Source organism: Rhinopithecus roxellana, chromosome 9, assembly GCF_007565055.1.
Source record: "Rhinopithecus roxellana isolate Shanxi Qingling chromosome 9, ASM756505v1, whole genome shotgun sequence".
Classification (NCBI taxonomy): domain Eukaryota; kingdom Metazoa; phylum Chordata; class Mammalia; order Primates; family Cercopithecidae; genus Rhinopithecus; species Rhinopithecus roxellana.
Window position 1 is genome coordinate 76,065,352 of NC_044557.1, and position 144,179 is coordinate 76,209,530.

The following is a 144,179-nucleotide window of genomic DNA, read 5'->3' on the forward strand; positions in this document are numbered from 1 at the left end:
CTGTTTTTCTCTGCACATTGTTCTGACCATAAATATAAACTGGAGCCTTTCTATGCATATCTAAGATATAGACATGTCTCCATTTCAAACATGGACAAGAAATACAGAAGTTAATCTAAGCAGCTTTCTTAATAGTTTAATGTACCCAGCCTTGTCACTGGACTCTTAACTTGGTTCCAGGTTTTTCTATTCATTTTTATCCAACTGAAAATCATATCATGTATTACCACCAAGTTGAATGTTTGTCTTTGTCTCCAGAACTAGTTTTCTGTCCATGAGAATTTGAGCCTTATCTTCTTTCTCAATCTTTAGATTTACCAAATTTTTATTTCTGTTACCATGTTTTATTAGACAACTCCTTTTCCCGTGTTTCCTTTTATCTAAATCTTTCATGGACTACCTTTGACTTGCTTTATTCACTTCCAGAAATTATCTGCATTACCTATTGTGAAATCTTTCTTGCACTGAATGCCTCCTTGCCTAGCTCAACTATCACATGCTTGTCAAACCTCCATTAATGCAACACTTGGCTCAGTCCCATACATTATTCAAATTTCTTGATGACAGTATTACATGGGCAGCTTTTCAAATTAATGATAGTGTGCCAGCTGACAGGTACATCTCCATTATTGACCGAAAAAATGCACATTGTATGGGGGATTATGATTATCTTTGCTAATTTGAAGATTATAAGGTAGAAATCATGGGCTTTATTTTGTTTACCGTGGTCATAATGCAAATATTCTTATCAAGTAGAGACAGATGAATATGAAAATAAACCTGGTTTAAAATAATAAATTAAATTAAATTAACCATGAAATATAAACCTTTCAGAAATTTAACACCCTATCAAATGATTACTTAAGGTAAGGCTCATTGAATATTGTTTTCTTCCGTGTGCAGATTAATTTTATTGACCATATCAACAAGATGTTGCTTCATTTTTAATCATCTCATATGTACAGCTTTCTAGGCATTTGGTATGGTCAATTTGCTTACTTTGCTTACTTTGATTGTTTTAATTAGATAATTATACTACAGCCAATACCACAATGTTATCAACAGAGAATTTGTGAAATAAAATTTCAAAACAAATACACTTTATCATCCCTGGAAAAATATCATCAAATGCTCATAAAAATCTTGCAAAGGCTTTTTAGTTAATGGTCTGTGACTTGCACAGACAGAATTAACTGAAGAGTTCAATGTTTTTCTAGCATATTCAATAAATGAGAACAATCAGGTCAGTTGAGAACACAGCTAGTATTACTTCAGTATTAATGAAGTTTTCTGGCTTTCTTTGGTAAATTGCCTTAGTACTACTGCTAATTTTACCATGTTTGTATTCATGCTTTTTAAAAAGAGTCATATATAAGGAAAATACATATTTAAAATAATAGGTTTAATTCTCCTTGAAAAATAGGGAAGAGACATCCTCCTTCCATTTTAGAACATACACTTTAGAAACCTTGTGATTGTTAATTCTTTCTCTCTCTCTTTGAAATGTATGTAAGTCTTTTAGAAACTACAGCTCTTGCCAGCTTTCACATCCATGAATGCCTTCCTCAAGAACTTGGGAACCATCTTTTTATAATGTAATAATCATAAAGATAATGCCCCAATCTCCCGTTTTCTCTGAGAGGGCAGGAACCTAACTGGTGCTTCCCTCTAAATTGCAAAACTACTTCTTGTCTTAAAGATATGAGGAGTTTATTTTTCCGTTGTATAAAGTCAATTAGCTAACACAGATGGCCATTCCAATTACCAAGTAAATTTAGGGTAAACTGCTGTAACAAATGGTGCTGTCAAGTCCTCTTATTTGAGGACTAGTTTACCTTAGACACATGTACAGAATGAGTTGTGTCTGCTTGGTTATATAAAAGAGTAAGTTTTTTTTTGTTCCTGTCTTTAAAATCTTTTAGCAGATTATCTGTGATGGATGACATAATCTGTTTTAGGGCTTTATTCAATAATGAAATGCTTTCGTTCTCTTCTACTTTTGTGGAGGTTTTACAGGTTGGGAGATTTTGTTTTTAATTATGCTTTCCCAATAAATGAAACTACTACATTAGTTTTTACATTTGCAAACAAAAGAAATTAATAGAGTGTAACAAACAGAAAACCCTTAAGCTAACCAGTGAAATAAAATTGTAACAGATTTTTAAACAATGGTACTATGAATTACATCAAGATATATGCGACTACCTATTTCATGTTTTGAAGTATCAGAACTTCAAAGAACAAAAACCCATGGATAGACTTTTTTTAAATAGCTTTAAAGTATGGCCTGTCATCGTTTTCTTCGTTCTTTAATTCTTGAAAATTCAACATGGTTTTTAGGTTTTTTAATATTTTTCCAAAATACTCAGTTGCATTGATTTCAGAAAACAGTCCTTGACTATAAGCTCATAATTTGAGCGCCTCCCAATGAGAGCTTGTTTGTTTTATAACACAAAGCTTAGATTTTCAAATATCCAATTTTATTGAGAATGGGAGGATGGAGAAATCTGCCATGTTTCTAGATAAGTATTTGAATTTCTCATACATTTCTACATTAGTATTTCAAAATTCTCTTTTTTAGTATTTGAAAATTCCTTTTTAGCAAAGATTTATATAATAACAAGTTGGCATTGCTGGAAAGGTATGTGACATCCACATTGTATGAAATACTTAAAATGTTATACACAACCATGTCTTAAATCTTTTTAAATTCTGTAATATCCACGTATGTAGCATATATTTATCTACAGTAAAAATGTCATTTAGCAAACGTATACTGAACAGAAGAAAGTACCTTGCTTCATGATTTTAATAATAGTTTTTTACTTAACACATTATGTGCATTTACTGTGTTAAAACTATCCTTTTAAAATGTCATGGTAGTGAGCCAAGATCGGGCCACTGCACTCCACCCTGGGAGACGGAGAAAGACTCCGTCTCAAAAAAAAAAAAAAAAAAAAAAAAAAAAAAAAAAAAGTCATGGGAATGATAGCACATGTCTCCCTTTATGGCAATTAAATTCTTACAGTGTGGGCCATTTTGTTTGTTTCCAAGTTCTTTTTTTACTATCACTGTAATAGACAAACTTAAACATATATTGGAATAACAGACATCACAGAACTCAAAGCTCAGGCACCTCAAATTTCTCTGTTGTGTATTCTTTGAAAAATTGCTTTACACATCTGTGACTCAGCCTCTTCAACTGTGAAATGGAAAGAGTAAGACTAACCTACCTCATTACTTTGTAACATTAAATGAGAAGATATTCACAAGGCAAGCAGTGAAATTCCAGGAAATTAAGTGTGAATAAATGTCAGGTGCGTTAGTTGCCACAGGTGTCAGTAGTAGAGAATATGTGTTAAATACACCTGGGCCTAAATATACCTTTGGAATGTCACATGCTGCATAGGTGCATGAAGAGATTATGATAACATATCTTATGAAGTGAAATAATAGGAAAGTAAACAGATTAGCATCTGAAGATATGGGGAAGAGCTTCTGTTAATTAAAAGAGTCAGAGTCAAAGCTTTTAGATGGAGGTAACCCCTCTGAGTCTTAGAAGATGAATAAAAAGCCCAATAGGAAGATCTGAGGAAACAAGCAAAATATTAACATGAAGAAAGAAAGAGAGGTAAGTCATCACCTTTTTAGGGAGAGCTGATAGTGATGCTGAAAAAATAAAATAAGAATCACAATTTGAAGAATATATCTAATTATCACATATACAGAGCAATGAACTCATACTCATTCACTTTCCTAGTTATACTCCTAATAACACCCAACCTGAGCTAAGTAGCAAAGCTAACCCCATCCTGCCATCCTCTTATGAAATGTTGTGTGCTGACTGACCATGTTATAGAAACAACTGAAGAAACAGATAAGGAATCATATTCTCTTCCAAAATTACATCTGCTTCTTTGGAGGACCAGCTGGAGAAAAAAAACAAGATTATTATTGCCCACCAGACTAGTTTATTTGTCTAGATCTGTGAAGTTGTTTTAGACAAATAGGAGTTTCAGCAGTGGGGAATCACCAACTTTGTCTATAGAAATAAACTCTCTTTCATTGACACCCTCTGACTCTATAAAGTCATCTAACCCTAAGAAATGTGTTTAAATTCATCTAACCCAAGGAAATGTGTTTAATTATCAACCGTGACACCAGAGGCCTGAATTACACACACACACACACACACACACACACACACACACACACTCTTACATCTCTCAATCATTTGTTCCAGTTTATTGCAACAAAAGTGAGAGTTGAGAGAGCAGGTGATGACACCGTAATTTCTGCGTTTAGATGACAAGACAGACCTTGTCATCCAAAGAAGACCACTTTTTGCATTGTGAATGCTGCATTCACTCAATGTGGCATAAAGCAAAATACTGAAAAAAAGTCAGATTTATTTTTCTGTGCTGTGTCAAAAAGTACACTTTACACTGGAGGCTAAGTGACATATTCTAATAGTAGAGCAAGATACATTAGTATTAAGTGTGAATCAGAATTTCAGAATGAATTTTTTAAAAATAGAATCTCACATTTAAGGATGTTGTGTGCTGAAGCTGTCCTTTAGTTACTGTCTACCCATGAGGATAGCAGTGGAAATGGGTCAGACCGTGGAGCTGAATAGGTTAGAGGTATGACTCATAACAACTGAATGGAAATAATATGAAAATATCACAAAATAAACGAATTTTAATCATACCATATAATGTAAAGTATGTAATAAGATTCTAATATTAGAAAATATTAGATACTATCTGAGAAAGGGTGCTAGAAGTAATGAGTAGACATCCAGGTTTGATGACTTATTGAAAGAGATGCTCGTAAGGCTTACATTAAAGAGCAAAAGGATACGCCAATGGAAAGAAGAAATGGCTTTCTGGCCCACACTGTGAAGACCAATAGGGACACAAGGGAGACTTTGTCAATCATTTATTCAGTCTTTCATTCACTTATTTAATAAGTGATTTTGGCATTCTTGATAATATAATTCTTATTAATATAATTCTGTGCTAGTAGTGCTTGCAAGAAAAAGTGGTGGACTATAACTAAAAGCTGGATTAGAGTAAGGTAGCATACCAATAAACAGGGCTACATATTCTTGCCATCCTTTATCCAAGCATTTCAGGACAACAAGGAAATGTAGAGATTACATATATGTAAATGTCATTGGGGAAATTATTTTATATATAGGATTGTCTTTCTGTCCCACTAATATATATGTATCTCAATATTGATTCAGTTTGTATAACATTTAAGAGCTGAGGCATTAGAGTTATGTCTCTGAAATCTAACATAAGCTCACTTTGTCAGGTGTAGGATTGGCCTCTACTTGATATTTCTGTATAGATAGTCATCTTCACTCAAATGTATCTTCTACTAGTCTCTTCTTAATGAATAGAATCCTTGCTCAACAAGTTGTACACTATACCATTCTGATTCCCATTCTATGCAATATAGTTTCCACTGGTTTTTCTTTTGATTTTCAATGGGCCTAGACTAGACTAGAACATTCCAGACTTTGGAAGGCAGTATTTGAACACAATTGGAACCTATACTTTGTGATTTAATAGTTATTTGGTCTTAAGCAAGTTACTAAAAATCTCCATACCTTAGGTTTCTGATCTGTATAGGGTTTACAATATTCTTCTCCCATTAATTTGTTGTGAAGGTTAGCTAAGCGAAATTTCTCAAGCTTTAGTGGGCTTGAGTCACCTGCTCATTAAAACAGAAACTCCTGGCCTGATCCCAAGAATTCATGATTCTGGATTTGAGCATAAGAATTTGCATTTCCAACAAGTTCTCAGGTGATACTAATGCTGCCAATTTGGAGCCCACTCTGTGGACACTGAGCTAAGGATAAAACATTTAAAGCATTCTAACTAATCCCCACAAGACAGTAAGCACCCAAAGAGTGTCAGTTTTTCTTTTCTTTTTTTTTTTGTTCTTACTTTTCCAATTTCAAGTTAAATATCAGTTCAGCAAGTAGTCTTGTTATAAATCAAACCAGATCAGTCTTCCTTCCACAAGTCCTTGTTGCATTTTTGCATTTTAATACTATTTTATATAGCTTTCAAGGTTTTTAATAATTAGCTATAAATTATATATAATTTCTTATTTTATCAGTGAATTATGTCCTATCTCACTTGCTTCATAATGAAAAATATCTGGGTGTTTGCTTATAATTTTAGGTAAAAAATTAGACACTCTTGTTCACTGGATCTAACCTTCCTTTAAATTGATGCAAAACTTAGATGCCTATGTCCATATTCACTGAGCAGTGAGATGAGGAGGGTGACTTGATATTTGAAGGCCCATTAATAAATGCCACAAATCTTTGGGAGATTTGGAAGAGGATTCAATGTATGTTCCAAAGTTCTCAGCGCATTTGGAAAATTTTGCTCCTGTAAGCCCCAATTTAGGGATTCTGAGTATACATCAGCATATTTACTCACAAATAATTCCTGAGCAAAAAAAATTCCTTATTAGAATGATATTTTATAGTTTCATATATTATATTATTGTCAAATCCTTCTTTTGAGGGAAACAATATCTTGTTTAGAAACTCTAAAGCCTTAGCAAATATAATTAAGACAATATTATTTTGATTGCTTGTCCACATCTTCCTTTCCACCAATATCATCGTATCATAAACACAATTGATTCTGTATAGTTTGCTTATAAGTGCAGAATTATTAGACTCTTTTGATTTGTCAATATTTTTTTCGCTTTCTGACATTTTCTAAGTTGATATCATCGACTCTCTTAAAAAGAGTTTTATTCCTTTGCAGCCACACAATTACTGCTTTATCCAAAAGTAATGAATTATTTTTTCTGTTTTTGATCAGTTTTCAAGAACTATATTAAATAATACTTGAAATAATAATAATATATTTTACAAAAAAGAATCTTTATAAATTGGTTTTTCTTACTCTGTGAAGTCTAATATTTGCTGTCAAATGTTTTGAGCTAGAGATTTCACATCTTTATTTTTGGAATACAAATTTTTGTATTCCAAAAGTACATATATTTATATATATACTCACATATATATATATATAGAGAGAGAGAGAGACAGAGACAGAGAGAGAGAGACATATGTCCTTTCTTATTTTGAGAAAAATAGTTAATACAGATAAATGTACATATCACAGTCTTATTGAGATTTTTCTCATATATACAGATGCATTATTTTATAAATGTCGATGATGAACCACGAGCCAGAAAGGCCTAGGCACTCATGAGTTAAGATTCAATGAGAGTATTAAGAACGGCTTACAGTTGACCCTGGGCCAGGTGATTTGGAAGAAATCAAAGGAGAGCTGAAAAAACTGTGTAGAGTTGACCACTTCTCTACACAGATGTATGCATTTATGTCTATAATGCAATCTGCATCCTGGAACCAAAATTAATTCTCATTGGAGAGGGACTGGAATGATCCTTGTTCCCAAGTGTTAAAACAATGTATTTTTTTCTAAAAAGTTCTTTTTATTAATGTGGTTAGATCTCCAGTGAACAGTTGCATACATTAAAAATGACAACTTCTGCTCTAATGTTAATGGTTAGGTTTTGTCTGTAACATCAAGGTGCTTAGGAATCATTAGCCTCAGTGTATCACGAGGTCAGGAGTTCAAGAACAGCCTAGAAAATATGGTGAAACCCCAAATCTACTAAAAATACAAAAATTAGCCAGGCATGGTTGCGTGCACTTGGAGTCACAGATACTCAGAAGGCTGAGGGACAGAATTGCTTGAACATGGGAAGTGGAGGTTGCAGTGAGCAAAGATGGCACCACTGCACTCCAGCCTGGGTGACAGAGCAAGACTTTGTGTGCAAAAGAAAAGAAAAGAAAAGAAATCATCTGCCTCATTCTTACAACACGTAAACGCTGAAGAAACTTCACATCAAGGAATCTTCATGTCCTCATCAGAGAACTGAGTTTGCAAAGCAGACTGCTACTGTGAAGTCTGGAAAGACAGGCTAATCCAGTGAGTCACCACCAAAATCCAAGACAGAGACCAACTGAAAGATTAAGATTTAGTAATATGATTACAGAACACTTCCTTTCCCACACATCTTACACCACCACCAAAAGGGCTGTAGTATACAAATAGTGGATTATAGCTGAAAAAGCTGCAAAACAGACTCCTTGAGGTTATGTGGAAAAGCCCAATGTTAAGAGGGGATGCAAGAACAAGGACACTATAACATTTTGAAGTCTCTGGCATCTGCAGCTGTAGCAAACATTAGATAGAACCAAAATTATACAAAAACATAGATCACAAACATAAACACAGGACTAAAACCTGAAACTTGCAGAATAAAATTGTGATATTTTTGTTAGACAAATATTTTCTTAAATAAGATATGAAAATCCTAACTACAAAAGGGAAAATTACTAAACTGCATTTTATCAAAGTTAAACCTTTCATTTGCCAGTTACACATTTTAAGAATTCAAAAGCCAGATCCTAGATTGTTACATGTTTTTGAAATCTGTATTTAACAAAGGGCTTCTATCTAGAATATGATGCTTGTAAAACTATAACAAGACAGACACATAAAAAAAAAATGAGTGAACATTTTGAGTCAATGTATATCAATGGCCAAGAAGCTTATAAAAAGTTGTTAAACATCTTTGGTCATTTGAGAAATGCAAATTAAAACCAGAGTGTGTTATCACCATATATCCAATAGAATATATGCAAATGCTAACTGTTGAGCATATGGTGTATCTAAGACCCTCTTACACTACTAGTATGATTACAAAATTGTTTACCCTTCTTGGAAACAGCTTGCCAAATTCTTAAAAAGTTATGCATACATTTACCATATGATGAAGTCATGCCATTTCTGTTAATTTACCTGAGAAAAAAGGATATATCCACACAAAGATTTTATGTGAATGTATATGTCAATAATACTCTGGATAGCCAAGTAGTATAAAGAACTCAATTGTACATCAACTTGGGGAAAAATAAAATATGGTATATCCCATGCAAAGTAATGCAATAAAAAATGAGCAAAGCAATAATGTGCCAAACAACAAAGATAAAACCCAGAATTGCCATGCTATATAAAAAAAGCCAGAGACAAAACACTATACAAAATTTTAATTCTGTGAAATTGTAGAAAAGGCATAATTAAAACAGCAGAAAGCAGATCAGTAGTGTCCTTAGTCATAGGTTAAGGGTAGAGAACAACTGCAAAAAGGCACAAGGAAATACCTTGGTTTGGTGGAAATATTCTAAAATCTATCTGTGCTTGTTGGGAGAAAGGAAAAAGTAGCCCCTAAAATCCAGGAGCTGGCCCATTGCTATCAGCTGGGAATTGGTGTTGTTATGAGCTGGCTTGGCATAGAAAGCTAGTGCTTACTGTATTTCTGTTGCAGATAAAATTGTTTCACAGACCATTAACTTTAAATAAGATCCCTTTGTGACCATAATAGATCAAGACAAAAACAAGACCACTCTGTAATCATATCTGAACATATACAAAATATTAACATTGTTGAAGACACAAAAATAACTAAACATTTCCCTGCCTTGATTAATAGGAGTTACTGCTCAATGATGCCCTTATCCTCATTCCTTTTGTTCCTCCAGTCAAAGATTTCCTTCTGTTATTTTAGGTTAAACACGCCAAGAATAAAACTACATCTGCTTCCTGACAGCATCCAATCCAGAACAAAGCCCTGTTTTCTTAAAATCTACACAAAGTAACCTAGTGCAAACCAACTTCTATAACAAGAGCTTTTTAATACTCTGCTACCCAGACACCTCGTAATTCTCCCCACAGCGTGTAAAATCCAACTTGTTCAATTATAGGTACATTCTTGGTGGTCTTTGGGGTATTGACAGTTGCTCCTTTATAAACTTTTACCAAAACTCAGCTGGCTATAATCTTTAAAATCAAAATTTAAAGTACAGAAAGTAGCTCAAGATAGCTTTAAAAAAGCAAATCGAATCATGTCCTTTGAATACATTAGCCAAGACTCCAAGAAAGTTTTTGAGGGCACAGTCAACTTCTTAAAATATAAAGCCTAATTGGAATTTGGTTCCCATTAATTTGGCCTACTGTTGGAGGATTCCTCCACTTTGTCCCTATGCTCTCCTATGTCCCAGTGATAATGCAATTGAGACAGCCGGGTGAGAGGGGGTCCCTGGCAAAACTCCAACCAGCCTGTGTGCTGGGGTGGAGCCTTGGGAAGTTTGTGCCCTTTGTGGCTGGGAGGAGCCTGGCCCCTCCTTTTCCTGTGTGAAACCAGGAATTCATACAGCAAGGAGGGAAGTGCTCTAGCAGGGACTCTGGCCTTGCTGACAGTCCCTGTTTCTTCCATTTCTTAATTTTCATCCAATAAAATCCTATATTCCTCACCATTCAAATTGTCTGTGAGCCTGAATTTTTGTGGCTGTTGGAAAAGGACCCCATCTTTAGCAGAACTAAGGAAAAGTCCTGTAACACAGTTTAATTTTAAAAATATGTCTATAATCTGTCTTCTGCTCTTTGATCATTCTATTCAATCCTCTTTCCTTTCCCTTTATTTGTTCTTCCTTCACATGGGTTTGGTTTGTTGAATTCCATTTCCCCAAATAACACAATACAACATTCTGATAAGCAAAAGCTCTGTTATTGTTTACTTTGATAACTCAAAGACTTTTAGTAGTGTCTCAGAAGGAGACATACAAGATAAAAATTTGGGGGATTGAAAGTTTATTGTGGCCTGGCGCGGTGGCTCAAGCCTGTAATCCCAGCACTTTGGGAGGCCGAGGCGGGTGGATCACGAGGTCAGGAGATCGAGACCCTCCTGGCTAACACGGTGAAACACCGTCTCTACTAAAAATACAAAAAAAAAAAACTAGCCGGGCGAGGTGGCGGGCGCCTGTAGTCCCAGCTACTCCGAGGCTGAGGAGGGAGAATGGCGGGAACCTGGGAGGCGAAGCTTGCAGTGAGCCGAGATCACGCCACTGCACTCCAGCCTGGGCGACAGAGCGAGACTCCTCCTCACAAAAAAAAAAAAAAAGAAAGTTTATTGTAAGACTTTTAATTCAGGGGCTTGATTAAGGTCGAATAAGAATTATCATGTAACAGTTTACTGTTGATGGACACAGCAAGGTGAGAATTTTGAGATTCAAACAGTAGATAATACAAGCCGAAGTTTTCTATGGAAGAGTTGATCCGTCTTTTTTTTTTTTTTTTTTTTTTTAATTATACTTTAAGTTCTAGGGTACATGTGCATAACGTGCAGGTTTGTTACATATGTATACTTATGCCATGTTGGTGTGCTGCACCCATCAACTCGTCAGCACCCATCAATTCATCATTTATATCATGTATAACTCCCCAATGCAATCCCTCCCTCCTCCCCCCTCCCCATGATAAACCCCAGTGTGTGATGTTCCCCTTCCCGAGTCCAAGTGATCTCATTGTTCAGTTCCCACCTATGAGTGAGAACATGCGGTGTTTGGTTTTCTCTTCTTGTGATAGTTTGCTAAGAATGATGGTTTCCAGCTGCATCCATGTCCCTACAAAGGACGCAAACTCATCCTTTTTTATGGCTGCATAGTATTCCATGGTGTATATGTGCCACATTTTCTTAATCCAGTCTGTCACAGATGGACATTTGGGTTGATTCCAAGTCTTTGCTATTGTGAATAGTGCCGCAATAAACATACGTGTGCATGTGTCTTTGTAGTAGACTAATTTATAATCCTTTGGGTATATACCCAGTAGTGGGATGGCTGGGTCATATGGTACATCTAGTTCTAGATCCTTGAGGAATTGCCATACTGTTTTCCATAATGGTTGAACTAGTTTACAATCCCACCAACAGTGTAAAAGTGTTCCTATTTCTCCACATCCTCTCCAACACCTGTTGTTTCCTGACTTCTTAATGATTGCCATTCTAACTGGTGTGAGATGGTATCTCATTGTGGTTTTGATTTGCATTTCTCTGATGGCCAGTGATGATGAGCATTTTTTCATGTGTCTGTTGGCTGTATGAATATCTTCTTTTGAGAAATGTCTGTTCATATCCTTTCCCCACTTTTTGATGGGGTTGTTTGTTTTTTTCTCGTATATTTGTTTGAGTTCTTTGTAGATTCTGGATATTAGCCCTTTGTCAGATGAGTAGGTTGCAAAAATTTTCTCCCATTCTGTAGGTTGCCTGTTCACTCTGATGGTAGTTTCTTTTGCTGTGCAAAAGCTCTTTAGTTTAATTAGATCCCATTTGTCAATTTTGGCTTTTGCTGCCGTTGCTTTTGGTGTTTTAGACATGAAGTCCTTGCCCATGCCTATGTCCTGAATGGTACTACCTAGATTTTCTTCTAGGGTTTTGATGGTATTAGGTCTAACATTTAAGTCTCTAATCCATCTTGAATTAATCTTCGTATAAGGGGTAAGGAAAGGATCCAGTTTCAGCTTTCTACTTATGGCTAGCCAATTTTCCCAGCACCATTTATTAAATAGGGAATCCTTTCCCCATTTCTTGTTTCTCTCAGGTTTGTCAAAGATCAGATGGCTGTAGATGTGCGGTATTATTTCTGAGGACTCTGTTCTGTTCCATTGGTCTATATCTCTGTTTTGGTACCAGTACCATGCTGTTTTGGTTACTGTAGCCTTGTAGTATAGTTTGAAGTCAGGTAGCGTGACGCCTCCAGCTTTGTCCTTTTGACTTAGGATTGTCTTGGCAATGCGGGCTCTTTTTTGGTTCCATATGAACTTTAAAGCAGTTTTTTCCAATTCTGTGAAGAAAGTCATTGGTAGCTTGATGGGGATGGCATTGAATCTATAAATAACCTTGGGGAGTATGGCCATTTTCACGATATTGATTCTTCCTATCCATGAGCATGGTATGTTCTTCCATTTGTTTGTGTCCTCTTTTATTTCACTGAGCAGTGGTTTGTAGTTCTCCTTGAAGAGGTCCTTTACATCCCTTGTAAGCTGGATTCCTAGGTATTTTATTCTCTTTGAGGCAATTGTGAATGGAAGTTCATTCCTGATTTGGCTCTCTGCTTGTCTGTTGCTGGTGTATAAGAATGCTTGTGATTTTTGCACATTAATTTTGTATCCTGAGACTTTGCTGAAGTTGCTTATCAGCTTAAGGAGATTTTGGGCTGAGACGATGGGGTTTTCTAAATATACAATCATGTCATCTGCAAACAGGGACAATTTGACTTCTTCTTTTCCTAACTGGATACCCTTGATTTCTTTCTCTTGCCTGATTGCCCTAGCCAGAACTTCCAACACTATGTTGAATAGGAGTGGTGAGAGAGGGCATCCCTGTCTTGTGCCAGTTTTCAAAGGGAATTTTTCCAGTTTTTGCCCATTCAGTATGATATTAGCTGTGGGTTTGTCATAAATAGCTCTTATTATTTTGAGGTACGTTCCATCAATACCGAATTTATTGAGCGTTTTTAGCATGAAGGGCTGTTGAATTTTGTCAAAAGCCTTTTCTGCATCTATTGAGACAATCATGTGGTTCTTGTCTTTGGTTCTGTTTATATGCTGGATTACGTTTATTGATTTGCGAATGTTGAACCAGCCTTGCATCCCAGGGATGAAGCCCACTTGATCATGGTGGATAAGCTTTTTGATGTGCTGCTGAATCCGGTTTGCCAATATTTTATTGAGGATTTTTGCATCAATGTTCATCAGGGATATTGGTCTAAAATTCTCTTTTTTTGTTGTGTCTCTGCCAGGCTTTGGTATCAGGATGATGTTGGCCTCATAAAATGAGTTAGGGAGGATTCCCTCTTTTTCTATTGATTGGAATAGTTTCAGAAGGAATGGTACCAGCTCCTCCTTGTACCTCTGGTAGAATTCAGCTGTGAATCCATCTGGTCCTGGACTTTTTTTGGTGGGTAGGCTATTAATTGTTGCCTCAATTTCAGAGCCTGCTATTGGTCTATTCAGGGATTCAACTTCTTCCTGGTTTAGCCTTGGGAGAGTGTAAGTGTCCAGGAAATTATCCATTTCTTCTAGATTTTCTAGTTGATTTGCGTAGAGGCGTTTATAGTATTCTCTGATGGTAGTTTGTATTTCTGTGGGGTCAGTGGTGATATCCCCTTTATCATTTTTTATTGCATCTATTTGATTCCTCTCTCTTTTTTTCTTTATTAGCCTTGCTAGCGGTCTGTCAATTTTGTTGATCTTTTCAAAAAACCAACTCCTGGATTCATTGATTTTTTGGAGGGTTTTTTGTGTCTCTATCTCCTTCAGTTCTGCTCTGATCTTAGTTATTTCTTGCCTTCTGCTAGCTTTTGAATGTGATTGCTCTTGCCTCTCTAGTTCTTTTAATTGTGATGTTAGAGTGTCAATTTTAGATCTTTCCTGCTTTCTCTTGTGGGCATTTAGTGCTATAAATTTCCCTCTACACACTGCTTTAAATGTGTCCCAGAGATTCTGGTATGTTGTATCTTTGTTCTCATTGGTTTCAAAGAACATCTTTATTTCCGCTTTCATTTCGTTATGTACCCAGTAGTCATTCAGGAGCAGGTTGTTCAGTTTCCATGTAGTTGAGCGGTTTTGATTGAGTTTCTTAGTCCTGAGTTCTAGTTTGATTGCACTGTGGTCTGAGAGACAGTTTGTTATAATTTCTGTTCTTTTACATTTGCTGAGGAGTACTTTACTTCCAATTATGTGGTCAATTTTGGAATAAGTGCGATGTGGTGCTGAGAAGAATGTATATTCTGTTGATTTGGGGTGGAGAGTTCTATAGATGTCTATTAGGTCCGCTTGGTGCAGAGATGAGTTCAATTCCTGGATATCCTTGTTAACTTTCTGTCTCGTTGATCTGTCTAATGTTGACAGCGGAGTGTTGAAGTCTCCCATTATTATTGTATGGGAGTCTAAGTCTCTTTGTAAGTCTCTAAGGACTTGCTTTATGAATCTGGGTGCTCCTGTATTGGGTGCATATATATTTAGGAGAGTTAGCTCTTCCTGTTGAATTGATCCCTTTACCATTATGTAATGGCCTTCTTTGTCTCTTTTGATCTTTGATGGTTTAAAGTCTGTTTTATCAGAGACTAGGATTGCAACCCCTGCTTTTTTTTGTTCTCCATTTGCTTGGTAGATCTTCCTCCATCCCTTTATTTTGAGCCTATGTATGTCTCTGCATGTGAGATGGGTCTCCTGAATACAGCAGACTGATGGGTCTTGACTCTTTATCCAGTTTGCCAGTCTGTGTCTTTTAATTGGAGCATTTAGTCCATTAACATTTAAGGTTAATATTGTTATGTGTGAACTTGATCCTGCCATTATGATATTAACTGGTTATTTTGCTCGTTAGTTGATGCAGTTTCTTCCTAGCCTCGATGGTCTTTACATTTTGCCAAGTTTTTGCGATGGCTGGTACCGGTTGTTCCTTTCCATGTTTAGGGCTTCCTTCAGGGTCTCTTGTAAGGCAGGCCTGGTGGTGACAAAATCTCTAAGCATTTGCTTATCTGTAAAGGATTTTATTTCTCCTTCACTTATGAAACTTAGTTTGGCTGGATATGAAATTCTGGGTTTAAAATTCTTTTCTTTAAGAACGTTGAATATTGGCCCCCACTCTCTTCTGGCTTGTAGAGTTTCTGCCGAGAGATCTGCTGTTAGTCTGATGGGCTTTCCTTTGTGGGTGACCCGACCTTTCTCTCTGGCTGCCCTTAAGATTTTTTCCTTCATTTCAACTTTGGTGAATCTGGCAATTATGTGTCTTGGAGTTGCTCTTCTGGAGGAGTATCTTTGTGGCGTTCTCTGTATTTCCTGAATTTGAATGTTGGCCTGCCCTACTAGGTTGGGGAAGTTCTCCTGGATGATATCCTGAAGAGTGTTTTCCAACTTGGTTCCATTTTCCCCCTCACTTTCAGGCACCCCAATCAGACGTAGATTTGGTCTTTTTACGTAATCCCATACTTCTTGCAGGCTTTGCTCATTTCTTTTTCTTCTTTTTTCTTTTGGTTTCTCTTCTCGCTTCATTTCATTCATTTGATCTTCAATCGCTGATACTCTTTCTTCCAGTTGATCGAGTCGGTTACTGAAGCTTGTGCATTTGTCACGTATTTCTCGTGTCATGGTTTTCATCTCTGTCATTTCGTTTATGATCTTCTCTGCATTAATGAGTCTAGCTGTCAATTCTTCCACTCTTTTTTCAAGATTTTTAGTTTCTTTGCGCTGGGTACGTAATTCCTCCTTTAGCTCTGATAAGTTTGATGGACTGAAGCCTTCTTCTCTCCTCTCGTCCAAGTCATTCTCTGACCAGCTTTGATCCGTTGCTGGTGATGGGCTGCGCTCCTTTGCAGGGGGAGATGCGCTCTTATTTTTTGAATTTCCAGCTTTTCTGCCCTGCTTCTTCCCCATCTTTGTGGTTTTATCTGTCTCTGGTCTTTGATGGTGGTGACGAACTGATGGGGTTTTGGTATAGGTGTCCTTCCTGTTTGATAGTTTTCCTTCTGACAGTCAGAAGGACTCTCTGTTGGTCTGTTGGAGATTGCTTAAGGTCCACTCCAGACCCTGTTTGCCTGGGTATCAGCAGCAGAGGTTGCCGAAGATAGAATATTGCTGAACAGCGAGTGTACCTGTCTGATTCTTCCTTTGGAAGTGTCCTCTCAGGGGTGTACTCCACCCTGTGAGGTGTGGGGTGTCAGACTGCCCCTAGTGGGGGATTTCTCCCAGCTAGGCTACTCAGGGGTCAGGGACACACCTGAGCAGGCAGTCTGTCCGTTCTCAGATCTCAACCTCCGCGTTGGGAGATCCGCGGCTCTCCCCAAAGCTGTCAGACAGAGTCGTTCGCGTCTGCACTGGCTCCCGCTACTTCCCCTGTTGGTCTTCAGCTGTGCGCTGTCCCCAGAGGTGGAGACTACAGAGACAGGCAGGCTTCCTTGAGCTGCTGTGAGCTCCACCCAGTTCGAGCTTCCCAGCGGCTTTGTTTACCTACTTAAGCCTCAGCAATGGCGGGCGCCCCTCCCCCAGCCTCGCTGCTGCCTTGCGGATAGATCGCGGCAGACTGCTGTGTTAGCAGTGAGGGAGGCTCCGTGGGCGTGGGACCCTCCCGGCCAGGTGTGGGATATATTCTCCTGGAATGCCTGTATGGTTACAGCGCAGTATTGGGGTGGGAGTTACCCGATTTTCCAGGTGTTGTGTGTCTCAGTTCCCCTGGCTAGGAAAACGGATCCCCTTCCCCCTTGCGCTTCCAGGTGAGGCGATGCCTCGCCCTGCTTCAGCTCTCGCTGGTCAGGCTGCAGCAGCTGACCAGCACCGATTGTCCGGCACTCCCTAGTGAGATGACCCCAGTACCTCAGTTGAAAATGCAGAAATCACCGGTCTTCTGTGTCGCTCGCGCTGGGAGTTGGAGACTGGAGTTGTTCCTATTCGGCCATCGATCCGTCTTTTAATAAGTGAACAACGAAGTTATTTGCCTGGAAAAGTCTCCTGAAATACTGAAATTATGCTAAAGAAGGTAAAAGAATGAAGACTTAGTATAGGTAGTATAGTTGTGTATGGGAATAGTTCCAGTTCTCAAAGGTCAAACTGTATATGTGTTGGGGGAGTAGAGTGGATAGTTTCTGTTTGCTGATTATAATTGGCATATATTTTTTTCACCATTAGTTTCTCTTTACTACAATCACTGTGTTTATTGAAAACTTACTAATATTTCCTTATAACATCCATGAGCTGGCAATGACTCACTGTGGCTAATTTTTTTTTAAATGAAACTCTTCATCTTAACTTTACTGCATATCAGAAACTGACAATAAATTACACACCATTGAATCCTAATTCCTTAGGTAATGTTTCTTTTCTTATCATTTTTTTGTAAGGGCCACTGCTTTCCCAATATCCCTAATACATCTTTAATAATTGTGTTTATCACCTCTTGTTTCTCTGTAATCTTTTGTCTTTATATACACATTAAGTGTGTTCATTTTCATGATTGAATATGTTTTACACTCAATCTGCAGAAAAATTTTATTTATTTGGAGGATTTCTATTAACATCTTATCCTAGCATAAGTTTTTTACAAATATTCTTGTAAGAAAAGCAGCCTTTACCAGTATAAAAGTCACTTGCAAGTTACACTCCTCTCAAAAAAGATTACATATTGCCTTTTCCCCCCAATAAATGCAGTTTAAGATTTTACTACTCAAGCCTCAGTATAATATGATAGCCAGCAGCATTAACTTAACTTGGAAATTTGTTAGAAATGCAGAATCTCAGACTTCACCCCAGATCTATAGAATCGGAGTCCATATTTTAACAAGCCTCTCAGGTAATTTATATGCACATTAAAGCGTAGGAAGCACCAGTTTAAGTTATTTGCAACATCTCTGAGGCAGTCTGCCTAACTACATTAATACTGAATTGGAATTAAATCCTCTTTATGAATTAGTAATTTGCTCCAGGCACAATCACTTCTCTGTATGGCTCTATTCATTTTTCAAAAGACAGTGCCCATCTAGAATTTTCACTGTTTCAAACTTAGCAAAGATCTTGTCTACCTGTAGTCATGAGGTAAGGAAACGACTTAGGAAGTGCTTCAACTCAGGTGAGCCTTAACTTCAAGGCTATGTTCATTTTTTAGAAAAGAATATTTAATTTGACCGACATAAATTCATGATAATGCTAGAAACTCCTGTTATCTTAATTTTAATAAACTTTATTAAATGAGGAACCTCTGTCAGGAAAGATCTTCCTTAAAAAGGGAAATTTCAATTGAGATTTGAAACATAAATATGAATTACTCAGATGAAATAATATGTGAGAGACATGAGAACAGCATATTAGGCATAAAAAGAAGTAGAACACGAAATTGTTGAAATGTGAAGATGTGAAAGAACATGTAGTAGAATCTGATACATCCAAAAAGATCTGATAAATATTGGTTATCTCTTAAAATCGTGTGAAATTATTTGTCCTGCATTCTAAGAGAAACACAAGCAATGTCTTCAATTAGAATGCTATAGTGTCAGACCAGAGTAGTGACAAATTTTTTCTGGAATATTTGAATTGTAGGTGGAACGAAGAAAAGCCTATTAATTATAGAATTATTTAGAAAGTGGATTAATTAGGACTTTTTGGTTGAAAAATACAAAAAGAGAAGTAAAAGGACATAATAATTGCTGCTACATTTCTAACTTAACACAGAAAGGATAGAGTTGTCCTGCCCTCAACAAGACAACAAGACAACACAGAAGAAACAAACCAAACTGAAAGAAAAGAGTAAGTTCCGGTTTAGATATTTTGATCTCCAGGTGAATATAAGACTTTCAAGCAAACTATACTACTTCTCTCTCTCTCTCTCTCTCTCTCTCTCTCTCTCTCTCTCTCTCTCACACACACACACACACACACACACACACACACACACAAACAAATGCATAAAATTTAACAGGTTGCTATTCTGTTGAGAAATAGAATATCATTGGGGAGGATCTTGAATTTTACACAATATTTTGGGGGAGCAGAATGGGGATAGAATGGACAGGTGAGAAATCATAGAAAGGAAGACGGATTGGAAGACTTTTTAGGCTATCTGGAATTTGAAGTTTGTAGCTTAAAAAATGTTATCTGAGTATCAGTGCAAAAGCAAAGGAAAAGATCAGATAATATTTATTATTATTAAATGAGGGAGTAAACATGAGTGGAAAAATCCAGGATCGTGCCTGTGGTATGATAGGAACCACCACTATAAACCTTCCATTCTGAGCACCTAAAGCTATGTCTGCTTATTTTCTACCCTCAGATAAAGTTAGTAAACATCTGAAAGATTGTGGAGAGGAGGTTGGATGGGTCCTCAAATCTCAATTTTCTATAATTTCGGTTCCAAATAAAACTTGGACTATATTTTAAACCTTCAAGCTAATAACTTACTTAACCATCACATTATGATTATTCATTTTCCACTCACTTTTACCCATTTAATTTACTCCCTTTCCCCTCTATATTTTGATTTATTTATCAACTATCCTCACATTCTTACTTTTTGCTATTATCTTTTAGGATATAAAAAAACTCAGATATCCCCTAACACAAAAAGGAATTTCCTATATACATTCAAACAACAGCTACATACTTCTCTCACTCTAAGGTTTGGTGGGTTCAACTACAACTGGAATTTCTTCCGGTTCAATGTGACTACTCCTCACCACAATTCATAGAATCTCCATATTTCCATGCTTACAACTCTCTCAAAGGTCATAAATTGTGTTCCAATCTTCATATACAATCATGTGAGAACCATTTACTATTTATTTTAAAAAATGGGTAAACACAGAAAGGGTTGCAGGGTCATTTGGCAAAGTAAGATATCTTAAAGATGGGATATGAGACCCCAGAAATATTAAGAAACACATAACAAATATGATATCTATCTACATCTCATGTAAGTTATTAAAAACAGATCTCCAAAACAGTTCTAGAAATTAATGCTAGGTGAAGTGATTTTGAAGATTTATGTTCCCAATTCTATGGTCATGTGTTAACATGTAAAGAGAATGTTCATCATATGAGAAAATGTAGCACTATGAAAGAACTTTGTGGAACTGTTGAAGATATATGTCCACGTTTCTGCATGGTTAGGGTTTTCTGAGAAAATAAACTGAGAGCAGACTGGCGGGGGAACTCCGGAGATTCATACTGAATAGCAACCCTCGGAGAGCAAGAGAGCTTCATCAAAATTCAGAGTATTCAGTTCCCTTTAGAGCTGTGTGTTCATGTTATGAAGGGAGAGAGAACTCAGAGACATTCCTTTAAATTCCTCTTCTCTCCCCACAGAAGGTTTGCTTATCTTAGGGAAATACGGTTTTTCTTCTCTTTTTCAAGAGAAGAGAAAGGAAGCTGCAGTCCCTATATAACTCCTAGATTTTGAATTTGGAGTTCCTCTTCTATGGTGCAACAAACTTTCTGCATGCACGGATTCATGTGGCACTTATCATCATTCTGAGGGAAGAAGGATGCACAGGGAATAATGCATGTGGTTATTTCTGTAAGTATAGTAATCATAGTGTGCTTTTAATTCTGAAATCTTATGTTTGTTTTCAGATTAAAATGAATAAGTAAAAATATCAGAAACTTATCAATCTTAAATCTTCAGCTGGTCCCTCACTATGTTTCATTTTCCTGAGATGGCAGAGGAGACAGAACACCGAACCCAGTTCTATCTTTTGAGACTTTATTTTCAGCAGTTTATATTGATTGGTAGCTAGTGTTTTGCCAGGTCCTGGAATAAGCTAAGCAACTGCATCACAGGGCAAAATGACTCAGGCTTCTTCAAATAGTGAATTGATCTGCATATAAATACAAAGAAAAATAAAATGAGAGAGGGGGAAACCTATCTTATTGGGTTGTTATGGGTAGATAACCCTCTTTATTGCTATTTACTTTTAACAAACACATACTTTGTGCTCTTTACGTTCAAAGCATTTTTACATGCTCTTTTCAAGTATAAATGCATTGAATATGTGCAGAAGTCCTATTAAGTTGATTTTTAAAAATTATTCTCATTTACAGATAAGAAAATGTACCTTCAGAGGGGTTTACTCTCTCATCCATTACACCATTTTTAAGTGGCAGAGCCATGATTCTACACCAGGTTTTCTGGCTATAGAATCCACACTTCACTCTGCTTCAAGATGTTCCCTTGTGGTTGCTTAACTGTATTGTTTTAGAGTCTTGATTTTTATGGGGACTTGCCTACAATTTCAACTAAAAAATTCTATGTATTATTAGTGTGAAGTTTAGTTCTTATACTTAAGAAGGTTAAATTCTGGCTATTAATATTGTTAGAGATTTTTGTCTCTCTGTAAACAATTTAAAGATTGCTATTAAGAGAATATATTAGGCTAAAGTATGTTTGTTCCTTATACTTCTTTTTTCATAAAATAAAAAAGTAGCATTTAACATTGAAAATATCGTAAAGCTCAAGAAGAATGAAGGATAAATCTAAGGATATAGAAATCTGTTCAAGAAAAAATATTTTCTGGCCGGGCGCAGTGTCTCACACCTGTAATCCCATCTCTTTGGTCAGCCCAGGGGATCAGATCACCTGAGATCAGGAGTTCCAGACCAGCCTCGTCACCATAGTGAAAACCCATTTCTACTAAAAATACAAAAATTAGCCAGATATGGTGGCGGGTGCCTGTTGTCCTAGCTACTCAGGAGGCTGAGGCAGGAGAATCGCTTGAACCTGGGGTGCGGAGGTTGCTGTGAACCGAGATCACATCACTGCACTCCAGCCTGGGTGACACAGTAAGACCCCATCTCAAAGAAAAAATAAATAAATAAATAAATAAATAAATAAATAAACAAAACAAAAAAAGAAATATTTTCCAATGCATTTACTGTGTTCTGCTCTGTAAATTTCTTAGATTTATTCATCTCAATTCAGACGTCCCAAATTCCTATTATACGTCCCAGAGTGGTTCAGTTACAGTGACCATTTGCTTTTATTATTATAACTAGGAAACGTTTGAGAGTATAAGGGTGTACGTTTAACAATCATGCTTTGATAACAAGCATGAACAAGATAATCTTGCTAAATCTGGGAGTCTCTTGGTCAAACTGTGACTTACGGTTAAGCTGGTGAAGTATCCTTGGGTCTGGAGTCTTGGGAGATCTCTGAGTCTTCCAACTGGCCCTAATGATACGAAGGAGTAAAAAATGTCCACCCGTGATGATGCAGGAGTCCTGAAGACATTGGGAGAGGATTTCTTAATGTAGAACATGCATTGAAAAACCCATTAGCACTTTTTACATTTTTTCAAGAAAAGGAATTCAGAACTGAAATACCATTTTATTTATTCCAGTGACTTTAGGGCATTATGATAGAAGTGAAACTGCTTACTTGAAACATAAAACCTTACCAGAAATAAAAAGAGAAATTTCATGGGTAAATTCATCAACAGGAAATAACAACGACAAAGGAGAAAGAGCTTTAAAATATTTACACAAATCTTGACAATGGTAAAAAGAGAATAGATAAATCCACAATTACAGGTAGAGATTTCAACACTTATGTTTCAGTAATTGACAGTAGACACAAAATCAGAAAAGACATAAGAGACTTGAACAACATTGTCCACCAATAACACTTAATTTATATTTACAGAACAACACACACACATACACACAAAGACACTGCAGAGTATACATCTTTTTCAAGTTCAAACGGATATTCACCAAGATAGATTATATATTGGACAGGACTGAAATTATATAGCATATGTTATCTTTCCTCACTGGATTTAAATTAGATATCAATAATGGAAAGGGATCTGGAATAGTCCAAATGATTGAAAATTAAGCAATGGATTTTACATAAATTATGGGTAGAAATTTGAAAATAAGTAAATAAAATACAATATATCAAAATATGTGGGACACAACTGAAGCCATTGTCGAGGACATTTAGGACCTTTAAATGTTTATATTAGAAAAGAAGAAAAGTTAAAAATCGCTTAACTAAGGTTCTACCTTAAGAAGTTAGAAAAAGGACAGCAACATAAACTCAAAGTGAATATATAGTAAGAAATATTAAAAATAATTGTGAAGCCAATGAAAATGTAAAAGGTAATATAATATCAATGAAACCAAAAGTAGTTTCTTTGAAAAGATCAAGATGATAAATGTTTATACCAATCAAGAAGACATAGACATAAATTAACATATTGGAATAAGAAAGGCACATTAATACATATCCTACACCTTGTCCCCAACCCCTGGGCCAAGGACTGGTATTGGTCCATGGCCTGTTAGGAACCAGGCCACACAGCACGAGGTGAGCAGCGGGAGGGTAAGCATTTCCGCCTGAGCTCCACCTCCAGTTAGATCAACTGCATCACTAGACTCTCATAGGAAAGTGAACCCTATTGTGAACTGCACATGTGAGGGATGTAGGTTGCATGCTCCCTATAAGAATCTAGTGCTGGCCAGGCGCCGTGGCTCATGCTTGTAATCCCAGAACTTTGGGAGGCTGAGGCGGGTGGATCATGAGGTGGAGAGATCGAGACCATCCTGGCCAACATGGTGAAACCCCGTCTCTACTAAAAGTACAAAAATTAGCTGGGAGTGGTGGTATACTCCTGTAGTGTCAGCTACTTGGGAGGCTGAGGCAAGAGAATCGCTTGATCTAGGGAGGCAGAGGTTGTAGTGAGCTGAGATTGCACTCCTGCACTCCAGCCTGGCAACAGAGCGAGATTCTGTCTCAAAAAAAAAAAAAAAAAAAGAAAAAAAAGAAAGAAAGAAAGAAAGAAAAAAGGATCTAATGCTTGATGAGCTGGGGTGAAGCAGTTTTATTTCATCCCAAAACTATCCTCACTCCCCAACTGTGGAAAAATTGTCTTCACGGAAACTGGTCCCTGGTGCCAAAAAGTTTGGGGGAATGCTGTCCTACACAATTTAATAGAACGAAAAAATTTTATGTCAATAAATTCAACAACCGAGCTAAATGTGTCAAATAGTTTAAATAACCTATTTAAATTGAATCAAGAAAAAAGAAAATCTGAATAGCCCCATGCTAAAAGACATTGAATTCAGAATTAAAAATATTCCCACTGTATTTTTATATCATTGCTGTAACAAATTACTACAAGCTTAGTGGCTTAACACAGTACTCACTTATTATCTGACAGTTCTACAGTTCAGAAGTCCAGGCAGCCTCTGCTTGTATTCTCTTTGGGTTTCACAATACCTAAATCAAGGTGTCAACTAAGTTCCTGTCTGGAGACTGGGGAACAATCAATCGCATTGTGTGTGCATTTAGTTTGTCGGTAGGATTCTGTTCTGTGGCGTTGTAGGACTGAAGTTCCTGTTTCCTTGCTAGATGTCAGTGAGAGGTCATTCTCAGCTTTCACAGGTCAGTGAGAGGTCATTCTCACCCACATTCCTTGACTTGTGGTCCCCTCCATCTTCAAAGTCAGCATGGAAATATAAAATCCTTCTCGCACTTTGAATTTCTCTGACTTCCTTTTATACAGCTGCTCTCTGCTTTTAAAGGTTCATGTGATTATATCAGGCTCACCCTAATAACAAGGTAAACTCTTTAGTCACCTTAATAAGATCTGTAAAGTCCTTTGTGTTGTTTAATGTAACATATCCATAGGAGTAACACCAGAGGATAGAGGACACTGTTTTGACTCCCGCATCCACAAAAAATACTGTAGATCCAGATGGCTTAAAGACATCTTTATGCTTCTGATATGTGCATTTAGGAAAGGAGCCTCTGATGAGCTCTGATAACCCAAGAAAGGGGCACCTAGTACCCTAAGACAGCCTCTTTAGATGTGTCAGATAGAGCATGGAAAAATATAGGTGAAAGGCTTGGCAGGAAAAAGAAAATGCTTAGAAACGTTAGCTGCTCCAAGTGAAGAAGTTCTTCAATGACAATGTCAGTTAAGATTTGTCTTGAAGGCTATGGGAATCCACCATAGGATACAGACTTTCCAGAGTACTATGGAGTTGCAAAGAAGGAGAGAGTGATGAATCCAAGATAAAGCCAGTGGGATCATTGATAAGATAAATTAATTTATTACTTAAAGATGGGAAAATATTGCCAGATTGAAGTTGGAGAAATAACTGGTTTTTGAGGAGTAGTCTTAGTGAATTATAGAACAAATTAAATAAACTTAGGGTATTTGAACTTAAATGCACCAGATTGCCTTATTCAGACCAAAACGTATCCAGTTTGAAAATTGTGATTAAATCACTGCAAATTAAACTTGTTTCAAAAGTGACAATGTAAAGTTCAATACAGAGCCAACCTTCCTATTTTGGAAGCATGACTTTACCACTTAGTATTTCTGATTTTTGTTATAAAATTGTGGAAATTCCTTTGAGTCTTTTCTTTCATCTATGCAATGAACTAGTAACTTTAACTATCTTATATGGTTGTGATGAGATTAAATGTGTTAATTCAGGTAAAGTCCTTAGAAAAATACTTGGTAGAGAGTTCCAATAAAGTAATGAGTAAGTGTTGCCATTGTTATTATATCTAACAAGATATACAAAACTGAGTACTTGCCAATAAGAATTAGCATTAAATATAAAAAAAAGTTGTTTTCAGTATTTTATTTGTAAAGAGGGATCGTGTATTAGGACCTTTTACAGACATATATCCAAAGAACATTGAAAAATTTTACTGATTTCATTCCATGTTTACCACACAGTTTTCTTATTTATTTATTTTTTTTTTCTTTTGGATTTTCTATCTACACTGCTGACAGGACAAGGTGTGTTTGTTTAGCAAGGATGTGTTATGTTTCCTTGAAAGTAGAAATGGTAGCATCCCATCAACAAATGTGATTCCACACAATGTCTATTGTGCTTATTGGGATCAATTTAGTTTCTGTAAATCATAGTGGAATATAGCCTGCTATTTTTCTTCTAAAAGCTTAGAGTTTTAAATTTAACACATAAGTATAAGGTCAAATTTAATTGAATATTATAGGTGGTATAAGGTATAAAGATCGAGGCTAATTTATTTTCCATACAGATTATCAGTTGTTCCAAATATATTTGTAAAAAAGACTTTTTTTTCCTATTAAATTATCTTGTATTTTTGTTAAAAATAAACTGACTACAGGTAGGATAATTTTTGTTATTATTTTTCATTAATCTAAATTTCTATATTATAAAAATAACACTCTGCCTAATTAACTATATCTTTATTTCAGTTTTGAAAGTAGAAGTCCTCCAACTCTGCTTTCCTATTTCTAAAACTGAATTAACTTTCTAGATCTTTTACAATACCATATAAATTTTTGAATCAGCTTGGCAATTCCTAAAAAAGATCCATGTATATCTTTCAGTTTCTCAGTCAAAATTAATATCTATCACTCCTGTAATCTCTGCTGAATTACGGTTTTTACCTCTATCATAACACTTAAATTTTTATATAAAGTATGTAGTGTTTCACATTGTTACTGTCTTCTAAAAGTTGTATTGTATGTAGTTGGCCCCAAAGAAGGGTTATATCAGATCCATCTTCATTAAAATAGCATGAAGCTATTCTCAACAAAGAGAAAAAGTTTTAGTGTGTTTCTTAATTTGCTGTGCATTATAATTCTTAAACAATTTTTTGTAACAATTTGAGACTTTACAATTATTTCAAATATAAGCAAACTAGAATAATGATAATTTTGGAATATGGTTCTAAAACATATCTAATATATATTTTACATTCTGATTTCACTAATGTAATGCAATGTATTTCCACTGTGATTATTTTAGCCACTTACTAACTGATCTTCAACACAGGCAGTCTCAGTTAGCACTACCACCATCTGTTCCTACCACTACCACCTCTCAATCACATCTTTTCACACATTCCCCTTGACAACACTGTAGACTGACCTGAAGTACTTAACTCTTTTTTTTTTTTTTTTTTTTTTTTTGTCTGCCAGGAAGGCCTCTTTTTAATTTTAACTATCTCACACATCATCTCTAACAGTCTGAGATTAATTTCCTACAATAATTACAGAGAATAATTTGCAATCAGGGCCTGCAAAAACAAACAAACAAAAAAATGTAGTCTAGAAACCAGTTCCAACAACTGTATTTGTTTCAGAAGGCCTCTGACAGTTCCTAAATGTTCCCGACCTTAATATAATATTTTCCCTTCCAGACACCATGGCAATATGTTTTCTTGAAATGAAGCTAGGGACTGGGAAATTGAAAGTAATCCTCATGCTCCTTGCTAATGCACCTCCTCAGGAATAAGATCAAAGTAACACTTGAACAAAAGGGCTGATTCAGGAGACCACAGAGTGACAGTGAGTGCCTCTTTTAGGGATGGATGGGTCCTGATTCTAAACTTTTCATTTCTTTACTCAAACACTGCTTTCCTCATTTCTTGCCTCAAAGCTACACCTAGGTAGGAAGTGCACACTTAAAATTCCAGCCTCATTCCTGTCACTCATGAGCTCATATAACCACCCAGAGAACACCATGAGCTCATATAAACACTCAGAGAACCCCACAAACCTCTCCGTGGGTTTCACAGTCCTGGCCTTCACAGAAATGTACTTTTCCTTACTAGAACATCTCCCTTCCCTTCTTTGCCTATTCTAAGGGGTACCAAAAGTTCCAAAATTCTTTTTTAAACCTCTTTTCACTGTCTTTACTGTGAAAACTATAGGCCATTGTCATATGCAATTCAACTAACCATTATGAATCTCCCAAGCTAGATAATCAATAAGCACGTCTTGTCTTCACTTCTTTTCTATACCACAACTATTTTGTCTTTGTTGGTTCCAGCCTCTCTTCTCCTAAATATGCTTAAATGTCTCCTGATTCACACAAATGTTCTCCCTTGATCTTGTATCCAATTTGAGTTTGAAGGCTCTCATTTTCTTCCTAGATAAGGTTATGGAGTGCATATATGTCATTTCTATTTTAACAATTAACATTTACTTCTCATATGTCATGAAATATTTCAAAGAAACAAGGATCTGAATCTAATGTAATGTGGCTCCAGATTTAACTCTGACAAATATTATAAAATATTGTATCTTTAATAATATATTTTAATATATATTTTTCAGAAGAAATTTAATATTGATGTATATAAATGACCATAGTTTTCTTCATCTGCAAGAGAATCTTCTCTGATCCAAATTTCCTTTTTTCCAATTCCAGATATAATCATAGATTTAGTATTTTTTTCTTTGCAATCTATCATTCTATATTTGGTGATATAGAAGCTTTTTGGCCGGGCATGGTGGCTCACTCCTGTAATTGCAGCACTTTGGGAGGCCGAGGCAGGTGGATCACTTGAGGCCAAGAGCTCAAGACCAGCCAGGCCAACATGGCAAAACCCTGTCTCTACCAAAAATATAAAAATTATTCAAGCATGGTGGTGTGTGCCTGTAGTCCCAGCTACACGAGAGGCTGAGGCACAAGCATGTCTTGAACCTGGGAGGCGGAGGTTGCAGTGAGCCGAGATCATGCCATTACACTCCAGCTTGGGTGACAGAGCAAGACTCTGCCTCAAAAACAGAGCTAAACACAAAAATCAAAAAACAAAAAACACGATAGATGAACTGTTCAACAACTGTTTCAATAGAGTTACTATAACACCAAAACCAAACTATAAAAGACAGTAAAAGGAAATACATTATAGAATATTACTTATAAAAAAGTTTTCTAACATCTTAAAATGCTAGCAAATTTATTTGATTTTCAAATGTTTTATATAAAATAGTTATTTACGTAAACTAAATGTAATATATTTGTTTTTAAATCACTTCTGAATCCTTAGATTCTTCACAAATTTATACTTTTTCTTTAATATTATTTTAAACATATATATGTATTATTGTGGAAACATATTTGTTCATTTTGATTGCTACAATTTAGTACATGCATTAGTAAACTAATTGCATTTATCTTTTCCACTAGTGAGATACAGTTGGATTACTTCTATCCCTTTTTACTACCAACCATACTGTATCTAACTCATTTTTACATTCTTTATAGGGCATGCCATATTAAAATGTATTAGATATTTCTAAATTGCTACTCATAGTGTCTGTACCTATATTCACACATAAGAAAATGGGAATGCTGAAAATGATCCTGGGATTATGTAAATTAAAATGTGTCTCTTACTGATAAATTCGAAGCAACCTATATTGACCTTTTATTTCAGATTTCTCTCAAGGGTACTTTATCCATCAAGAAGGTTTAAATTATTTTGAAATATTTATGTAATTATCAAAAAATAACTGTTATCGGTTTGAGACATTATATGTTATTAGGTAGGTTATTGTAATAACTATTACTATAATTAATATAGGTGAGTTTGTTTTGCCAAAACTCTTAAAATGAGATCTAGAATTAGAAGTGACTTTTTCCTTACATCTTGGGCAGCACCCACAGAAAACAATAAAGCAGTAGAGAAAAGAGGATGGCAGTTTACCCAGGAAACATAGGTTGTGCAAAGCTTTGCAATGATACTCTCAGTTCAGAGCAATGAAGAACAGAATGCTGTCTTCCCATAATGATGGCATTCAATTATCACTAGACTTACAAGAGTACACAAAATCTCTCAAGAACCAGTAAGGATCAGACAGAGACAATGACAATACTGAAGAAGCTGGCCAGTGGAGAATGAAAGCTCAATTACACAAATTACTTTGTTGAACCAGTGCCAGAAATAAAATGTGATGAAGGACAAACTCATTACTTATAAGTGTGGACCAGACAAAACTGAGAATAAGGTGGGAATTCCTTCATAATCTGTCCCTACTTACTTGCACCAGAAACATTAATGTTATAAGAGGCAAAAGAGTGGTAGAAAGCTCATTAACACTGAGATTATCTTTGTTAATTCATCTGAATGAGACCTTAAAATACAAAATAACTTGAATTACAGAAAATATTGAAAAGTTGCATTTCTTGCACATCTAAGATTGAGAGGAAGATATATGTGTGAATTGTCATGAAAGGCCATCTTCAGGGTGTCATCACAATCAATTTGTAGATTAAGCTTAGCCAATATAATGTTCCCACCTGAGTCTTTGGAAACTGAACAGGACTGAGTACTATGATCTCTAGAAAAACAACCATTAAGATTCTAGCTTGGCCATCTCCATTATCAGTGTCCTTGATTTCTGTGAACCTTCAACTTTTCTATACATGACATGATCTTTCCAGTCTCCTCGAAAAAATTGCTCTTCACTTAAATTAGTTTGAATCCATTTATTTTGCTTTCCACCAAGAGCTGAAATTTTCTAAACCTGCACACACACTTATGAAGTCCCTAGAGATTACACATTACTTGTGTTCCTTAGCCTTCATTAATTGTTCTTTCTTATCTTGTTTACTCTTCTATGCATCTATTCTGTTTAAGAGAGCCAAAACCAATTTTTATGTGTGGAAAAAGGGAAAAAAATATGTGTGCGTTAACTGTTGACTTCTGTTTCTAGCTACAGTGAAATTTATTGTTATGACAAGAACTCTCCCACTTAGAAGAATTTTGAAGGCTGGGTGTAAAAAATAAGAAAATAAGTCTTTGATAATGACAGAGAACAAATAGGTTGCTTGGACTTCAGAATTTTATTCTATTAAACCTTCTAAACTGAACTTACTACCCTAGACCTTGCCTCAATCCACATGTGATAGTAGGGTAAGATTTATTCAATTAACCAAGTCAGCTAAGATCAGGTTAACTCTTGCCTTCTCAAAGTGTCCCACTATCAAGACATCTGAGGTAATCACATCTCTCCTGCAACAAACATTTACAAATATAGTAAGAATGGTATAAGAACAAACATGTGTCCTTACAATGTTCTTACTATAAATTAAGACAAACATTATCACTTTTTTCAGAAAATCACCTAGTCAACAAGTGCAGTGTTAATAATGGTTTTTCTAGATATCTCTAAACCACATACTATTTGGTCATGAGGTTCATCAAATTCATAGTATTCACAATAAGTCATGTTTCTGTACTTTTTAACCCATATTCTGATAATAGATTCTCAGTGGTCACTTCAGAACACTTTTTTAGTGCCGATGGATAAAAATACACTAAGATTACACTAAAAGTCCTGGTATATCTCCTAAATAGTCTCCTAAAGACTAGCTTGCTGTATCTCTCAGCCATTTTCTTATTTTTAAAAATGAATTAATAATCTTATTTTAGAACATCCCACAACAATAGTCTCTATGGAAGTTTTATCAAATCAAAATAAATATCTAGGAATTCTGATTGCAGCATAGATATAAAAGGAACTTGGAAGTTGTCAGACCTGTACTTAAACAAGAAAAACTGGAAAACCAGTTATTTTACTTGGAAACATTAGTGAACTGAAGTAGCATAGTAAACTTCCACTCTGAAATCTTGGAGACAGATGAATGCACAGATTCACAGCTGAGCTCTACCAACCTAGGACAGAAGTTAGAGACATAACGTGGTAGGAACACTTGTTTGGCAATTTTGATATGTTGCTGGAGGCTGAGTGTAGACAAACGTGATAACGGAACAACACCAGGGAGCAACAGTCTTAGGAACACGTCCATACTTTCCTGGACATTAATTCCAGGAACTCTACCCAATTCTTATTTCTCATGGTGAAGATTCTAGGAATGTTCCCTTATGACACCAACAATGAAAGCAGAAGATAACCCACTGTGAAATATACTCAGAGCATTTTCCAAGACAAAGCTTACTCTCTAGGGGAAAACATTTTCCAGAGCCTATTCCACCTAGAAGAAGTGCATTACTCCTCCTTTACCCCAATCTAGCTTTCCTGTTGGAAAAGAAAATACCACCGAAGAAACACTTGTGAAGGTCAAAGCCTAGACACATAGCCCACTGAAGTTCTAAGATTTAATCATGAGACTGTAAAATGCTTTCTTTCTCTACATGTTATCAAAACACCAACAAACATCCAATATAAGAACAATGAGTTGCAGCTAAAGAGCTATAAGCTGCAGATGTTCCTAAGGAAGAATACATTAAAAAGTGCAAATCCAAGAGTGGAGGCAAATAAGAATGCTAGAGGAATTAGAAACCTAAGACATCTGCAAAAACAATAAACATTAAGCACAGCACAGTTCCTACCCAAAGTAGCATAAACTCTCAAATTAAAGGCTGATTTACCTAATTTCCAATTGCGAGATACACTATGTTCAGTTTTAAACAAAAAATTACAAAGCATGCCAAAAAGCAAGAAACAAAACAATCTGGAGAGACAAAATAAGTATCATAGTCAGGGTGAAGTACAATGCAGATCTTAGAATTATTAGACAGGGAATTAAAATTAACCATGATTAATACATTTAGAGTTCTAATGGACAAAGTAGAGAATATGCAAAAATAGATAGTAATTTAAGCAGAAAGATGGAAATTCTAAGAGATAATCCAAAATAAATGCTGGAAATAAAACACTCTAACATAAATTAAAAAATATATTTTATGGGTTTATATGTATACTACATATAGCTTGAAATAATTAGTGAGCTTGAAGACAAACCAAAAAAATTCCAAATTGAAATGCAAAGAGGGAGAAAAAAATGCAACAAATAGAAGAGTTACATAGCATGTAAAGTCTAAATACATCAATAATTACTTTAAATGTGAAGAGTCTAAATACACCACTTAATAGAGAAAGAACATAACATAGATGAAATAAAACAAGGTCCAGCTATACATTTTCTATAAGAATATACTTCAGGGAGGGAGGAGCAAGATGGCCGAATAGGAACAGCTCCAGTCTCCAACTCCCAGCGCGAGTGACACAGAAGACGGGTGATTTCTGCATTTTCAACTGAGGTACTGGGTTCATCTCACTAGGGAGTGCCGGACAATCAGTGCTGGTCAGCCGCTGCAGCCCAACCAGCGAGAGCTGAAGCAGGGCGAGGCATCGCCTCACCTGGGAAGCACAAGGGGGAAGGGAATCCCTTTTTCTAGCCAGGGGAACTGAGACACACAACACCTGGAAAATCGGGTAACTCCCACCCCAATACTGCACTTTAAGCAAAAGGGCACACCAGGAGATTATATCCCACACCTGACCGGGAGGGTGCCACGCCCACGGAGCCTCCCTCATTGCTAGCACAGCAGTCTGTGATCTAACTGCAAGGCAGCAGTGAGGCTGGGGGAGGGGCGCCCACCATTGCTGAGGCTTAAGTAGGTAAACAAACCGGCTGGGAAGTTCCAACTGGGTGGAGCTCACAGCAGCTCAAGGAAGCCTGCCTGTCTCTGAAGACTCCACCTCTGGGGACAGGGCACAGCTAAACAACAACAACAACAACAACAACAAAAGCAGCAAAAACCTCTGCAGACGCAAACGACTCTGTCTGACAGCTTTGAAGAGAGCAATGGATCTCCCAACACGGAGGTTGAGATCTGAGAAGGGACAGACTGCCTGCTCAAGTGGGTCCCTGACCCCTGAGTAGCCTAACTGGGAGATATCCCCCATTAGGGGCAGACTGACACCTCACACCTTACATGGTGGAGTACACCCCTGAGAGGAAGCTTCCAAAGTAAGAATCAGACAGGTACACTTGCTGTTCAGCAATATTCTATCTTCTGCAGCCTCTGCTGCTGATACCAAGGCAAACAGGGTCTGGAGTGGACCTCAAGCAATCTCCAACAGACCTACAGCTGAGGGTCCTGACTGTTAGAAGGAAAACTATCAAACAGGAAGGATACCTACACCAAAACCCCATCAGTACATCACCATCATCAACGACCAGAGGCAGATAAAACCACAAAGATGGGGAAGAAGCAGGGCAGAAAAGCTGGAAATTCAAAAAATAAGAGCACATATCCCCCTGCAAAGGAGCGCAGCTCATCGCCAGCAACGGATCAAAGGTGGACGGAGAATGACTTTGACGAGATGAGAGAAGAAGGCTTCAGTCCATCAAACTTCTCAGAGCTAAAGGAGGAATTATGTACCCAGCGCAAAGAAACTAAAAATCTTGAAAAAAGAGTGGAAAAATTGCTAGCTAGAATAATTAAGGCAGAGAAGGTCATAAATGAAATGACAGAGATGAAAACCATGACACGAAAAATACGTGACAAATGCACAAGCTTCAGTAACCAACTCGATCAACTGGAAGAAAGAGTATCAGCAATTGAGGATAAAATGAATGAAATGAAGCGAGAAGAGAAACCAAAAGAAAAAAGAAGAAAAAGAAATGAACAAAGCCTGCAAGAAGTATGGGATTATGTAAAAAGACCAAATCTACGTCTGATTGGGGTGCCTGAAAATGAGAGGGAAAATGGAACCAAGTTGGAAAACACTCTTCAGGATATCATCCAGGAGAACTTCCCCAACCTAGTAGGGCAGGCCAACATTCAAATTCCGGAAATACAGAGAACGCCACAAAGATACTCCTCCAGAAGAGCAACTCCAAGACACATAATTGCCAGATTCACCAAAGCTGAAATGAAGAAAAAATCTTAAGGGCAGCCAGAGAGAAAGGTCGGGTTACCCACAAAGGGAAGCCCATCAGACTAACAGCAGATCTCTCGGCAGAAACTCTACAAGCCAGAAGAGAGTGGGGGCCAATATTCAACATTCTTAAAGAAAAGAATTTTAAACCCAGAATTTCATATCCAGCCAAACTCAGTTTCATAAGTGAAGGAGAAATAGAATCCTTTACAGATAAGCAAATGCTTAGAGATTTTGTCACCACCAGGCCTGCCTTACAAGAGACCCTGAAAGAAGCCCTAAACATGGAAAGGAACAACCGGTACCAGCCATTGCAAAAACATGCCAAAATGTAAAGACCATCGAGGCTAGGAAGAACCTGCATCAACTAACGAGCAAAATAACCAGTTATTATCATAACGGCAGGATCAAGTTCACACATAACAATATTAACCTTAAATGTAAATGGACTAAATGCTCCAATTAAAAGACACAGACTGGCAAACTGGATAAAGAGTCAAGACTCATCAGTCTGCTGTATTCAGGAGACTCATCTCACATGCAGAGACATACATAGGCCCAAAATAAAGGGATGGAGGAAGATCTACCAAGCAAATGGAGAACAAAAAAAAGCAGGGGTTGCAATACTAGTCTCTGATAAAATAGACTTTAAACCATCAAAGATCAAAAGAGACAAAGAAGGCCATTACATAATGGTAAAGGGATCCATTCAACAGGAAGAGCTAACTCTCCTAAATATATATGCACCCAACACAGGAGCACCCAGATTCATAAAGCAAGTCCTTAGAGACTTACAAAGAGACTTAGACTCTCAGTACAATAATAATGGGAGACTTCAACACTCCACTGTCAACATTAGACAGATCAACGAGACAGAAAGTTAACAAGGACATCCAGGAATTGAACTCATCTCTGCAGCAAGCAGACCTAATAGACATCAATAGAACTCTCCACCCCAAATCAACAGAATATACATTCTTCTCAGCACCACATCACACTTATTCCAAAATTGACCACATAATTGGAAGTAAAGCACTCCTTAGCAAATGTAAAAGAACAGAAATTATAACAAACTATCTATCAGACCACAGTGCAATCAAACTAGAACTCAGGACTAAGAAACCCAATCAAAACCGTTCAACTACATGGAAACTGAACAACCTGCTCCTGAATGACTAGTGGGTACAGAACGAAATGAAGGCAGAAATAAAGATGTTCTTTGAAACCAATGAGAACAAAGATACAACATACCAGAATCTCTGGTACACATTTAAAGCAGTGTGTAGAGGGAAATTTATAGCACTAAATGCCCACAAGAGAAAGCTGGAAAGATCTAAAATTGACACTCTAACATCACAATTAAAAGAACTGAGAAGCAAGAGCAAACACATTCAAAAGCTAGCAGAAGGCAAGAAATAACTAAGATCAGAGCAGAACTGAAGGAGATAGAGACACAAAAAACCCTCCAAAAAGTCAATGAATCCAGGAGTTGGTTTTTTGAAAAGATCAACAAAATTGACAGACCGCTAGCAAGACTAATAAAGAAGAAAAGAGAGAGGAATCAAATAGATGCAATAAAAAATGATAAAGGGGATATCACCACTGACCCCACAGAAATACAAACTACCATCAGAGAATACTACAAACACCTCTACGCAAATCAACTAGAAAATCTAGAAGAAATGGATAATTTCCTGGACACTTACACTCTCCCAAGACTAAACCAGGAAGAAGTTGAATCCCTGAATAGACCAATAGCAGGCTCTGAAATTGAGGCAATAATTAATAGCCTACCCACCAAAAAAAGTCCAGGACCAGATGGATTCACAGCTGAATTCTACCAGAGGTACAAGGAGGAGCTGGTACCATTCCTTCTGAAACTATTCCAATCAATTGAAAAAGAGGGAATCCTCCTTAACCCATTTTATGAGGCCAACATCATCCTGATACCAAAGCCTGGCAGAGACACAACAAAAAAGACAATTTTAGACCAATATCCCTGATGAACATCGATGCAAAAATCCTCAATAAAATACTGGCAAACCGGATTCAGCAGCACATCAAAAAGCTTATCCACCATGATCAAGTGGGCTTCATCCCTGGGATGCAAGGCTGGTTCAACATTCGCAAATCAATAAACGTAATCCAGCATATAAACAGAACCAAAGACAAGAACCACATGATTATCTCAATAGATGCACAAAAGGCCTTTGACAAAATTCAACAGCCCTTCATGCTAAAAACGCTCAATAACTTCGGTATTGATGGAATGTACCTCAAAATAATAAGAGCTATTTATGACAAACCCACAGCTAATATCATACTGAATGGGCAAAAACTGGAAAAATTCCCTTTGAAAACTGGCACAAGACAGGGATGCCCTCTCTCACCACTCCTATTCAACATAGTGTTGGAAGTTCTGGCTAGGGCAATCAGGCAAGAGAAAGAAATCAAGGGTATCCAGTTAGGAAAAGAAGAAGTCAAATTGTCCCTGTTTGCAGATGACATGATTGTATATTTAGAAAACCCCACTGTCTCAGCCCAAAATCTCCTTAAGCTGATAAGCAACTTCAGCAAAGTCTCAGGATACAAAATCAATGTGCAAAAATCACAAGCATTCTTATACACCAGTAACAGACAAACAGAGAGCCAAATCAGGAATGAACTTCCATTCACAATTGCTTCCAAGAGAATAAAATACCTAGGAATCCAACTTACAAGGGATGTAAAGGACCTCTTCAAGGAGAACTAGAAACCACTGCTCAGTGAAATAAAAGAGGACACTAACAAATGGAAGAACATACCATGCTCATGGATAGGAAGAATCAATATCGTGAAAATGGCCATACTGTCCAAGGTTATTTATAGATTCAATGCCATCCCCATCAAGCTACCAATGAGTTTCTTCACAGAATTGGAAAAAACTGCTTTAAAGTTCATGTGGAACCAAAAAAGAGCCCGCATTGCCAAGACAATCCTAAGTCAAAAGAACAAAGCTGGAGGCATCACACTTCCTGACTTCAAACTATACTACAAGGCTACAGTAACCAAAACAGCATGGTACTGGTACCAAAACAGAGATATAGACCAGTGGAACAGAACAGAGTCCTCAGAAGTAATACCACACATCTACAGCCATCTGATCTTTGACAATCCTGAGAGAAACAAGAAATGGGGAAAGGATTCCCTATTTAATAATTGGTGCTGGGAAAATTGGCTAGCCATAAGTAGAAAGCTGAAACTGGATCCTTTCCTTACTCCTTACACAAAATTTAATTCAAGATGCATTAGAGACTTAAATGTTAGACCTCATACCATAAAAACCCTAGAAGAAAACCTAGGTATTACCATTCAGGACATAGGCATGGGCAAGGACTTCATGTCTAAAACACCAAAAGCAATGGCAGCAAAAGCCAAAATTGACAAATGGGATCTAATTAAACTAAAGAGCTTCTGCACAGCAAAAGAAACTACTATCAGAGTGAACAGGCAACCTACAGAATGGGAGAAAATTTTTGCAACCTACTCATCTGACAAAGGGCTAATATCCAGAACCTACAAAGAACTCAAACAAATTTACAAGAAAAAAACAAACAACCCCATCAAAAAGTGGGCAAGGGATATGAACAGACATTTCTCAAAAGAAGACATTCATACAGCCAACAGACACATGAAAAAATGCTCATCATCACTGGCCATCAGAGAAATGCAAATCAAAACCACAATGAGATACCATCTCACACCAGTTAGAATGGCAATCATTAAAAAGTCAGGAAACAACAGGTGCTGGAGAGGATGTGGAGAAATAGGAACACTTTTACACTGTTGGTGGGATTGTAAACTAGTTCAACCATTATGGTAAACAGTATGGCGATTCCTCAAGGATCTAGAACTAGATGTACCATATGACCCAGCCATCCCATTACTAGGTATATACCCAAAGGATCATAAATCATGCTGCTACAAAGACACATGCACACGTGTGTTTATTGTGGCACTATTCACAATAGCAAAGACTTGGAATCAACCCAAATGTCCATCAGTTACAGACTGGATTAAGAAAATGTGGCACATATACACCATGGAATACTATGCAGCCATAAAAAAGGATGAGTTTGTGTCCTTTGTAGGGACATGGATGCAGCTGGAAACCATCATTCTTAGCAAACTATCACAAGAACAGAAAACCAAACAGCGCATGTTCTCACTCATAGGTGGGAACTGAACAATGAGATCACTTGGACTCAGGAAGGGGAACATCACACACCGGGGCCCATCATGGGGAGGGGGGAGAGGGGAGGGATTGCATTGGGAGTTATACCTGATGTAAATGATGAGTTGATGGGTGCTGATGAGTTGATGGGTGCAGCACACCAACATGGCACAAGTATACATATGTAACAAACCTGCACGTTATGCACATATACCCTAGAACTTAAAGTAGAATAATAATAAAAATTAATTAATTAATTAATTAAAAAAAAATATACTTCAGGAAGACTCAGATAGGTAAATATTAAAAAATGGAAAAAAATGTCATGCTTACATTGATCAAAAGAAAGCTAGAATAGATATATTAATTTCAGGCAAATTCAACTTCAGAAAAAGGAAGATTATGAGGAAAATCAAGGGAATTACATACTGATAAAGGGGAAAATTTTCCAAAAGGACATAATTCTAACATGTGTTCACCTAATAACACAGCATCAAAACACATGCAGGAAAACCTCACGAAGCTGTAAGAATAAAGACATTAATAGATTATTACAGTTAGAGACTTCTTCCCCATCTTTTATTAATTGAAAGATGAAGCATGTAGACAATACAGCACTATCAATTAACTTGATATAATTGATATTTATGTCTAAATCTATCAAACAAATTATTCTCAAGCTCAAATGGTACGATCATGAAGGGAGACCCCATTCTGACCCATAACATATTTGAAAAAATTCTAAGGAATAGAAATTGTACAAAGTATGTTCTCATATCACAATGGAATTAAACTAGACATTAATAACAGAGTAATAGCTAGAAAAATCCCACACAAAGGAAATATGTACTTCTAAGTAGCACATGGACAAAATGTTCTAAAGAAAAATTAAACATTATTCTGAACTAAGTGAAAATGAAAATATAACATTAAAATTTCAGGGATGCCATAAAAGCAGTGTGTAGAGGAAATTTTCTAAGTGTGTTAAGTGCATAAAATAAAAGAAAAATCTGAACTCAATAACCTATTTTTACCTTAGGAAACTAGAGAAAAAAATGATATCTTTACATCTAAGTAGGATAAAGAAAAGAAATAGTTAATATTAGAGCAGAAAACAATGAAATTAAAAGCAAAAAAAGAGAGAAAATCAATGAAACCAAATTTCATGCAAGGAGAAATACACAATCTATTAAAAATCAATAGCTTATAACTTTTCACAAAAGACAGCATTCAGGCAAGATGATTTCACTGGTGAATTCTACCAAACATTTAAGGAAAAAATGATGCTAAATCTCCAAAATATTTCCCAGAAAATACAAGCAGAGAGGACACGTTCTAAATTATTCAATGAATACAATCAGAGAAAGATACTATAAGGGTGAGATATTTCTCATGAACCTAGATAGCAAAATCCTCAACAAAATATTAGGAAATTGAACCTAACTGTGTATAAAAAGAATTTATACACCACAACCAATAGTATTTATGTCAGTGACCACAGCCTGAGATAATATTCTAAAATCGGTTAGTATAATCCATCATATCAATAGGCTAAAAAAGAAAAAATCGTATGACTGCTTCTATTACATAGAAAAAGCATTTGACAAAATGCAACACCACCATTTATGATAAAAACTCTCAATGAACTAGAAATGTTTTTAAAAAGTCAACTTACCAAACACCGAATGTTCTCACTCATAAGTGGGAGTTGAGCAATGAGAACACATGGACACAGGGAGGGGAATATCAAACACTCGGGTCTGTCGGGGCATCGGGGGCAAGGGGAGGGACAGCATTAGGAGAAATACCTAATGTAGATGACAGGTTGATGGGTGCAGCAAACTACCATGGCACGTGTATACCTGTGCAACAAATCTGCATGTTCTGCACATGTACCCCAGAACTTAAATTATGATAATAATAAAAAAAAGAAAGAAAAATGATACAATAAATTTGGAAGAAAATTTGGCAGTTTCTTATAAAACTAAAGACAGTCTTAACATACAATTCAACAGTCTTGCTCCTAGGTATTTACACAACTGATTGGCAAACTTATGACCTCACAAAACCTACACGTGAATGTTCATAGCATCTCTATTCATAACCAACAACATACTGGAAGCAACAAAGATATCTTTCAATAAATGCATTTTTAAACAAACTGGTACATTCATACAACATAATATTATTCAGCAATAAAAATAAGTAAGTTATCAAGCCACACAAATATATATAAATTTCTTATAAATACTGCTATGTTTTAAAAGAAGCTGGCCAAAAAGGCTATGTATTATATAATCCCAATTATATGATATTCCTAAAAAAGCAATACTGTAGAGATGGTAAAATCATCAAGCTTTGAGAGAGAGAATTGCATAATTGAAGAACAGGAGATTCTAAGGGTGGTGAAACTATTCTGTAGATTACTTTACTGGTTGATATACGACATTATTGGGCGTTTGTCAAAACCAATAAACTTTTATAGCAAAAAAAGTGAACATCAATTAATACAAATTTAAAAAATTATTTAAAAGATCAGGGTATCCAAGATAGAATGTATAACATGAGGATAACAATCTAACAGTATTATAAACATGTAAAACAATGACACTGAAGGGGAAGGGGGTATGAATAGGCTAAGCTAAGTAACTTTGAAAATGAATGAATTCTCTAAAATGAAATGTGAAAGAAGTTGCACATAAGCACCACATTCTAGTTTGTAAAGTTGTTTCCCATAGATTAACAATTCTGATGGACCACAAATTTCTTTCTACTGTATATGTGTACTGGAATTAAACAAGTAAGTGGCTGTTGAATGGGGAATGCAACAGATAACTCAAAATGTTGAAGTGTGGCGGGGCGGGGGAGTTATGGTTAAGCAAAAGAAAGAAAGTGAAATGGTCCATGTGGCAATGTATTAGAGTTGGAAGTAGCACTACTCCTATTTAACCTTATATAGATATAGATTTTTACATATAGAAATAACTATAGATAAGTGGATGTTTAAGCGTTATTACACAAACATATATTTCCTTGCTCTATTAGCTGAGAGTGCTTAAAAGCACCAATAATACAGTAGCAATGAGTATTAATACATCTACTACCTATGACCCAGATCTTGTTGATAATACTATGTTCCAATAAGAGGAATCAGGCCTATTGAAGAAATATGACTGATTGTCTGACTAGGGCAGAAAATATACAAGATAAATCTGAAGCATATTGTAAGACCAGAAAATAATAAAGTGCTTAGGAAAACAAAACAAAACAAAACATGCAATAAAACACACAACCATGAATTTATTTCAAAGGACACAGAAGTTAACTAAAAAAGCTTCCAATAGCCAAAGCAATTTATCTTTAAAAACAGTATTGGATTGATGGGCATTTGGGTTGATTCCAAGTCTTTGCTATTGTGAATAATGTTGCAATAAACATACGTGTGTATGTGTCTTTATAGTAGAATGATTTATAATCCTTTGGGCATATACTCAGTAAAGAGATTGCTGGGTCAAATGGTATTTCTGGTTCTAGATCCTTGAGGAATCGCCACACTGTGTTCCACATGGTTGAACTAATTCACATTCCCACTAACAGTGTAAACGTGTTCCTATTTCTCTACATCCTCTCCAGCATATGTTGTTTCCCAGATAAAGAAAATGGGCCACATATACGACATGGAATACTATGCAGCCATAAAAAAGGATGAGTTCATGTCCTTTGCAGGGACATGGATGAAACTGGAAACCATCATTCTCAGCAAACTAACACAGGAACAGAAAATGAAACACTGCATGTTCTCACTCATAAATGGGAGTTGAACAATGAGAACATATGATCGCAGAAAGGGGAATATCACACACCAGGGCCTGTCAGAGGATAGGGGGAATAGGGGAGGGATAGCATAAGGAGAAATACCTAACATGGATGACGGGTTGATGGGTGCAGCAAACCACCATAGCACGTGTATACCTATGTAACAAATCTGCACATTCTGCACATGTATCCCAGAGCTTAAAGTATAATAAAAAAATGAAATAGTATTGGATTATAATTCTAGCTATAAGATAAATAAATATGATTCTATTTGATGCAAATTTATAATTGAATAAATAAATATATAGTATAAAATAGAAATTTTTCATATAGAAGAATTATTATTTTTGTAGCTACTCCATCCTCAAGGAGGTAGATCAAAACTCTATTTTTTGTGTAGAATGTAAATAGTGACTTCTTCTAATGAGTGTATTTATTCTAAATATTATATTCTAAAATGAAAATAGTTACTTTACAGTGAAGAAACATCATTCATGTGATCAAGATTAGCATCAACAGTGATGTCAAATTGTTACTATGTACCTTTGATCTGATGAAATAAAATGAATCTATACCTTTATGGTCTTTTTCTCTGAAAGATATAACTCCAGTCTAATCATGAGGCACATCTCAGTTGGGGAAATTTAAAAATACACCTGACTATTAGTCCAAACTACCTCACCAAACTATCAATGTCATGAAAAACAAAGAACACGTTCAAGAATTCTCACAGTCAAGAGGAATCTAAGGAGATATGACTATTAAATGTAATGTGGCATCCTGAAAGAGTAAAAGCACATTAGGTAAAAACTAAGAAAATTTGAATAACCTATGGTTTTTAGTTAATGATAATATATCAATATTGATCCATTAATTCTAACAGATACAACATTCTAATGCTGGATGTTAGTTATAGTGATATGGGAGTGGGGCAGGGAAGTGCTGGGAGGAGAAAGGCAGGGTCCCTGGCGAGGGCTCCACCCTGGGACCTGTGCCCATGGACCTAGGTGAGGACAGGTACTCCTGTATTTATGCACAAATGTTGCATTTTCCAAGACGACTCTGGCCTTCCATGCCCCCATCTCGTGCCTATAAAAACCCCAAGACCCTAGTGGACATAGACATGAGTGGCTGGACATTGAGAGGAACACATGGACAAAAGAATACACCAACAGACTCTGGTAGGCCATCGATGATGAAATGACCTGGACGCCTAAGATAATTCAGTCGAGGGCAGTTGGAGGAAAACTTAGCTGCTGAGTGGCAGAACTCCAGGGGAAGACCATCTTCCCACTCCATTCTCCTTCTGGCTCCCCATCCATCTACCGAGAGCTACTTCCACCACTCAATAAAACCTTGCACTCATTCTCCAAGCCCATATATGATCCAATTTTTCCAGGACACTAGGGCAAGAACCCTGGGATACAGAAAGGCCTCTGTCCTTGTGATAAGGCAGAGGGTTTAATTGAGCTGATTAACACAAACTGCCTGCGGACAGCTAAGCTGAAAGAACACACTGTAACACATGCCCGTTGGGGCTTTGGAAGCTATAAACCCTCAACGCTAGGTGCTGCGGTGGGGTCGGAACCCACCCTCCCACGACCTGCCCGTCTACATGCTCTGCCTAGGGGTTTGAGCAGCCAGACTCCAGAGAAGTGAGCCATACCAAGATTGTACACCCTGTGAGGAGGATAAGGGAAAACTCCCATTTCAATAGGAGGAACTGGTATGAGATATGTCAACTCCCTGTAGTGTCTGCATATTTTACGTATTGGAAGATGGTTCAAATGCTAAAGTTCTTGATAATGTCTTGTTCTACTCTCTCTATTGGACAGCCCACATCAGCGAGAGAAATGATGAGGGTAGAAAGAACTATTTGTGATGAGGTTGCCTAAATAATTCTCAATCCAGTCAAAGTTAGGCTGTGCATAAGATAGTAAATTTTAGATTACCCCAGGCATTAGTTTCTAGAACATTGATCCAATGATTATAGTAGGGAAAACACATAGACATGAATGTACATTTTGTTAACCACGCTAACTTGATCAGATCAGTAAAAAATGCAATAGGCTAGTGAAACCTGGAAGCTCTTAGAAACAAAGACCCAAGATTATATAATATTATTTTCTTAGTTTCTTTGATATCTGGCAAAAAGACCTACCAATTTCCTACCCCATAGCGATTCCATTTTCATAAGGCAGGACAGATGCCAAGATAACACCAAATGGGGTAGTCCTAGTAAAAGTTTCTCCTAGATACTAATTTTACTTGACAGATATGTGTTGTTTCCTTTCAAATCTGTGGTTTAAGGACCAAAAAGCACCCCACTGTTTTTCTTCTTTTTTTTCTTTAAAAAATCATATTTTAATAAAACCATTATAAGAACCATTTCAATTATTTGAAATAGAATAATGTCTCTGAAAGTTACAGCAGCAAAAGTGTACATCTGGAAGTGGCTATAATATAATAAAATCAACCCACACTAAATACACAAAATATAAGAAGAGTACAAACACAGCATTATTTATAGATGATTAAAAAAGAAAGTTTAAACATTACAGAGTTAAGCCTTTGTATAACACATGAATTTTGAGCTGCTGTGCTTAAACCACTTCAGCTCTGTTTTACTTCTTTACTCTTCTTTGTTTATATTTCTCTACAATATTCCCATCTCCTCAGGATTCAGAGACAGAGTTAACTACTCTGATGTGCCACATAACAAACGTTTTGGTGAATGACAGACTGTATATATGATGGAGGCCCCATAAGATTATAATACCATATTTTTATTGTCTCTTTTCTATGTTTAGATACACAAAAACTTACCATTGGGTTACCATTACCTGCAGTATTCAGTACAGTAATATGCTGTACAATTTTTTAGCCTAGAAGCAATAGAGTATACCATACAGCCTATGTGTGTGGTAGGCTATACCACCTAGGTTTGTGTAAGTGCACTCTATGATGTTCACACAATGATAAAATAGCCCAAAAGCATATTTCTCAGAAGAATCCCTGCTGTGAAGCAACACATGACTGTATTTAATATTTCCTACTTCCCTTTGAATGTGTCTTGGTGGGGAAGAGAAACAGAACTACAAGGGACTCAGACATACTGTAATGGAGTTTTCAGACACAAATTTCAAAGCAATTATGTTTAATATTTGAGAAAATAAAAGACAAGAAAAAGAATTCTGTTAGTAATACATATACAGGGAATATATATTTGCAACACGTGTAAATGATAGACTCCTACAAATAATAAGAAAAAAAATCAGACAACCCAATAGGAAAAAAAAAAAAAAAAAAAAAAGGCATGGGACTGGAATAGCAATTTCACATAGTATTATATCCAAAAGTCATTAATTTGTGAGAATACTCAGCTTCATTAGTCATCCGGGAAATGCACATTAAAACAGCAATTAGCTACCTCTAAATGCATACCAGAGTGTCACAAATTGAAGAGTGATAATACCAAATGACAGTAGGAAGTGGAGCAGTGGGAATTCTCTTGCAATGCTGATGGGAGCATAAATTTTTATATACAACAAACTTAGGAAAAAACTTTGGCAGTTTTTTCCATGGTTAAAAAATATGCACACAAAGTACACCTAACCATCTTACTTCCAAGTATATACCCCCCTAATTTTTATGTATATGTTCAAATGTTTTGTTGAACAAGATTCATAGCAGGCTATTTCTCAAAGCCAAACCTGGAAATACTCCAAATAGCCAGGAACACTGAAACTGATCAATAATTTGGAATCTTAACACTACAAACTTCCCAGCAATAAAATATAAAAACTACAGCTCCAAACAGCAACTTGGATATAACTCACAAATAAAACTGTACATAAGAAGTTTTAATATTTTATTTGCTAAATCCACAATGTCTACATATGTCAAAGCATCAAGCTGTATATGAAAAATACATATAATTTTTGTTACATAAAATAAATAAATACATTAGGGAAAAAAGCCAGATACAAAAAGATACATAGTAAAGATTTAATGTATATGAAGTTCAAAAGCAGACATACAGCATAATGAATTATGACTTTCTGAATGAGAGAAGGGGTAGTAAATGGGAATTAATAGGATGAAGACTTCTGTGGCACTGGTAGTGTTCTAGTCATTAATGTGAGCACTGGTTACATATATTTGTTCATGCTGTGGTCATTCTTTCAATTGATAATTATTATTGGTGCATGTCTATGTATTTGTATTAAACCTGAATAAAAAGTCTACAATGTGACTCATGCTTACTGAAAAATATATGCAAATAAGGCTGCAAGATATTATATACCAAAGAAAGTATGCCATTTACCAAATATTACTCTTCATACTATTGTTATTACTTTTGCACAAAACTAAAACGTAAGTATGTATCTAGAACTCTAGCATTTTACTGATTTCTATCTACCTCATACTTTCTAAGGAGAGTATAGCATTCCATTCTATAGATTCTTTCATATTTTTTCTATTACAATTCTTCAAGGAGTATGCTGGCATCTCCACTTTTGTATTCATGTAAAATTGGATAGATTCTGAATAAATGAATAAATAAAAATGATGCTAATTTAATAGATATTGCCAACAAACTAACATTAAAATGCTTTGTTTCTCTATACCCTACCAAGACTTTATAAATAAAAGACAAAAATATATGGCCTTGATCCTAGTGTATCTCCGGAAATGAAAAGAAGTCAAAGGATGAGAGGAAACTTTCTGTGACACAACATTGAGAGTATACAGTTTTTTTTTTTTTTTTTTTTTTTTAGTGTGCTGCTATTACTACAACAGAGAAGGTCCCTCTCTGGGACAATTTTTCCTAAATTGTAAAGTCTAGAAAGAAAGATTATGATTGCCCTAGTGTGTTTCTGTCTTTTTGGCCTTAAAAAAAAATCAGTTATCTCTAGCCAGGTGAGTTATTTTAGGAAATCCATGGTTAGATGCCCACTTCAGTGAGCATAAGGACATTTCCATAAAAGACCAAAGCAAGAATGGTGAATTTGGCTGCCTCCCCAAACAAGGACCTTGTGGTGAGTGTTCTTAGTCATTTTAATCTTCATCATTTTGTAGGTGAAAAAATAGCTATTTTTCAATTGTGATTCATTAAATCTGAAAATTTGAGCATTAGACACATGTATTTTTTCCTTTCACTGAAATACCAAATGTCTCTTTTCTGCTTCAATTTAGTTATTTTTTACATTTTTGAAAAATATGCTTATGTTGAAATATTAGAGGAATGTTTGTCTTTTATATAAGGACTAAATTTTCTCAGTCTGAAGTTTGAATTGCCATTTTTTAATGGCACTTCTTTGCTCATGGAAAAATTTATATTGTCTGTAACCAAATTAATCAATCTTTCCTTTTGCTTTTCTGGTTTTATTTTTAAAAGGACTTCTTACTTCAAGAATATAAATTCTATACTATTAACATAAAATACATTTTCTTTTTTATCTAATAACTATGGTTATATTCTGCAAAATTATTTTTTTTAACTTTTTATCTGGGAAATAGCTCTTTATTCTTTAAAGTTTTTTTTTTTTATGAGCAGCTTTTGCTCACTTTATTTTTCTTTCCATCTCATGCTACTTTTATATAAAATATTTCTGTATTGACTTGCACTTATCTTTCTTGGTTATAACTTGTTTATTTGCTTTCTTCCTGTCTGATTTCCTAGAAAGTATCTAACACAGGAATACAGTAGATCTAATACGTGCTGAATTAAAGACTTGCCCTCAAAGAACACACTTTAATCAACTGTCAGGATTGAAACCTTACAACTTTTGTAGGATATTGGCAACCTAGTTAAAACATCTTCCCAATATCTCTCAGAATGTATAGATATCCCTCTCCTGAATTTCTCTAGCATATTGTTTTTACCTCTATTACTATACTTACCAAATTTTGGTATTTTAACTCTATGTACATAATTTGTTTTCCTTTAGCCTTCTATTTTTAAATTGCCTGAAACATATTTACCATTAAAAGGAGAATTTTATTTGAAATTTTACAAGTAATATGAGTATATCAAAGCAGTGATAATACTAGAAATACACTCTTTTGAAAGTTTCAACCTAAGATCTCCATCCAGCATGGTACATAAGCCCCCATAACTTATAATCACTGTATGATTTATAACATTTGAAGTACCTTTCTTCTTTCCTTTCAATTTTCATTTGACTGAACTGGCCTTTTCACCTTGGACATTTGAACAAGCTTACTGCTCTTTCAGTTGACACTAACTGATAACAACTGAACACTGCAACCTCTTAAATGCTGATCAGTGACCTGCCTCATATTCTCCTTGATCAATGTTGACAGCCTTATACTACCCTTAAGTGCTTCCCATTTCTTGTTTCTGCCAGGGAGGGGTCCAGTTCATTTTACAACATCCACTAATAAACTGACAATTCCCTCCTCGCCACCTTGAAATGTATTTACCAGAGCCCAGGGAATGGGTTACAAGCAGGTTGGAAATCAGGGCCCGAAGACAGGTTTTCCTAATGCTTTATAACTCTTCTTCAACACTCCAAACTTTTTTTATTTCACTAGGCTGAAATTTTGGAGGGCAGGTGACGGTGGGGCCAAATAAAGGAAAATGTCTTCATCCTCACAAAGCTCCTCCTCAGGGGCTAGACTGGACTAGATTGGGCAGTGGGTCAGGTTACTCCTAAGGTTCAACAACTATTTCAGTAAAATAAGAAAGTGTGCTAATTCTAGCCCTTTGGTTTGGTTTCAGCCACTTTGGAATCATGAGACTTTTATCCTTTCCTAACCTTAACTATGTTTTTCCCCATGCCCTGGACCAGCTGGTGAAGCCCTAAAAGCCCAAGAGCCTCTTGTCTATTTCCACAGTCCCTCCCCTCACAGAGCTGTTCATCACTTCCACTAAATCATTCCCTCTTGGCAGCCTTTGCTCTGCACACACAAATGTATTTTCTTCATTGCAACCCTAAACTGCACGGCTTGTTTCCCAGGCTTTTGCAGTTTCCCTGAATGCTGGGGCTGAGCTATACTAACACCAACTGTACCTCACTTTCTTCAGGCTGGACAAAACATCTATGCCTCATGTTTTCCCTTTACTCCTTTATTTACCCACAATCTCTCTTTGAGGGCTCCATCATTCTTCTTCTAAAAGTCTTCAAAGTCATTCATATTTAAAAATGTCCTAATGATCTTGCAATCCAACACAATAGAAACCTGTTTTCTCTGTCATTTTATTCTTAAACAAGTTTAACAAATATACAGTCACTGTCTTTTCTTTACTCATTGTGTTTATTACCGTTTAATGAGAAATAGCTCAATAGTAAGACAAAGTACCAGACCATGGTTCAGCACTAATGAGTGTTCAAATATTGCTATATTTTCTTCTTAGCTTTTAAAATGAAGTTAAAACTATACATAATAACCTACTGCAACAACTCTCTGTAATCCGATTTCCCTCCTTTCTAGTCTAGAGATAAATACTATGAATATCGTAGATATTTTCATAGTAATGCATCTTTAATTCAAGTGCATATTTATATACTCATAAAGTATTTGCCATAGTGTTTCATAGTTTAAAATTGTATAAATAGTATTTGTTTCTTTCCACGTCTGGCTGTTTTCTCTCAATTTTTTTTTTTTTTTTTTTTTTTTTTTTTTTTGAGACAGAGTTGCCCAGGGCAACACTCTTGTTGCCCAGGCTGAAGTGCAATGGCACGATCTTGGCTCACTGCAACCTCCGCCTCGTGGGTTCAAGCAATTCTCCTGCCTCAGCCTCCTGAGTAGCTAGGATTACAGGCATGCACCACCATGCCTGGCTAATTTTGTATTTTTTTAGTAGAGGCGGGGTTTCTCCACGTTGGTCAGGCTGGTCTCAAACTCCCAACCTCAGGTGATCTGCCTGCCTCGACTTCCCAAAGTGCTGGGACTACAGGCAGGAGCCACTGTGCCTGGCCTCAATATGATGTTTTTGAGACTTATCAACATTGGTACATATAGCTCAAGTTAATTTATTTTATTGTATACATGTAATATTTTATGGCATAAATATACCACAGTTTACTCATCAGTTCTTCACCTGACAAAACTTAAATTGCTCTTTGTGTTTTTGTTATTACAAACAACGGTTCAGTCTGAATGCTTAGTCTGTCTTTTTACACGTGTGTTTGAGAGACTCTCTACTATATTTCCCTAGAACTGGGATTCACAAGTCATAGTGCATAGTTATTTTATCAAAAATGTATATTATCAAATGACTTTCTAAATGTTTGCTGTAATTTGCATTTCACCAGCATTGACGGCATCTTCAGGATAATGTATATCATTTCTAAGACTAAATAGTGTTGGGATCTCTAGTATTTAATGATTTAATGAGTGTGAAATACATTGCTGTCATTTTAGTTTGTGTATTCCACATCACCGTGGTAATTGTGGAGTAGTTCTTTTAAGTTGTATAGTCCATAGAGTTGGCTTCTGCTATTAATTTACAGTTTCAAACTCTTTATCATGTTCTTAACCATTCTAACTTTTCTTATTACTGATTTTAGATGACATATAGATACATCTATATCCTGCCATTTCTTTTTCCTGGTTTGTGATTACATTTGTATATAATTTGATTGTTATGCAAATATTTAGATATAAATGTTACTTTTTTAAAAAAAAGTCTTCTTTTCTGCAGATTTTCTTTTTTCCCTGAGAATAATTCAGTTACACCTTGTGGAATTCACTGTGGTTGTGAATTATCTCTTCAGTCTTGCTTTTTTTTTTTTTTTTTTTTTTTTTTTTTTGAGACAGAGTTTTGCTCTTGTCACCCAGGCCTCAGTGCAATGGCATGATCTCGGCTCACTGCAGCCTCCGCCTCCTGGTTTCAAGCAATTCTCCTGCCTCAGGCTCCTGAGTAGCTGGGAATACAGGTATGCACCACCATGCCTGGCTAATTTTTATATTTTAAGTAGAGACAGGGTTTCACCATATTGGCTAGCCATGGGGAGAAAGAATGGAAAGAAATGGGGAAATATGGGTGGAGATTGGGTCAGTGAAAAAGAAGAAAGAAAGTGGGTGATTCTATAGAGTAATTTTGGTCTGTGAGATCAAATTCTAGAAGGAGTTGGGTGTATGTATACATGGAAATCCAGGGTGGAATATGCATTGTAGGCCCAATTCTCACCTCTTCCTAATCACAGGAATATCTGCGAGAGTGGTTAAAAAGATTGTCTCAGCACACAGGTGTGCATGCTATTAGAGAAGCACTGCTCTTCACTGGGTTTTCTGAAGATATTAAGCCTCAGTAGAGCCATGTTTGGGAATAACTAAAGACCCTGTCTGTACTTACTAAATTCTCAATTCCACACTGTGCTTGATATATCAGTGTTTGGATTGCATTAGTGAAATCAAAAGATAAGCTTTTATTTTTTCTACACTTTTGATTAGAATTTAAAAACAAAATACTATATATGTTGAAAAATTTTGTCATAGTTTTTGACATATATACTTTAAGAATTCAGATCCCCAAGCTACCAATGAGTTTCTTCACAGAATTGGAAAAAAAACTGCTTTAAAGTTCATATGGAACCAAAAGAGAGCCCACATTGCCAAGACAATCCTAAGTCAGAAGGACAAAGCTGGAGGCGTCACGCTACCTGACTTCAAACTATACTACAAGGCTACAGTAACCAAAACAGCATGGTACTGGTACCAAAACAGAGCTATAGACCAATGGAACAGAACAGAGTCCTCAGAAATAATACCACACATCTACAGCCATCTGATCTTTGACAAACCTGAGAGAAACAAGAAATGGGGAAAGGATTCCCTATTCAATAAATGGTGCTGGGAAAATTGGCTAGCCATAAGTAGAAAGCTGAAACTGGATCCTTTCCTTACCCCTTATACGAAGATTAATTCAAGATGGATTAGAGACTTAAATGTTAGACCTAATACCATAAAAACCCTAGAAGAAAATCTAGGTATTACCATTCAGGACATAGGCATGGGCAAGGACTTCATGTCTAAAACACCAAAAGCAATGGCAGCAAAAGCCAAAATTGACAAATGGGATCTAATTAAACTGAAGAGCTTCTGCACAGCAAAAGAAACTACCATCAGAGTGAACAGGCAACCTACAGAATGGGAGAAAATTTTTGCAACCTACTCATCTGACAAAGGGCTAATATTCAGAATCTACAAAGAACTCAAATAAATATACAAGAAAAAAACAAACAACCCCATCAAAAAGTGGGCAAAGGATATGAACAGACATTTCTCAAAAGAAGACATTCATACAGCCAACAGACACATGAAAAAATGCTCATCATCACTCGCCATCAGAGAAATGCAAATCAAAACCGCAATGAGATACCATCTCACACCAGTTAGGATGGCAATCATTAAGAAGTCAGGAAACAACAGGTGTTGGAGAGGATGTGGAGAAATAGGAACACTTTTACACTGTTGGTGGGATTGTAAACTAGTTCAACCATTATGGAAAACAGTATGGCAATTCCTCAAGGATCTAGAACTAGATGTACCATATGACCCAGCCATCCCACTACTGGGTATATACCCAAAGGATTATAAATTATTCTACTACAAAGACACATGCACACGTATGTTTATTGCGGCACTATTCACAATAGCAAAGACTTGGAATCAACCCAAATGTCCATCTGTGACAGACTGGATTAAGAAAATGTGGCACATATACACCATGGAATACTATGCAGCCATAAAAAAGGATGAGTTTGCGTCCTTTGTAGGGACATGGATGCAGCTGGAAACCATCATTCTTAGCAAACTATCACAAGAAGAGAAAACCAAACACCTGCATGTTCTCACCCATAGGTGGGAACTGAACAATGAGATCACTTGGACTCGGGAAGGGGAACATCACACACTGGGGCCTATCATGGGCGGGGGGAGGGATTGCATTGGGGAGTTATACATGATATAAATGATGAATTGATGGGTGCTGACGAGTTGATGGGTGCAGCACACCAACATGGCATAAGTATACATATGTAACAAACCTGCACGTTATGCGCATGTACCCTAGAACTTAAAGTATAAAAAAAAAAAAAAAAATGACCATAAACATGAAAAAAAAAAAAAAAAAGAATTCAGATCTCTTTGCTTTGCTTCACAGAAAGTATGAAGGATAAAAAATAGAATATTTCCATTCCGGTAATCATAATATTATGAGTAAAGAAAATCACTGCTTTAAAATCAATATACAAATTTACTCACAGAAAACAAACTGGAAGATTATTTTTTAGAAAGTGCAAGGATCATATGTCAACATTCAAAAGTTAGGAAGAAACACAAGAGAAAAAATGCACAGAGACTACAGTAAAACATTCACAACAGAGAAAGGCTGACCAACAAGGATATAGAGAAGTGCAATCTCACACGTAATCAGAAAAGTTAAACAATGAGATTCAACATTAACACCATCAAGTTGGCCAAAATAAGAAAGCCAAGTAATTACCATATCAAGAATATTGGAAATAAGAATGCCAGGGTTCTCATGAACTACTGAAGTATAAATTTAAAAAACTATTCTGGAAGGCATCTAAATGTATTTTGTGAAATTGTGTATATTCTATGACAAACACTTAATCGAAGTACATAAAGCCTGAGAAAAGGTTGGCATATTTTCTTTTTATTTTATTTTATTTTGTTGAGACGGAGTCTTCCTCTGTCTCTCAGGCTGGAGTGCAGTGGCACTATGTCGGCTCACTGCAACCTCCTTCTCCCAGTTTCAAGCTATTCTCCTACTTCAGCCTCCCTAGTAGCTGAAATTACAGGTGCAAGACACCATGCACATTTTCATAAGGAATCTTATATTTTTCCTTGCAGATTCCTTATGAGCCTAAAACTGAAGACAAATTAGTTGTCTATTTTTAGGAAGAAAGGTATTAAAATGTGGCAAATAAACACAGTGAGTTACTGTGAACCTGCCAGTCTCCACAAATACATGGACCAATTTCTTTTTCTCTTTTTTTTTTTTTTTTTTGAGACGGGGTCTCACTCTGTTGCCCAGGCTGGAGTGCAGTGGCCCGATCTTGGCTCACTGCCAGCTTCGCCTCCCAGGTTCAAGCCATTCTCCTGCCTCTGCCTCCTGAGTAGCTGGGACTACAGGCGCCTGCCACCATGCCCGACTAATTGTTTGTATTTTTCGTAGAGACAGAGTTTCACCGTGTTAGCCAGGATGGTCTCAATCTCCTGACCTTGTGATCCACCCTCCTCGGCCTCCCAAAGTGCTCGGATTACAGGTGTGAGCCACTGTGCCTGGCCACGTGGATCAATTTCTTAAACAAATTCCTTAAAATAAACCTCTGTCTCTCTCTCTCTCTCTGTCTCTGTCTCTCTCTCATACAAAATCTGAAGGGTAGGCTAGTAGGTTGTGAAGAATTGATGTTGGAATTCAATATGGAAGACAGTCTGGAAGCAGAATTCCCTCTTCCTCAAGAGACCTCAGACTGTTTACTCCTAAGACCTTCAACTGATTGAATGAGGCCCAACCATATGATGAATGGCAATATACTTTACTCAGTCTGCTAATTTATATGTTAATCTCATCTGAGAAAATAGCAAAATCCAAACTGGTGTTTGAACAAATATCTTGGTACTATGATCTAGCCAAGTTGACACATAAAATTAACCATCACAGTATTACCACAGGAAAATGGTTGTGCAGCTAGCCTGAAAACAGACAATCCTGAAACTCCAAGAAACAACTTCAAAAATCCCTATTTATTAATGCTATGCATACTTGGATGTTGACAGACAGTGCTGAAATCTCTATCCCTTTAATTACAAGCTTAAAGAGGAAGAAATAAGCAGGATCCACAATTTGGGTTTCACTGTGAATGTGCCAAAATACATTATTCTGAACTTTGCATACTGATAATTTTTGACAATCCATAAACTCTTATTCCTCACTTCGAATATTTTCTCTCCGCTTAATGACTATATCCCATTTTTAAAAACTTATCTCACTACATTTTTGCATCTGTTACTCTTCGTCTCTTTGTCTACTTTATACTATTCTTCTTAGCTAATAAAAATGATTTCTAAAGTTCCTCACCCGAAATAAGATTTTTCTATTACTCTACATAACCCACTCAATACCACTTTCTTTCTAATTTTCCTCTCAACTACCAGAATAAAATTATCTACATACTTTGTCTTCATTTCATGACTATTCATCCATCCTCAGCCTACTATAACGTTTGGCTGCTGTCCTTATCCCTCCTTCCGTTGAATTAGCTCCCACAAAGAGCATCAAAATACTGGGATTACCAAGCTTAATGGCTCTGGTGGAACCACTTACATTGTAGCTAACTAAAATAAAGTCTTCATGTCAGAAATAGAAATGACCTTAGTGGCCTTCACTATGACATTCATAGATGTAAAGTGGAGGCTCAGAGATATTTGAATTCAAACATTATGAATTTCATTTTCTTGATTCATTAAATCTTGAAGAGCTAGATGCTGGAGTGAAGGAATATTGCAGATGTAGTTTAAGTCCCTATAGGTACTGATTATATTTTAGCTAAGGAAGAAAATATCCAGTAAGAGATCAGAGTAAATCAGATGCAGCAGCAGAGAGAAAGGCACACTAAATTATTTCTACTTTCTTTGACCTCCCGGATTCAACTCTATTCCAATGATTGATTAGCAACTTTCAAGGGACTTCTAAGTAAGTATACAAAGCAGATAAGAAAGAAGAAAGCTTGAGGTAAGTTGAAACAATTATGCTTCCTAAATTTTATTGTACTTTTATGGAGGATAGATTATTTAGAAATATATTTATCTGTTTATCAGGTTTTCTACTATTTTAATTTTATAATTGTGTTTTAAACTTTGTATTTTTATTGAATGTTACAATTATACATATCTATGTTGAACAACTTTATTTTGATACATATATGTTGTATACTGATCAAATCAAGGCAGTTAGTATATTTCTCGCCCCCTCCATTTATCATTTCTTTGTGACGAGAACATTCAAAAGCCTCTCTTCTAGCTATTTTGTAAATATACAATACCTTACTGTTAATAGCCCTCACCCTACTGTGCAAGAGAACACCAAAGCTTCCTTCTAATTGTAACCTTGTACCCACTGACCAATTTCTCACCCTCCCCATTCCCTCCACCCACTCTCTGGAATTTTTCTATTTTTACTTTGCAAGAGAATATTCAGAATAATTTAAGAAAGGATCCTAAAAATATTAAAAAACCTTTTTGCTATAATGTATAAAATATTTTTTATTTCTACTTTGTATATTCTAGTTCAGCCTTTTTCATTGTGTTTCAAAATCAGAAGCATTCCTCAAGAGGTTGTTTGGTGTAGTCAGATGTTCAGGAAGTGAACAATTTTAAAATATGGAATTATGATGATTTTAAAACTCAACTTGGAGATTCAAAATACACAACAACTTAGTAAAACTACAAGAATCCTGAATTTTTAAAGCTCCATTATTTTAAATGAGTATTTTTTCAAAATTTTAATCATGGGACTATCTTTTGAAAGCACATTCATATTTTAGAGATACTAACAATACTAATACTAATATTTTTAAATGCTCTGCTATTTCTAATTGTGATTGATATTTATGTACTTAATTCTTAAATAATATTTCATTAATTGTAACAACTTTTTATTTTATTCAGTTAAGCTTTTCAAGTATGTTATTGTTTATATTTATGGAAAATTTTACTACAACCTATCCAATATTCACTCTACTAATATGATAGTGTTAGATTGGCCTCAACTTTTTTTTTTTTTTTTTTTTTTTAAGACGGAGTCTTACTCTGTCACCCAGACTGGGGTGCAGTGGTGCCATTTTGGGTCACTGCAACCTCCGCCTCCCAGATTCAAACAATTCTCCTGCCTCAGATGCCTGAATAGCTGAAATTACAGGTGCGCACCACCACATCCGGCTAATTTTTGTATTTTTAGGAGAGATGCGATTTCACCACGTTGGCCAGGCTGGTCTCGAACACCTGACCTCAAGCAATCCACACGCATCGGCCTCCCAGATTGCTGGAATTACAGGTGTGAGCCACCACTCCCAGCCTAGCTTAGACTTTTAATACAATAATAATACTACGCAATAGTGATAATAAGCATCTTTATTTTATTGATTTTAATGCAACTTTCTTCAATGCTGTATTGTGAATTCTTAGGTTAAGGGTGAATATTTATAACCATTTGAGCATGAAAATAATCTATTATTTGGGGGTTTGCATAAAACTGTATTATTATGGAAACTGCCAAAACTGACAGAATAATCCTTTTTCTCAGCCAGAGCACATTATGCTTTGAATTTTCTACTCACCATGGCATAAACATTTTGTGATTGCTAGCAATAGATACTGATCAATCTTTGCACCAAAGTTTTATATCTTATTAAAAGTAATGCCCAACATCTATGAAGGGAAGAATACTGGCATCAGCCTACACTCACATTTGGCATTTTATATTCACTTTCAATGTGTTTGAACAGAATTATCAGATCACTGGTTCCAACAATGAAAGAGAGTTTTGTGTATAAAAAAAATAAATAAAAAAAAAAAAAAATAGAAGTGAGGCTGAGAAGTCAGAGGTTAAATTTCATGAGAAAATTAATTCTCATCTTCCCAGGGACTCATTAGAACATTTCCCAGGTTTTTTTCTTTAAAAAAAGGATGAGCTGTTCCCAAATAGAAAAAGAAGAAGTGGAGGCAGAGGAAACGATAAAAGGGTAACTTAAATAAATTTATTCTTCTTTTTTTAATTCAAACAACAAATGTTCCTTTGAAAAGGAACCTGGAGTTTATTAGCATAAGTTGCTTAGGAACAATAATAATAAAGTTACGAATAATACCTTTTACTACATTTAAAAAAACATGAAAACTGATCATAAGTTTTAGTTTCCAGAGTGCATATTCTGAAAACCTCCTGAATTAATTATAATTCTTTCTTAGCATATTCACAAACTTGTTCTTTATTAGGATATGTTCTCCTGTTAAAAAATTCATTTTTTTTCTATTATTTTACATCTTTCTGTTATGGGACAAAACGTCCCATAAATTTCAAAGATGAACCTTCAGAAAGGAAGTTACCGAATCTAATTAAAATTTTGTGATCAAACAAAGAAGCAAAAAATCCTCTGTGATCAAAGACCACAAGGGAGATACCTGTGCCTACACAAAGTTAGATTTGTTTTTAACCTGAGGCAGCAAAGGAAGATGCTCCTCAGCAACTCCAGGGTACCCAAGAGAAAGTTAGAAGGGGTTTATTGTAGTTGCCCTGTATTTAATTATCTGGGGAAGGGTTGAAGAAAGTGAGGGTTTATTTTGGATTGAATGCAATCAAAATGTAGGAACAATCAGTGATTAGGCACTTTAATAATCGTTTTCTAGAAGATAGGCCACTAGTGAAAAAGTAGTAGTCACTCCTGTCAGCTGGGATGCTGGGAGAGGTTCAGTTATTTTTTGAGGTTGTGTAGTTTCCTTGTTTTGTTTTATAGACACAAGTGATTACAGATGGCCTTGTTTTCATTTTGTTCCACCATGATCACAGGGTGACACTGTCTAATTGTTATTGACATTTAGAGGAATGTGTATACTCAGCATGGAATATGGCAGCCTAAAGCATGCATTCTCAGTTGGGGCAACAGTGTTTTAAAGGGAGCAAAAATTGATTGTTGGGTGTGAAACAGCCTTTGATATTACGGTGATCTGTGGCTCTCTAGTACATAAACAGATATATAGTAGTATCTCTGTACTATTACAATTTTAAGGAGGGGCCATTAGGAGAAAAAGAGCTGAAAATGTTTTTTGGGAATGTGATAATGAAAAGAAAGCCGAGAAACACTAGACTAGACATTAGTAGCTAGCCTCCAAGTTTGTTTTTATTTTTATTTTTTTATTTTCCTCACCAGAAATAGAGTTAACTGGCCAGCACGCAGGCTCAAAATGGCTCCCTATTGCTTAGTACAGGTAGGGTTTAGAATTCAAACCTATCTATGTCACAGAAATGCTGCTCAACCTATTACAAGTTTTACCACACCTTCCCATCCCACAGTCACTTGGGATAAATATTACCACTCCTTGTGGCATGAAACATTCAGATTTGTAGCCATGGTCTTCTGTCTCTTCTAGCTGTGATATCAGAGACTTGGTGCTTCTCTTATATTTTCAATTTCTTGAGAAAATAGGACTTCCTAGGAAATAAGTTGCTCTTAGGAGCCAAAAGTTGGCATCCTATGGTACCAAGAGCTATAGTCACCAAACTTAAGCACAGTTGCGTGCAAAGAGCTGGTATCTTTACTTATTGCAAATGACAACATTGAACAACATTTGCTTATTTGTCAATAGGGTAATCCAACAATTTAGAAGTCAACCTTTTCTCTATTCATTTAGAATAGCAATATGCCAACTACTGGCATATTCTAGAGGGCATAATACTCCATCTGGTTAGAACTTCAAACTCAAACCTGGCTCCATATTAGTCTCACCTGGAGCACTTTAATAGAAAACCATGCCTGGATGCCACCTTGAACGAATTACATGATAGTTAAGAGGTCAGTCTGTAGTACTTTTAGAAACTTTAACTTCCTGTTATACTTTAGATATTTGACCCCTCCAAATTTTATGTTGAAATTTGATCAACAATTCCGGAGGTGGGACCTAATGGGAAGGCGTTGGGTCATGGAGATGGAGCTCTCATAAATAGACCAATGCCCTTTCTTGGGGAGGGATTAAGTTCTCACTCTAAAAGAACCTGGCACCTCTTCTCTCTCTCTTCTTTATCCTTTCTCTCTTGCTTCCCCACTTTCTTTCTTTCTTCCCCCTCACCATGTGATCACAGCACATGCCAGCTCTGCTTTACCTTTTGCCATGAGTAGAAGCAACCTGAAGCCCTCATCAGAGCAGATGCTGGCACCATGCTTCTTGCATAGCCTGAAGAACTGTGAGCCAAATAAAGCTCAATTCTTTATAAATTACGAAGCCTCAGGTCTTCCTTTACAGCAACATAAACTGACTAAGACACTCCCCCATTGTAATACATAGCTAGGTAAAGAAACTACTTTTAATTTACCTGGAGTATAGTAGAAAGAGATGTCCAGGCTCTGCTGATCAAAGTGCATTGGAATGTAAAACTTTCAGCATAAATTCTCCCTTAAAAATCATTCTATAAATTCCACTTTAGGACAGTGACATATAATTTCTAATCCAGTGGCCTGGTCTGGTATTTACCTGACCCCTAGCCAATGCAAGAGAAAATCTAAGGTTTAGAGTTTACTCAAAACCCGTGCTGTTGTTAGTGCCTCTCTTTCTTTTTCATATTAACTGATCTCTTCCACCTAGAGCACCAACTGGAAGTCTTCCCTCTTCACACGAGTATTATCAGTTACCTCAATGGGATATTTGGATTCTGAGTCCTCAGGAGCCCATACATTATAAGTAGTGTCCACCTCCTTTTAGGGTTGCTAATATCAATGTTATTATTTTTCTATTGCAGAAATTTCAGTGTCATAATGTAACTATTATACTTCTGTTTTTTTCTAATCTACCATCTTGAATGAAATTTGGATGTCAAAGCACTCTGGAAAGTAAATATTTCCCTGAGTTTAAAACTGCAGCCAGAGAATATAGCCTAAGGAAAGAAGATCTGGAGAATAGACAGGGAGAACACAGCTGCCAGGGGAAAACTGATGCCAAATAATCTTCTCCACTACATGTGTATAGTAGTCTACCAGGAAGCCAAAGTTTAATATAAAGAGCTGGGTTTCTGAACTATGCGCGCCTGCATTGGAAGTTGGTATACTACTTTTTACCTTTGTGACCTAGAACACAATATTAAATCTTGTGTCAAAAATGGGTTAATATTACTCACTTGAAAAGATAATTGGGAAGATTAGGCAAAATATATGTCACTTGTCTCCACTTCCCCAGAGCTTACCCCAGTTTACATCACCTGGAAAGTGATGAAAGATGATTTCATCACCAGTGAAATAACAGCAACTTTTTTTCTTACCTGTAATACATACTCTTACTATCCTTGTCATTTTTATTAAAAAATCAATTTATGTATATATATATATACACATATATATATATATATATAACTTCTGACATTTCTCCTTCGTAACACTGATTACAATTGTGTCTAAATAACCAAATTGTTGAATGTCTCTCCTTCCTTCTAAAGTATAAGTTCTGTTAGAACAGAATCGATATCTGATCCCTGTATACTTTCGTTTCAATACCTAGCATAGTGTCTTGTGTACACATACACGCACACACACATACATACGTGTGTGTGTTAAGTGATTAAATATAGATTACAGAGCTTGCTGTGTGAAGCTTACTATTTTTATGCAGCAAGAAAAAAGCAAGAAAATGTAACATAGACTATGACAGAAATGAGTACTGAACTTCTGAACTTCAGAAACTTCTGAACTTCAGAAAAGGCATTCTGAGTAATTTAAGCCATAGATAAGGTCTTCAGTAATGAGGCAGATATAGCCAGGAAATAAAAATTTTAAACAGTGTTAGAAGCCTGACGCTTGAACATAGGGATTGGATCTATATAAAGGCCAGGCTTGGGAATTTGGATTTTGTCTTTTAGACTCTGGAAATCTACTGAAAAATTTGTTGAGACACACACCTGTCTATTTAACAAGTTAATAGATTCCCCAGATTTAGATAAGGATAAATATTCACAGTCTTTAAAGATAAACCAGAATTTGCTAGTTGGATTGTTTAATGAACCAGTGTGATCAGAAGGAATTTCATACAGTGAATGAGGTCAAATGGATGTAAATTAGCAAATATCACTATATCTAGAATGTATTACAAATGAAATATTAATAAATACAATTTAAACTTTTGAAAAATAAGATATTTTAGAAAATGATAGTGGTCTATCTGGAATATATGAGAAAGGAAAAATTATTCAGCACACACTATTTACACATAATAATGAATATTATTTATACATAATAATCTATTTTTCAACGAGACAAGAGTCTCTGGGAATATATACGCTGTTTATAAGCAAGGATAGTTTATCAGGTTTGTCCACTAATAAACTGAACATCCTTAATGACCTTAGGATTCACCTTATCCTGTTTCACCACCATCAAGCAATCAAGAGCTCTCTCTACCAGGATAGGGACATTGTCCAGTCACTAGGATGCATTATCCCTTACTGTCTTTGGTTTTCAACAGTATGCAGAGCTTCCGGGGAAGTGGGGAGGGGGACCTCCTCTTTCATATACTATTTGGCTTGCAAAGTTTTTTTATGGGTCCTTCTAGTGAATATACTTTTCCTGCTTATTACATCACCAATATTGTTAATGTCATTATGAATATGGGGTGATGGAGAGTCAGAGAAGGAGAAAGATCCCTTAAAGACACAGGATGACAGTACTGATTTGTATACACAATATTTTAATTCAAAGTCCTGTGATCTGAAATGAAATCTATAGCTCTGCTCTACAATATACTCCCCTAAGCCATTGTCTATGCAGCCAACAAGACGTTCATGGATTCATTAATGATGTGTATATCCATATCTATACATAAATTTAACATGTGTATTTTATACTTATATATATACACATATTGTGTTCATACATTATACATTCATTCATTCATTCATTCATACACACATTAGAGAAGTGCCCATTTTGAAACGTACATATGCAACCAATTTACAGACATTTCCAGATAGTAAAACAATTTTACTTCTTACTTTATAAATATTTGTATTATCTGTACATATGCAAACTTATTGTTTTGTGATTAAATTCATTGTTAAATACTTTTTGAAATTTGCTTTTTAACCCATGACATATTGTAGACACAGATTTATAGCATCAGATTGAGATTTAATTTATTAATTTAAATATCTGGATATTATATTCTGTTGGATAGATGATGATAATTTATTTAATCAGTCTCTTGAATAGCTGTTTTTTTAATCTGATAAATTACTTTTATATAGGTACCATTGTTTGTGATATCTATCTATCTATCTATATATATGGTATCTATCTATCTATCTATCTATCTATCTATCTATCTATCTATCTATATATTTGCACCGTTGAGTTTCTTTATAGGATACTTTTCTATTAATAGAATTGTTGGGCTAAAAATATGTTCAAATTTTGATAGATGTAGTCAAGTATATGAAGAAATATCTTTTAGCAACTTACAAAGGTTTGTTATATGGAAGTATGTTTTCAAACATCCCTACTAACACTCAGTATATCAGTTAACATTTGCTGTTTAACAAATTACCAAAATGGCTTAAAATAACCATTCATTTAATCAATAGTTTTGTACACTGGCATGTTGAGCTAGGTTCAACTGGGCGTTTTTTTTTTCTGGGAAGCCCCAGTGCATAAACATTTTACATGTCTCTGTTTGCATTGTTTATGTTTGCTAACAACTTATCCACCATACAAGTCACAAAGTTAAGTCCAGATTCAACAAGAAGAGAAATAGATGTCATCTGTAAATGGGAGAATCTATCTATCTATCTATCTATCTATCTATCTATCTATCTATCTATCCAAACTTTACCTTTTGATAGAAGCTGCAAGTTAACATTGTAAAATGGATGTACAGACATGGATAAGAAGAATCTGTGGCCATTTAAGCAATACACCATAGTAATTATATATTAATAAACAGATACCACTAAGTTACGGTCATCGGCTAAGGACTTTGCATATAATTGTCACAATAACCTACAAGGAAGGGATAGAGCATTATTAATCTCTTTACAGAGGGATAACTGAGGCAAATAGAGAATAGGTAACTTGCCCAAGCTTACTTAATCTCTTGCAAGGAGATTCTCATCTACACACAATTTCAGTATTCTATGACATCTTAGTTTTAGTATTTTTGTTTTGTGTGGCATTTAAGCCACAAAAATATTTAACAGTATTTTCCTCTCAAATATTTATGTATTTATTTATATTTTATTTATTTAAACATTTCTGTCTCTAACAACATCCTCAAAAATTTATACAATCTATTACATTCCATCCCTACTTCATAAAACATACCGGTTTTCAAATTTTCTGAAAAGTCTAACCTTATTTTCAACATTATATCTTCACTATTCTTATCATTTTATTTCTATATTTTAAACATATATATATATATATGTAATTTGTGCATATATACACACAGGCGTGTGTGTGTGCCATGTCATGGTGCAGATTGTATTTTTTCTTTTTTTTTTCTGTATTGTACTGTGACTTTCTTGAAGGCATTCTCATGTTTAGAAACCCAATAAACATTAAATTCTTTTTTTGTTGTTGTTTTTAAATAAAAAAAAATACTTGTCCTTGAGCAACTCATTGACTTTTTGTGATAACACCTATGAAAACATTTGTCCATGTGTATTTGTTGAAATTCTACCTATTTTTTCAGGCCTTAACATTTCCCTTACCAATATTTCTAGAACTTCTCTTAGAGTAATCTCTTTTTCCCAGATATTCCCAAAGGACAGTATTTAAAGCATTGTCATAATACTTATTACTATTGAACATCTCCCTGGAACCCAAATTTTCTAGTACATAGCAGATTATGAAATTGAAGAAATAAAGCAGGCTATTTTCCTTTACCGAGATTCTTTTTAGCACTTGTTTAAATTATAATTTTTTATTACTATAAAAATCTTGCATGTTTTTAATATTATGTTAAATTTTAAAATAAATGCAGTAGCACAACTGACCTTGTTTCTCTCTACCAAACCCTTCCATACATTGTCACCAGATTAATCACTCACTCACAAAATCTATTTCTCTTTTCTCACCTCATTATATCAGCTTACAGTATTCCTAACTTCTCTTCAGTCATATTTCCAGTCATAACTGTATCTAATTATATGGACTCCAACGTCTAAGGATTTTTTAATAGGTGTTGTTTTCTACTTGTTTTTTTAGTTCGTTAAGGATGTAGTTCTTCCCTGAAAACTTTGAGATGATTGCCTTATATTCCTGGGAATATTTTAGAGCTTGGTCCAGTGGAAAAGGCAAGGATTCCAGAGTATAAGTATTCTGCTGGCTGCTCACTGTGGCATGGCTGCTTCATGAACTTTCAGTCTGGATGTCCTCCACTTCCTACTAGGTGAGCTAAGGTCTAGGGTAGATTTAAAAAAAACAAAACAGCCACATCATCTCACAGGAACCCAGGCTTCTAGGTTTTCTTACCAAACATCCCAGGGAGACAAAATAAGGCAGAGCTGGACTAGGAGGCCTGGGTTAGATGGTAGCAATGAGTCTATCAGGGCTTTTCTGCAGCAGGTCCAGTACGAGATGGATACCCTAGCCTCTGTGTCTCATCTACATCTGTGAATAATGGAGTTTTCTATTTTGTTTTGTTTTGTTTCCCAGTACTTGATTTCTTTCTACTCTGCTGCAAGTACTTGGTAACTGTCATTGACTTCAAGGCAAAATCAAGCTTCTGAGAACTGATCTTCAGGGAGACAAAGGACTTCTTGAGTGTATGTTATAAGACATTGACTGAAGCTTCCAGAGAGGCTCTGAGGCTTTGGGCCTGAGTACCACTATCACAATACTAGTGGGAATGCCTTACCTGATATTTATAAAACAAAAGTTAGAACTGCGTGAAACAAATTTTTATTATTTAAACAAACAAACAAAAAAAACCCAAAACTTGAAAAACAGAAACCAAAGCTGAGCATGATCAGTTGCAAAGGAGTCTCAATTTAAAGACAGGTGGTTTTAAAAATGGATAAAGGCAGTTGGCTTTAACCACTGCTAAACCATGGACAAGCTATTATGTCCATGTTTGTAAAAAATGGCAACTACGTTTCAAGGAGTATAGTTATATTAGAGCAAGTATTTAATGGATCAATATAGAGTTCATTATTTTCAGAAACTTCACACTTCTGAAAGTTTTAAGGTAGAATGCATGCGATATTGAGAAATAGAGAAGAAAGGTCACAAAGTTGATTAAGAAAAGACATATTAACTGAGATTTCTACACTAGTGATGTGACTGGTCTTATTAGAGAAAAAAGTAAATGTCACAGTATTCAAGATGGAGACCACTGTGTAGAGTTGGGGTAATTCCTGGGATTCCCTAAAGGTCATTTATGTTTATGAAGATTCTTAAAAGTCTGAGGGAATGTTTGTGCATGAAAAAGAACACCCACAGCTATTTTGTATTTCTTAATGCTCAATTTATTAGATTCACATCTTATGGAACAGCACTTGGAAGCCAATTTTTCTTAAACATTTAAACACTGAGCGCCTATTTAATTAATTGAATCTCTTCAAACATTTAAAACACAGTTATAAATAACTAATAGGATAGTGAATAGTAGTTTTCATGCTGTCTCAAAATTGTAGTGAAAACTTCATGACTGAAAATAGTGGAGATTCAGCATTGTCTTATACCAAAGATAACTACTAAGAAAAGGAATTCAGCACACATATCACGTCAGTGATGAGATGTTGACTGGGCACTGTTACCATTACTTTTCTAGGTTTTCACAAAGAAAAGTGGAAGTTTAAGAAGTCTTAGAAACAGTGAGTCATCTTTCTAGTGTAAGACTATTTGCATTTTCCCTTCTCTTTCCTGAGAGCGGGGTGCAGGGACACTGTCTTTCCCCAGTTCCCTAGAGGTTAAAGGTAGCTTTGACATAATCACCCCTGGTGAAATGGGATGCCTGGAAGATGGGGGAAGTGTTAGTCTATTTGTGCTATTAAAAAGTACCTTCTACTAGGTAATTTATAAACAATATAAATTCATCTCTTACAGTTCTGGAGTCTGGAAAGTCTAAGATTAAAGTGTCAGCAGGATTGATATCTAGTGAGGGTTGCTTTCTGCTTCCAAAACGGTGCCTTGTTGCTGCATCCTCTGGAGGGGAGAAATGCTATGTCTTTACACGCCAGAAGGAATGGAAGGACAGAGAGTTATCTCATCAGGTGCAAGCCTTTTTATTCATTCCAATACATGTAGCCTATCAACACCACCATTAATGGAAGTTCCTTTTGATCAACTTGTTTATAGCCAATTTATATACAGTAATCACAGTTCATACTTTTCTTTAAAATATTGGCTATATTCAAGTCTGTCTGAAACACTTGTCTTCTCTCTTAAGTATCATTGAATAATACCATAATATCAAACAGCTTTTTTATTGGTACAAAATATTTTACATATTTATGGGGGTACATATGAGTATTTGCTGCACGCATAGATTGTGTAATGATCAAGTCAGGTATGTGAAGTATTCATCACCTTGAGTATCATTTCTATATGTTGGTAACATTTCAAATCCTTTCTTCCAACTACTTTGAAATATACAATACACAGTTGTTAACTATAGTCACCCTACTCTGCTATAAAATGTTAGGACTTATAATTGTCATTTATATGAGATAGAAATGGATATAACAGTGATTTTCACAGGATCATTGGACCTAAATACTCTTCTTCCTTTGAATAATTCATCTTGAAAATTTTCAAAGGGTTTTAAGTGGGTATTCAGCAAGCAATTTGGCTTATAATCTGGGCATAGTAAAATAACTTCCCCTTTAAAATATGGAATGTGTTTCATATTTTGGCCTATTCTAAACTAATTATATATGTAAGTTGGATTTAGATAATTGTTTGGTAAAGACTAATGCCAACTATTCAAAATAATTAGACTATTAAGGATAATTATAAAGCAAGAGCTCTTTCCTGGGGCCTTTTACTGTTGTGATCAGATATTCTAAAGTAAATATAGTTATTTAATTCCAAGTGAGAAGATTCTTGAAATATGCAAATGGAAAGATATCATCATAGGAATAGATGAGAGTAGCAATGGCAATGCTATTTATGTCTTTAAAACATAATAGTTTAGAAATTGGCACATATATTCTTGCATTTGATTATCCTGTTTAGAATTGTTGTAAAATAGTATCTTCATTTTACAAATGAGCAGATTAAGGTTTTAAGATATGATTTTTCCAAGTTTCATTATTAAAAAGTTGCTGAGATAGGTCCAAAGCCAAAGTTCTTCAGGTCTTATTTTAAAGCTCTTCTTGAAATAAATGTTACAAGGAAAAAATAAACAGGATAAATTGGGTAAAATAAATTTGATCATAGATTGGATTGTATAGAATACCTCTCACAAGAGCTGAAATTTGAGCAAAAAAGTCTTGTTAAAGTGATGGTGTGATCCATACATAATCCAGATCAGGAAGTGTTCCAGGAAAAGGAAACACTAAAGGCAAGTTTTTTAAAGAGGTGCTCTATGTGGAACGTTATATGAATAACAATGAGATCAATGCTACAAGAGTACAAGGATGGTAGAAAGGAAGGATGTCGTGCTAAGCAGTTTGAACTTATTTTACATGTTAAGAGAAGTCAATGAAGAACTTTGAGAAGAAAAGTGACATCAGATTTATGTTTTATATAAATCACTTTAACGTGGAAAATAGACTCTACGTAAATAAAATAGAAGCAAAACAATCCTCAGGAGACTATTTTAATGCTTCAAGTGACTCACGATGTTTGGATTGAACCACTATGGAAGTGGTATAGATGATACACATTTCTACTTAAACATGAATTGGGGATATAATGGAAAGGCAGAGCTATTGTGATTTACTGATAAATTGTAAATGAATCATAAGGGCAAAAGAGAAGTTGAAGATGAATGCAGGCTTTTAGCATGAGGAACTGCAAGAATGGAATGTTGTTTACTGAAATGCATAGAAGAGTTGATGGAAGGATATTATTTGCTTGATTTTTTATGCTAATTTAAAAATGGCTATTATACATCCAAGTCAAAACCTTATTCTATAAGCAGTTGACTATATAATATCTAAAAATGAGTCTAGAGCTATTAATTCAAAAGTTATTAGGAAATATATTTTCAAACTGTGGACTAGATGATATCATCCAGAAAGTGGCTGTAATAATGTTGATAAGAGTTCCAAATACACAGGTTGTAGAGCTGAAGAAGACTCACCAAGGAAACTGAGACTACAGTGAAATAGAAAAGAAAATAGAGAGAATGGTGTTCAAAAAGCTAATTGAAGCATTTCAAGAAGGAAGGAGGTGATCAATTATGTCATATAATGTAGATAAAAATAAGAACTGAAAATCTGTCATAGGATTTGGCAATTAGGAATTATTGATCATCTTGGAAGGAATGGTTTTGGTGGCAGAGTAGAGATAAAGCCTGAGCCACAGGGTTCCAGGCACAATGGAAAATGGAAAAGCAGAGACTCTGGATGTAGGCATTTCTTTCTAGGAATATTAGTCTATAATGGAGCACAAAAATGAAGTAGACATTGAATTGGAGCCAAAGGAGGATTTCTGTTTGAGTTTTGTTTTTGCTGTTTCTCTGAGGTAAGAAATATTTCAGCATGTTTGTTTGCTGATGGGAATGATTCAGTTAAGAGAGAGAACAAGTTATGAAATAGAAGAGAGATGCAATAAATGTAGAAATTACTTAAATCTATTGGAGTTGAAGAGAACCATAATTTAATTTGTTATAGTCCCCAATTTGTCACCCCTCTTCTTCATTACACCATTTTGTGCTTTAGTTCATTACACTAGAGGGGAAAAGAATAGTTCCCTGTGTCTTGAATTTTTGCTTGGCCATGTGACTTGCTTTGATTGGTAAAATGAGACAGAAGTGACAGACTGAAACTGCCTACCTCTGGAGGCCTTCTGTGTTTCTATTTATTTTTGCTTTTGTTTTTTCAAGGCTCTGCCATTAAAAAAAAAGAAATGCCCGATGTGTATCTTTTGCATTCTTAGTCCTTGCCTCCGAATTAACCCAAATGGGGCTGACCTGGTACCAAACCTCAGCAAAGAATTGAGTCCAGATAGACTTGTTTGAAGCAAAGCCTACATCAGTCAAGGCACAGCGTGTGTGTAGATTCATCAGTGATAATAATAAAACTGTTGTCTTTAGCTATACATTTTGGAGTGATTTATTACATGGGAAAAGCTAACTGATACAAGATCTATCATAAAAAAAAAAGATGTTGGTGTTAGGAAAAAGTATGAATAGTTTACCTATTGTAACAGAAGGACAGACAAATTGCATGGGTTTAGATTTTGAAGACGGTCTGGTAAGTTAGTTGTAAATTCATCTTCTGAAAACCTCTGTTTTCTTGGTGATATAAAAAGCAAGAGGGAGGGAGTAAAGTGCCATTTAAAGAAATAAGAGAAAGCATGAGATATTACCCTTGAATAGAAGGGTGAATTGACTGGAGAAATGTACTTATGTTTTCAAGAAATGCTGAAAGTGCAATGAAATTTTCTGGACATGAATGTAAAGTAAGCATGATTGTGTGTTTTTCTTCATTTACCTTCAGCTGCTTTGATGCAGATCAGGGAGTTACCAGGTGTTCCAGTTCAGTACTCTAGACAGAAAAAAAAAAATGAGGGCTGATGCAAGGAAAATATTATAGCCATGGAATTGAAGCCAAGTAATCAGGGAATTGAAGACAAGAAACTGATGATGCAGAGTAGCAAATAATATATTTAGTATACTGAAGTTACCATTGAGATCTATAAATAATTGTCCTCCAAATAACAAAGTAAATAAATTTCAAATATAGTAAGTGGTTATCAGAGAGTGGAGGCTTAAAAAATAAAATTTTGGAGAGGTCGTAGTTATTACAAGTGAAAAGGTATAGGACATGATCAAGAAGAGGGATACCAGAGAACCATAGCAAACAACATAATTAGATGTAGAAGAAAAGTAAGAACTAATTATTGAGAGAGGAAAACGAAGAAGAAAACAGCAGTGAGTCAAATGATAAAACTCTTTAATGAATGGAGAAAAGTTACCAGGTTTATAAATGACTATAATAAGGAAATGGCCACATAAACCAGAACTATGTTTCAAAACAGTTGGGTTAAGTTTAAAGGAGGAGGAAAGAATAATAGTTCTGTATTGGTCCTGAGGACCAAGAAACACAGTTTAACCCTCTTTAAACTTTTAGTAGCACATGGGGTATAGGAAAATAACAGCCATCCTTTTAGAGACTGCAGTGAAAACACTGTCATTATCAGATATTCAGATTTCACATAGCAAAATAAACCAAAGGAAAAGTCAAATCTATAAACTATTGCAATTTTGCTGATGACAAAAACAAAATTTCAAAGGACGGTAAAAGTTTGCAGGGAGAAGGAATGGGATTAAGAATGAGTAGGAGATTAGACCTGATAAGGACATATTCAGAGCAGAATGGAGGTAAGATTATAGATGAAGGATATTTAAATTACCTCCGAAGACTAAAGAAAAATGGGAATATAGGCATGACAGGATTAGTCCTGAGTAATAATAAACACTTACCTTTAATATTGTGCCAGGTCAGGTAGGCATTTCTCAATAGACTTCCAGCTCTCACCAATATGAGGAAAATCTCTAGACTCAGAAAAGATGTAAAGAACGACAGAATCGAAATCACCATTCCAACATTATCATCTTCTTTTTGGAAAGTAGCATGAAAGTCCACCTATTAATATAACTTGATAATGAAACAATAAGTAAAATTTCTATCCCAGTAATAAATAAGTGAAGTTTTTTGCCATTCTCAAAAATTAAAGTAGTATTCAAATGTGACTCAGAATACCAGCTTTTAGAGGAAAGAATCAGTAAGCATTTTTGCAATGGTAACTTATATTCAACAATGACAAACCTAAGTCTCTTAAATAATTTTTAATCGATTTGGATTTGATAACCCATTTTTCCTATAAAATCCTAACATTAACCTAAATATTTAAATTAATCAGGTTAATGTACAGTTTATATCTTTAAATAAAATGTTGTATTTTATTTTCATTTGTAATGTACCCATCATGCTATTTAATATATAAACAATAATAAAGGGTCACAATGAAGTAATTGATGAGAAAATAATTTCCTTTTGAAAGCAATTATCTTATAAATATCAGCCATAAGGCATTTAATTACTATTTATAATACTTTGAAAATAATGCAGAATAATATGTTTCCTCAGAATGCTAAGAAATTGGCTTTCAAAACTGAGAAAATCAGTTGTGAAAAACAAATACTTTTAATCTTTTGATATACTCTGGGTAGTGGTCTGAGAATAATTTTACTATTGAGACTGTCTAAGCAATAATAATCCACTATTTTCACTGCAATACTACAAGACAGCTCCGGTTCCTTTATAATAAAGAGAATATGTATAATAAATTGCCTAAAAATAAAATGTTGGTAAGTAAGATAAGTAGGATTTTAGCCAAGACTTGTCTGGCCACTAATTTGATTTTTTTTTTTTTTTTTTACACCATTCAACCTCCAATTAGTCTAATGTTTTCTAAAAGACCAACTGTTATACTTTGTATAATTTTAAACATGATTTTAATTTCACAATTATCAAATTAATTTTCAATAGTTATTGACTTCCTAAGAAATACTATAAAATTATTCAAGCATGAATTTAAATTTTGCCTTTCTATATACTTTTTTAATTTGGGAGATACTTGTCTGTATGATGTTGGAACACTACCAATATGGTTGACTTATTGACTTTCTATTATGTTAGATGAAAACAAATTTAGATGTGGCAAAGTTGGCTCAGAGATTCCGCTTCTACTAAAGAGATGGTATTTAAAGTGTGACTTCTAAAAATGGAAGACACTACTAAAATAGGATTATTTTATTTCTTTCTTTTGCAGTTCATTATTTTTCTGAATTTATTAATTCAGAAGAGAGGAAATAAACAATTTATAGGATCATTGCTTATTTGCGTATCTCATTTTAAAGTTTGTTAATTGTCACTAAAAATGACCAGACTGTTTGTGAAGTTCCAGTCCAAAGGCTGGCAGCCTGAAGGCCTAAGACAGCTGACATGGCTGATAAAGTTATATTTTCAAAGGCAGTCTACTGAAAAATATGTTCTCCTACTCAGGTGAAGGATGACCTTTTTGTTTTATTCAGGCCTCCAACTGACTGGATGAGGCCCATTCCCATAATGAAAAGCAATCTGTTTTAATCTACCAATTAAAATATTAACCTCCTCCAAAAACACCCTCACAGAAACAGCCAGAGTAGTGTTTGACCAAATATCTGGGCACCCTGTTGCTCAGTCGAGAGGACACATAAAATTAACCATCACAGATGGCATAGACCACATTAAAAAATTGATAAGCCACATTTACTTTCTGTCAATAGCCAGAAGGCCAAATAGGGAGAACTAAATAAAGCTTGGGAAATCAAACAAACAAATAAGCAAAAACTGCTACATGTCATGGTTTAGTCCTTGGTAATTGCTTCATTCTTCAGCATATAATACAAAACATTATTCTTGAGTTCTTGGGGATAATACATTGCAAATTCATTATTACAACAAATATTTAATTAGTATCCACTATATACAAAATACAGTTTTAAGCACTTGCCATAGAGTACTGAATAATCTGAAAAATACTCTTCTTATCTTTCATGTCATACTTGGGAAAAGATAATAAAGAAATAAATATATGTATGTATGCTATGCAAAGGCCATTTAGACCAGTTACAGTAAACTGAATAAAAATTCTAGCAGAGCAAAATAAAAAGTGCAATAAAAGTTATGTTACAGAGTAGCAGAATGGCAGTCTCTGACAACATTTTTCATGTGGGGGCCAAAGGAGAAAGAAGTCAAAGAAGGCCTGAGGTGATTAGCCCAGCAATTGCAAGTGTAAAGTTGAAATTGATGGCAACAACTCCTTTTGACGCTATGAACATAAAGGATATTGTTGTTCATTCTTACAGGATAAAATATTATAACTTTAAAGGGCAAAAAACACCCTGCTAATATTTCACATAATAAAATTAATGCAATGCTATTTAGCTTTTGTACTTTAAGGTAAGTAATAATCATTACCTGGTTTTATGAATAATTTTTAAAGGCTAGAATTAAAATAATTTAATTATTTGGTATGAGATTCACCAACACAAGATTAAAAGTTCATGCAATTTAAATCCTAAGTCTCAAAACAATACAATTTTTATAAAAAAATATCTTTTTACAAGAAATATCTTTAAATTATTATTCCTAAATATTTGAATTGTAAAAATAAACCATTTTTTATTGCAGAATTCTCTTATCTAACATTGATTTTCTATTTCTTTATTACAACTGAACCTTTATATAAATGTACATAGATAAATTAATTCATCAGTAGAAACTTAAATTACTTAAATGACAGTAATTGAAGTCTTCTTTCACCTTGGAGTGTGTTGTTTCTTATTTTCTTTACCTATTATACACCTGTGAATCAATAACTGTCCAATCACAGGGAGAAAGTAGTTCATTTGATTCTCTAGCTTTGCTTTATTTATGACAGTTTACTTGGCCAAAGACATTTTATCCATCTGGGCATTAGCTGCTAAGAATTCTTGCCTCCAGTTTATTCTCTTTCTCCCTAAATCATAAGAATATAAGAAAATAAATGTTAAAAATGGAAATCAAATTATAAAGTAAATCATATTTTTCCTTTGATATCAGGGTTATTTGTTTGTTTTTACTTTCGTGCTAGTGAAGAAAGCAGTGGGATAGCAGAGACAGTCTCCTTTTCAGCTTCAGTTTAGTGTTAATTCCTAATTGTCCTGCCACAATGTTTAAGAGAATCTCTGTTGAATTAGGGTATAAAAATTTCCAGATATGTCGGTTGTATTTACAATATTAATAATAGTATTGATATAGGAGTTAAGAAGAAATCACTTAGGCAGATAGGAAGGGTATGGGAGCCCTCAGTAAAGCTTTTCTTTTTAATGAAAAGCAGCCACAAATCATTTTGTAATAAAGAGCAGCCTGTAAAGTCAAGCTGCAGACATAGAAAAGCAAGTTAGGAGCTTGCACAAGTGAATGCCTGCAGGTACTATGGACTAGATATATTCAAAATGGTGGCTCCATCTTCCTTTCTCTTTGTGAGCCCGGTGTGCAGTAAGGAGTAGAAAAGACAGCATGGATCAACTGAAAAGCTCATTTGCCTAAGAATAAGGTGGGGCGCTCAGCCTTCCCCACGCACTATGTAAACATCTTCCTGATCGAACCAATCTGTGAGTCCCATGTAAATCAGACACCGCCTCCTCAAATCTGACTATAAAACTGGACGCATGGCAGCACTCCAGTCCCTTTCCCTTGAAGACCCCTTTCTCTATGAAGAGAGCTGTTTCTCTTCTCTTCTACCTGTTAAACCTCTCCTCCTAAACTCCTGTGTGTCCCTGTCCGAAATATTCCTGGCACATGATGACGAATTCCAGGGTATATACCCCAGACAACATAGATGTTTCAGTATCACTGTTTTTCTGAATTTTCTGAAACATGAAAAACATGCATAAACTTTTATTTTATTTTGTTTTAAAAAATTATATCAAACACTGGATTTTACAAACTGAGTAAGAATAGGCTTCTTTAAAAAGATGTTTTTGTTCTAACATTTAAAAACGAGTATATGTCATATAAATAACAGTATATGTTAAATAAAAAATTAGTTTAATTAAAATGGAGGCATATATGCTATACAAACATTTGATTGAAGAAAATGGGTTACAACTAATTAACATATTATCTGCAAATGTTTAACATTTTTGATAAGCCACATGAACTAAGAACAAAAACATGTGACAATAGTAGATAAGTATATTTATAATTCAAAGGCGGCTCATGATTATACATGAAGGATCTAATCTGAATGTATAATCAAACATATAAGTTTACCACTAATTAATTGTATTTTTATTTTTAAAAAGATGGAAACAAATGAGAGGGAGACGTTTCACTGGTCAGAAGAAAAATAAGACCTCTGGGTTTTAACACATATGTAATAAAACCAAATGTAAAATTCAGCTTAGGTCGATTTGTGTTATGTCTCTAATATTTCTGCGCTCTGTGTTCCCTTCTCACACTGACTCTAGGTTTAGTGGTGACTGTTTTGCCAATGAAACATCAGCAAAGTGGTCCAAGCGGAGACTTGGTAAGTCCTTTTGCACCGAAGCTTGCCCTGTTGGAACTCTGCTGCCACCATGTGACAAAATCTGGTCTAACATCTTTCAGAATGAAAGATTATATACACTTAGGGGATTTATGGGAAGCTGTTTCTTCTGTGCTACTGTTGCCTCTGTGGAAACACAGCCAAGCATCTGGTAGTTGGTCTGAGGTCATTCTCTATCAAGGCGGCCAGCAGTAAGGACAAAGTCGGTGAAGTCGGTGCAGAAAGTAGGAGAGTGATGGAATCTATCAGGCACCCCGATTCTATCCATTGCCACTTAATCTGAGTATGAAAAGACCTCTAGAAAGTAGTAACCCAAGCCGGGTGTGGTGGCTCAAGCCTGTAATCCCAGCACTTTGGGAGGCTGAGACGGGCGGATCACGAGGTCAGGAGATCGAGACCATCCTGGCTAACACGGTGAAACCCCGTCTCTACTAAAAAAAAACAAAAAAACTAGCCAGGCGAGGTGGAGGGCGCCTGTAGTCCCAACTACTTGTGAGACTGAGGCAGGAGAATGGCGTAAACCCCAGAGGCGGAGCTTGCAGTGAGCTGAGATCCGGCCACTGCACTCCAGCCTGGGCTACAGAGCAAGACTCCGTCTCAAAAAAAAAAAAAAAAAAGAAAAGAAAAAAAAGAAAGTAGTAACCCAGCTTCACTTCCATATTCCAGCTCTTGTGCATATTTCCTCTCTACTGCAGAAGCATTACAAGTGATGCTGAGAAATATGTTTCCCAGTTTAACCAAGTTATCCATCAAGTTGTATACCAGAGTCCATCTTAACATGGCATCCATAAATATTTCTTTTAATCATATTTAACTCCCCCATAAAATAATAGTAAAATTATATTTTATCTATCATGATACTATTTGTATTATTGCAAACACATTAATCCTCTCTCCAAAGATAGATACACAAGTCCCATGAGGTCCTTAATTCATCTTGTAGTGATGAGTTCACATTTCACTTTTGGTATCTGTATGTTAGGTACAGATATGTAAGATTAACAACAATTAAAACATCTACATAAGAAAATAAATGAATGTTAAATAATAGTAATAATTGGTATGCGGTTTTATGAATATATAAGATATTGAATGAATATTTTCAGTTTAGTTTTTCATGGAACTGAAAATTTGCTCATAACTACTACCATCTCCAGTCAGGTTCAGTCAGGGGAATATGGGATAGCCATATCCCATATAGATTATACCTTTCATGATTGTTTGTGTAGCTGGTAAGGGTCTAGAAATGGGAAATGGAGGACAAAAAAGGCATCTCCAACCATCATCCTGAGAAACAAAGTCTTCCAATTACCAAGAGAGAATAAGGAATGTGTTATGTAGTATAGTCTGTGGGAAATTGTTCCAGAATACTCCGTAGGTATGCAGAAGGCATCTGGCAAGGTACCTGAGGTTGCTGCAATCCCAACAGATGCAAGAACTGGGCATGAAATCAATGCAGATTGAGGACAAGCTGGAACTCACAGACTATATGTCTGACACTACATCTTTAGTGGAAGACATCATGCACGACCAACATGCCATTTCCGGACATATTCCTCTGGTTGTAGAGAGTAGTGTTGATAGACAGCCCTTAGCTGTCAGCCCTTTCTAGGAATTCCCCTAAGCTGAAAAGAGCCACCTTCCAAAAAGTCATACTCTGACCAGGGACAATACTATTTAGCAACCTGTCTGTATAAAGATATAAGCCTATGTTCCTTTCACTCTAACTAGAACAACTCTAAAAAGCCTAGCTTCAAACGTCCCCAAGAAATTGGCTGAAAGTTTTGAGAGTGCATCATAGCCTACCTTCTCTCTTTGCATAATCTTGCTTCCTTTCCTTCATGCTAACCTCCATCCTAGAGTTTGTTTCCTGGAGTCTTGACTGGTACCAGAAGAGGAGTCAGAATAGTAAGCAGTAAAATTGGATGTTGGAGCTTGATCACCACCCAATCTGCTGATATTCAGGAATCCATTACTGTAAGGGGTGGAGGGCAGACAGCCCAGCATGCTGTGGCAGGGAGTCTATTAAAACTTCTACACATCATGAACTGTTATGATACACTAAAAAAGCACATGCACTAGTGCAGGAGTTAGCAAACTCTAGCCCACCACCTATTTTACAAAAAAAGTTTTATTGAAACATAGCCACGTATTATCTACGACTGCTGTCAGGCTGCAACTGCAGATTGGATTGATTGCTACAGACACTGTATTGCCTGTAGAGTCTAAACTGTTTACTATCTGGCCCTTTACAGAAAAACTACGCTGATCCATGCATTAGTGAATGAGATTTAGTAGGCATTCGAGAAATATGGCAGAAATAATAATTATAAGGATAACAAAACTGGATAGCTGTTGCTGGGGTTAGTTGATGCTTGAAAGAAAGAAAGTGTAAAACTCCTCAATTAATAGCTATGTGTGAAAGCCAGAGGGATTTTCACTGGCAGTATACAAAGAAATATCAATCCCTTGTTGATGGAGAGCTGAGCAAGCTAGGGATCAGGAGCAAAATTCAATTATAAAGAGTAACAGAGTGCCAGAGAGGATTAAATTGTTACTATAAGCAGGTTTGTTTTGCCAAGATCAGGGCCCTGATTGGAAAATAATGGGACCATCAGAATGGGATGGAGATGTCTCGGTTAATATACTTAAAAATCTTGAATTCTTATATGTTCCCAAGTCCTCTAAGTCTAGAGAAGGGTTTACTCCACTATCTAAAGGACTTTACAATGATGCAGTCACCTTCTTTGTGTGAGAAAGCAGCACATCCTCACTCTACCAGAATCTGCTCTCACCTTTCTTTCTGACTACCATATTAATAATTAGAATTAAATCACAAAATTGACTTATGGAGAAAGTCCTTGGCCTATGAAAGACGATAAGGGGTAATTATTGACTCGAAGAAACTGTAGTGTCTAATAAACATATACCAGAAGACTCCAAGACAGTATATATAGAACTGTGGTCTGAGTATACTAGATCAAGATACATGGCATACAAACTTGTGTGAGAAGGAGAGTTTATTGATATGGCAGCATTCTCTCAAGATAAAGGACTCAATATTCTGGCAAGGACCCTGGGACAGTGCAAAGACATCAAAAGGATGTCTTCTCGAAACTTGAGGAAGGCAAGGCTTGTTAAATGAAATAGAAAATGAAAAATGTTCAAGAATTTGGCATACTAGAGTGAATATTGTATGTAAATCCAAAAAACTACCAGATAACTATTTTTATGGGAATGCTATAAGACACTCACCCCCCCCCCCATTAAAATAGGAGATGAAATTAAAAAAAGAAATAATTTGGTTGTGAGACTGGTAGCAGATCTAGATGGTAGAATTTTGATGCTGGCTCTTCTCTATTATTCATGGCTAACAGTAAAAGATACCTGAGTCACTAATAGGTTTGGCATGACAAGATTTCAAAGTAATGGAAACCAGGTGGTAATGCTCAATCATATCAGAAACAATGAAGCACAATAATTTCATGTATAGCAAAGCTGAAGTAGCAGCTGGCCTGTAGAGAATATTGAACATATTTAATGGAACACAGTGTCTATAGAGGAAAGTTAGGTGGGCAGCCAACAAGATTTATGCTCAGTCTGTAAATCTGAAAGAAATCAAGCATTCCTGATTACCCAATTTCTTGAACTGAGCCAGTTTCCTCATCTGCAGCCCAATGACTGAGGAGTGGTAAGATTTCCAGAAGGAATAACGTGGCAATATTGTGTCAAATGCATAGGTTAATGATTCCCTGAGTCTTCCTCCTATGAGGACCTATGGAAATATATTTTACTTAAAAATTCTGAATACAGGTCCCAAACTGACTTGACACCTGATGACACAAAATTTCATCATGATTCTTGTATTAGAGTGGAGACACATACTGCTCATTTTAAATCTCTAAATTCAAGCTTAATACTAGTCTCTTTTCAATAAAAGTAAGCCAATCCCATTATTATGAGTTCACTGAGTCAAGAATTCAGCCTGGTGTATATGGTCATTGAATGTAACCCTGGAATGGATATACTTAGTAATTGCCAGATAGCATACACATTAAAATTCTGTCCACTCCACTTGCAAAACACTCACATGGTCACTGTCACTATAATCCAGAGGTGTACATACAAGTGGTGCATTCTGGTCCCTGGAGGATGAAATCTGACATGTGGCTATACAAGCTCCAGAAAGTATGGTTTGGGAAGGGAATCTATTAACACGTATAGGGAATTCTAGAATCTCAGGGACAAAGGGGAGTTTCAAATGGAGAGGAGCGTGGTCTTCAAGTATTCACATTTCCCTGGAAGGGCACAGAAAGAAGAATGACACAAGGGTCTTCAGATCCAAGGTTAGGCCAGGGACTTCTTACCGTTCTCTAAGGACAGTAGTGGTGGGGAGGAGAAACATAAACTTTACAGGGGCCTTGAAACTGCCTGTCTCCATTGACTCTGGAGAGACAAATGTGAAAATGCCTCACACAAAATGTAGCGCTGATATATTTATTTTAGCTTGATAGTACATTTTGATATATGTTAGGAATTCTCCCATCCTTAACTATTATTTTCAAAATTATCTGGTATGTTATTGAAACTTTTCTCTGCCATCTGGATATTTAGAACTATAGATCAATTTCCAAGTTTTTAGATTTTGACTGAACTTTCATTTAATTTATAGATCAAGGAAAATTTTTATCATTATGATAGTAAATTTTGTCCATTAACATAATTTATATCTCCAGTTTGGTGAGTTTACACAGAAAATGTGATCCTTCATGTACTGCTGAGGGACATGTGAATTGGTGCTAGCTTAACAAGAGCAATTTGACAATAGCAAGATTCATTTTCTTTGATTATCTTAGATACCTCATAGAAACAGAAAGTAGAATGGTGACTTTCAGGTGTTGAGGAAGTGGGTATGTTAGGCCTTTTCTGTGTTGCTGTAAGTGCCTGAAACTAGGTAATTTATAAAGAAATAGGTTTAGTTGGTTCATAGTTCTGCACACTGTACAAGAAATGTCGTGCTGACATCTGCTTCTGGTGAAGGCCTTAGGAAGCTTCCAATCATGGCAGAATGTGAAGGGAAAGTAGTCATTTCACATGGTGAGAGTGGGAGCAATAGAGAGACAGGGACGGTGCTATATACTTTTAAATAACCAGATCTCATGAGAATAAACTCATTGCCATGGGGATAGCACCAAGACATGCATGAAGAATCTGCCCCCATGACCCAATCACCTCCCACCAGACCCCACCTCCAACACTGGGGACAACATTTCAACATGAGATTTGGAGGGGACAAACATCCAAACTTTCTCAGGGGGGAAACGGGGAGTTGCTTTTCAACAGGTATAAAGGTTCGGTTATGTAAGAGGAGTGAGCTCTAGAAATTTGCTGCACAACATTACGCCTATAGTTAAATTTATTGTATTGTGCACTTTTAAAGTTGAGGGTAGATCTTATGTTTTGTTCTTACCATAATAATAATTAGTTGATTGATTGATAATTAAAATAAATGATTAAGGATGCAAAAATCACATTACCCAGGATTTCTAACATACAAACATAAGATAGGTAAAAAGACTTTCTATTTAAGAGTAAATATTGAAAACTAATTATACACAAATATGGAAATATATAATATTATAATTTGTACACAAACTACCAATAAAAATTAATAAACAAACTATTTAGATATATTGGTGTAAAACTTGGTTGAAAAACTCATACTGGGGAAAGAATATTTGCAAACCACATATTCAACAAAGGACTTGTATCTACTTTTACTTAAGAAAGAACAAAATAAACTCAACATTTACAAATCACATTTTACATAAAATCTGATTTTCTTTTTTGACATTTTTAATACAATTAGATTTGGAAACACTATAATCTTTTCTGACAAATTTGAGTACATTCAAAATTCAGCTGCTATTTTATTTGTTATTTATGTTTTATTAGTTGTATGTATTTATTTTTGCCTACAGAGATAGCTTTTGGGATAGGTTGCTATTTCATATAAAGTACATGTTCTCCAGGCTGCTAGGGTGATGACCATTCCTTATTATGTCTTACACTTAGAGCTTTATAACTTATTTACACAATCCTTTGCCTAGAGGTGAATTCTTTTAGACCCCACTGACAAAACTGGGCTATTAACTTGGACATTGAGATAATGAAGCACAAGGTTCCAAGTCTTTGTGGGTTCAATAATTAGAAAAGCTGACTACCTAGATTGGGGGCTTTTCTATAGCTGTCATTTCATCTAGCCCATTCTACCTGATTACAGCTTTCTAAGTCTTGTGAGATGTCTAATGCTCTGATTCTTTTCAAATTTGCACCAGCATTAATTTTAAGTAATTTTTTTTCGAACATGGCTAAATGATATCTTTCCTGAATGACTGGACCTCTTAGAATAACTAACTGTACTTTTCCCAGATATATTCAGTCATATATCATTTGGGGCATCACAACCTTTTTGAATTTAGACTCTTAAAGTCTAAAAAGCATTGTCTCATTATCATCTGGCATTTGGAATTAGGAAGAAGTTTTAATTAATTTAATTATAATTTAATCTAAATTAGAACTATATTCTCGTTATTAAAAATGTACTCTAATGGATATAATCATTAGTTTGATTTAGTAATTCCACATAGTATACATATATCAAAACACCACACTATAGAACATAAAGATACATACATTTTTATCAACTAAAAATAATGACATAAAAGCAAATTTTAATTAATTAACTAATTAATTAAAACTGTATAGTTTTATTCTGCTGGGATATTTAGAAACATTTTCATCTTTATATAAAAATAAATCCTTAAATTCAAGTTTAATAGTAGTGTCTTTTGAATAAATTTCCATGAAATAGAGTGAGGTCATTAAAATTTTAAATTTTATATTTGTAAATCTTAGAACACTATTCCATTATATATTTTTGTGTTGTTTCTAAATTATTCTGTGAGAACCACAATTATTATTCATAAAAGGATTTTCCACTGTTGTCATCCTTTTTTTTATGATTCTAATTTATTAATAATAGTAGACCTACAATTTATTGTGCACTTGCTCCATGGCCAGCAAGCCATAAGCTAATGTACTGATTCACATAACCAAATAAACTTTCATAAAATCCTTATGAGGCCAGTATTTTATAGATGTGACTAGACAGGTAAAACAATGGGAAGTTGATATAAGTTTTAAGAGTAAATTTAGTCTTTGCTAAACCAGTATATATTGCTAAGAATTCTACTTTCCAGGATTAAGTTTTTAAACTTTATTTCAGCAGTTTTAATTATGGTTGGCATAGATTTTGTCAATCAAGAAAAATGATGAGAGAAGTCTTAATCATTGTAGGTTTACTTGTCAAAGCTGACTTTGAGCACCTGGAAGATAGGTCTATGCCTTTTTCTGAAGTTGATTTTGAGGGCTCCAAATTTAAAAGGAGAAAGGGTGGGATACTGAGAAGCACACAATTCTCATGTAAGGGCAGGGCTAGAGAAAAATAGTCATTCATGCCTTTGTCTGGCTCAGTGAATCTGAATTTCTTACATAAGGTGACATAGACAAATGGGGCAGAGGAAAAATGCAGGGAATCTGCATTTTACATAAGATAACATAGACAAAATGGGGCTGAGAACAATCTGGTTTGCCTTTGTGGCTGGTGGGCAGGGGAATGACGGCCCCTGTAAAGATAAGCTATCAATTTACATTGCCATGGTGAAATTGTAGCAGAAATATCTTAAAAGATCTTAAAGCTCCCTAGGAAATTATTTGTGGGCAAAATATGGAGGAGGCATGCAACTTTTCATCTAGTAACCATCTCATTTCGGAACCAAAAGGTAGAGGCAGATTTGCATGACTCAGTTCTTAGCTTGACTTTTCCCTTTAGCTAAATGAGGTTGGGGTGCCAATATTTAATTTTCTCTCACACTTTCAATACTGGTTTCAATTATAGGACTATCTTTTTATATTTATTTGCAGTTAGTTGTTCCACCTATTTTTACATCAACTTATTTTTTTCAAGTTTACTCCGATTATTTCAAGTCTGTCTCCAAAAGTCTATTTTTATTCTCTCTTGAGAAAACAAAGTATATTTTTAACATATATTCTTTTGATTGCTGAAGTAAATATGTTCAAAGATATTCCTTTTCTCTCATTCTTTAGGGTCATGTTTTCCTTGTAAGAATTTCGTCATTATCTCTATGTGTTTTTCATTATTTTTGTTTTGTCGTTTGATTGGTTACTCAACATTTAACATAGAGATCTCAATCTAGGCATTGTATTTGTGAGAAAAACTAATGTACTGTTATGATTCTTCAGTCACTTTACTTCACACTTAAAAGTTATAGATTGTGGGGCCAGGCACGGTGGCTCATGCCTGTAATCTCAGCACTTTGGGAGGCTGAGGTGGGTGGACCACAAGGTCAGGAGTTCGAGACCAACCTGGCCAACATGGCAAAACTCTGTCTCTACTAAAAATATAAAAATTAGCCAGGCATTGGTGGCAGGTACCTATAATCCCAGCTACCTGGGAGGCTGAGGCCAGAGAATCCCTGGAAGCTGGGAGGCAGAGGTTGCAGTGAGCTGAAATCTTGCTACTGCACTCCAACCTGGGTGACAGGATGAGACTCCGTCTCAAGGAAGAAGAAAAAAAAAGTTATAGATTGTGAATGGTTGTACCAATTTAAATTTTCTGTTGTTTGTATTTAGGTACTAGATGAGATTTGCTCTTGCTCCTACTTGGTGTTTCTCTACCTAGAAGTAAAGGAAAAAAAAAAAAGCATTCTAGGGGTTCACAGAATTTGTAGTTACTCTTTGACCTGATGCTTTGTGTAAAATCTAAAATTTCACAATGCATAACTATCAAACTTACTGCCCACAAGAGAGACCTTTGATTCTCAGAATAAATTCCATTACTGATAGTGCCACATATAATCTTTCATCTTTCTCATTACCATCATGTTGTACCATGAGAGTTATAATTCTGTTTGGAAATAAAAATAAAAAAGAATAGTATTATAATTAAAAAGGAGAAAAATCAAAGCAGAATATTATAGGGTGTGAGGCTTATAAAAAACAGAAATGTACTTCTCACAGATCTGGAAGCTGAGTACTCAAAGTCCCAGGATTTTTGGTGTCTGGTCAGGGCCTGCTTTCTGATTCATAGACAGCCAACTTCTCTCTGTATCCTCACAGAGTGGAAGGGTCAAGAGAGTGCTCTGGGGTCTCATTATTAGCTTGTATAAGAGCTCTCATTCCATTCAGGAGGGCTTTGTTCTCATGACCTACTAATCTCCCAAAGGCCCACCTCCAAATACCATCGCATCAAGGATTAAGGTCCAACACAAGAATTTTAGGAGGGACACAACACCAAGTTTATAGCAAAGTTTATACATAATTTTACATTTGTATAAGCAACTATGCAATCTACTTGATATTTACCCTATTTTAAACTGTAGAAGATGTTATACCAAAAATTTAGCAGCTTTGCTAAACAATATTTTTTTCATTTTTTAAATCTTAAATATTTTTCTAGATTTTAATGTGTTCCAACATTTCCAATACTTTTGGTAAATATATATTCCAGTTTTCACAAAATAGTCCTAATTTACACCTGTTGTTCCAGCCTCCCATCTGGTTCAACATTTGTCTCTGAAATAGTGTCTCAGTTTAGACAGTATATTATATTGTAACCTTATCTAAAATCAGAAAGCATCTCACAGAAGATTTTTTAACATAATTTATGCACTGGGGTAAGAATTTTTAGCCTTGTAATTTTGAGTTTCAATTTAAACACACAAAGTTTGGCCTCTGGCTCCGCAGAAATCACTTTGGCAAGAAAAAAAAAAAAGAATATTGTATTATATAAGCATATTTGTAGCAGTCATAGCATTATGAAAATATAAGATGCTATGTGAAAATTATGTGAAGCAAGTAGTTTAGAACTTTAAATATTGAAACTTCTGTAAGTTATTATCAATCACTTTAGCATTCCCTCCTAATGGATAATGAAATCAAGTTATAAATTTAGGGCTAAATAATAAATTTACACAATCTAAGAAGTCATAGCCAAGAAAATATTACTCTGAAGGCACTTGAAGAATGCACCAATGGCTTCCTAGATAACATGATTTAAAAATTTCTTACATAAAATAATTTTTTTTTTTTTTTGTCTAGAAGCTTCCAGTACTTACTAAAATGAGGACTTTAACCTCTTATCTAGTGCAAAAGACAGCTAAGTTTCAAACTGTATGGGAATGACCTTAGTAAAAGTCCCCTCAAAGCTTTTCACATATACATCTCTCAGTCCTGTTCCCTGATGATTCCACAAAACATCTCCCAATTACTTCCTAGTTAGTTCCCAATCTTATGTATCCATCAGCCATGGTTAATTTTATGTGTATTTGTCAGGTATCTCCAGATAAACAATCAATAGGAAATGTATATATATATATGTGTGTGTGTGTATATATATATAGAGAGAGAGATTGATTATATGAATTGAATCACACATTTATAAAGGCTGAGAAGTCTCATGATCTGCTGCCTGCAAGTTTTTGAATGTATCAATAGTTCATTCAAATTATTATTTTTATTGTTAAGTAATATCCCATGATAAGAACATACCACAGTTTGTGTAATCAATTAACCATTGAAGAAATGTGAATGATTTCTGCTGTTGTGGCATTATGAACAAAACTATGATTTTATATGTGCAGATTTTTGTATGAGCATAATTATTATTATTATTATTTTTAGAATTAATGTCCAAGAGTAAAATTGGTAGATAATATAGTAGTTACCCATTTAACTTTATAGGAAACTCTCGATCTGTTTTCAAGAATGGCTGTACCATTTTCCAATTCCATCAGCTACCTATGATTGATCCAGTTTCTCCACATCCTTGTTAGCATTTGGTGTTGTCACTATTATTAATTTTAGCCATTCAAATGGATGTATAATGATTTCTTTTTGCAGTTTTAACATGCATTTCCCTCATGGTCAATGAAGATAAACTATTTTATGTGCATATTTACCATGTGTGTTTTTTTTTTTTTTTTTTTTTTTTTTTTTTTCAGTGAAATGTCTGTTCATACCATTTGCTCATTTTCTAACTGGATTGTTTGTGTTTTTACTGTTGATTTTTGAAAGTACTTTATATAATCAAGCTACTGCTCTTTTGTATACAATATATGTTTTGTAAATATGTTCTCCTTGTCTCTGGCTCCTCTTTTCATCCTTTTCACAGGGTTTTTGTCTCCAGTTTATCTTTTTAATCTTTTAACAGGATCTTTTGTAGAGCAAAAATTGTTAATTTTGATGAGGTCTAATTTTGTCATTTCTTTAATTTATGAGTCTTACTTCTTATATCATGTAGGAACATTTGGCTAATCATAGGTCCCAAAGATTCCCTCCTATTTTTTCTAAGTACAGTTTTACTTTTTATATTTAAATACTTGACCCATTTTGAGTTACTTTTTTTCATGACCCATTTTGAGTTACTTTTTTTCATGTTATGAGCTTTAGTTTAAGATTAATTGTTTTGTCTACCAATGTCTAGTTAGTTCATATGCATATTTTGAAAAGGCCATCATTCCTTCATTGAATTACTTTTGCAGCTTTGTTCAAAATAAACTGGCCTTATTTGTGTGGCTTTATATCTGGGTTCTCTACCCACATTGATTTGACTATCTCTCTACCAACACCTCACTGCCCTGACTACTGTAGCTATTTGAATATAATACCAGATATAGCAATTTCTTCTACTTTATTCTTTTTCAAGAAGGTTTTAACTATTTTAGGTTTTGTTTCCTTCCATATAAATTACAGGATAAGCCTATCTGCATCTACAAAATCTTTCTGAGATTTTGACAGGAATTTCAGAAAGCCTGAAGATTAATTTTAGGAAAACTAACATTTTCACTATATTGAATTTTCAGCTTCACACAATATATACCTTTCTTTTCATTTAGGTCTTCTTTGAATCCTTTCATCAGTATTTTATAATATTCAGTATGTAGACCCTGCATTTTCTTTGTTAGCTTTATGGTTTAGCATTTAATTTGAAGTCATTATAAATGGTACCGCATTTTTAAACTTCAGTTTCCACATTTTCATTGTTAGTATGAAGCTTATTTTAAGCACAATATTGGTTAAAGAAAACAGAAGTGCAGACCAAATCTCTCCTAAAGTCTACAAGTGGGCAAACTTTTCTCTAGGCAATAGAATCGACAAAAAGTCAATAGTGAAAATATTACCCTATTTAGTAAAGACAAACGCCACTAAGGGTAGTAAGTAAATACATCTGGCTAGTTTCACAGTATCAAAATCAAAGGGTTAGGGATTATGATAAAATTCTTATTCCAGCAAAGCTACGTGCACCTAAGAACTAAGGCAGAAACAATGTGGAATACAGATACTCAGAGCAATAACAAAGGATAAGACACACGGGACATATGCAGAAACAACATTCAGAAATCTCACATGACGTTAGGTTTGAGAATATTAACACTCTTAATTTGTTTAGAATTGGCTCAAAAATTTGTAGGGAAAAAGACTCCATATATTGAAGAAACCTTAATACTTACAATGATATGAGGGTAGGAAAATGGCTGGTTAACTGTCTTTCTCCAAGAGGGATAAACAAAATTCTCCTGTTTTCCCACAGTTCCCCTGCCCTACGAATGACAAATTTTAAATGACTGGAATCTGCACACAAGAAACATTGCTCTCTCAGTGTAGAGAAGATAATGTGTGTTGTGGCAGATTGAAAACATAGCCACAGTATTTCACAGCTTCCATCAAGAAGTGGAGTCTATTTCACCACACTTGAATCTATGCTGACTTTGTGTACTGTGTTGACCAATGGAATGTGAAAAAGTAAAGAAATTTTTAAACCTTGGGGACATGGATGCTGAGGGCTTGCAACTACTGCTAGTGTGCTTCCTTGCTATCCTGACATGAAAAAGAAGCAGCTCAGTCTAATCTATTGGAGCATGGAAAGTCACACAGTACAGAACCAAGAAGCACCACCTCAGCCATGTGAATTGCTGGATATGTGAGTAAGGACACCTGGACCTTCCTGAATGTAGCATTATGAATGAATCGAGGAAAAATCATTAGAACTACCACCCACCCAACTTAACAAGTTGTGAGAAATAATAAATCATTTTTTTTTTTGAGTAATGCATTTTGGGGGGCTTTGTTATGCAGCAATTAATATCTGATACACCATGTTACTTATTAGTTGAGAAATTCAGAGACAAGATTCAAATATATTTAAATTTTTTGAATAATCAGATAGACAGGGTGGGAGCTAGTAATAATAATATTTAAACTCTTCAGCTTTATGGTTTTTGAGTTTGTAACTCTTCTTTCACAACCCTAAGGTCTTAAAAGGCGAGCAGTTACATGACATCAAAAAGTAGGGCAGCAGCCTTTTCTCCTTTTTATTGTTTGCTAATAAATACCATACTAGTCCTATTCAACAAAGTAACTATTATAAATATTGCAATGCTATAACCAACAAAATTAAAGGCAATAAAATATTTGCATTTTAATAAAACATAATGTCATAGTCACACTAGCAACTGGAATAAAATTACTTATTGCATTAATATTTATTTGCAGTATAAAAAGTTTAGCACTTAAATCATGTAAGTTTCAATGTATTTTAAACACAGTAATCTCTAATATTGATATCATATCACCATTCTACACTTAGTAGTTTTGTGTACTATTACTATTTTTACAAATTATGTGGCCCGTAAAATTAAATTAAGATAAAACTAATAAAAGGCACTTTTTTTTTTTTTTTTTTACTATGGAAATGGATATAGACACATATGGAAGTCAGATTTCATACACTCATGAAACTAATTGAGGTGATTTTTAAAATCAAGGGTAATGTGGGATTATTTTAAACTTCACCAGCACGTTAGCTATATAAAGAAAAAATATTGTGATAATCTTAGAAAAATAATAATTGATTTATGCAAGAAAATGTAGCACATTTTTTCTTTTTTTCTGCTTTTCCTCTGTCCAGTAGACATAAAAAGTATTCTTCTGTTTTTATTCAAATTCTAAAAGAAGTTCAAACTCTTTTCAGACTTCTCAAACCCACACATTATCATGCCTGTACCTTGAGTTTTGAGTCACAAAGAATCTTGCTGCCGAATTTGGAATATAAAATTGCTATTTTTACTTTCAGTTCAGGACTCTCACTTATTATAGGTTCTGAGAGGAACTGAGATTGTACAGAAAAAAAAAAAAAAAAAATAGATGAGTCCCTAAAAATTACTGCCACAGAAATAAATACAGTATTGGTATGGTTTTTGAATGTGCTTGAGCATTGTGTGTATCCTGGTGTATTAGTTTGTTCTCAGGCTGCAGTGAAGAAATAACTGACACTGGGTAACTTATAAAGAAAAGAGGTTTCATTGACTCATAGTTCCTTATGACTGGGAAAGCCTCAGGAAACTTACAATCATGGCAGAAAATGAAAGGGAAGAAAGGCATCTTCTCCACAGGGCAGCAAGAAAGACAAGTGCAAAGCAAAGGAAAAAAAAATCCCTTTATAAAACCATCAGATGTGAGAACTCACTATCAAGAGAATAGCATGGGGGTAACCACTTCCCAGATTCGATTACCTCTCACAGGGTCCCTCCCACAACATGTGGGGATTATGGGAACTACAACTCGAGATGAGATTTTGGTGGGGACACAGCCAAACCATACCATTACACCTCTGCTGCCTCCCAAATCTCATGTCCTCATATTTCAAAAATGTAACCATGCTTTTCCAACAGTCCCCAAAGTCTTAACTCATTCCAGCATTAATCCAAAAGTCCTAGTTCAAAGTCTCATCTGAGACAAGTCCCATCCACCTATGAGCCTGTAAAATCAAAAGCAAGTTGGTCATTTTCTAGATACAATGGGGTTACAGGAATTGGGTAAATACACCAGTTCCAAATGGGAGAAATTGTTCAAAATGAAGGGCTACAGGTCCTGAGCAAATCTGAAATCCAATAGGGCAGTCATTAAATCTTAAGGTTCAAAAACAATCTCCTTTCATTCCATGTCTCACATGTAGGTCATGCTGATGCAAGAGGTGGGCTCCCACAGCTTTGGGCAGCTCAGTCCCTGTGGCTTTGCATGGTACAGCCCCCTCTTGGCTGTTTTCATGGGCTGGCATTGAGTGTTTTTTCAAGTGCATGGTGCAAGCTGTTAGTAGATCTACCATTCTTGGGTCTGGAGGACAGTGGCCCTATTCTCACAGCTCCACCGGGCAGTGCCACAATGGGGACTCTCTGTGGGCACTCCAACCCCACACTTCCCTTCACCACTGCCCTAGCAGAGGCTCTCTATGATGGCTCCACCCTTGCAGCAAACTTCTGCTTGGACATTCAGGCTTTTCCATACATCTTCTGAAATCTAGGTGGAGGTTCCCAAATCTCAATTCTTGACCTCTGTGTACCCACAGGTTCAAAAACACATGGAAGTTGCCAAGGCTTGGCCCTCTGAAGCAATGGCTTGAGCTGTACTTTGGCCTCTTTTAGCCATGACTGGAGCTGAAGCAGCTGGAATGAAGGGCACCACATCCTGAAGCTGCATAGAGCAGGGCACCATGTCCCAATGCTGCATAGAGCAGGGGTACCTGGGACTTGCTCATGAAACCATTTTTCCTTCCTAGGCCTCCAGGTCTGTGATGGGAGAGGATGACTTGAAGGTCTGTAACATGCTTTGGAGACATGTTTCCCCATTGTGTTGGTGATTAACATTTAGTTCCTTGTTAGTTATGCAAATTTCTGCAGTGGGCTTGAAATTCTTCTTAGAAAAATGGATTTTTCTTTCCTATTACATGATCAGGTTGCAAATTTTCCAAACTCTTATGCTCTTCTTCCTCTTGAATGCCTTGCTGCTTATATATTTCTTCAACCAGATACTCTAAATTATCTCTCTCAAGCTCAAAGTTTCACAGATCTCTAGGGCAGGAGCAAAATGCTGCCAGTGTCTTTGCATAGCAAAAGTGACCTTTACTCCAGTTCCCAACAAGCTCCTAATCTCCATCTGAGACCACCTTAGCCTAGACTTCATTATCCCTATCACTATTAGCATTTTGGTGAAAGCCATTCAACAAGTCCCTAGGAATTTCCAAACTTTCCCACATTTTCTTGTCTTCTTCTGAGCCCCTGAAACTGTTCCAACCTCTGCTTTTCCAAAGTAGCTTCCACATTTCTGAGTCTCTTTATAGCACTACCCCGCTACCTTGGTATCAATTTACTGTATTAATCCATACTTGCTCTGCTATGAAGAAATACCTGAGACTGGGTAGTTTATAAAGGAAAGAGATTTGGCAGGGCGTGGTGGCTCATGCCTGCAATCCCAGCACTTTGGGAGGCCGAGGCGGGTGGATCACGAGGTCAGGAGTTCAAGACCAGCCTGGTCAAGATGGTGAAACCCTGTCTCTACTAAAAATACAAAAAAAATTAGCCGGGCGTGGTGGCATGCGCCTGTAATCCCAGCTACTCCAGAGGCTGAGACAGAGAATTGCTTAAACCTGGAGGGGCGGAGGTTGCAGTGAGCCAAGATTGTGTCACTGCACTCTAGCCTGGGCAACAGAGGGAGACTCCATCTCAAAAAAAAAAAAAAAAAAAAAAAAGAAAGAGATTTAATTGACCCACAGTTCAGTATGGCTGGGAAGGCCTCAGGAAACTTACAATCATGTCAGTAGGTAGAAGGGAAGAAAGGCACCTTTTGCATGGGGCAGCAGAAAGGAAAAGTGCCGAGCAAAAGAAGAACCCCCTTTTGAAATTATCAGATATTCTCAGAACTTACTCACTATCATGAGAAAAGCATGGGGGGAACTGCCCCCGTGATTCAATTACTTCCCAGCAGGTGCCTCCCAGGATATGAGGGAATTAGGGAAACTATAACTCAAGATAAGATTTGGGTGGGGACACCACCAAACCATATCACCTGGCATGTCTTTACAGCTTGTTATTTCCATTGTAGCCATAAAGTGAAACCCCAAGCTCAACTTGCACTCACACATTTGTTCAAAGAAGGCCAAGGAAAAAAGTAAAGGTTAAGTCATCTCAAAGCAAAATTCTCTATTATTTTAAGATGCTAAAAGCAACATAAAACACTTCAAAGCTGTGTTACAGAAAATTTCACCTGCAGGTGACCAAAATAATCAGAATGACTAAATGTACTGAACAAACCATTGCAGCTGATGTTTCTAACACTCTTTAGTCAAGAAGAAATGTCAAATTCAGATTTATTCTCATTTCTGTGTTTGGTGATAATAATACTTTGCATCCACTTAAGAAAATCTATCGAAATAGTCTATTGTATTTCAAAATTCAGCCACTGTAATAAAAATGCTTTGAGTTATAAGGAGCAAGTATGCACAAAATAGATCCTGAGGACATTTTAAAATAATTTTCTATCTATTACAAAACACATTACCCCCCAAAATGCTGCCTGTATATTATAGTCTGAAATGGATAAAATGGGATTCTATTTAGAGGTCATTTTAATAGCCAAAGGCCACAACAAGATACTGTTAACTCCAACTGATTTTCACTTATTTAGGAGATGGCCAGTGTGAATAACATTCAGAATTTGTAACGATGCATTTAGCTTTTCCATATCTCATCACACCTAAAGTGTGGATTGAAAGTCAGAGTCTTTTTCAACCTGGAATGAGAGTAAATGATAAAATGTAAAACAGACACACATGTAGAGTCATATTTGAAGAAATATGGCTTTGGTAATAATATCATTTTTAAAGACCTCATGTTTTTTTATAGGAACAGATGGCTTGTGTATGTTTGAAGGAGAGTGGGAGCATCCTAGAGTCAGTTGTCTTTCTTCTGTCATTGGCACAGGTCAATATATACCTTATGGTAAAGATGAGTTAATGAAAGAGGAGTTTACAAGTTATCTAGAGTATTACACAGTAGTTTACATGACATGGAGCCACCTAAATATTTGTTGTATCATATTTTAGACAGGCAATCATTCCTAGTGAACTGTGAAAGCCCATAAAATGGTTTCAGAGCTGTCAGTTTTAACGGATTCAGATGACATGTAGCAAAATAGTCTAAGAGTAAAGCAAAGGCAAAAAGAGGTTTTACTTATTTGCAGGAGGTAGCTATGATAGGAACCAGTTTAATGTTTTCCTCTTCCTGAGGAGATTAATTACTGAAGAATGTATAGAAATAAATAATGCATGAACTAACAATATGAACAGAAAGAGTGCAATATGTCTTTGATGTCTTTGATTGTTATGCCGGGGCCCTCGACTACAGATTTGCTAATACCTTATGTAGTATGCTAAACAATGAACCCCAGAGATCAGCCTCTACAAGTCCTTTACATGTTACCACATATTAAAAAATGCAAATGTAATTAGGCAAAAACACGAGAGATGGAGAGATCACCCTGGATTATCTTGGTGGGCTCTAAATGCAATCATAAGTGGTCTTATAAGAGACACAGAGGTAGAAGAGAAACAGACACAAGCTAAGTAAAAGATATAATCATGGAGGCAGAGACCAGAGTGATGCAACTATAAACCAAGGAATGCTGGTAGCCACCAGTAGCTGGAAGAGGAAAGAAAAGCAAATTCTACCCCAGAACCTCCAGGTGGAGCATGTCCCTGATGACACCTTGATTTCAGCCCAGTGATACTGATTTTGGACTTCTGACCTTCAGGAGTATGAGAGAATATTTTTCTGTTGTTTAGGCTACAAAGTCTGTGGTAGCATTTTATAGCAGCCACAGAAAATGAATACACCACATGTTATTAAGTTCAAGCTGCTATAACAGAACACCATAAACTGGGTGGCTTATAAACAACAGTACTTTCTTCCTCACATTTCTAGAGGCTTGGAAGTCCAAGATCAAAGCATTGAGAGGTTCTGTTTCTGATGTGGGCCTGCTTCCTGGTTCATAAACAGCCATTTGCTAGTTGCACCCTCACACAGCAAAAGAAGCAAGGAAGCTTTCCAGCCTCCAGCATCTCTTTTATAAGGGCATGAATCTCATTTATGAAGTTCTCATCCTTATAACCTAATCACATTCCAAAGGCCTTACCTCAAAATACCAGCATATTGGGAATTAGGTTTTAACGTATGAATTTCATGGGGACACAAACATTCAGTCTACAGCAGTATGTTTAGCATTGACGCAGACATCTTAGGTGAATAAGACACACGTAGCAACTGAAAATTCTGACTTTTGAACATACATACTCAAGGACTTTCCCAGATAAGGTGTGTTGCTGAAGTTTATCTGAGCATGCCTAGATAAGGGATGTGTGGTCCAAAATGTCTCTCTCTCCCTCTCTCTCTCTATATATATATATCACCCAGACATATATAATCCCAGGCACTAACTGCTCAAATGTTCTGAATGGATTGCACAGGACAGGAGAGATATTAAAGTAAAACTTAAATATCTTAGGGACACCAGACTTGTGTTTGCTACTTTGCGGATCTAAACAAGATCCATTTGCTTATCTCCCTGACTCTGAAGACCTGGCCTGTATGATGAAAATGATAATTATAATATGGATAATTATAGTGCAACTTCAGTAATCATTAAAGTGATGACACTCATATTTTCTCCAAATATTAATAAAAGAAATGGGGTAGATACATTTAGAACTTTTAACTTTGGCAAGCAATCATATCTGTCTGTAAGAAACCAAGCCAGATACACTAGGCTTATCAGGCTGTGATTCTCATAACCCAGAAGGAGCTACCACACTTCCAGTATAGTAGCTAAGGCCTGGTAATTTTTTTACTTTTACTTATACTTTCCAGTGCTTATCATCATCTGTTTCCTTCCAGTGAAGGACAGGTAACTCCAATAGGTATACACAGGTTTCTTTCTAAGCATAGAAGGTGGAATGGTTTCCCTAACTGATGTGAAGCATATTTGGACAGAGACAATTGCCTCAGCTCTTTCCTATTTAGTTTCTCTCAGGGGCAAACTGCTTCAAAGAGCAAATGTTCTCTTTTATTGAGTGACAGTCTTGGTGACTGAGGAGTTATTTTGACTCATTGTGGACATCCAATACATGGCCCATTTGACCTTTATACTAAGGTTCATCTGGCAGCTTTTCTTCATGAATACTACAGGTGATATTTTGTTCTCTATGCTTCATTTTTTGGTTTTATTTTACAAACTTTTTATAATTCAGTTGGCAAATTGGTGGGGATGATGTTATTTGAAGGCTCTCTGGGCCTCAAATGTTACAATATTTATTTCAAGCACAAAAACCCAGAGTCACAGAGAGTCTGTTGGAATACTAACATCAGGGCTCTGCTGATGGGCCCACAGTCCATTGCTTAAATTTTAGCAAGACTATATGACTTATTTGTCAGTTTGCTCTGAAAACCCAGGCGTAATTCTGATCTTGGAGTCTTTAAACTCAGAATCAGAAAACCACTTATTGTAATATCACCACAAATTGCACAAGTGTAGTGGCACTCTTCAAATAATTTTTAGAACTAGAACCACTGGCTCTGATTTTAAATGTACTTCCAATTTGAACCTGGCAGTTTGACTGAAATCATGTCTCTCAAGAGGAAATATGTTTGAGTTGAGTGTACATTCAGTAGCTCTCCTCTTGCCTCTGGGAATATGGTATTAGCTGTTACAAACCGGATTTGGAAATCTGAATTTTGAATCCATAATTTTACATTGCCATTGTAAAAGTCATAGAATGATTCCACTACAATATTGAGGATGTGTTTAGAATGCTGTGGGAGACAGGGAGCTGCTCCCACACTGATGGAGGAATTGGAAGGGAGGTGAATTCCAGGAAGTGCAGAATTTGTGCAACTGAGGCTGGCTGAGAAGGTGTCTTTTGCAAATCATCAAAATGCAGGGATCATATGAACATGAGGGAGGAAAAGATGATTAAACTGGAGGCATCAAAAGGGCTTCTTAGGAATTGGCAATGTTCTATTTGTAAAGCTGGGGGATAGACCCAACAAAGTTAAATATATTATTTTTTCTTGTTTACATTATTTTTTAAAATTAAGATAAAATGCACAGATATGAAAAATACAATTCACTGAGTTTTGACAAATGTATGTACTAATGTAATTAGCATAAAAACGAGGACATATTTTCTCCACTGTTTACTTGTATCCCTTTCTGGTCAATCCCTACCCCTCTTCAGCAACCACTCTTCTGATTGCTATCATTCTCAATTATTTTTGCCTGTTCTTCAATTTCATTTGACATTTGCTTTTGTGTCTGACTTTTTTTTTTTTTTCTCAATGTACACATTTTTGAGATTCAGATCTATTGTTGCATGTATGGACAGTTTATTCTTTATCTCTTTTAAATAAGCCCTATTTGGCTAAATTTATGTACAGTAAAACTTACCAATTTCTAGTGTACTATTCGATGAATTTGGGGAAATATGTATAGTTGTATAACCACCACATATTCAACATAACTACTTTTTGTCAAACTCAGTGACATAGAGCTAGTTTCAAGATGATACCAAAATGCTGCATAGGAACTGAAAAAAAATGCCAATATGTTGATTTTATAAACTCTGATTAAAGAATGAGTACTTTTTCAATCACTGGTAGGTCTTAACTAGTAATTTGACTAAATTTAAATTTTATAATAAAAATTTGTTCAAACAAAAAACAAATATTTTATGCAAATTGCTCTAATTTTAATTATTTCTAAATTATAAATATATTATTAAATCAAAAACAATATACACAGTAAATAAAGAAAAAATTACCTACATTGAGTTAAAGTACAATGTTCGAGACCAAGAAGTATTCAAAATTATTTGGAAAAGAAATTGTTTGAAGAGGCATAGGAATGAGTAATTTGAAAACAAAAACAGTAACAAATAATAGGTCAGACTCTACATTGTAAGTTTTTACGATCCACACAGAAAGCCCAATTTGGGAATAATTGTCTGCTTTGTGATGTCTATGCATAGAACATTTAGACTGTGTTTAAAAAATCAATATGAACACTTACTGTAGAATGAGGAGTCCATTATCATAAAATATACTTTTTAATTACTTCGAATTGCTATGTTGGAATTTGCCTTTTCTCCTTCTGCTTTTACTTCAGAAGGAAATTAGCAAGCTTATTGAAAGACAATCTAACTTCAAATCTAGAAAACTAACATGCATCTGCTGCAGACTGCATAAATTCCTCCCTCCTTGTAGGGCACATTAGTGTAGTGTCTGGAATACCGCACATGCCAACAGTGGCGAGTCACAACAAGAGAGACACTATTTCTGATTTTTTAACAGCCACCAAAATGCATAGTGACTGCTTTTATCATAGTAGAAGGAAGGAAGACCTGGAGGCTACCATAGATAAACAGAAACATAGGTACAGTATTATGGAGAAATACAGGAATAATTTTTACATCATAATTATTGTGGGTTTTAAAAAGCATTTATAACATTTTTGTTAAAGTTTGAAGAGTTTAAAAATATTTTGAAAAATGGCTGAAAATCTTTCCTTAAACCAGTTTATCAGCAGATAATGAAAACAGAGAGTAGTAAAGTAAAAAGCAGTAAGATTCCAGCCAGCTAAGTTTCCTAATATTAGGTAGGCTTTTATCAGAATTGCATGAGTCAGGGATTTTCTACTTCGAGTGAAATCAATTTAGTAATTCTTTGTTACCTAACCACAGGAAATAGCCTCAAGGAAACTGCCTGGATGTTAAATTGCCACATGCTTCAATGAAGTTAATACATCTTTAACTTATCCTTGGCTTTTTAATAACCACAAAGACAAGACACAGGAAAGAAAGGAAGGAGGGTGGGATGGAAGAGGGATGAAGGGAGAGAAAGTAAACTTCTTAAGGTGTTTTGCCTAAAGGCCTTTGACATCTGCAAAGCTCCACATTTTAACTTACTGTTTCTAGATGCAATTGCACTGTTTTTATAGCCTTATTTCTGGACTTATTTAGCAGAACAGCAGAGGTGGCAGAGGATTCAGTAAGAGAGTTATTCTCCAAGGCATATCCATCAGTATTTTCTTTCCCAATTCATCAGAGCCCTAACCAGCAAAGTGAATATTCTTTCAGCAATGCTTCTCTGCCACAGTGTTTACACCCACATCACAGTATCATCACTTGGGTCTAGATATAACAAACCTAACTTCTTTCTTCCTCATTTTCAGGCAAAAGGAATTAAAGCACAGTGAAACTAAAACTAAAATGCATGTAGCATAACATCAATTCAACCCATGTTTATTAATCCCTTTTGTTTTGGAAATTTAATTAAAAAATATTCTCCCAACCTAGAAATTCTCTCCACAAAGGAATCATGAAAAAAAGAACTTTTATTATTGAATAAGCATTAAACCAGAATGTGATGTGCTAAATGGGAAACCCTGCTAAGCGATTGTAAAGACAAAAAAAAAAAAAAAAAAAATCATTTTTTTATATGGCCAACCAGATACAACTCACTGCATACATTTTATTAGGATAAACAATAAAAAGTAGTCCTCAAGTAAGAGGACTTGATAGAATATTCATCACGCATAGTCTGTTCCAGACTCACCTGGTAATTGTGCTTACCATCCATGTCACCACAATTGACTAACTGGCTTATCCAAGGTAAAAAAAAAAAAAACAAAAAACAACAACAAAAAAAAAACAACAAAAAAAACAACCTTCTTATATCTTTTATGACAAGAGGCAGTTTTGCATTTTGGAAAAAGTTAGGCTCTTACTCTGCTACGAAAGGGGGAAGATACATTTTGTTGCCTCATTTGTTGTTTATATTTCAAAGACTTCTTGAGAAAAGATAATACTGGGTTTTAAAGTTGGCTAAGACCTATCTAGCTTTCAAAATTCTTTGTATAATTTCAAAGAAAGGAGAAAGTTATACATTTTCTAAAGTAAATATTCTAGAGGTGAAGTTTTTTCCCTTATTTTCAACAAGGAGAATTAGTTCTCTTATTTTTAGTTGTTATTTGTTTTTACATCTTTCATTTATTAATTCATACATATTCAGCAAATGTACTAATATCTTATTGTCTAAAACTACCAACTCCCATCATTTTTACTATTTCACTTAACTATTACAACTTACTTTTAAAAAATTAGAAATACATATATTTTTACAATAGAAATTTATAAATATGTATATATTTAAATATAAAAATGCTGAAGCAAAGTAGAGAATATATAACTCAGGTCAATGAGTTATAAAATAATGAAGCTTAAAGTTACTTTTCCTTTTTTTTTTTTTTTTTTGTTTTGTTTCAGAGTCTCTGTCAACAGGCTGGAGTGCAGTGGCACAATCTCAGCTTACTGTAACCTTCACCTCCTGGGTTCAAGCAATTCTCTTGCCTCAACTTCCCAAGTAGCTGGAACTACAGGCACTCACCACCTTGCCTGGCTAATTTTTGTATTTTTAGTAGAGTCGGGGTTTCACTATGTTGGCCAGGATGGTCTCGATCTCTTGACTTCATGATCCACCCACCTCAGCCTCTCAAAGTGCTGGGATTACAGGCGTGAGACACTGCTCCCAGCCGCCTAGTTACTTTTTCACAGCTATATTCCATAAATAGTAATAAATGTTTCAGGGTTTATTGTGAAACAAAGTTTTAGTCTCAAAGAAAGTCAAGTGCTTACTAAAGACCAAAGAAAACCCCAGAGACAAATATATTTATAACTTCTTATAGATAGATGACTACTTACATAGCAGTATGGCTAATCAAGTATCAATATAAACCACTTTCATTGTGTCTAGCCAACCCAACTTATCGCCAACCCAATCAGAATAGAAACAAACGCTATGTTGAAATATTTTATTTATTTATTTATTCATTTATTTATTTGCTTATTTTTGAGATGGAGTCTCACTGTGTCACCCAGGCTAGAGTGCAGTGGTGTGATCTCAGCTCACTGCAAGCTCCGCCTCCCGGGTTCATGCCATTCTCCTGCCTTAGCCTCCTGAGTAGCTAGGACTTCAGGCACCCGCCCGACACCACGCCCAGCTAATTTTTGTATCTTTAGTAGAGACGGGGTTTCATCACGTTAGCCAGGATGGTCTCAATCTCCTGATCTTTTGATCGGCCCACCTTGGACTCCCAAAGTGCTGGGATTACAGGTGTGAGCCACCACACCCAGCTGAAAACTTTTCTAAAACATAGTATAAAAATAAGTAGCATTATAACTCCAAACTTATTAAATTTTTATTCAATCTTAAGTATAAAATTCTAAGTAAACTCCTAAACCATCACACAACCATATCCACAGGGTTGACAAGAATCGCATGCTGGGTTCTGGAAAGAAATGTAATTATAATTAAACATTAATCCAACTGCACTTTGGCCCATTTTTCTGTTGCTAAAAGTAATACAGCACCAGATGCTGACAATTTGGGTCCCCATTGTTCTTATAGATAGGATTTTGGACATTAGGACCAAAAGACTGTTTAAGAATTGATATGTATCTTCATCGTTCCTATAAACAAGATCTTTGACTACAGAATCATATGGCTTTAGTTTAAGGATAGCTTAAGATATTTTTCAGACTCCTAATTCCAGCAACCAGTTTGGAGACCTCCACAGAGGAAAGGGATCAACATGATAATACAGCTTCGTCATATCCCATCCAAGACTTCAGTCCACATTCTCCATCCAATCAATGATCTCTACACTTTGGCTTACTCCCAAATCCTTAAAAGCACTAGCTCTAAACTCTTCAGCAAGGTGGATTGGCAGTGTCTTCCCATCTCCTCCATCAGTAACCCTGTGATTAAAACTCCTCTGGTGTAACCTGGTGACATGCTAGGTGCATTGGGCAATAAATCTGATATGGTTACAACAAAAAGTAAAATTTTCTTATAACAGCATGAGAATTATTTCTGTTTAGCAGTGCTTCTCATCTAGGGATCCCCATACCACTCTCCATTAGGAGACATTTGGCAATGCCTTTTCTGGTGGTCTCAGCTAGAAAGGGACAGTGCTCCTGGCACATAGTGGGTAGAGGTCAGGGAGGCTGCTTAACTTCCTACAATGTACAGGACAGCTCCCCATAACAAAGAATTACTCAGTCCAAAATGTTAATAGTGCTGAAGTTAAGAAAACCTAATATATTAGATGTAAATGACGAGTTGATGGGTGCTGACGAGTTGATGGGTGCAGCACACCAACATGGCACAAGTATACATAATGTAATAAACCTGCACGTTATGCACATGTACCCTAGAACTTAAAGTATAATAATAATAACAATAATAATAATAATAGAAAACCTAATACATTATAGTAAGTTTTGTGACAGTTACTAATCAGTACTATTCAAGTTTTCCTCCACACTGAGATGCCTAATACAGTACTGATCCTAAATTGAATGAAAATTGGTACTGATTTGCACTAAAACACAGGATTATAAAGTATTAATAGAACATTACTTTAACCTGATAGAAGCTTAACACTTTTATTTCATTATTGCATAAGTGGACACAAAATGCTTGAAGTTAACAATATGGTAGTGCAACATTTGTAGTACAGGGATAGAAGTTAGCCCTAAGTATTATATTTTAACAGTTAATAAATAGTGAAAGAATTTAGCATTACACAAGAAAAATATATCAACAAAGTGTATGGGCTATCCCCAGTTTAGCAGACTAAACCTGATGTGGGCAGTGTTTCTAGTTTCTAGCCAAACACTATACACAAATTAAATGACAGTAATATCTCTACTAACAGCTAGAAGCAATGAAAAATGGCAAATGTTTGGCTACAGAAAATCAGATGCCTTCAAGATATAAAATTTAAAAGTGAAATGTTTTAAAGCATTGAATGTGATGTTTTCCTTAAAGCACTATCTGGAAAAAAAACTGAGGGTAAAGTTGTGTTTGTCCAATTAAGATTTATATTATATGAAAACAGGCATTTCTTATCAATACGTATCCTTATTAAAATCTGTTTCTTAAAATAGAAGCAACAACTCTCTTCAAAAGTCAATTAGGTATTAGTTTTATTTCCCCAAACTTATGTCCAATGTATAAAATTCATTACAAATGCCAGAATGGGATTTACATACTCTGTTTTCATATAATTAAAAGTAAAAGGTATATGTCCATGGTTTGAATAGTAAAGTTATGAAATTCAATTCTGATCATGAGAATTATTTTATAGTAATTTGTGAAGAGTATCTTAAATCACACTTTCTACTTACATAACATTCTTTTTTTGCTTAAAGCTTATAATTTTATCAAAGTAGGTAAGGCTATTTATAAAATTACTTTTTGTCCAGGGGCCTGAAATTCCCTTTGCTGTGATTATATTGTTTCAAAATCCATTACTTCTCCAACATCATCTCTGAAACAATTTTAGTATGATTGTATCATATCAAAAGCTATATCCTTTATTCACCAAATAATAGAAGTTTTTAAAACTTTTCTAGCACCAGACAGGAGAAACATCTTCACTTTGATTATACTTGAACAAGTCTAAGTAGTCTGCTTTCCTTTTAGAAAGGTTTTCATTTGCATTTGCCATTTTCAGGATTCAGTGCTATTTGCAAACCACTTAAAGTTCTATTCTGAAAAAATAAACAAAAATTTTCATTATCAGACATTTCCAATTCATAACACATGAAACAAAAAAGAGAAACCCTTTGAGCTATAGTTCAACTTTTTGTGCCTACTATATTCAGAATTTTTAAAAATCTAAAAATTTCCATTTTTAAAAATGGAAATTAACTTTTAGTAGAAGAAGAAAAATTGTATGAGGGCATCCTTGTCAATAGGTTAAGAAAAAATATGTGCCTAGTATCTCACAGCTGAAAGACACTTTAAAGGAAATTCAAGCTAACATCCTCATGCCTTTCTATAAAACACAAGTCCCAAGCCAAAAATTAAATTTGAAATTTTGTCAAAATAAGAGTAAGCTTTAAAACAGATTAAGGTACTTTGGAAAGAGTTTTAAATATCATTACAATTAGCTTACTACACATGAAAGCTTTATTTATCTCTCTCTCTCCTTTCCTCCCTTCTTTTATTTCCTTCCTTATCTCCTTCACTAAATGAGAAGACTTAGATATAATGATTTTGCTTAGTGATATTGATAATGTATATCTCAGTTAGTTTTCTACTAATCCATAACATATTACCCCAACTTTAGTTGCTAAAAATAATATATGTTTATCACTTCATTATTTCTATCTATGGGTCAGTAGCTTTAGCATGACCTTAATAGATTCTCTGCCCAGGGTATCTTCTAAAGCTGTAATTAAGTTGTTGGCTACAGCTGCTTATCATCTAAAGATGTGACTGAGGAAGGATCTGATTCTAAGCATATTCATGTGGTTTTGGAAGGATACATTTTCTTTTAGACTTCTGGACCAAGAGCCCCAAATTCTTTCTGGCTTTTGGCCAGGAAGGATCAGTTTCTTGCCATCTGGGCTTCTCCATAGGCCAGTTGACAACATGGCTACTTGCTTCAACAAAAGCACAAAGGGAGAGAGTTTGCTATAAGACAAAATTGCTACATTGTATAATATAATTATGGAGGTGACATTCTGTCTCCACTGCATCTTATTGGTTAGAAACAAGTCTTAAATTTTGTGTACATTTAAGAAGAGAGGATTACAGACAGACATGAATACCAGGAGAAGGGAAGCTTAGGTTACCACTTAGAGTCTGTTCCTTACACTAGCTAAAATATACTGAACACTTAAGGTTCCAGAAACTTCTGCTTGTTCCCAAATCTTCTTTCTCTCTGCAGAGCTAAAACTAGTATGTCTTGGCTAGGCATATAACGCACAGGGATAAATGCTACAAATTTTTTCCCTCCTTACAGCTAATATAGTTAGGTGACCAATTGGATAAGAGAGGAAACCATATGCACAACTTGTTTCTTCCCACTTTCTAGAACTCGGATGCATTAGTAAATTATCTTTGATTGCATGGTAGTACTATATAAGCATTTTTACACGATTAAACACATTTAACTATCACATACTTTTATCAGGTAGGGAATCAAATTACTCCAATATTACATATAAGAAAAATGAGGCAAAAAAGTAAAATATTTTGCCCAGAGATACAAAATAAGTGCTGGTGCTATAATATAAACACAAAGTGTATAAATACAAACTTTAGTTTTTATTTTATCTTTATTAGTCTTCTGCTTTACAACTTCATAATTTGCGTTAGTCATCTAGTTAAACAAAAGCATTTGAAATTCAGACCAAATTATTATGACAGCAAAGAAAAACACACATCTGCATATCATGGGAAGTTTTTCCAAATACCCATTTGATTTCATCAGAGGTCATCTCCAATTCTGGCATCACTGAAAAACACGAGCTCAGGTGGCCAACCTGAGAATAATTTATACTTTTATAAATATACTTCAGGTACATCCTTTATGTATGATGCAGAGTTTTCTGAACAGTTCTCTATAAGAAGAACAACCTCTACATAAAAAAGACGACTTAAAATTAAAATAAGACTTATATATAGCAGAAGAAAGACTTAGAGGCTTATATTGAATGTCTTAGCATTTGACATTATTAAACAAAATAAATTAGGTTGAAAAAATTAAATAAACTAATGAATTAATTGATTACATGGCTTAATATTTAAACACCTAAACTTAAATATATATTTATTTTTTCTTAGTTTCTCCAGCAAATTTAAGTATTATTTTACCCTTTAGTACCAACATAAGCATTCTTGCTCTCTGAATTAATCTCTACTTTTTAAAAAAATTTTTAACCAGAACTATAAACACACATATTCATACATACACATGTGCATGCACATGTGTATTCACCAAGAACAAGTTAAGTAGTGAGAAAACATCAAAAATTACTTACTAAATTGTTAGGATAAACTGAATATCCTAGAGTTGTGATTCAAATCTGGTCCAGCTGACCCAACGTTTTGCACAGCCTTTACCATCTCCATACTCTGGTCATCTTTTATGAGAGTTGAAACAAGAAAGCAGAGCTTTCTCTTGTCAGACTTGAGATGGGAAAATATGTGAATGGGGAATAAAACCCTTTGCCATTCTAGCATGTCCTCCAAGGAACAGAAAAACATTGCGATTTGGGGGTTAAACATATGTTGTAGTGAGTAGGCAAATTAGCAAAATATAATATATGAATAATGAGACTAGATTGTGTATCAATTTGGAGAAATACTTATAAAACTCTCCCACTCCAATACTTGCAAAAGTCACAATATTCATTCATCTGTACCAGTGATTCCTTATGGTAGTGACTCAAAGAAAGGACTACATGACTTCACAGAAATTGTTATTTCTTTGGATTATGACAAAAAAAATTGGTAAGACCTTTACTGAAAAGTAAAAAAGAAACACACACACACACACACACACACACACACACACATTTAAGTGGTCCATAAAATAAATCTGTGAAGAAGGATAATTTGGGTGTGTTCACAATAACAACAATGCAACAAACAACAACAAAATCACATAAACATGTATACTTTCCTACTTAGCAGAGGGGATGAGAGACAAAACCAAGTTCTCTTTGTTAAGACCTGGGTCTTTTGGCATATTTTAACATTAATCAAGTTGCCAGTGTTACTTAAAATGACCTCTATTTTCAGTCTAATTACAATGTTTAATCTATATTTTTCCCCATTATCATGCTGAGTGCTTTTTTAATTAAATTGTTTGTGTATTCATCTAAATGAAGTTCTCTGCTTCACTACCTCATACACTTGTGCCAATTTGACAATAATGTAAAGAAATTCAAGACTTTATTTGATATTTTTTCATTTCATTCACTAGCTCTAAACTTAAAATTTTATGTATCAAAATGATTCCATTTTTATCATGGACATTTCCCTCAAAATCAAGAGTAATGTACTTTGCTCTTCATTGTCATATTTGGATATTAGTTTCTCATTACAATATTATTCATTATTAAGCAAATGTTTGAATGCTATTCTGTTCTCCATGTAATATATAAAAGGAACTCCACCCTAACCAATTGTTATTGTTACCTTCCCTCCACAGCACCCACTGAAACAAAACAAAACAAAACCAAACAAAACAAAACAAAACAAAAAACACTTCTAGAGTTTATCCAGAAGCTGTGGAAATGTAAAATTGTATTTGTTTTCACCCATTTGTATGGCAAGAGTACTGAGCTAATAGATTTTTATTTTGTATTAGATTGGCACAATGTAATTGCGGTTCTTGCCATTACTTTTTCTTTTTTTTTTTTTCCTGAGAGGGAGTCTCCCTCTGTCGCCCAGCCTGGAGTTCCCTGTGGCGATCTCGGATCACTGCAAGCTCCGCCTCCCGGATTCAGGTCATTCTCCTGCCTCAGTCTCCCAAGTAGCTGGGACTACAGGCACCCACCACCGCACCCAGCTAATTTTTTTTTTTTTTTTTTTTTTTTTTTTTTTTTTTTTTTTTTTGTATTTTTAGCAGAGACAGAGTTTCACTGTGTTAGCCAGGATGATCTCAATCTCCTGACCTCGTGATCCGCCTGTCTTGGCCTCCCAAAGTGCTGGGATTACAGGCATGAGCCAACGCGCCTGGCTGCCATTATTTTTAAAGGCAAAAACAGCAATTACTTTTTCACCAACATAATACTTCCGCCAACTTTGAGAAAACCACCACTTTCTTCAAACCTGATTTATTTAATCTATACAAGGGTAAGAATAATATCTATGGTAGATGACACAGTCGTGATGAGATCAGATAAAGTAGTATGTCATTTTAAACTTTAAGTCAAATATTTTAAAAATGACTATTTCATTTGATATTTTTATGAAGATTTTAATTAAATAAAAATACAATATGTAGTCATGAGCTCTGTTTATGTAATAGCAAACATTTCTAGGGACACTTGATTATTCTTTATATTCTGTGTCAATATTCTCATTCTCAAAGAGGATGCCTTATATTTCCATCCATCAAAACTCATAAAATATAACAAGAATTATGGGCTATATAAAAATGATTATGCTCCCTGTGGGGATTCCATGTCAAAGGCTAGAAGTCAAAGGTAACTAGTAGGTAGAATAATGTCTCCTCCTACTCCCTAATGATGCCCTAAGCCCAGTAGCCTGTGAATATGTTATGATACATAGCAAAGTAACTTTGCAGTTTTGATCAAGAGTAAAGATGCTGAAATGGGAAGATTATCCCAGATGATTTTAATGGACCCAATCTAATCACATGAGTCCTAAAAGTGAAAGAAAAAACTAGAACTGTAAATCTGAAAGATAAGATAGGAGAAGAAAGAGAAAGAGACAGAGGAGAGACACTAAGCAAGAGTGGGCTTGACCGATGCACCATTGCTCAACATTTGCAGTTGGAGGAAGGAAGTCAAAGAATGAAGGTTGCCTCTAAAAGTTGGGAAAAGCCTTAAGTTAACAGCTAGCAAGAAAATTGAGATTTTGTTCCTATGACAGTAAATCACTGGATCCTACCAACATACTGAAAGAGCAAGCATCTAGGAAGCAGAGCTGCATTACTGACACCTTAATTTTAGCCTGGTGAGAGTTCATGTTGTACTTCTGACCTGTTAAATTATAAGATTACACATTTGTGTTGTTTAGATAACATGAAGGTTTGTTAAAAGTTAACAGAAGTTTGGTATTGTTGAAGAAGTTCAGCTTTACAAAGATATTTCCACGCTGATCTCCTCTCCTTCTCAAATTAAAAGGTACCGTTGACAGACTGTACCACATATTGCAAAAAATCACTTCAAGCATATCCTCTGCCAAGAAAACCCCAAACAAAAAATTCCTTCAATTTTCTGTTCTTCTAGAGCATGCTACACATAGAAGTCTTAGACCACTTGTGATATTGCATTTTTAACTAGTGTTTACATGTTTGCTTTGCTATTAAAATTAATTTGGTTAGGGTCATGTTATTGTTGTTCTTGTTGATGTTTCCTTCCTCTATATGGTCTGGACTGAAGCAATGTCTAAAAATACGCATATTCAGTAAAGAAATCTGGATAAACTCTGTCTTTCAACCAAATTGTTAGATAGAAGCAAAAATAAAATATTTTTATGTAGTCATTTTATAGTTTACAAAACTTTCCTATAGATAGGTAGGTAGGTAGGTAGGTAGGTAGGTAGATAGATAGATAGATAGATAGATAGATAGATAGATAGATAGATAGATAGATAGATAGATAGACAGAGATGGAGATGGAGTTAGAGATATTTAGTTAATTCTTCTTTCCTAAGATCAGAGTGTGTCCTCCTTGGTAAATAAGCAAAAGGCCTATGTATGTAGTATTATCTCTTCTGTCCAGTCGTACTTTCTGACTTTGTTACTTTTGATTATATTTTGATGAGATGTATTGACAAGGATTTTTAAAGCAACTGGCCTTTAGTATAGTTGCAATTGTCAGCTATGATAACATACTAGTCACAAAAAACTTGAGGCAAAGTCAGCCATTTAAGCTTTGGTATAAAAGAAAGACTATTGATTATTATACCAATCTTTAATAATTGATTTTTAAAACCTAGAAAACAATGTTTTTCTAGTCACACTCACATACAAAGGGGAATAACTAGCACTGAAAAGTTAACCATTGATTTTTTCAAATGCTTCTGATATGTAATAATATCATGGATTCAATTATGATGAGCACTAAATCCTATGTTTTTATTATTTGCTTGCATTTAACATGGGGACAGAGTTTTATAGTTTTATAGCAGTGGGGGTTCAAACATTTAGAGTGATCTAATTTGATAACCAACAAACTACCTCACTCCTTGTAAATTACAAGGTTCTGAATCTCTTTTGATATGGGAATTTACAAATGGAGGGTAATTCATCTGAGCTCTCCTTCTGCCTCTCTCATGAGCATGCTGGGGGAGGCTCTCTGCCTATGCATGTCTCCTCCATAGCTATGTATACATTCCCAGGGGACTACCTTCTTCAGAGGAAGTCAGAACATTTAAATACATTAAAATAACAAAAATTCAGAATTCTTTATAAATCTTGTGAAGGCATACCTGTTTGCTGCTGCAGGATAAAGAATTCTCTATTCGTCCAGAACTTCATTTAGCCTCACTCAGCTGAACATCAATAGACTTACCCATGAGAAACATTGAAGGAGAAGATTGGGAATCTGTAGGTTGTCTTATATTCCCCAGTTTCTTACTTGTAATGATGAATATTGAGCCATCTCTCTATTTCTTTTCTTTAATATCATTATGCTCTTTCCTTTTCTACTTTAAACAAAATGAGTAGGAATCTCTTATTTACCCCTGTTCTTTCATCATATATGTATATATGATACATATACTCATAAACACACACACACACTCATATTCACCCAATAAAAACACACACATACAGACACACATACACATTATTTAACTCTATTTCAATAATAAAATATTTTATTTCATTTACAAAATAAATTTAAGGTATTAACATGCAAGCAAAAAATGATTTGAGGTAAATCAAGGAGTACCAAAAATTTACCTAGGGATGTACATAACAAACTCTATGTTAACATTTTCTCAATTTTTTTTTTTTTTTTTTTGACAGTTGATAATGGTTAGGGACCCAAACAGTATAACTCAGTATCTTTTTTCTTTGGAGATGCTAATATTTTTAATGATATTGATTTAGTCACTGGTGGTTTATCTTATGGAACCACCATGGGTTACATATTCTGAGATAATAATAATAGTTGTTTTTGAGATAGTATATGATAGCCTGAATAGTGACACCTCAGAGATGTCCAAGTTAGAATATTTGAATATGTAAACATATTGCCTTAAGTGGTAATAAGGACTCCGCAGATGTGATTAAGTATTTTGAGATGGGGTGATTAGCTCATATTATTTGGTTGAGCCTAATACAATCGTAGAGAAAGGCAAAAGGTCAGTGTAAAGAGAATGCAGTGTGACAACAGAAGAAACTGGAGTAATGTGGCTGCAAGCTAAGGAATTCCAGCAGTCTCTAGAAGCAGGAAGAGCAAAGAATGACTTCCTCCCTGGAGCACACAGAAATAACCAGCTCTGTAGACAACCTAATTTTAACCTTATAATACTGATCTCAGGCTTCTGACCTTCAGAACTGTAGGAGCATAAATACATCTTGTTTTAAGCCACAAAGTGTGAGGTAATTACAGCAGTAATAGAAAGGAATAGAAAGTGTATTGGGTTGTGGCTAATGGTAATAAGGATGAAAGTGCTGTTATGTATGTTATCTACAAGATTGTTAAAAATTTCCAAAAAGACAAAACCGAATATAAATTCTGTATATCTAGTCAGAAGGTCAGTGTTTGTATGACAGTCTTAAGTATTGTCACAAAGACACAGTTACAATACAGTGCAAGGATATATATGAAAAGCATTTAAACTGGTAATCAGTCCTACTACAGTCTCAAGATTTTGCTCCTATGATAAACCAAAGAGCAAGCAACAAGACTTAGAGTAGATCCAGAAAATGCTCAAGACATTTCTCTAGAATCAACAAGTAATAGGTTTTGCCTGTCAAAAACAAAATACACATTTTCAAATCAAATTGGGTAATGTCTTCTGGTTATTTGTTATAAATATTATCTGTGTCCTTTATTGAAGCCTATTACCTTAAAACATCAACGGCTAATATCAGTGTAAAATATAGTGATTTAATAACTAAATGATTATTTGACAATAGTCTCAACTTTGATATTAATTTTGTTTTACTTTTTATACTAGAAAGAGCAACACAGTGTTATAACTAGTTTCCAAAGAAAAGTTCCTCAAATAAATCATGCCTACTTCTAGTCACCTTGCTTAATTCCATTCTACCCTGAATCTGGGCTGGAACTGTTACAATCTTTCAGTTAACAAATTGTAGCAGAAGTAATTCTGTGTGAGTTCCAAGCTTAAAGTTTGAAGATGCTATAATGGCTTTCTTCTGTGGACTTTCAAAATCCAAGTCCCCACATAAGAAGTCTGAACACCCTGAGACTAATATATTGTGAAGAAGCCCAAACCACACACATAAAGATGAGAGATAGAAGGAGATCAAAATACTCAGCCAGCCCTCGACTGTTCCAGCCATTTCAGCTGAAATGCCATGCATGTGAGTGGAAAGAAAAACAAAAACAAACAAAGAAACCCTTCTTGGATGTCCAGCACAACTGGCCCTTCAGATAGAACTAGCACTAGCCATTATATGACAAAATAAGATGTGAACTGTCAAGTAGGAACTGCACAGTTGAGTTAACCCATACAATTGTGAGAAGAAATAAAATCATACAAAACTGAGCCACTAAGTTGGAGAATGGCTTATTATATGGCAATAGATAATAGAAAGGCTCATCCTTGTCAAATCACCTGAAAATGTTCCCAAATTCGTTTTCCTGTTGTTCTTGTTTAATATTCTCCTTGTTCTCTTCTTCATGTGGCTATTCATTTTTAAGACTCAGCTCTTTTCTGCTGCTTATTTTTACTCATTTATATTAGAAACTCCTTTATTTTCAGTTCTCATTGCACCTTGCTTTTTCTTTCATAATGCCTGTCATCAAATTGTAGTTTTAAAAATGTTCAGTTGTATTAAGGATACTATAAGTTCTCTAAAATCATAAGTCTATTCAGTTTCCCATCTGTTTACCTTCAGCTACAAATCTAGGACCTAGTTTATGGCAGGCAATTAATAACTTAATTGAATAAAATTTTTTGGATGTAGAATATCTACTAGCACTGTTGTCTTAGTTGATACCATTACTATATATATTTGGAAAATATTTTAGGACAAAAGATATAGTAGAACTATTACTACAAGGTAAAAATTATAGCTTTATGAGGTTAGAAAAAGAAGATACTTTAGAAAGATAAATACCAGGGCCAACTTTTGAAAGATAAATACCAGGGCCAGAGCAGCCCCAGTGGCCCTGGGCTTCAGAGTTCCTCTTATACAGGCTGACTCCCATAGCTCCAGTCTTTAGGCCAGCCTATGTGGTCATAGGCACCAAGATAGTCCCTGTGATTCCAGGCTTTAGACTAGGCCCTGCAGACCCAGAATCCATGCCTGCCCCAGAAACGGGCCCTCTCCAGGCTCCAAGCTGGTTCCAATTACACTAGCCTCCAGTGGATTCAGGATCCAGGCCTGCTCTAGCAAATCCAGGGTTCAGGCTCATCCAAGTAGACCCCAGTGCCAGGCCAGTCTCTGCAGAATACGGATCTAGAAACACTTCTCCAGATCTAGGTTTCAGGACAGCATTGGTGAACCCAGGAACCAGGTTCAGTCCCATGGACTTAGGCTTCAGGCCCATTTTAGAGGACATAGACTCCAGGTCCATCCTGGTGCCTGTCTGGCTCCTAAAGACTCAGGTACAAGGACTTTTCTAATGCCAAGCTAGTCCCTGTGGATCCAGGCTTCAGGCCAGCCCCTGTGGATACAGGATCGAGGCTCACCCCAGCAGACCTAATCAACAGATACATCACAGTGCAACCAGGCCCCAGGCCCACATACTTGCTGACCCAGGCACACCCAAGCCAACCTGAAAACTCCAGAAGCAAGCCTGTCCAATAACCATGCCAAATGGCCCACCCAGAATCTTCAGATAGGCTGACAGATGAAAGGCTTTTCCCAGCACAACCAGTCTGCAAAGACTGAAGAGGTACCTACATCATCAAATGTATAAACATCGACACATGACCACAAGGATGAAGAAAAATCAGAGAAACATGATGTTACCAATGGACAAAAAAGGGTGGGTACTAATGACTCAAATTTTTGAGTAGAGAGGTACAAGAGGGAGAAAAGAAATACAAAAGGATAGAAAGTTTCTTTAAAGGAATAATAGCAGTAAACTTTCCAAACCTAGAAAAGATATAAATATTTAGGTACAGCAAGGTCAAAAGTTCCTTATCAGACTCAACTCAACAAGACTACCCCAAGATATACTATAATCAAGATTTCAAAACCCAAAGACAAATAGAGGACTTTGAAAGCAGTAAGAGAAAAAGAAGCAAATAATATAGTTAGCAGCAGATTTCTCTGCTGAGTTCCAATATAGTTAGCAGCAGATTTCTCAGCAAAGATCTTGCAGGCCAGGAGGGAGTGAGATAATATATTCAAAATACTGAAAAAGGAAAAAAAATTCAATTTTTCAGAAATGAAGGAGAGATAAAGACATTTCCAGACAAATAAAAGCTGAGGGAGTTAATCAACAAAAGAACTGCCTTACAAGAAATGCTAGTGGGAACTCTTAAAACTCAAAGAAAAGAATATTAATGAATAACATGAAAATATTTGAAAGTATAAATCTCATTGGTAAAAGTTAGTACTCAGTCAGACTCAGAATACTCCAATGCATAATGGTGGTGTGCACTTATATCTTTAGTGTGAATGTTAAAAGACAAAACTATTTTAAGGAGATACAATAATTTGCTAAAACATATACAATATAAAAATGTAAATTATGACATCAAAAAATCAAAGTGGGGGCAAGAGTATAATAAAACTATCAAAGTTTGGCAGAGGGGCTTTAAAAAAACAAAGTAAAATTGCTATCAGCTTAAAATAACCTATTATAACTATAAGATGTATTCTGTAAGCTTCATGGTAACCATAAAGAAAAATTGTATGATAGAAACATAAAAAGCAAAAAATCAAAGCACACCACTAGATAAAATCACTTAAGCACAAATGAAAACAGTAAGAGAGAATAAAGGAAAAAGAATCTACACGACAACTAAACAACATTTAAGAAAACAGCAATAGTAAATCCTTACTTATCAATCATTACTTTGAATGTAAATAGATTAAATTCTCCAATAAAAAGACAGGGTGGCTGAATGGATTAAAAACAACAACAAGACCCAAGTACATGCTGGAATAGTAGGGAACTAAATTTAACAGCATATTTAAAAGATCATTCATGCTGACCAGCTGGAAAGCTCTGCATTCCTGTAGGGTGTGGGGAGAGGGTAGGCAGGTGAGGAGGAGCAGGACAAGACAGTTCACTGGTGAAAGGCTGAGCAGAGCATAAGCAAGACTGACTGAGTTCAGAGGGGAGGTGTGGGGAATGGGTGAGACTGAGGGCAGAGGGCTTGGGCAAGAGGTGGAGCAGGATGTGGGGGTGACTGAGGGTACAGGGGCAGGGCAGACCCAGGTGCAAGGGTGGGGAGAAAAAATAGAAGAAAAAGATCATTCATTCACCATAGTTGAGTGAGATTTATCCCAGGAATAAGGACAGTTCAACATATACAAATCAATCCCATTTAAAATAACTATAAAAATGCTTAGAAATAAATTTAACCAAGGAGGTGAACGATCTCTACATTTAAAACTATAAAACTTTGAACAAAAAGAGGACGCAAAATGAAAAAATATTCTATGCTCATGAATTGGAAGAATTATATGTTAAAATGTCCATACTACATAAAGTGATTTACAGATTCAATGCAATCCCTATCAAATTACCAATAACATTTTTCACAGAAACTGATAAAAATGCTAAAATTTGTAGGGAATAACAAAAAAAGACTCTGAATAGCCAAAGCAAGATCGAGTATAAAGAACAAAGCCAGAAGAATAATACTATCTGACTAAAAAATACACTAAAAAGCCATCTAAAGAGTATGGTACTTCCATAAATGCAGAGATATATACCAATGGAACAGAATGGAGAGCCCAGAAAAAAACATGCACTTACAGCCAACTGATTTTCAACAAACGTGCCAGAACACATATTAAAGAATGGATCGTCTCTTCACTAAATGGTTTTTGGAAAACTAGATATACACAGAAGGAAGAATACAATTGGATCTTTACCTCATATCATAACCTAAAATCCATTCAAAATGGATTAAAATCTTAAACTTAAGTTATGAATCTGTAAAATTACTTGAAGAAAATATGTGGAAAATCTTTATGATATTTGTCTGTACAATAATTTTTGGATATGAGCATAAAAACACAAAAATGATAAAATATTTTTCAACCAGGCATGTCCTAAAGAGATAATTTTCAAAACATTTTTTCAAAATGTGTTTCTGAGGTTTTGCATTCAAAAACTCAAACAACTCAATACAAGAAAACAAATAACCCAATTGAAAAATGTGCAAAGGACCTGAATAAACTTTTTTTTTTTTTTTTTTTGAGACGGAGTCTTGCTCTGTCGCCCAGGCTAGAGTGCAGTGGCTGGATCTCAGCTCACTGCAAGCTCCGCCTCCCGGGTTTACGCCATTCTCCTGCCTCAGCCTCCCGAGTAGCTGGGACTACAGGCGCCCGACACCTCGCCTGGCTAGTTTTTGTATTTTTAGTAGAGACGGGGTTTCACCATGTTAGCCAGGATGGTCTCGATCTCCTGACCTTGTGATCCGCCCGTCTCGGCCTCCCAAAGTGCTGGGATTACAGGCTTGAGCCACCGCGCCCGGCCTAAACTTTTTTTAAAGAAAACATACAAATGGCCAATAGATATATGAGAAAAATGGTTAACATCACTAAACATCAGGAAAACGCAAAATAAATATCACAATTAGTTATTACTTCATACCTTTTAGAATGGCTGTTATCTAATAGATGAATGATTACAAGTATGAGTGACAATGCAGAGAAAAGGGAACACTGGCACATTGTTGGGGGAATGTAAACTAGTACAGTCATTATTGAAATCAATATGGAGTTTCCTTAAAAAATTAAAAAATAAAACTACTTTATGATCTAGAAATCCCACTACTGGGTATATATTCAAATGATATTAAATCAGTGTGCAGAAGAGCTATATGTACTCCCATGTTTATTTTAGCATTATTTACAATAGCCAAGATATGAAGTCAGCTTTTGTGTCCTTTAATGGATGAATGGGTAAGGAAAACATAGTATAAATACACTATGGAATACTATTCAACAATAAAAAGAAGAAACCCTGTCATGTGCAAAAACATGGATGAACCCAAAAAACATTATGTTAAGTGAAATAAGCCAGTCACAGAAAAATTAATATAGCATTATCTCACTTAGATGTGGAATCTAAAAATTTGAAATCATACAAGTATAGAATAGAATGGTGGTTACCAGGGCCTTCCTGGAATGGTTTATTAAATGTGAGAGAGATGTTGATCAAAGAATATACAAATTTAGTTAAGAGGTATAAGTTTGGGATAACCATTTCACAAAATGTTGACTATAGTTAATGACAATATGTTATACTTTTAAAAAAGGCTAACAGAGTAGATTTCAATTAAAAAATGCTAACAGAGTAGATTTTAAGTGTTCTTACCATATAATGATAACCACGTAATGTAATACATATGTTAATTAGCTTGATTTAGCCATTTCACAATGTATGTATATTTCAAAATATCATATTGTACACAGTACATATATACAATTATATTAGCAATTAGAAAATTAAAAGAAGGATAAATAATTTTGTTGGAATACAGAAGCGTACACAAATTACTTTGAAAACATGAAGAATGAGGGCCTAATTCTTTCTCAGATAACTTGTAATTGTAGAAAAGGCACAAACATTCAGTAAGATTTTGGAACATAATTAAGAAATGGTTAATTTTTTAAAACAAAAGAAAGCATTGCAGGCAATGAACAAATTATATTAAAAATCATATTTGAAAGCCCATGGTATTTTCCATGTTAGTGTTAATGTGGTTAGTGCTGATTCTACTCAGAAGTGATTTGAGAAAGCCTGTGACTGTGCATTGAAACCAACCTCTAAATGCACTTATGTGTCATTACAGTTAAGTTGGATCTAATAATGTAGGCAATGGTAATGTGTTCAAGATTTTTAGAGGTAGTTGATACCAAATCCAAATCTAGGTTTAGAAAAATAATAAATGTATGGATGCTGGAAAACATGCATTTGTTTATTGATTTGCTTGTTGGCATATGCATTTCAAGAATACCTATAGACATCTCTTCTCTGCCAGAGACTGTTCTAGGTTCCTCGGGATATAGAAAAAATACAACTCACAAACTTTCTGTTCTCAAGGATCTTTTGTTCTAGTGAGAGGATAGATGTAGTTTTGGAAAGTATAGAAGAACAAAAGTATATATATGTTAATCTAAAATGATACAGAAAAATTCTAGTCAAAAATAAGAATAAGAATAAAATTAAGATAGTTTTAAGATAAAGAATAGCCAGAAAGTCCTGTAGCAAGGGAGGTCAGATATTCTTGTTCTGAAAGAGAAACATTTATTGAAGACCACAGTACGGAGGAGCCAACCAAGCAAAGATCTTGCTAGGAAAAGGTAACAACAGGTTCAAAAACACCCGAGATGGGAACATTTTGACAGTCCTGAAAATCAGTGATGTGGTTTGTATGTTTGTCCCCCCCAAATTTCATGTTGAAATATGATTCCCAATGTTAGAAATGGGGCATGGCGGGAGGTGATGGATCATTGAGGTGAATCCCTTATGAATGGCTTAGCACTGTGCCCTTGGTATGAGTGAGTTCTTACTCAGTTAGTTCACATAAGATATGGTTGTTTAAAAGAGTCTGGGACACCCCCCGCCCCTTCCCTTTCTTGCTCCCACTCTCAGCGTATGATGCACCTGCTCCCCATTCACCTTCTGCCTTCCTGAGGCCCTCCCCAGAAGCAGATATGGCACTATACTTCCCTGTACACCCTGCAGAACCATGAGCCAATTAAACCTCTTTTCTTTACAAATTACCTAGTTTCAGGTATTCCTTTATAGTAATGCAAACTTACTAACACAATCAGATAGAGTTATTTTTTTCAAATGTAACTACAAGGCAGCAAATGAGGTTGAGGATGGAAAAAGGAGGTCTGAGTGGTAGGTAGGTGACAGATTATTAAATCATCATGAGTTAAAAAACACAATCATTAAATTATTTAAGTAGAAATGTCATATAATTCAATTTATCTATAAAGAAAGGAAATCCTACTCACTATGTGATTGTGTGTGCAAAGACAGGGTAGAGAATGAAAAGAGATATCTAGAAAGGGTGGAATGATTTCACAGATGCACATGGAGGTGACCTTGGAAAGGCAGAGAATGGATGCCCAGAGCCAATGTTGACACTTTGAAAGAAGTCCTAAGAAATGATAGAGAAGACCTGGACTAAGGGTGTAATGCATAATAATGAAATGAGAAGAGTTGATGGTTATGAAAAATACATACGAGTTAGAAAGTAAAGGATGTAATATTTATAAATATGTATGTATAAGTTGTATGTGAATATATAGTCACACACACATACACACACACTCACACACGTGTCACATGTGTCTGTGTCGCTACCTTGTTTCAAAAGTGTTTTATGCAGGCAATACATATTGCTGTCATTTAAACCGGTATTAGCTCTCTAGAATATTACATCCCCCAGTAATAACTTAATTATTTAGGGAAATAATTAAAATAGGAAAAATAAAAAAATCACTAAGAAGGTGATCACATTTCTGACACTATTTATAAAGCCAAGACACAGTGGCATGGCTAAAATATTTTAAGATCAAATTAAGTTTAATCACTTAGTATTTCTGTTTATTTTCTGTATGTGTATGTATTTGTTTGTGTACTCATATTTTTGTGTCTCTAAACTAGCTTGGCAGTATTTTCTTTTTCTAACTTTATCACCTTTGTGAAGTAGGGCAACCTGATTTTCCTTCCTTAATTATATAATTGATGTTTAAACATTACATTGAAGTAGACAATCTATTCCATCTCAGATACAACTATTGTTTATCATTGCATTTTATAAAATGATTACTTTGCCCTAGTTCTGGTTAGAATTTCATAATCTTTATAATTTGAAGTAAAGAAAAAAGTTGGCTTAGATCGTCTTCCTTGTGTCTTTGAAGAGTTGTAATTACCCTAATTATCTGCTCCAGTGCAATGTTAAAATGTTTTAACACTCCACTTTATCTCCTGAGGAATGTATTTAGTTTCTAAGAAGTTGCCATCTGTTTTTTATTTGAACACTCACCGTAGGTTAAAAAGCCACTTGTGCATTCAGCGCTATCAGCTTCTTCCATTAAGAACTTCCTATTTCAGGGCAGACACTCGGCAAGTGACAGTAGGCGGTATAAAAGCAGGAGCCACAGTGCAGAGAAGTATCCAAATTTATACCATTTCCTCTCTCTTCTCTACTAAAGAACATAGAGAGACTCTATTTTTCAAAACTCTCTTCTTTTTCCTCTTTAATCTTTTCATAATATCCAACAATGTATAATCATTTTTTAACTTTCCTTAGTTTCCTCCAGCTCTCTATGTTAATGTACATATATTTATGAAGAATTGTGTAAATATTGCAATTTGAGAGGAGGGAAGTATAATTAGTGGAATTTTAAAAAGGTTGAATGTCACAATAACATCGTGTTTGGATTTATTTAAAGAAATGTAGATGACATCTAAATTTGACTTAAAGTTATAAAGACAGAATCAACTAGAAGTGCCAGTTTATGTCATTTACTGTATTATAAACTTCCAATCCTCTTTAAAAGTTATTTTTAGCTTTAATTGACACATAATACTTATACATAATTGTTGAGTACACTGTGATGTTTCAGTACATGTATACACTGTGTAATGATGAAGGAAAGGTAATTAGCACATACATTAGCTCAAACATTTGAACTTCTTTGTGATGAGAACATTCAAAATCCTCTCTTTCAACTATTTTGAGATACACAAATGGCTCTAGTCATTCTACTGTGCAATAGGATGCCAGAATTTACTCTTTACTTTCTACTTGTAACTTTGTACTCATTGATCAACCAATCCCCATCCTCCTCTCTCTTACCTTCCCCAGTCTCCTGTTAACCACTGTTCTATTCACTACTTATATGTGATCAACTTTTTAAGATTCTACATATGACTGAGAATGTGTCTCATTTGTGTTTATGTACCTGACTTATGTCACTTAACCTAATATCCTCCAGGCTCATTTATGTTGTCACAAATGACAGGATTTCCTTTCCATGGCTGAATAGTATTCCATTGTGCATATGTGCCACATTTTCTTAACTATACATCCACGGTTTGACACTTAAGTTGATTTCATATCTTGACTATTGTGAATAGTACAGCAATAAGCATGAATGCGGGTATCTCTTCTACATATTAATATTCTTTGAATAAATACCCAGTGGTAGGATTGCTGAATTACATCATAGTAATATTTTTATTTTATTATTTACTTTTTGAGGAACCTCTTATTATATTAGGCCATTCTTGTACTGCTACAAAAAAATATCTGAGATTGGGTATTATATAAAGACAAGAGGTAGAGTTGGCTCACAGTTCTGCAAGCCTTACAGGAAGCATGACAGCATTTACTGGAAGCTTCTAATCATGGTGGAATGCACAAGGGGAGTAGGCATCTCACATGTCAGGAGCAGGATCAAGGGTGGGGAGGTGCTACACACTTTTAAGTGACCAGATCTCACAAGAACTCACTATCATGAAAACAGCACCAAGCCATGAGGAATCCTCCCCCATGAGCCAAACACCAGGCCCCACTTCCAGCATTGGGGATTACAACTCAACATGAGATTTGGGCAGGAACAAATATCTAAACTATATCATTTCATCCTTGGCCTCTCCCAAATCTCATGTCCATCTCACATTGCAAAACACAACCATGCCTTCCTGACAGTCTCCCAATGTCTTAACGCATTCTAGCATTATCTCAAAAGTCCAAAGTCTCATCTGCGATAAGGCAAATCTCTTCCACCTATAAGCCTGTAAAATCAAAAAGAAGTTAGTTACTTCCAAGACACAATGGGGCTATAGGCATTGGGGAAACATTTACTTTCCAAAATGAAGAAATCAGCCAAAAGAAAGCGGACACAGACCCCACATAAGTTCAAAACCCGGCAGGGCAGTCATTCAGTCTTAAAGCTCTAAAATACTTTTCTTTGATTCCATGTCCCACATCCAGGGCTCACTGGTGTGATGGGTGGTATCAAAAAGACTTGGACAGCTCTATCCCTGTGGCTTTTCAGGGTTCAGTTTCTGAGACTTCTGTCACAGATTGTTGAGTACCTGTGGCTTTTCCAGGTGAAGGGTATGAGCTGTGAGTAGATCTACAATTCTCAAGTCTGAAGGACAGTAGTTCATTTCTCACAGCTCCACTAGGCAGTGCTTCTGCCTAGTCCACTAGGGAACTCTATATAGGGGCTCCAACCCTACATTTTTCCTTGGCACTGTCCTAGTAAGGGTTCTCTGTGAGGACTCCACCCCTTAAGCAGACTTCTTCTTGGGCACCCAGGCTTTTTCATACATCCTCTGCAATCTTGGAAGAGGCTGCCAAGTACTCTTCAGTCTTGCATTCTATGCACCTACAGGCTTAACACCACTTGAAAGTTGCCAATGCTTATGACTTGCATTCTCCAAAATGGCAGCCTGAGCTGCACTTGGCCCCTTTGAGCCACAGCTAGAGATGGAGTGGCTGGGATGTGGGAAGCAGTGTCCCAAGGCTGCCCAGGGCAGTGGGGATCTGGGCCTGGCCCACAAAAGCATTCAGTCTTCCAGGTCCTGAGGGTCTGTGATAAGAGGGGGTCAAGGTCTCTGAAATGTCTTCAAGGTCTTTTTTCTCATTGCCTTGGCTAGAAGTTCTTAGCTCTTTCTTAGTAACACAAGTCTCTAGCAAGTGGTGGCTCCACAGCCTGCTTGAATTCCTCTCCTGAAAAAACCTTTTTCTTCCTCTGCCATATGGTCAGGCCACACATTTTTTGAACTTTTATGCTCTGCTTCCCTTTTAAGTATATATTCCAACTTTAAGTCATTTATTTGCTTCTGCATCTTAACTAGACTGTTAAAAGCAGCCAGGTTACTTCTTGAACACTTTGCTGATTAGAAATTTCTTCCACCAGATACCCTAACTCATCCCTCTGCAGCTTAAACTTCCACAAATCCCAAGGGAAGGGACACAATCCAGACAAGTTCTCTGCTAAAGTATAACACATGTGACCTTTGCTCTAGTTCCCAATAAGTTCCTCACTTCCATCTGAGACATTGGCAGCCTGGACTTCACTGTCCATATCACTACCAGCATTTTGGTCACAATCATTTAACCATTTTCTAAGAGGTTCCAACCTTTCCCTCATCTTCCTGTTGTCTACTGAGCCCTCCAAAGTCTCTCAGTTCCACAGTTACCCAGTTCCAAAGTTGATTCCACATATTTTTGATATCTATATAATAATGCCCCATTCTCAGTACCAATTTTCTGGATTAGACCATTTTTGCACTATAGCTATAAAAAAATACCTGAGACTGGGTAACTTATAAAGAAAAGAGGTTTAATTGGCTCACAGTTCTGCACACTTTACAGGAAGCATGGCAGCATCTGCTCCAGGGGAGGACTCTGAAAACTTACAATCATGGTAGAAAGAAAATGGGGAGCAGGCATCCCACATGGCAGGAGGAGGAGCAATGGAGGGAGGTGCCATATGCTTTTAAATGACCAGATCCCACAAGAATTCACTATTATAAAGACAACACCAAGCCATGAGGAATCTGCCCCCATGATTCAAACACCTCATCAGGCCCCATCACCAGCACTGAGGATTACAATTCCATATGAGATTTGGGAAGGGACAAGTATCCAAACTCCATCACCTCCATACTTTTATCCATAATCACTGTACTAATTTACATTTCCACCAACAGTGTGTAAGTTTTCCCCATTCTCCACATCCTCCCCAGTATTTATTACCTGGCATTTTTTATAACAGTCATTCTAACTACAGTAAGGTGATATCTCATTGGAGTTTTAATTTACATTTCCCTGATGATTAGTGGTATTGAGCATTTTTAATATACCTGTTGGCCATTTGTATGCCTTCTTTTGAGAAATGTCTATTCAGGCTCTTTGCTTATTTTTTAATGAGGTTATCTTTTTTTCTGTTGAGTTCTTTAAGTTTCTTATCTATTATGGATATGTTACACACACACACACATAGTTTGCAAACATTTGCTCCCATTCTATAGGCTATCTCTTCACTCTCTTGATTGTTGCCTTTGCTATGCAGAAGGTTTTTAGTTTGGTGTAACATAATTTCCCTATTTTTGCTCTTGTTGTTTGTGCTTTGAGAGGTTAGCCAAAAGTTCCTTGCCCAGTCCAATGTTGTGAAACATTTTCCCTGTGATTTCTTCCACTAGTTTCATGGTTTGGGGTCTTACATTTATGTCTCTAATCTACTTTGATTTGATTTTTGAATGTGGTAAAAATAGGGGCTCAGTTTCATTCTTCTGCATGTGGAAATCCAGTTTCCCCAGCACTATTTTATTAAAGAAACTGTCCTTTTTTTTTTTTCAGTGTATATCCTTGGAACGTCTGTCAAAAATCAGTTGGCTGTAAATGTATGGATTTATTTCTTGGCTCTCTATTCGGTTCTATTAGTTTCTGTTTCTGTTTTTATGTTAATATCATGCTGCTTTGGTTACCTTATTGTATCAGTCCGGGTTCCCTAGAGAGACAGAACTAATAGGATATATATGGGAGTTTATTAAGTATTAACTTCCACGATCACAATGTCCCATAACAGACTGTCTGCAAGCTTGAGGAACAAGGAGGGCCAGTCCGAGTCTCGAAACTGAAGAACTTGAAGTCCGATGTTCAAGGGAAGGAAGCATTCAGCACAGGAGAAAGATGTAGGCTGGGAGACAAAGTTTTGTGGTATGTTTTGAAGTCAGATAGTGTAGGCCTTCTGGCTTTTTTTTTATTCTTTCAAGATTGCTGTGGCTATTCAGGTTCTCTTATTCTGTCATACAAATTTGATTTTTGTATGTCTGTTCATCAGGCATATTGGTCTGTAGTTTTCTTTTTTAGGTTTTGCTTTTTTCTGGTTTTTGTATCAGGGTGATACTGGCCTCATAGAACGAGTTTGAGAGTATAAGTGTTTGATGGCTTTTAGCAGAGAGCCGTCAAGTCCTGAGCTTTTCTATGTTTTTTTTTTTTTTTTTTTTTTTTTTTTTTTTAATGGGAGATTTTCAATTTCCTCATAAGTAAATCTTAATAGGTGGTATGTGTCCATACATTTATCTCTTTATTTTTTCAGGATTATCAAATTTGTTTATGTATAAACATACATAATGGTCTCTTATAATTCTTGTATTTCTGTGGTGTAAGTTATTATGCTTCCTTTTTTTACTTCTGACTTTACTTATTTGAGTTGTCTTTTTTTACTTAGTAGTCCAGCTATCAATTTTTTTAATTCTATTTCGTTAAAAACAACTCTTTGTTGATCTTTTGTATTGTTTTTTCTAGATTTTATTTCATCTATTTTTGATCTGTTCTTTATTATTTTCTTCTTTATGCTAGTTTTAGGTGTGGTTTACTCTAGTTTATTGAAGTGCATCATTGTGTTGTTTATTAGAAACCTTACTTTTTTGATGTAGGTGTACGTTGCTATTAACTTTCCTCTTGAACTACTTTTCCTTTTCCCATAAAAGGTTTTGTATGTTGTGTTTTAATTTTCATTTTTCTAAAGTAATTTTTACATTTTCTATTTGTTGACTCATTGGTTGTTCAGGAACATGTTGTTTATTTCCATGTATTTTTAAATTTATGAAGACTCTCTTGTTACTGACTTCTAGCTTTATACTGTTGTGGTCAGAAAATATACTTTATATAATTTCAATCTTCTTGAATTAATGAACACTTTTTTCTAGCTTAACATATAATCCAGTAGAATGTCCTATATGCAGTTGAAAAATATTTGTATGTTTCAGCTGTTGAATGCAATGTTCTATAAATATCTGTTATGTTAATTTGACCTAGGGTGAAGTTTCAGTCTAATATTTTTGTTGTTATTGATATTTCTGTCTAGATAATTGGTCCACTATTACTAGTGGGATGTTGAAATCTGGTATTGTGATATTGCAGTGTATCTCTTCTTTAAATTTAGTAATATTTGCTTTATATATTGGCATTCTCTCATGTTGGGTGCATATATGTTTAAAATTATTATATCTTAATGTTGAATTCATACTTTTATCATTATACAATGTACTTTGTCTCTGTACAGTTTTTGATATAAAGTATGTTTTATCTTGCATAACTATAGTTACTTCTGCTTGCTTTTCATTTCCATTTGCATGGAATATTTTTCTTCCCTTCACTGTCAGTCTGTATGCATCCTTTGGTTACATAAAAATACTCTAGGCTTTTTCCATTCCCTAACATTTTATATTTTTGCTGTCTTAATTCAAATCTTTATATATTGTGTGTTCCCTTACCACTAATTTTAGCTATTTTTTTTTTATCATATTGACTTTTCACCTTCATTCTAGAGGTTTGAAAAATTTTTATTGCATCATTACATTACTGGAATATTTTGAGTTTGGTTATAAATTTACCTCTACTAGTGTTTTCTACTTGGACATATTTTCATGATAGTAACTATTGTCCTTTTATTTCCAGTTATAGGACTTCTTTAAGTGTTGCTTGAATTTCTAGCAGTAATACATTTCCTCAGCTTTTGAACAACTGGAAATAAATTTATTTCTCCTTCATTTCTGAAGGGTAGATTTGCTAGACATCCTTGCTTTTCTTGGCTGATTGTTTGTTTGTTTGCTTGCTGTTAGTACTTTGAATATATCATTTTATTCTATCCTGGCCAGCAAGGTTTCAGCTAATAAATCTACTGATAGCCTAATGGGGGTTTCCTTATATGTGACTTGATGCTTTTTCTTTTTCTGATTTTAGAATTGTCTTTTACTTTTGACAGTTTGATTATATTGTGTGCTGGAAGATGCCATTTTAGGGTTGAATGTATTGGGACTTTTGAGCTTCCTGAGTTTGAATGTTCATGTATCTCTAAAGACTTAAGAAGTTTCCAACTACTATTTTTTTGTGTTGTTTTTGTTATTGTTGTTTTTGTTTTTTGAAGAGTCTTTTTCATCTAGGCTGGAGTATAGCAGTGCAATAAAAATTCACTGCTGTCTCAATTCCTGGGTCCAAGGGATCCTCTCACCTCAACCTCCCAAGTAGCTGGAACTAAAAACATACACTATTATACCCATGTAATTAAAAAATATTGTAGAGGCTGGGTCTCACCATCTTGCCCAGGCTAGTCTCAAACACTTGGGGTCAAGGGATCCTCATGCCTCAGCCTCATAAAGTTCTGGGATTAGAGGCATGAGCCACTGCACCTGGTCTATTTTGTTAAATGGGTGTTTTTGTTTGTTGTTGTAATTTTTTCTTTTTCTTTTTTTTTCTTTCTTCATTTATTCTCCCTCTGGCACCCTAAAATGTTAACATTTGTTCACTTAATCGTGTCTCATAGGTCTTGTAGGCTAACTTTATATTTTTTTCATTCTTCTTTTTCTAACTGGGTTATTTCAAAATGTCTGTATTCAAGATCAGAAATTATTTCTTCTGCCTATCTATTTTGTTGTTTAAGCTCTCAATTGTATTTTACATTTCATTCATTGAATTCTTCAGGCTAAGATTTGTTTGTTTGGCTCACTCAGATTATAAATTGTTTTCCTAATTTTATTGAATTGCTTTTCTGTATTATTTTGTATCTCGCTGAGTTTTCTTTAGATCATTAATATGAATTTCTTCTCAGGTATTTTTTAAAATTCCCTTTCTTTAAGGTCAGTTATTACGGAAATTATTGTGTTTCTTTAGAGGTATTATGATTTGTCCCCTCATGTTTCTTGTGTCTCTATGTTGATGTCTATGCATCTGGTGAAACAGTAGCCTTTTCTAATTCTAATTTTCTAAAAATCTAATAAAATTAGATTTTTCTGTACTTAGGGTATCAGTTGGGTGTGGTGCACTGATTTTGATTCTGGCTAGCTGCAATAGTGTACACTTTGTGCAGTTTCTTTAGCTATAATTCATGTCAGCAATGCCTGTTGTGTGTCAGTAATCTAGGCTGTAGGAGTTTGTGGTAGTGCTATTGTGATTTTGCTGGAGGCAGGCCTGCTGGGTTGGTTATTAAACTGGGTGCCCTCAGAAGAAGTGTTTCCACTAACACTAGGGCAGATACATTCTATACCCTATAGCAATTTTGGCACACCTTTGTTTTACTCCAGCTATTTTCTAATTTTTAATTTTTGTGGATACATAGTAGGTGTAATTATTTATGGAGTATATGAGATATTTTGATACAGGCATGCCATGTGAAATATGCACATGATGGAGAATGAGTTATCCGTCCCCTCAAGCATTTATCCTATGAGGTGCAAACAATTCAGTTACACTATGAAAGCTATTTTGAAATATGTAATTAAGTTTTTATTGACTATAGTCACCCTGTTGTGCTATCAAAAGTAGTTCTTACTCTTTCTTTCTATTTTTTGTATATGTTAACCATCCCAACCTCCTCTCAATCCTCCCACTACAGTTCCTATCCCCTGATAACAATCCGTCTACTCTCTATGTCCATTAGTTCAATTGTTTTGATTTTTAGATTCCACAAATAAGTGAGAACATGTGATATTTGTCTTTCTATTCATGGCTTATTTCACTTTACATAATGATACCCAGTTCCATGCATGTTGTTGCAAATGACTGGGTCTCATTCTTCTTTAAGACTGAATAGTACTAGATTGTGTATAAGTACCACATTTTCTTTGTTCATTCATCTGTTGATGGACACTTAGGTTGCTTCCAAATCTTAGCTAGTATAAACAGTGCTGCAACAAACATAGGAGTTCAGATATCTCTTTGATATACTAATTTACTTTCTTTGGGGTCCCTCCTCCAACATTGAGGATTACAATTCAACATGACATTCATGTGGGGACACAGAACTAAACTATATCAGTGGCCTTTCAGACAAAGAATTCAAATTAACTGTATTGAGGAAACTCATTAAAGAACTTCAAGATAACACAGACAAGAGATTGAGAATTCTATCAGACAAATTTAGTGAAAAGATTAAAATAATTTTAAAAATCAAGTAGTAAGTATGGTTCTTAAAAATTCAATTGGCATACTGAAGAATACTTCAGAGTCCTTTAATGGCAAAATTGATCAAGCAGAAAAAAGCATTAGTGAGCTTGAAGACTGGCTACTTGAAAATACACAGTAAGAGGAGACAACAGAGAAAAGAATAAAAAACAATAAAACCCACCTACAGAATCTAGGAAATAGCTTACAAAGGGCAAATCTAAGAGTTATTGGCCTTAAAGAGGAGGTAGACAAAGAGATAGGTTAGAAAGTTTATTAAAAAGGATAATAACAAAGAGTTTCCCAAACCTAGAGAAAGATATCAATATCTAAGTACAAGAAGCTTATAAAACACCAAGCAGATGTAATCCAAAGAAGATTACCTCAAGGTATTAATAACAAAACTTCCAAAGGTCAAAGATAAAGAAAGAATCCTAAAAGTAGCAAGAGAAAATAAACAGATGACATACAATGGAGCTCCAATGTGTTTGGCAGAAAACTTTTCACTGGAAGCTTTACAGGCCAGGAGAGAGTGGTATGATGTTTTAAAATGCTGAAGAAGAAGAAGAAGAAAAAAAAAACCTTTTATTCTAGAATAGTATACCTGGCAAAAATATTGTTGAAACATGAAGGAGAAATAAAGACTTTCCCAGACAAACAAAAACTGAGCGATTTTATTAATACCAATTAACACCAGACCTGCCCTACATGAAATGCTAACAGGAGTACTTCAAACAGAAAGAGAAGGACATTAATGACCAATAAAATAATCAACTGAAAATACAGAACTTACTGGTAATACTAAGTACACAGAAAATCACAGAATATTATAACACTATAACTATGATGTGTAAAAATTACTTTATCCTAAGTAGAAAGAATAAATGATAAACCAGTCAAAAATAATAACAACTTTTCAAGAGAGTATGTATAATAAAATATACATGGAAACAAAAAAAGTTAAAAAATAAAGGGGAAAAGTTAAGGCATATAGTTTTTATTATTTTTCTTTGTGCTTGCTTGTTTATGCAAATAGGTTTAAGTTGTTATCAGATTAAAATAGTGGGCTATAATATAGTATTTTCAAGCCTATGGTAACCTCAAACCAAAAAACATACAATGGGCACACAAAAAATAAAAAAGCAAAAAACTTTCATATCGATGGAGAAAATTACCTTCATTCAAGGAAGACAGGATGAAAAGAAGAAAGAAAGAAGGCCACAAAACAAACAGAAAACAAATAACAAAATGGCAGGAGTAAGTTCCTACTTATCAATAATAACATTTAATTTAAATCCACTACGCTCTCCAATTAAAAGATATAGACTGTCTGAATGAATGAAGAAAACAACATCTGCTCTCTGTTGCTTACAAGAAACACACTTACCCTGTAAAGACACACATAGAATGAAAATAAAGGAATTAAAAAAAGATGTTTTATGCCAGTGGAAACCAAAAAGGAGCAACACTTGCTATATTTATATTAGACAAAGTAGATTTTAAGACTAAAACTATAAAAAGAGACAAGGAAGGTCATTATATAATGATAAAGTGGTAAATCAAGCAAGAAGACATAACAATTTTAAATATATACGCACCCAGCAGCACAGAACCCAGATATATAAAGGAAATATTATTAGAGCTAAAGAGAGAGATCAGTTCCAATTCAATAATAGCTGGAGGCATCAACCCCTTAATTATAACATTGGACAGATCTTCCAGACAGAAAACCAACAAAGAAACATCAGACTTAATTTGCAATATAGACCAAATGGATCTAGTAGATATTTATAAAAACATTCCATCTAAAAGCTGCAGAATATATATTCTTTTCTTTAGTACATGGATCATTTTCAAGGAGAGGTTATACTTTAGGTCACAAAACAAGTTTAAAAACATTTGAAAAAACTGAAATAATATCAAGAATTTTCTCTGACCAAAATTAAATAAAACTAAAAATCAATAACAAGATGAATTTTGGAGACTACACAAGTAAATGGAAATTAAACATGTTTCTGAATGTCTAGTGCGTCAGAAGAAATTGATAAGGAAATTGAAAAATTTCTTGAAACCAATGATAATGGAAACACAACATGAAAAAACCTATGGGATAAATCAAAAGCAGTATTCAGAAGGAAGTTTACGGCTATAAGTGCCTACACCAAAAAAGACAAACAACTTCAAATGAACAATCTAGTGATGCATCTTAAAGAACTACAAAGGCAAGAATAAACCAAACCAACAATTAGTAGACAAAAACAAATAATAAATATCAGAGTACAAAGAAATAGAGATATGTGACTGTATTAGTTCATTCTCACACTGCTATAAAGAACTACCTGAGACTTGGTCATTTATGAAGAAATATCAGAGAAATAAATAAGAGAAATAAAAAATGAAATGAAGTAAAAATAAAACAAAGGTACAAAAGATCAATAAAACAAAAGTTTTTCTCTGAACAGTTAAAGAAAATTAGCAAAACTTTAGACAGATAACTAAGAAAAGAAAAGAGATGATCCAAATAAACAAAATTAGAAATAAAAAAGGAGACATTACAAAAATTCAAAAGGATCATACTAGGCTATTATGAGCAACAGTAAGCCAGTATATTGAAAACTCTAGAAGAAATGGACGCATTCCTAGATACACACAACCTGCCGAATTTGAATCAGACAGAAATCCAAAACCTGTAAAGATCAATAACAAGTAATGAGATTAAAGCAATAATAAAGTCTACCAATAAAGAAAAGCCTATGACTTGATAGCTTCATTGATGAATATTATCAAACATTTAAAGTAGAGCTAATACAAATATGACTCAAACTATTCTGAAAAATAGAGGAGGAGAGAATAATTCCAAACTCATTCTAATAGGTCAGTATTACCATGATACCAAAACCAATGACACATCAGAAACACAAACTCAAACTATAGGCCAATATCTCTCATAAATATTGATGCAAAAATCTTCAACAAAATACTAGCAAACTGAATTCCACAACACAATAGAAAGACTTTTTATCATGACCAAGTGAGATTTAACCCTGTGATACAAGAATATATTACTATATGCAAATCAATCAACATGATGCATCATATCAACAGAATGAAGGATAAAACCATATGATCATTTCAGTTGATGCTGAAAAAACATTTGCTAACATTCAACATTCTTTCATGGTGATAACCCTCAAAAAACTGGGGATAGAAGGAACATATCTCAAAATAATAAATGCCACATATGACAGACCCATAGCTAGTATCACACTACCTGTCTAAGCAGTGAACAAGGGGAACCTGTTGAACGGTTAAAGTGGGAGGTAATTGGATCATTGGAGTGAACTTCACTCTTTCCGTTCTCATGATCGTGAGTTCTCACGAGATCTAGTTGTTTAAAAGTGTGTAACACCTCCCACTTCACTCTCGCTCCTGCCACCATGTGAAGACATGCTGGCTTCCCCTTTGCCTTCTGTCATGACTGTCAGTTTCCTGAGCCTCCCCAGCCATGCCTCCTATATAGCCTGTGGATCTGTGAGTCAAGCCTCTTTTCTTCGTAAATTACCCAGTCTCAGGTAGTTCTTTATAGCAGTGTGAGAATGAACTAATGCAGTCACATATCTCTATTTCTCCAGGATTAGTCACTCGTGCCTTATTTAATGTTTTCCTGGATGGTGTTGATACTAGTAGATGTTCTTTGGTGTCTGGACATTGAAAAGTTAGGTGTTTATTGTAGTGTTCACTGTCTGGGTTTATTTGTAGCCATACTTCTTGGGAAGAATTTCTAGATATTTGAAAGAACTTAGGTGTTGTAATCTAATTTGTATCTATTTTAGGGGGCAACCAAAGCCTAGTAATGCTGTGCTTCTTGCATACTTACGGAGGTACTACTTTTATGGTCTTGGGTAAGATCCAGGAGAGTTATCTGGATTGCCAGGCAGAGACTCTTGTTGTCTTCCCTTCCTTTCTCCTAAACAAACAGATTCTCTGTTTGTTCTGAGCTACCTAAAGCTGGGTGTGAAGTGACACAAGCTCCCCTGTGGCCATCACCACTATGACTGTGCTGGGTCAGATCTGAAGCCAGTACAGTGCTGGGTTTTGCCCAAGGCCAGCTGTAAGCACTCCCTGCCTACTACCGATGTTTGTTCAAGGCCCTGTAATGCCACAATCAGCAGGTAGCATAACCAGCAAAGCCTGTGTCCTTCCTATTAGGATTGCAAGGTACTCCACATTCCAGGTGGGTCCAGAGGTGCTGTCCAGGAATCAGAGACTAGAGTCAAAAGCTTAGAAGTCTCCCTGGTGTTTATTACATTGTAGCTGAGCTGGCACTCAAATCACAAGATGTAGTCCCTCCCATTCTCCTCTCACCTTTTCAAAGGCAGAGGAGCCTCACTTCATAGCCACTGCCACCTCAGACCGTGAGGAGTATGGTCAGACTACCAGTCAATGTTCCCTTATGGTCCAATGGCTCTTAAGTCAACTTGTGGTGTCTGCTGCCTGTTCTGGGGCTCAACCTTCAGGGCAGTGGGATTTCCTCTGGCACAGGACATGTCCAGAAATGCCACCCAAGAGTCAAATCTTGGAAATAGGGCCCCAAGAGCCCACTTGGTGCTCTGTGGCCATCCTGATAACTAAAGTGCAAGACAAAGTCTCCTTTATTTTTCCCTCTGCTTTTCTCAAGCAGAAGGACTTTACCCCATAGCCATCACAACTGGCAATGTGCTGAGTGTCACCTGAAGCCAGCAGGTTTCAGAGGCTCAACCAAGGCCCTTGATGTAGTACCTGAGTATCACTGCTGGTTATTCAGCGCTCAAGGGCTCTTCAGCTCTTCAGGTAGCAGGTGATGAATGCTGCCAGGAGTGAGTCCTTTTCTTCAAGGCAGTGGGTTCCCTTCTGGCCCAGGGTGTATCTAGAAATGTCATCTGGGAGCCAGGCAAGATGACAGCCTCACGACTGTCCAGTGCCCTATCCCACTGTGGCTGAGTTGGTATCCAAGATGCAAGACAAAGTCTTCCCCACTCTTCCCTCTCATCTCCTCAAGTTGAAGGTAGGGGTATCTTTTGGACCCATGAGCTGTGCAGCCTCCTGCTAGGAGAGGGGTGATGCCAGCATGTCCTTGGCATGTCACAGTATGTTGTGTGCCCCCCAGTCCACTGTCTCTGGGCCTAGTGCAGTACTAGGACTTGCCTAAGAGTTACAGTCCTTATGGCCTAGACTACCTTTCACATTTACTTTAAGACACAGAGTGCTGTACCCTTCTGCGGCAAGGTTTGTAGGCACTCAAGATCCAACCGCTAGGAGCTGTGACTTCCCTCTGCCTATGGCTGGTTTAAATGCTTCCTCTGAGGCTGAATGTCAGTTGAATTTGGTCCAGTTTTTCTTTCTCCTCTAACAGGATAGCACTGAGTTCAATACCTCACAATTACGGTGTTCTCCCTCCCTCAGGGCCCAGAGAAACTTTCCTGCAGCAAGCTACAGCAGCTGCCTGGAGGGGTGGGGGTGGGGCCACATCAGTGATTCCTGATTGTTTTTTCTATCTCTCTCTATCTCTTCAGTGCCTCTTTCAGTGATATGAAGTTCAAACCAGGTACTGTGAGTGCTTACCTGATTTTTGGTTATGAAAGTGTTTTGTCTGTGTAGATAGTTGCTAACTTGGTCTCCTCACGGGGGAGGATGATCCGTGGAGCCTTGTACTCAGTGGCCTTGCTTCACTCATCTCCTATATCCCAGCTTCTTTTTTTTTTTTTTTTTTTTGAGAGACAGAGCCTTGCTCTGTCACCCAATCTGGAGTGCAGTGGCACGATCTCGGCTCACTGCAGCCTCTGTCTCCTGGGTTTCAGCAATTCTCTTGCCTCAGCCTCCCGGGTAGCTGGGATGACAGGCGCACACCACCACGCCTGGCTAATTTTTGTATTTTTAGTAGAGACAGGGTTTCGCCATGTTGGCCAGGCTGGTCTCAAACTCCTGACCTCAGGTGATCCGCCCCCCTCGGCCTCCCAAAGTGCTGGGATTACAAGTGTGAGCCACCACGCCCAGCCCAGTTTATTTCTTTAGTCACTCTAGTCAAAATATATTTGTTTATTTGTTGTTTTAGTATTTTTTTGTAGGGAAAAGGCAAAAACTCATCATGCTCATAAACTTCCAATCTTGATTGGATAGTGTAAATAAAAGATAATTATTGGTTAAAAAATGCAAATTAATGGTTTGTATGCATTTTTCTGACATAGGCATGGGGCCAGCTGTCTGTGCAGGCATGCATTGGTGCAGCAGGTTGCTTGCTTCTGGGACAGACTTGCCAGAAGCCAAACCAGAGTCAGTTACACCACTGTGCAGGATGGCATTTTCCTTGAGAGGTAAAGTGCCATGCAGGCTTAGACAGTGGGATCACGGCCATTCTGCTGAGTTTAGGTTTTGAGCAGCCAGGTTTGTTGTACTGAAATCACCAATGTGAGTATGATGGAATGACTGGAGTCTCAGGGATGGAGAGATAAGATGGCTACTGGCAGCAGATCAGGACACACTGTGATTTAGTCCAGTTTCAAGATAGCACTGTGCCATGAGAGTTTGGGCCAAGAGGGTTGGGAGTATAAAACATGAGCACAGCAGTGGCATGAATTCCAGGGAGCTTTCCAAAGTGGATTCAGGGCTCATGAGGACTGTGGGTTTGTCTTGTAATAAGAACTGCAAATGTGTGCATCAATAATGAGGATGCTGGGGGCCTCCAGCTTATCTTTTCTCCACAATGAGAATCCCTCCTGGCTACAAGTTGATCCCAGTAGGGAAGATTAGATGCTGGAGACAGGAAGTTTCACTTCGCCTGTATGTTTGCTTCAATGGTGGGTTTCTGTGTCCCAGAGGAATTTTGCCACTCTTTTGTTGTATTTTGTTGTATTCCAGCTTATCTCTTCAGTCACCCTCGTCAAAAAATAATTGTTTATTTATTGTTTTGGTCTTTTTGGAAGGAAAGGGCAAGAGTCAGTCACTTCTAGGTCAGTCATCCTTTTCATAAACTTCCAATCCTGACTGGTTAAATACAAGAAAATCATTGGTTAAAAAATAGCATTGTGGATTAGTGGTTTATATGCGTTTTTCTCACTGCATCACAAATTCATTTGAGAATTTAATGATGGCCATATGTTCTCTCCTCAGAGGGGACAATTAACATTCACCCAATATTTTACATTTAGGTTTATAAAATTAATGGGCTGCCTGAAATACAGTGCCATCTTGGCCTGCCATCCAAAACTGCATTTTAATAGAAGTAAAACATTTCAAATAGGCACATAAAGTTTTTGAACATCAGATAAAGCTTTCAAGTTAAAGTATAAAAGAAGATCGTGTCTGTAAGTGGTAATTTCAGATAAAATAAATGTATCCTTCCTGCCAAAACACAAAGAAAAGCAAGTGTTATCCTCCGTGTAAGCAATCAAAGGTAGAGTCTATTCAAAATGACTTTTTCTGGCATATACTCCTGGAGTATGTCACAGAGTTTGCTCTGATTTGGGTCCCAGGGATCTGAATTTACTACAGAGAATAGAGACTGAAAATAGGCAAATCTTCTAAAATGAATACTAAAAATTTTAGAATGATAATAATATTCTAGTTCCTTCATGTTTCATCTCTCATATAAAAAGTAGATGACAAAATACAGAATTTGAAAAACAAGATTGGGAAAACAATTATGGCTAGGAAAATACCATAGGCTTTTTTTTATAAAATATGTTATGTTTGTTTTCACAGTCTCAGTTTACAGACAACTCTAAATATTTTCTCTACCATATCTTAGAACTGAAAATAAAAATTTACTCCACATGTATCATTTACAATGTGCCAGGCACAATTCTAAATGTTGGGAATTCACTAAATAGTAAAAAAAATCCTTGTCCTGATGAAGCTCATAATATAGCAGTGACGCATGTAACAGATGGTAGTAATAGTTTTCTTAAAAACAGCTGAATGGATACGTTACACAGTTTGAACTTGGATCTCTTAATGATCCCATCAGATATAGAATTCTGTTACTTACAAAATATTAAACCTACTTTTGTGGACTTATACATTTGATTGTTTTATGTTTAAATTTTCTTTTTTTTTTGTCATTTAATCAATTTGGTAATTTTTGTAAGTACACTTTTTCTTAGTCTGTTAGTGCTGCTATCACAAAATACCACAGACTGGATAATTTATAAGCAACAAAAATTTCTCACAGTTCTTAGTTCTACGAGGTGCAACATCAAGGCATCAGTAGGTTTGGTGTCTGGTGATATCCTGGGCTGCATTTCCAAAATGGCACCAGTTGCTGCATCCTCTGTAGGGAATGAACTCCGTTTCCTCACATGGTAGAAGAGTAAATGAGCAAAGAGGGGTTAAGTTAGTTATCTCTAACCATTTTATAAGGCACTAATCCACTTATGAGGGTAGAGCCCTCATGACTTAATTATAATACGTCCACGAAGGCCCCACCTCCTAATGTCACCACAGTGGGGATTAAGTTTCAACACATCGATCTTGAAGGCTACACATTCAATCCATAGCAACAATAAATTTGTTCATTTGGCCAAAGCAGTTTCCAAAACAGCAACAACCCTAGCAAACAATAACAAGTGAGAAAATATAAATATTTTATTTCTAAAGCAAACACAATAATATGTGTTGATATCTTTAAAGTTAAATGTATATACTATGTTTTGGGTCTAATTTTACCTAATTGTGCTTAAATGTTTTCCCATTTAGTTTAGTTAAGTACAGTTTCATACACCTTTCATACAAACTTCCTGCCTTGGCATCTTTCTACTCTTTCATTGTCTTATAGTCCTTCCAGTTTATACAAAAGCCTTTATTGCTCCCAGTTTTTGTTTATTACAAATAATGCTCTTTTGAACATTTGTGGACAATCTTTGTATGAACATTTGCTTTCAATTCTCTCTTGGGTAAATATGACAAGAGGAGTGAATAGATCATACATTGTAAATTATATTTAAATTTTTAAGAAATGATCATACTTTTTCTGAAGTTGTTCTGTTTTACATTTCCATCAGTAGTGTTTGAAAGTTATGGTCACTCCCTATCTTTTCCTACACTTAGTCAGTGTCTAGTTTTACTATCTCAATAGGTGTATATTAAGCTTAATTCTGATTGGTTTACATATTCCTATTGACTAATGATGGCATCTTTTCATGAGACTATTTGCCAATTTATCTTTTCATTTACCTATTTGCCTACTTAACTTCTTTGATGAAGTGTCTGTTGAAACTTCTTGCCCATTTATTTTTAAATTATTTTTTGTGATTGAGCTTTAAAAATAATTTATACATTCCAGATCCAACTCTTTTATCAGATATATGATGTGCAAATATTTCTCCCCAGTCTGTGGCTTGTCTTTTATCCTTTCAACAGTGTCTTTCAAAAATAAGTTTTAAGTACTAAGTATCATTTAGTCATTTTTATTTTATGAGTCGTGCTTTTGGTTTTATGTCTAAAAAATATAACTCAAGTCACAAACATGTTCTCCTGTTTTCTTCTAGAAGTTTTATAGTTACAGTTATAAAGTCTAAGTATTACATATGATATATAGGCATATAATCCATTTTCAGTTAATTTTATATATGTAAACTTCAATCACAATTTCAGTCTATTTTTCAATTATGTCTTCTACCAATTATGTTGCTGATTTTGTTTAATATATAGTACGTAGTTTGGAACACTAAGATCAGTTAGACAGAGAGCTTATCAATATAACTAAACAACACTTATGTTTAATTTAAAGTCACTAAGAATCAAAGCACTTGCAACTTTTTAGTAATCTTGCAACTCATATTATTAGCTAGCCTCTTTAGAAAGTTGCTAACACAGTCACTACTTGATTGTTGATTACTCATTTTCTGTCTGGCAGGACTTTTTTTTCCAGTTTTTAAAATGATTAAATAATTTCTTGTAATTAAACAATAACAAAGCAGAATTATTCATGGAGCAGGAGCTTCACCATCTTGAACAAGCACCATCATTTTAAAGTTCCCCTTGATCAAAAACTGCCTAAATCCAACCCAAAGGGCATCAGGCTAATGGCTAATGTCAGCATGACCACAAACCAAAAATGACACCTCTGACCAGAAATATTCCAATCCTAAGATAAACCCCTCTCCGACCAAGGGCATTCCATTCCCAAGATAACCTCCCCTCCAACCAGAGAGATGTCAGCCCCAAGATAACCTTCCTTCTGACCAGAGACATTTCAACCCTGCAATAAACTTCTCCTCCACATAGAAATATTGCAAGCCTGTGATAAGATCTCTCACCCTAAACCCTTTAACACTCTTAGTCTGTACGAGACAGTGCTCTTGACTGAAATTCACCAGAGGCCTCTCTCAGGCTTATTCTACAAAATAAATCTGTCTTTGACTGTTGAGCCGCTTTTTGTGTTTCTTTCCTTTTTCCTTAACTCTTACAATTATATTCTGCTTTCATTAGCTTTCTAATCCTACACTAGAAATCATTTTAATTTTATAACTTAGAAACCAATAGACAACTGAAGATCGTTGTAGAGAAATGTACTGAGGAACAACATACTGAAATCAAAATACAGAGACATGACAGATTTAGCAGTCATTTTCTTTGCATTCTAGGAAAAAAATGCTTTGTTCTTTTGAATTTCCTTCCTCATGGGTGGAAAAAAATATGAAATTGTTTAGGAATAGTAATAGAGTTAATATTGTACATGAATTGAAATTCTACTTCCTATCAAGATAAACAATTACTCAAGATATGCTTATGTCTTGAATTCTGGTATTTTACATATGTTGATTGGGTCATACTTTTGTTAAACTACTGCTTTTTTATGATTATCTGTGCAGGCATTTTTGTGTTTTTTGTTCTTGCTTGTCAATCACGTAAGAAAAGCAGATTCAATGATTCATGCCTGTAATCCCAGAACTTTGGGAGGCCGAGGTAGGAGGATCATGAGGGGTTCGAGATCAGCCTGGCCAACATGGTGAAACTTGTATCTACTAAAGATGTAAAAAATTAGCCAGATGTGGTGGCATGTGCCTGTAATCCCAGCTACTCGGAGGCTAATGCAGGAGAATTGCTTGAATCCAGGAGGCAGAGGTTTCAGTGAGCCAAGATCACACCATTGCACTCCACAGGGTGCCAGGGCAAGACTCCATTTTGGGAAAAAAAAAAAGATTCCATGACTCTAGGTTCTCTAATAGTAAGATTAGGGAGTATAATGGGAGCTAAGGATTATGCCATTTGGAAGAAATCTTACTAGAAAGTCTTCCCAAATATTAGTAAACATTTATCTGAAGAGAAGAAAATCAACTTAATGTATCTCATGCTACATAACTGTATATTTGGACTATCAGGATAAACAAGTTTAAGATAAGAATAGACTCTGAAGCTGTGCATGGTGGCTCACACCTGTAATCCCAGCACTTTGGGAGGCCGAGGTGGGTGAATCACGAAGTCAGGAGTTCAACAACAGCCTGGCCAAGATGGTGAAACCCCAACTCTACTAAAAATACAAAAATTAGCCAGGTGCAGTAGTATGCACCTGTAATCCCAGCTACTCGAGAGGCTGAGGCAGAAGAATCACTTGAATGGGGTGGGGTGGGGGATGTGGGTGGGCAGAGGTTGGAGTGAGCTGAGATTGCACAACTACACTCCAGCCTGGGCGAAGAGTGAGACTCTGGCTCAAAAAAAAAAAAAAAAGGAATAGACTCTGAGATAGCATAAAACTGGATACTATTTTCAAGGAGAAGTTAAGACCTAGCAATATATTTTACAAATCCTTCAGGAAGATCAAATAGTATTTTGTCTGTTTGAGACTGAATAGCTGTTTCAGAAATGGAGCTATGATTTTCTTCCTCCTAATTGCATATGCTGAAATTTGAGGGATGCGAAGTAGAAACCTGAGAGATTCTCTATGATAGGAAAACACTGAAATCTGCCAGTCAGGTTAGTGAGTTGGTGTATAGCACCCTATAGATATATTATTTGACTTAAAAATAACCTTATCATGATAATTCTAGTTCTTGGGTAACCTACAATCTCTACCCTGTCTCTTCCCATGAGTCCAATTACAAACTTGACAGAATTCATGAACAGCTATATGCAGACTCTCAGAAGTTATTTGCAGGAGGCTTAGGGAAGTAAACAAGAATTTGAAGCACTACCAAACTTACAGAGATCCTCTCTTTTTCCTCACCTACTCTTCCGATATCTCCATGCCTAAATCCAATGGCAGTCCAAAACCTGGCTATATATGACAGGTAGGAACAGAAGAGCTTTAAGTAAAATTCCCACTTACTGGATTCAAAATCAGGAGAGTAGTCTTTTAAAGGTCAGAGATTAGCAGAAATCATCTTTTTTCCTTCTTTTTTTCCTTCTTCAGATTTCAGGCAATCACATAGTGGCGCATGTGGCAACGGTGACAATGCAGTAGTGACAACTGGGCAAGTACCTAACATGCTGAAAAAGAAGCACCCTTTTCTCTGACCAGAAGAGCTGGGCTACTAAGAACCTGGGCAAATCTCTATTGCTTGTTTTATGTCTTTCCACTACTTAGCTCTAGAAGCAGACAAAATTATAGGAAGTGTTCAGTAAAGGATGAAAAAAAGTCCCAGCTTTCTAGACAGACGACTATTTGAAGGAGGCTCCAGGGAGCTGAGTAATTTTAGGAACATTGCAAAGAGGAGGGAGCTCAACAAGTGCAATGTCACAAAGTGATGTATAAAATTCTGGGCTCAACCTCAAAGCTGCGTATCTGTTGATCTTACACCAAACATTATATTTTGATATTGAACCAAAACTGAACAACAGATTAGACTAGGAATCAGCAAACTTTTTTTTTTTTTTTTTTTCAAGAAAGTTCAGATAGAACTATTTTAGACTTTGTGGGATATATGGTCTCTGTTGCAACTAGTCAATTCTGCCATTGTACCATGAGAGGAACCATAGACAACAAGTAAATGAATGAGCATAGTTTGTGTCAATACATTTTATTTGCATAAACAGGCAATGGGCCAAATTTCAACCATAGTTTATTGTTTGCATTATCCTGAGATGTATTTCTGCCCAGGTCCAGGTCTAAATGTAGCAGTGTGTCAATTCAATATAACTGCAGAAAAATTATTCATCTATCATTCCTCCACAATTATAAGTACAACTTAACCTACAGTAAATTACATACTCAAATTTTTAGGTAATGAATAAATCAACTATGAGTCACTCAAATGTTAATAATAAATCCATTTGTATTACATTCCCAAAGTTCCTGTCTTTCTATCACCTGTTTATTTACTAAAGAGGCTAGAAACCATTACTATCCAAGGTAAACCACTAATTAAAGGTTAAAAGTCCATTTGTATGCTATGATCTGTGCCTTTTTTTTCAAGTGTATAGGAAGTACCCAGTCTTAGAAACTGTATGCAGGCAAAAATATATTTAACCCTTTAAAGACATGGCTCTTTGTGTAATTATTTCCTGAAACTAGTTAAATTTTAATACCTATTGATTAAAGTGTCTGACATACATTTTTATTAATCTATTAAAATGTCTGATATTCAAGTTCTGGTGAATTTGCATTTTAAATAAACATCTCACATATTTTAATAGAGATGTTTTTTGTACTTAAAAAAAACACTGTTATAAAGTCCAAGATAGAAATTTATTCCAGGTAGAGGAAAGGGAACTTTTTTGTACTTAAAAAAAAACACTGTTATAAAGTCCAAGATAGAAATTTATTCCAGGTAGAGGAAAGGGAACTCTTGTACATCATTGGTGAAAACATAAATTAGCACAGTCATTACGGAAAACTTTATGGAGAATGGTAAAATAGCTAAAAAATAGACTTATATGATCCAGCAATTTCATTTCTGACTGTAGACCCAAAAGATCTGAAATCAGTTTGTTGAACAGACGTCTGCACTTCCATGTTCATTGCAACACTATTCAAATTAGCCAAGTTATGGAAACACTCTAAATGTCCATCAACAGATGAATAGAAAAGAAAATGTGGAGCATAACTATATTCAGCCTTAAAAAAGAAGGAAATCCTGTCATTTGTGACAACGTGGATGGAAATGGAGAATGTTATGCTAAGTGAAATAAGCCAGCCACAGAAGACAAATAGAGCATGTTCTCACTTATATGTGGAATCTAAAGTAATCAAACCCATAGATACAGAGAATAGAATGGTGGTTACGGAAGCTAGGAGGTGGCAGGAATGGGGCAATAATGATAACAGGGTCCAAAAGCTCAGTTAGATAGGAGGAATATGTTTTTATTGTGAGATCTACTGCACAGCATGGTGAATATACTTAATAATAGTGTATGTTTCAAAATTACTAAAAGTATATTTCAAATGTGTGTACTACAAAAATAATAAGTATTTGAGGTCATAGATATATTAGTTTAAGTATTCAACATTGTAT